Source organism: Diadema setosum, chromosome 17 (assembly GCF_964275005.1).
Source record: "Diadema setosum chromosome 17, eeDiaSeto1, whole genome shotgun sequence".
NCBI classification, from domain to species: Eukaryota; Metazoa; Echinodermata; class Echinoidea; order Diadematoida; family Diadematidae; genus Diadema; species Diadema setosum.
This window is the reverse complement of record NC_092701.1, coordinates 18,574,896-18,689,319: the sequence shown is the minus strand read 5'-3', so window position 1 is coordinate 18,689,319 and position 114,424 is coordinate 18,574,896. Positions and strand designations below refer to the sequence as shown.

The 114,424-nt window shown below is 37.7% G+C and overlaps 7 protein-coding genes across 7 annotated transcripts; all 7 read left to right on the top strand.

Annotated features, from left to right (window-relative positions):
• The first annotated feature begins 16,283 nt into the window (after positions 1-16,283).
• On the top strand, positions 16,284-36,406 carry LOC140240498 (uncharacterized). Its single transcript, XM_072320270.1, has 11 exons — positions 16,284-16,287; positions 16,832-17,056; positions 19,110-19,325; positions 19,879-19,953; positions 23,090-23,362; positions 24,255-24,515; positions 29,544-30,005; positions 30,848-31,270; positions 31,929-32,204; positions 33,413-33,546; positions 34,943-36,406. Exons 1-11 carry the CDS (start codon positions 16,284-16,286, stop codon positions 34,955-34,957), a joined length of 2,364 nt encoding a protein of 787 aa, XP_072176371.1. The 3' UTR covers positions 34,958-36,406.
• Positions 36,407-41,596: 5,190 nt separating this feature from the next.
• Positions 41,597-42,811, top strand: LOC140240497 (solute carrier family 35 member G1-like). The gene has a single exon (XM_072320269.1). The coding sequence runs from the start codon at positions 41,597-41,599 to the stop codon at positions 42,809-42,811; it is 1,215 nt and encodes a 404-aa protein (XP_072176370.1).
• A 7,108-nt stretch (positions 42,812-49,919) lies between these two features.
• Positions 49,920-51,125, top strand: LOC140240496 (solute carrier family 35 member G1-like). Its single transcript, XM_072320268.1, has one exon. It carries the CDS (start codon positions 49,920-49,922, stop codon positions 51,123-51,125), a length of 1,206 nt encoding a protein of 401 aa, XP_072176369.1.
• A 9,272-nt stretch (positions 51,126-60,397) lies between these two features.
• Positions 60,398-61,609, top strand: LOC140240495 (solute carrier family 35 member G1-like). The gene has a single exon (XM_072320267.1). The coding sequence runs from the start codon at positions 60,398-60,400 to the stop codon at positions 61,607-61,609; it is 1,212 nt and encodes a 403-aa protein (XP_072176368.1).
• A 3,382-nt stretch (positions 61,610-64,991) lies between these two features.
• On the top strand, positions 64,992-66,050 carry LOC140240494 (solute carrier family 35 member G1-like). Its single transcript, XM_072320266.1, has 2 exons — positions 64,992-65,597; positions 65,994-66,050. The coding sequence occupies exons 1-2, from the start codon at positions 64,992-64,994 to the stop codon at positions 66,048-66,050; spliced, it is 663 nt and encodes a 220-aa protein (XP_072176367.1).
• Positions 66,051-74,496: 8,446 nt separating this feature from the next.
• On the top strand, positions 74,497-88,508 carry LOC140240492 (solute carrier family 35 member G1-like). Its single transcript, XM_072320265.1, has 3 exons — positions 74,497-74,850; positions 79,719-79,945; positions 87,551-88,508. The coding sequence occupies exons 1-3, from the start codon at positions 74,497-74,499 to the stop codon at positions 88,506-88,508; spliced, it is 1,539 nt and encodes a 512-aa protein (XP_072176366.1).
• A 14,405-nt stretch (positions 88,509-102,913) lies between these two features.
• LOC140241292 (solute carrier family 35 member G1-like) lies at positions 102,914-104,269 on the top strand. Its single transcript, XM_072321043.1, has one exon. The coding sequence runs from the start codon at positions 102,914-102,916 to the stop codon at positions 104,267-104,269; it is 1,356 nt and encodes a 451-aa protein (XP_072177144.1).
• The last annotated feature ends 10,155 nt before the right edge of the window (positions 104,270-114,424 follow it).

Below are 114,424 nucleotides of genomic sequence, written 5' to 3'. Positions count from 1 at the left end.
ACCGCCGATTCGATCCGGGTCTATACCGTACAATGTATACAAAGTGGTAATGGGGAAACACCCCTTCAGTAAAATGTACTCTTCCAGTCTCCCTCTACAGCAAATGAATTTCTCCAAATCTCTCTGACCAGCCAACCGAATAAAGTTGCCAATTTGAAACCCGGACTACAAAGCGATTCCCCTTTTGCCCCTCTCCCCCTCCCTTATCTCTTTCGTCGTCATGGTGGCCATGGTACAGTCACAGAACTCTGCTCTGTAGAGTTCTGCACGATGTGACGTTGATCATGCCAACCTATCTCTGATTTGAATCATTTTGAACAGAATAATCGAATGAGTTACTGTAATTGGAATGTTCGGCATGCTTCATGTAATACAAACTTCTGTAATACAAGGAGCTTCATATTAAACATACTATGAGCTCAAATAGTCCACCTTCATTTTAATGTCTATTTTCAGGGCACAGAGTCTAATTTACTAACCTAATCATTTTAGTGCGATATTTTTATAACGACCAATGTAATCGCCAACGTCATACATGCATGTTCGTTTGGTTCATTATTTTTTCAGTTGTAACAACTAAGAATGACGGGATGAATTCTCTGTTTTTGTGTGTTCAGTTGTCTTTATTATATCTTGTGTCCGTGTGTATGTGCATATGAATGTGTGTGTATGTGAGTATGTGGTTTTTTTCTCTTTTTGGGGAGGCGGTCTATCTGTACACAGAGATTACTTCAAACAGGCAAGGTATTCTAAAGAGATACAGTATAGTTTTGGTTGAGATGGGCGATTGAAAATTTAACGTTTGTACTTGAAGCTGCGGACAAGGACAAAAGACTGGGAGTATAAAAAAATAAAAAAAAGCTGCTAAACACTTCGAAGTGTGTAGCAACTTTTTTTTTTTTTAAATTCAACTTTTTGTTTTTATTCATATAAAAAAATATAAGATTTGAAAAATTAAAGATTTGTTTCTTTTTCAACTGGGTCAATTCATGTTCATCTATACAACACAAATGTTCTCCCCAGTAGTTTTAATTCAATGTTTCCACGAAATCGATGGTTTCATGATCATCCTTTACACCTAGGCGGTCTGAGTTTCATCTACCCCTTTTGAGAACCTTTAGCTCAGAATGCATTTATATACACTGGCTCTAGATTTTGAAATTTCTTCAGTTCAGAAAAAAAAAAGAATCTCCATTATTATACTCTTTAAGCGTTTTTTTTTTTCTTAAATTCTGGCTCAGATATTTATTTTTCATTATCTATATAGGTTACAGCAAATAAAGATTCATCATCGGTAACACCCTAACGCAATGCAAAAAATCACATTATAAAGTAATGAAATTAGGCATTACATTTCCATAATTTTTCCACAGCTGCATGCAGTCACCAGCTGCTGTCCGAAATACATCCTCAATCATCAGGCAATAATTGAGCAAACTGAGGCTGGATAGAACACTGATGGTTCTTTTCTACAATTCCTTTATCAAATCTATCGTCATGTATAGCTTGATTTTGTTTTTATGGCAATCTTACACAAAAGGACAAGGCTATAGAATCGATAGACCGCGAAAGTGGCAAAATATCATTGGGTTGGAATTGCCAGTGGTACAGGATTTACACGTGGAAAGAATGATGGTCAAGGTAAACAAGATAATGACCGATTTAACACACCATCTGTACGGTTACTATTGCCTGAACAGATCAGGTATCAGACTCTGTCCTCCTTGCACAAAGCGTACCCGTTTTAGAAGTGCATTTGTCCAGGATTCCATTCACACGTATAATACCAGAGTATAAGTTGTAATAATTAGTTTTTGGTGTATTCATTATTATCATTATTATTTTACTCCCGCATATCCAGAGAGTTTGGGTGACTGTCATGTTTCTCGTGTGTGTTTGATAGAGAAATCATTGTTATGGTAATTTTTTTTTTTTTTTTTTTTTACTCCCACAGTATTTAAGTTATGTAATTTTAAACTTGGAATATGTAATGATTTACAGGTGTACATGCAAGACACATTTGGTGTTATTTTGATAAGGCGCTGCCATGGTAATTATTATTATCATATATATATATATATATATATATATATGTATATATATATGTATATATATATACATATATATGAATGTTATGAATTATGAATTATACAGATGTATTCGGATATGTAGGTGATATAATTGTTTGGTGTATAATGATGATATATGAAAGGATATTATCAAATAAATTTATGAGTGGAATACATGTAGTTGTAAATGTCGGGTTAATGTATTATGTTATTATGTAACTATACACAGCCCAGTCGCTGTACATATGGTACGTCGCGACAGGGCTGTACGAGCGCGACCACCAACCACTAGGAGAGCGACGTAATCGTATCACGATAGCTTTGAATTTTGATACTTAACATCATTTTTGTCACCTCAAACTCATCGAGTATACTCTTCAATATTTACTCTACATCTGATGCTATCAGTATTCAAATGTACGCAATGAAACTTACCGAAATCGATCATCATATCCAGCATGTCCACACGGTACACAATCTTTCACGCCAGGCCTAACTATACACAGCCCATCAGTCGCTGTACATGGTACTGCGACGTATTATTTTTTGCATTATACATAATTACGTACTTGTAATTATAATAAGTATTTTTGGCGATATTTTAGAGTGATCTAAAATCTACAAGCAATGCTTTTAAGTGGACCTCTTAGTTCTCATTTTTACCCTGCAAACATAACTTTGTTATTCCAGTATGTGTGCATATCTTTATTAGTTTTTTAATTACAATTGAATGTCATACTTTGTATTTGCTTATGATTACATTTTTGATTTACTTTGTGTTATGTTTTGTTGAAAGAAAAATGAGAATAAAATAAATAAATGAAATGAAATCCACATGCATAGCTCCATTTTAATCCCCTGCATACACATTAACAATTTGTTTGCAGACTATTAGACCAACATTCTTTTTTTGTTTTGAAGTACAGCTGAACAATAATTTTCTTATCAGAACAAAGCTCACCGAAAAAAAAAAATAAAATGTTTATCCTTGCTGTACCCTACCAGCAAAACCTCCCTCTTTCTTCCTTCTCACTTCAAGCAGTCTCCTATAAATGTAGGACCTATAACCATAGTATTATCATGCTCTTTCGTTGAACTGTTCTTTGAAGTTTTGTCTATAAATAAAGGCTAATCGCACACTGTGCAACGGCTCCAGATGATCAGGGAGGTGAGTCTCAAATCCCTGAGATGATCGACTCGTACGTATTTGTGCATGTTGTTTAGCTAATACATTGTAGGCCCTACAGTAATTCATTTCTTCGCGCCACTTGTACGAGGCTATAATATGATTTATTTAAAGGGAAATTATCAGAACGTAAAAATGACATTGTCCTTAATATCATTTGAAAAATGAAGAAATAGCTTTCTTAGATTTTTTAATTGGGTATAGACATCCACAATAAACAGATATTATTTTGTTTTTAATGAGGCCTACTCGCACAACCCGGATAGGATCGGCGGTTGCGGAACGTTTCTGCGTACTGCCTATTGTGCGGTATATTCGTTCCGCGGAACTAATCGACTGGTTTCGGCCGGTATATCAGTTCCCCCGGAACCCGGAACGGATCGACTGTGACACCGGCTGCCTTTAAAAATGGTTTATCTTACTGAGACGTACACTGTACAATGAAGGGGACAGAAAAAAAAATACAACAGGACGTTTAATCAAAGCAACAACCATGACGGTGTTATCTTAAAAACTGAAATTGATCATACTCTATAGTTTTTAGTTTTCGTATTCATATTTTTCACACACCTGATGGTATTAATGCGCCCATACAATTGTCGGATCTTTCCCGTAAATACCAGGGCCTGGCTCGCGTGTACACACTTCAGTTAACCACGTTCTAAACTCACATATTATAGCAGACGCAAAATTTGTTACGAGAACGTTAATAAGGAATGAGAAATCAAACTCTTACTTTCTTTGGTTGCACAGGGTTTTCTTTGCAACAAGAAAATTGAGCTGATTGAGCCGAGATACTGGGTACGAAGTTTCTTTCAAGTTTACCGCTGTCAATACAGCATTATTTCGGTATGTATGATGTTTGGATGTATTCAGTCTTCAGTCATTTCACTCGGTCGTACGCCAATTGTGAAAGGAGCTTGTCCTTCGAGAGTGTAGCATTCTTTTGTTGATACTTTGTCTCGAGCTTACGTTTGGTGTGAGAGAAGAGGTATCTAAGATAGCCGTTTATTTCAGTTCAGTTCAGTTCAGTTTTTATTTCTGCATTTCAAAATCAATACAAATCCACAAATCAACAAAATACTTACATAGTCATTTACACAGCTAATATTCGTAACGTTTGGATCTTACATACATTTTTTTTTTCAAGAACGAATATCATATATGAAAGGAAGCAATAGGAAATGATAAAAATGAAATGCAGGGGACCATCATCATAAGCTAAGCTTGACGAGGAAGATGGCCCCAGGTAAAGAGATACATAAAGAAAATCTTGCCACTCACTGAGTGGGGGGTAATTGTGCAAAGGGCACAACGAAGAGATACATAAAGAAAATCTTGCCACTCACTGAGTGGGAAGTAAATTGTGCGAAGGGCGTGCGGTGCAGTGCGGTGTGCATTGTGTTGGGATGAATCTTGGTTTGTACGTTGAGTGTTATTTTGTGTATCAGTGTGATGAGGTGAATATTACTTCAGTTATGGCCGTGAACTCATTGTTTAGGGTGTTTGTTGACCAGGTGGTATGAATATTTTTATGTGTCAGAAGTATACTGGATTATGAGGGTGTTTTTTAGTTCTCGTTTAAAAATGTTCAACGACGTACGTTGTTTTAAATTAGGGGGTAAAGAATTCCAAATATCTGGTCCATTGTGCTTTAAAGATTTTTGAGCTAAAATGATTCTGGGGTTTTCGAGATGGTAATCGGACGACTGACGGTGTTGGATATGAATGAACGGTGAAATTTGGAGTGAAGAAGCCATCAAAAATTTTTGGAAGACAATTAAATGTATATTTATACATAAAAACAGCAGTTTGAAAGGTGTGAAGATCCTCAATTTTCAATGTTTTTAGTTGATGAAATAGGGGATTGGATGGGGATAAGTAACGGGAATTGGTAATCAAACGTACAGCACGTTTTTGGAGAGTAAGAATTGGATTAATTTTAGTTGAGCCACAGTTTCCCCAAACGATATTGCAGTATGTGATATGTGGTAAGATCAATGCATTGTATAGAATAGTCAGGGAATTTTGAGAAATGAAGTTTTTCAGTCGATATAAAATTCCTACAGTTCTTTAGACAGACGTGTGGATATTATGAATGTGATCGTTCCAAGTTAAACTCGAGTCAATTGTGATTCCTAAAAATTTAGTAGATCTTACTTCAGTTAAAGATAATCCATCAATATTGATATTATAACTGCTGTTAATGTTCTGTGAAGCAGTAGGTTTGAAACGTATAAAATTTGTTTTAGAGACATTAAGGGATAATTTATTACATAAAAACCATCGGGAGACTTTGTCTATTTCCGTGTTCAGAGTATTAAACAGTGTTTCGAGGTTCTCATGGGAGTAAAAAATATTAGTATCATCCGCAAAAAGTATAAATTTAAGAGTTTTTGATGTATTTATTATATCATTAATATATACAAGGAACAGTAGGGGGCCAAGAATTGATCCCTGGGGAACACCACATACAATATTAGAATTCGGAGATTTAGATGACTTAAATAGTACATATTGCTTTCTGTTGGATAAATAATCAATAATCCAAGAAAGTGCTAAACCACGAATACCATATCTTTTTAATTTGTAAATTAATATATCATGATCTATGGTATCAAAAGCCTTTGATAAATCCATGAAAATTCCTATAAAATGTTTTTTATTTGCAAAAGATTCAGTAATCTTATCTAACAATTGAATTATAGCTAAATCGGTGGAATGGCCCTTTCTAAATCCAAACTGATTAGGTATAAGTAGGTCATTTACATGAAGAAAAATGTACAGGCGTTTATGAATAATTTTTTCCAGAATTTTAGAAATACTAGGTAATAACGATATTGGTCTATAATTTGTTAAAAGAGAAGGGTCGTCTTTTCTTTTGAAAATTGGAACTACTTTCGCAATTTTTAATGAGTTCGGGCATATTCCAGAAGACAGTGAAAGATTGAAAATGTAAGATAAAGGTGTGGTTATTTGTTTGATGATTTTCTTCAGTATATAAACACTTATTTCATCATGGCCACTAGATCTACTTGGCTTTAATCTGTTAACAATCTCCAGTATTTCTTCCTCATCTGTTGGGGTAAAGAAAAGGGATTTGTCGCAGTTTGGTGGAAGAAATTCAGTAAAGTTTGAATGAACATGTTTGTTTTTTATTTTTGAAGCTAATTGGGGGCCAATATTTACGAAGTATGAGTTAAAAGCATCAGATATTTCATCAGGGTTTATGAGTTCTTTGTTGTCATTATAAAAAACGGACGATGTTTCCTTATTATTTTTACCTGTTATTTCATATATAGTTTCCCATAAACCGTTTCCCATAAACCATTTCCCATAAACCATTTGAAACACAACAGCTGAATGATTATGCCAAATAGTGTTTATTCATAAGACGGATGTCAAACAAGACCCCTGGGCTTTAATTAAAAATATTATATGCATATCTGCTCTCATCATTGCCCTTACTAACATGCTTGATACAGCGTGCTTTCAGGTTAATTTGCAAAAGTAAAAATGCAAACATGTACCTTCAATTCGGTATTGCTTTGTATACCTGTTTCCTTTACAGGATTGTGCTCGGCAACGTGTATTTATGCATAGGAACAATTCATACATTTTGTGGTATTTTGTGTAATTCTGTTATATTTTATTGAAAACGGAATGCAGAAATAAATTGAACTGAACAAATACCTACAGAGAGCAATGTAGTTCGATCATGCGGAAGTGCCTCGTCTTATTTCAAGGTCTTATTTCACTTGAGATGTTTAATTTGGAACCAGAACGAACCGCGTTAACCGAAAACAAGGAAGAAAAAACACAATCCTACAGTCCAGTGCACATTTTCAAGCCAAATTCTCTGAGCGTCGTTGTAATTTCCTAGTTTGTGTTGATTCTCCAACTATGCAACAAGTGTCTATCAAAGTAACTCAATCCCTTGTAATCAACAATGAGATTTAGAAGAAACTTGCATTTACAACTGCTTTTGTCAGATTTTCAGTGATGTGATTTCAGTGTCATATTTTGATAAGCAAAGATATATGCGTTACGCAGGGCTCCACACTAACTTTTATTTTTGGTGACCCAAAGGCAAACATCCGACCTCTTTTGGTGGCCCGATCAGGCCACCAAATTCTTCATTTCTGAAATTTTGGTGGCCCGACGTGCATTTTTGGTGGCCCCTGAGCCACTGGGCCACCGTTAGTGTCGATCCCTGCGTTACGTATAATAATCATTATTTATCATAAAATGATATTCAAACACACTTTGCCATTTCATGTTCATAAAAAGAAACGAAGATTTGAGCAGTATCATCACGAGTCCGATCGATGACGTCGTACATTATGATTACTCCTCCTACGTCAGCTGATTCCAAGCGCGATGAGTGTTGGCTAGCCAATGGCGTATGACACGCCCACATAAGCCATGGTCCAATGCCAGGGAAGAATATTGCGTACATGTCGCTGCAGTGGCAGGCAGCTCAATATTTTAATAGGGATCTCAAAATTGAATTGAACTCCAGCGACTGCGAAAGGAGCAAAGGAATGCTGCACGGGGTGCAACATAGGTTTACGTTGTGATTTCCACTTCATCGGTCACACCAGTCCTGTAATTGACCTTATTTCGTTGACTGTTTTTTTTTTTTCAGTATCATTCTAAGATTCATTAGAACATTCAGGTTGAATATCATTTTTGACTTGTTGATTTTCTGATTTTTTACATTGACAAATATGAAAATGATTTAGAGCTTTTTTTTTTTTCTCGACAAAACCTGATTATCTCTACATCAGGTATGGCATTCCTTCTCATAATGTTTCTGCACAGGTTCTTCTTCAGAGAAGGACGTTTCTTTTATTGTTTGATTCACTGCCGTAATAACTCTCCTTTTTCTTTTTTAAGACAGATCCCTCGGCGCTTTCAGGAAGAATCTACATAATGGATGACATGATGACAAGGTTTGGAATCCTGCTGTTGCTGATTCACTCTTCTGGTAAGATATCGGTCACTAAGGTGTGCCTTCATACACACGCGCGCGCGCGGCACACACACACACACACACACACACACACTTTTTTGTTTGTTTTGTAATATTCTTTATTTCAGTTTCATTCAATATCAAATCCATACTAACAATAAAATTAATATTACCACCAACAAAAAAAGCAGCTGTTTTCTTCTTTCTTGTGCTGCTAAATCATTTTTCAAGCATACAGTACAATATATTTGGATCTTTTTACCAAATCATACCCTGTTTTTATAAGAAAAATGACATGAAATTCTGCATTATTCTCAGAAAAAGCTATTCTGATCAGCCTAATCAAGCCAATCTGAATGTGCCTTATCTTTCACACACCCAATAAGAAATTTGTGCTACTAAAATCACTTTTTTTAACTTAACTTCTTCTTTTTTTTTGCAGAGCACACGCACACACAACACACACAGACACACCCTCTTACACACATGAGATCCATTCCATGAAATACGCACGTACCGTGATTTGTTATACTCATACTCTTCTCCACAAAGCTTTGAATCTCTTGAATTATACAAATTTGAGATGCAGGATATACGAACATGTCATGATTGCATGTGATAAACGCATAGCTGATGAATTGTATTGATGTTATACTGTTGTATATATCCATTTTCTTCAATGTTACTATTCACCTTCCCCTTTCAATTTATGGGACAATAATGAAAGGTCCTCCGGTAGAACGTTCAGGTAATAACATTAACTTTTTTTTCATGAGTCAATTTCGACATTATTCTATTTGTTATCTTCTTAGGCATAATTGTACTCACATTAGGCTGACAACCATTAATATGACCAAGCTAATAAGGGTCATAATCATCATGCGTATAGTATAAGGTAATAAGCTTCCAGGAAGTGAATACGTTGCTCGGGAAAGCTATCGTAGTGTGTCAAGCCACAAAACGTTGCTTTGAGTTAGTGTTTGAATTAAATGAAAACATAAAAGGAGACAGAATGAATGACTTCACTTCATGCTGACCTTACACAGTGGTAAGAAAAAAGAAGTTGAATAACTGTATAACGTGACACCGACACTGAACGCTTAATATCTTTCTTTGTAGATGAATTTAGTCGTTTCATTCCCTTTAAAGTCTGTATATTTGGAGATTAATACACCAGGTGAAACCTGTTTAGTCATATTGTGAAACCTGTTTAGTCATATTGTTATACTTCAAATTTTCTATTGCAGCCACGTTGACACTGAGCGTACCCAGTACGGTAACGGCGAGCCGGGAATTTACTGCGCGGTGTTCCGCCAGAGATGTGTACGAAACGCGAACAGCGAGGTGGTATTTGGACGGCTCCCAGATATTGCGGAGAATTCGCACCACTTACAATCAGCACAGACAGGAAAGGGGGTGGGGTTATCATGGGCAGTCGCTTTCACAGCGGAATGAAGGAGTTTACGATGGATGGTATAGGGTAGTCTGACAAAAATTAAGTCTGCAGTTCAGGGCAACAAAATATGCAGGACCTTACAGATTGTAACTTGTCCAATGTTACAGTTGTAGTGAAGTTAACGCAGCGGGTACACTGAGCAAGAAATCGATGTTGCAACATCGAGAAAGGCAAGTACTTTTCTTCCATCTTATCTCGGTCTTCATCACAAACTAATTTGTGCTTTCATTGCACTTCTGCACTTGACTAGCAAAAAAAGTCACAGTTTTCTTGTTCCCGTTTATGAAAAAAAGGGAAAATGTATGTATAATACTAATTTATATAATATATATGCACTAATGTATATATAACATGTATGCATGTTTACACGCAAACAAATCGTAGATCCAACTTATGAATTATGGGGTTTTTTTTCTCGTTGTCTTGCGTTATAAAAGAAAAAGGACTGAAGACAGCATAGCAATAAAGCAATTGCTGCTCTCTAGAGATTTCCACTTTAATATTCGGGAGACGAAACAACAGATTATTCAATAAATCAAACTATTTCTAGATGTAAATTAGGTTAAAATTCAGCACTCCTTTGTCGACAAAAGGCTGACTGCACTGTGGAAGATATTCTTGCCGCAGAATCGGACACTCTACTTAGGGTCATGGTGTGGAAGGGAAAGGAAGCATTGTATCTGTGATCAATGCACAGATCGTTGCTATTACCACAAAACCTACTACAATATCGAAAGTGTGTTGACTTTCACCCCTTCCTCCTCTCATCACGGGAAGACGCTACAGTGCATCATTTCCGGTTCTCAACAATCAGTCACGCTGAACGTTAGACGTATGTATTCAACACCAATGTGCCATTGCGTATGTCAGATGTGTGCATATTTGTGTGATACAGTGTTAACAAATTATGTGATGAGGTGAAAGTCCCCCATAGCAGTTTTCTGTGATGTAATAATGCTCATTATGCTCACGAGGAGTGCAAGAGAGTACAAATACTGAAGTAAAACCTGGTATTATGCGGTATATAGTAGCCACTTTAATGGAATTACGCAGTTTTTGTAAATGTTCATAGGATCAATAACAAAAATTTGCATCTTTAAAGAAAACAAAATCACGACGAGGAGTGATCCAGAAAAAGGCAAATTACAAGGAAATGACGTAGTGTATACACAGCCCATGCACTGGAATGAGCTCTCCTCGAATAACAAGATGCTCGTTTTAATTCCTTTAAACGTAAATCCAAATGTTGGTACTAAATGTATATCGGCTTCATAGACATTGATTATGTTTGCCGAGTCCTTTGTGATATATTGCCGTTACACCATTCTCCTATACTATTCATGACTTACCAAGACTCTGTGCGCATGTGTATTGTGAGTGCTTGTTTGTATATGTGACCCTGCATCACAAAACCATTGCTGTGGCGGTTTGCATCCTTTTTTTTTTTTTATTTCTCCCATTTATTGCACAGCTAGCACGACTTGGTAAAGATTACTGAAGTAAGCGCATGAATAGACCCTGTACTTCAGAGCCTCTTTTTTCAGTTCGCACTTTTCCAGGGTGTGCGCTTTCTTTAAAAATTTTAGAGAAGTTAAAAGCGTCCATTTGAATTGAGTTACGCATCATTTAAAAGGTTAGAGTCTACCTTTTCAGAATCTGCTCTTTACTAATATCCACGTCTGGCGACTTTTTGTTGGTTTTGAGATGCAGGGTCACATATATTTTGTTGAGATGGTCGGGAGCCTTGTATTAAAAAACAAACAAACAAACAAACGAGTAAATGTATCAGGCAAAAAAGAGAGTTTTGGTATACGACGTCATAATCATAATGAAAATTCCATCAAAATGAAAGTTGACTCTCATTTTATTGTACAGCAGTTGCATACCAGTGCATGCAACTAAGAAAAGATACAACTTGTTTGTTTGTGTTTTTGTGTACACGGGAATACAGTTGCTGTACCAAGTCCTTCCCCACTAATAATAGTTCCATTTTTTTCAATTTCCGAAATGTAGATTCGTCAGCCAAATACATACCCAACTAACATTTTGGCGTTTTCAGAACGTTCTTGAAATGTTCCAAGTTCGTTATTTGGACGCTTTGTCAGAACGTTTTCAGAACGTCTTTTTGTGGAAGGTTTTCGACGTATTCAAAACGTTTCAAATGGACGTTATAAAAACGTTTTTTTTTAACGTAAAAAAAAAACCAATAAAAAATTTTTTGGAATTTTTAAGGACCTGCAAACCTTTTGGACGTTATAGACATCAGTAAAACCTTTTATGAATATTCAAAACGTTCTGTGGACCTTCTGCGGACGTCCAGAAAAAACCTTTGAAAACCGTCTAGAACGTTCAAAAAACGTTTTAAGAACGTCTAAAAAGTCTTATGACCAGTTCCAGAACCTTCAGAGAACCTTCCATATCCATCTAGAACGTCCAGAAAACTTTTTAAGAACGTTTAATGTTACTTTATTTTTTAATTGGGTATTTTAAAAAGTATATAGTTTTGAGATTATACAGGCACAATCTGGGATTAATGTACCTTAATCCTAATTCTATATAATCCTATCCTAACCTGTTCCTAATGTCCTAGCACCTATACCTATACTACATCCTATTCCCAATTGATGAACCTGTATCACATTCTTTTATATACCAGCAAAATGTTGTAATGCATGAAGACATGGTTACTAAAATTAGATCACACACACCTTAATTATGCCTATGAACATTATGAAAATACCTCTACATAACACAATTTGAAATTGTGAATAACTGAACAATAACGTAGGTAAGTTTATTTTTAACACAGAAATTTGAACCCAGGATAAATCTTTAGATTCTAATGTCCTTTATCTATTTCCACTAGTTTTCAAATCTTGTATTTTCTTATTTGAATATTAAAAAAAAGGCATGAATATTCATGATTAAGAAACCAATGACGAACACGTAACGGACCAAATAAAAACTTTTTTAAACATTCATTAAAGACCTAATAAAAACGTTTTGTGGACGTTTATAAAGGACAAAGACGTAGAAGACCTAATAAAAACGTTTTGTAACGTCCTTTGACGTTTTTAACACTTTTCCCCAAAAATCCTGTGCTTTGTGGTAATTGCTATGTCCCAATTTTGACGTTGAATGTACGTTTTAAAAACGTCCATTTTATACGAAGACGTACGGAACCTCAAAAAAAAAAAAAAAAAACGTTTAGGAATGTTCTGAAAACGTTATGTGTTTGCTGGGTATCAAACACTAGAAGAATACTTTAAGCATCTCTGATTCAAATTGATCGTGAAAATGAAAAGTCAATGCGATTAGAATAGATAATTATTGTTATACTTTCACTGTTATTAATATTATAATGCGCACTGTTTGTACGCGTGTGCCTAGATATTTGAGCATTGTCATATCTGGGCATATTGTGTATATGAATGATTGTTATTTTGCCATCTTTACCTAAAGAATGAGATAAATGAATGAATGTGTAATGATAGTCTGGGTGCCAGAGGCTGAACCTTGTTTTACCGTCCACCCAATATTTTTTGATGGTTTTGCCATATTTCGGGGGTGCTGAATCCGAATCTGGATGATGCAACTCTTTCATCCTTGAGGATTTGGAGATATTTAAGATGGCCGTTAAAATGGCCGCCCAAACGGAAGTTTCCATGTATTTCCTTCTAAATGGGGACAATTTGAAAGCAATTGGTGGTTTTTATCCTTTTTTGAGTGCGCTAAATCCGAAGCTGCAGGATACAACTCTTGCATCCTTAAGGGTTTTGAGATGATATAGATGGTCGCCAAAATGGCCGCCAAAACGGAAATTCATATGGAGACCCCTATTTCCTTCTAAATGGTGTGAAATATAAGAAAAAATGGTGGTTTTACCCTATTTTGAGTTTGCTGAATTTGAAGCTTCAGGACATAGCTCTTGCTTCATTAAGGGTTTTGAGATGATAAAGATGGCTGCCAGAATGGCCCCAAATGGCCGTCAAAAACGGAAATTTCCATGTAAGCCCCCCATTTCCTTCTAAATGAGTAAAATTGAAAACAATTGGCGGTTTTACGCTATTTCGAGGGTGCTGAATCCGAACCTGGTTGATGCAACTTTCGTGTTTTTTTTTTTTTTTTTTTATGGTTTTGAGATGTCCAAGATGACCGCCAAAATAACTGTCAAAAATGTGTTCTTAATATTTTTCTTATTGGTGAAAATGTTAAAATAAATTGATGGTCTTACTCCACTTTGAGGGTGCTGAAAGTCTTTGGAGGTTTTGGGACATCTGTAAATGTCCTGTATAAACGGAAACTCCTTAATATTTTCTTATACTTAAGTGAATTATTGTGCTCTAACGCAAAGCGGGGGGGGGGGGGGGGGGATTAAACCCAGGGTGAAAGCAATAATTCGTATTCTTAAATTCAACTCAGTTGAGCGAATTTGTCAAATCAGCCAAAAGTTATTGGCATCCAAAATGACTGTCACAATGGTAATGTAATAAACTGAGATATTCCGATATGTCTCAAATGGAACTTTAACACGTAGTGAAAAAAAGAAAGAAATAATATTGACATCATACTGAAACGTACAAACACAAAGATACGACTGAAAATTTCTTTATGCATAATTGTTTTAAAATTAATGCTTGTGGTCGAAAATGAAATGGCTCCACAGATGTGAAGTTAATCCTTTTCGGCTATCAATAGAGTAAAATTAAATGATGGCATACTGGTATTAGGTGTTGCAACTTGTCTTGTATTCTGATGAGTTTCGCCTTGTATTCTTATGAAACTTGTCGCATATTCTGATTACGTCCTTAGAAATGGTTGCATCTATGACCACTATAATAGATATCAATAAGGGTAATTTCAAAAGCACTCTGCGCTATTATGATATTCGTAAGTACTGATTTATCAACTATTGCTTACATGTTGTCGTTTGTTTTTTATCTAGTTTTTTTTTTAACGGCGCGTTACCTGTGATTTTTCCATTCCCTCGTGTGTGTTTGTAATATATATGTATCTATATATATGTATCTATATATATATATATATATATATAGATATAATATATATCTATATCTATATCTATATATATATATATATATATATATATATAATGTATAATGTTACATCATATTGCAGAAAAAAAAAAATTGAAGCATAACTATACAAATGTCCAACTCGTGTCTTCAACAATGCCATCAAGACCAACAATACAAACCAATTAAGAGCTGGTTTCACTGTACATTGTATATACAGCAAGTTCAAACTGTGCCATTGATGAAAACCTGAAATCTTTCAGCACAAAAAGGGGTAAAACCATCAATTATTATCAATTTCTCACCATCAATATCAGAAGGAAAAACATAAGAATTTCCGTTTTGGCGGTCATTTTGGCAGCCATCTTGAACATCTCGAGGTGCATCATCCAGATTCGTATTCAGCACCCTCAAAATAGGGCAAAACCATCAATTGTTTCCAATTTCTCACCATTTAGAAGGTAATACATAGGAATTTCAGGTTTTTATTGGCGGCCATTTTGGCAGCCATTTTGGTAGCCATCTTGAACATCTCAATACCCTCAAGGATGCAAGAGATTCGGATTCAGCACCCTTGAAATAGGGTAGAACCATCAATTGCTGTCAATTCTTCACCATTTAGAAGGAAATACATCAGTACATGGGAATTTCCGGTTTTGGCAGCCATTTTGGCGGCCGTCTTGAATATCTCAAAACCCTCAAAGATGCAGGAGTTGCATCATCCAGATTCGGATTCAGCACCCCTGAACTAGGGTAAAACCATTGATTGTTTACAATTTCTCACCATTTAGAAGGAAATATATGGGGATTTCCGGTTTGGGCAGCCATTTTTGGAGGCCATCTTGAATATCTCAAAATCCTCAAGGATGTAACATTTGCATCATCCAGATTCGGATTCAGCACCCCCGAAATAGGGTAAAACCATCAAAAAACATTGGGTGGACGGTAAAACAAGGTTAGGCCCAAAAAGCGGCTTTGGTACCCAGACTTTGATATTTTTCGCTTGATACAATAAGGATTTTTTTTTCCATTTTGTATCTTCATTCTTCCCTGTTTTCATCTTTCTCTGATTGAAATATAGATGGTCCTGCTAATGATGTAATCAATATCAAAGCAGTGATGCAGGGATCTTCTCTTCGAATTGAATGTCACGTGATCAAACAGCCATATCCAGCTATCAATAGTTATGTGATTAAAGCAAATAATCGTATACTTTCGCGAACATCTTCTAACTACGCGCGGCTGTCTCCACGTCCTCGATGGTGCGTCGGACTGTCTTGCACGGGGAACAACGGGTATGGGTCAACATCGACTGAAACCACTCATTGCCCTGCAGGTACCCTTTTCTTTTCTTTTTCTTCATTATGATTCAAGTAACCTGATATCAATATATAGATGATGACTGGAGGGAACATACCGAATGTTCCACCCGAAAGGTTTTAAATGCTATTGAGGGAGGTTATAGGGGAGGTTACTTATAGCCTCCCGAAATAGCATTTTAAACCCTGAGGGTGGAACGTTTGGTTCATGTTCCCGACAACAAAAGTCATCATCTGTTTATTATATGGGTAGGTCAAATCTGCTTTTTTCACATTGTATGGAATAGGCAAATTTATCCTATCGATTGCGTGAAAATGTGATCGTTCAATCGTTTGGTATCGTTTGTCATTTGTTACATAAAAATGTTTTCCCATGGGAGAACATCACAAAAATGTTCTGCCCATGGGCGAACATAACCAATGTGCCTCCATCACGTGACTGTGTTTAGCCAATCACTAACCGGTATTTGACTAACCCATTTAACATAAGATTCTAATGCAAACTATCTACTGCTGTCTGGCTGCGCCAATACCATGCAGACAGAGCATCCCGATCTCTCGTAAAGGTTGGCTTTGCAAGAATGCTAAGACAAGTAAGACGATACAAGAATGTTACTCCTACAGAGAGATTTGTCTCTGGCAAATATGGCAAAGGACAGACTTCTTCTATTTCTTTAAAGAATAAACTAGTACAAAGCAGCAAAAAGAAGTAACCAAAATATGATGTGATCTCAGTGATATATTTTATACACGCTCTTCCTTATTCCTTTGATTTGATCTGTTTTCTTGACAGGACGTCCTGCAGATGACATCATACAGATTGACTTTCGAGAGTCTGGAGACCTCACTTACTACAGAGATCGAGTAGACTTAACCGTGCACTGTAATGTAGCCCCGCATAGCCAACCCTTCCCTGAAATCAATAACTACGTCATCAGAAGGGGCTCTCAAACACTGTTGTTGTCGTCAAGCTCTACAACCTACTACACCATATCGCCCCGCCCTGAGAGCCAGTGGCGTATCTAGGGGGGGGGGGGGGGGGGGGCAAGGGGGGCACGTGCCCCGGGCGCCACTCCTTGGGGGCGCAAAAAAACGAAAAAAAAACAAAACAAAATGACAATGTTTATTGTGTTCACACAAAAATTCCATGTTCTGTGAGCTGAAATACAAAAATTTTCGGCTCGCTCGCCAAAATTTATATAAAAAAGAAGGTAAGAACAAAACGTGATGATGACAAAATGACAGTGTCTATTGTGTTCACACATGTCATTTTATATCTAGCAGGCAAATGTTTCACGGAGCAGCGGCTGCAATTTCTTTCGTTCTGAAGCGATCGCAGTTGGATCAAAAGAAGGCGCAAACAGGGGGGGGGGGCGCAAAAAACCCGAAATCAAACAAGATAATAACAAAACGTAATGATGACGCGGAAATATACAAATTTCGGCTCACTCGCTCGAACTAATTTAGAGTATTTTTTTCAAGTCCTCAGTTTGTTGGTATAAATCGTATCTATAAGGCCGTCACTATATCTTGATTAGAATTGTAAGATTTAATAAGCAAAAAATGACAAGAGTTTCATGATTTGTAAGCTGAAATACAAAAATTTTCCGCTCGCTCGCTACGCTCGCTCGCCAAAATTTGTATAAAAAAAAAAGAGAAGATAAGAACAAAACGTGACGATGACGCGGACAAAATGATAATGTCTATTGTTTTCACTCATGTCATTTTATATTTAGCAGGAAAAATGTTACACGGAGCAGCGACTGCAATTTCATTCGTTCTGAAGCTATCGCCGATTGGATCAAAAGAGGATGCCAACGGTTTCGAACATACGGGGGAGGGGGGCGCAAAAAAAAAATAAAAAAGATAAGAAAAAAAAACCGTAATGATGACGCAGAAATATACAAATTTCGGCTCACTCGCTCGTACTAATTTAGAGTATTTTCAAGTCCTCAGTTTGTTGGTATAAATCGTTATCTATAAGGTCGTCACTATAATTGTGAGATTTGATAAGCAAAAAAATACAAGAATTCCATGTTTTGTAAGCTGAAATACAAAAATTTTCGGCTCGCCCGCTGCGCTCGCTCGCCAAAATTTATATAAAAAAAAGATAAGAACAATACGTGATGATGACGAGGACATATACAAATTTCAGCTCACTCGCGCGCACTAATTTAGAGTATTTTTTAAAGTCCTCAGTTTTTTGGTATAAGTCGTTATCTATAAGGCCGTTACTATATCTTGATTAGAATTGTAAGATTTGGTAAGCAAAAAATGACAAGAATTCCATATTTGTAAGCTGAAATACAAAAATTTTCGGCTCGCTCGCTGCGCTCGCTCGCCAAAATCTATCAAAATTCATTACATTTAAATCACCCTCAAAAAGATCCCTTTTAAGTGCTTGAAAAAGCATCATGTGGACTTAAAGTCCCTACCGGGATGGGGATGGGGTTGAACACTTTTTCAGAAATTAGGGGCGCAATTTTCGTGCTTGCCCCGGGCGCCGTTTTCACCAGATACGCCACTGCTGAGAGCTGTACCACTTTGACATGCATTGTCCGAAATAATTACGGCTCGACGTCTGCTGTTAAAGTCTACTGTCCGCAAAGTAAGATTGTATTTATTGATGCCCCAATTATAAGGATACAACTAAATTACTCTTGTATCACTTATGCCAATCACTTATGTCAATCTGTGAGTAATTAATAACTGCTGACATTTTCGGAGGGGGTATTATAGAAAGTATTGTTATCATAATTATCATTATTGTTATTATTAAACTGCTACTACTACTGCTACTACTCAAGACACACTTTTCACTAGTTAATAAGAAAAAGTGATAGTAATGCATAGTGCATAAAAATGACCAACTGGAACCTTTCCTAGTCATTGCAACCGATGTCGCTCTCGAATTGTAAAACTTGTGCTGGAATAGTATCATTTGCATGCCATTTAACTGAATTATAAGAATGCTCGTACTGATGAATCAAGGAAGGTCACTGTCACCACTGATATTTTGACTTCATAACGAGAGACCCACATGGCATGCCTTTATCATGGATTGTAATCAGGTCCACCAAGCAATGGTATAATCGACATCGAGTTCGACGAGCGACTGGATGGTGATGACCAAGCCGTGGTCAACATTTCCTGTCAGGTGACTTTAGGGGATCAGCCTGACCCACCTATTCACAGCTATAGGATCCAAGTAGGCAACGAGGTGGTTTCAGAGTCGAGTTCCTCCTCAATCATGCTCTCGCCACGCCCAAAAAGGGCTTTTTACACTTGTAAATTTTTGCTTAGCCCCGGACTATCGGTGGGGCTAAGGGGGGGCCTTAGCCCCACCGATAGTACGGGACTATCCTTAGCCCACTTTCTGTTTACACTCGTTTTTGCCAAAGTGGGCTAGCCCCACCGATAGTACGGTACTATCTGGCCCTGCAAATAGCAGGGGTTAGCACCGCAATTGCGGTGCTAGCACCGCAATTGCGGTGCCAAGCAAGTGAGTGTAAACAGAACGAAAAAATAATCCTGGGCTAAGCGACGGAGACGAAGTGCGACCCTCACTGACCAATCAGAAACGAGGTAATCAAGTGCTGCCGGTGCGTGCGTGTACGTGTACAGTACACAGCGTAATTATGAATATTCATGTGGTTTGGAAAGTCCGGGGCTAAGAAAGACGAGTGTAAAAAGGTCAGTTTTCTCCTTAGCCCCGGACAAGAGATAGTACGGGACTAATTGGCGAGTGTAAAAAGCTGAAAAAATTGGTACGGGACTAACGATAGTCCTGGGTCAGAGAAAGTCCGGGGTTAAGAAACACAAGTGTAAAAAGCCCTATAGACTGCAGAGATGTCACTTGTAGGGGGTCAAATGACTTGGGTGCTACAACGACCGTGAGGGAATATTGTCCATCAGGTGAGTTCTGTTTGATAACGATTATTTTGACTTTCAAACATAGAGATAAACGTGCATGACTGTTTACCTGCGATATGTGTCAACTTAAATCGGATACATATTTTCATACACAGATATGCGGAGAAACTGTTTCAATTCAATGCAAGGCTGACACTTGCACGACTTTTGGCCATGATTTTGTCGTGGCAAGTCGTCCCATTTTGGGGCATGAACTGGGAGGCTCCCGCACTGTTTACGACTAGTTCACGCATAGTTCACGACGAGTTCACGACGAGTTCACGAATAGTTCACGAATGCGTGCCCATCAGTGTCCGCATTGACACGAACTGGCACGGAACTGGCACGACAAGTTCACGCATAGTTTGCGCATAGTTTGCGCATAGTTTACGCACTTCCCGCATTGGCACGACGAGTTTGCGCAATTCGGACGGTGTCGTGCCGACTTGGGCACGCCATACAAAAAGGGGGCCTCCCCAACCCCTGGTCATTTTTGGATTGGCTGTGGAAGAGACAACATGCTGAATGCCAGAGACACAATAATTGCAGAGAAGAGAAGATGCCTATACCTGACAGCTGCTCTAGCCATTGTTGAAGAGCAGCAGAAAAGGCTGGAAGAGGAAGAAGAGCAAGAAAAGGCAACCCCACCTCGAAGAAAGACACAAAGGAAAGTGTGGGTCAGGGAATGGTTGACCAGGAGGCACGAGTTTGGACGGTATGACAGTCTACTGACTGAACTCCACAATGAAGATCAAAGGGGCTACAAAAATTACCTCAGAATCACACCTGACCTGTTCCAAGAGATGGCTGAGAAGGCGAGCAGTGTCCAGGAAGCTCTATATATACCCCCTGCACCGACGCGAGCGCCACTGTCGCGCAGTAGTCGTGGACTGCTCGTGAACTGTTCGTGAACTGCTCGTGAACTCGCCGTGAACTGCTCGTGCCATGCGCAAACTGTTCGTGAAGTGCGTAAACTAGTTGTGAACTGCTCGTGCCATCAATGCGTGAAGTACACGTGACAGTATCAGTGGGAAGGCACGGCCACGCTGCTACTCGCACCGATTCGTGAACATGTCGTGAACTACTCGTGAACTCGACGTGAGCTGTTCGTGAACTATTCGTGGCAGTTCGTGACAGTCGTGGCATGGCGCGCACTGCCACGCACTGGCACGCATCTTCCCGCATCGTCCCGAGAGTTCACGACGAGTTCACGAACAGTTTGCGCATAGTTCACGACCCGGTCGCAAAATTTTGCCGTAACCAAAATTTTGAACATTTCAAAATTCTCGTCCCGACATGGCACGCAGTCACGACGGGTTTATGCACACGTCACGCCAGTTTACGACTATAGTTTGCGCACTGGCACGACTCGAGTCGTGCCAATGCGTGCCACAGAATCGTGCAAGTGTCAGCCTTGCTTAACTGCTACACATTCAGTGTGTTCACTATTCAAGATTTGCAAGAATGAGATTGTATTCCCCCCCCCCAAAAAAAAAAACAACAAACAAACAAAAAAGGAATGGAGAATGTCAGCGTGCCCTGCCAGAAAATTTTAATCTGAACATTGTGACCCTGCATCACAAACCAACAAAACGTCGCCTGACATGGATTTAAAGTTAACAGCAGATTCTGAAAGAACAGAGTCTAAGCTTTAAAATGATGTATAACTCAATTCAAGTGGACTCTCCTAACCTAATCTAATCTCCTAATCTAAATATTAGAAAGAAAGCATGCACGTTGGAAATGTGTGAACTGAGAAAAGAGGCTCTGAAGTACAGGAAGTATTGAAGCGCTTAATCTTGACGAAACCATGCTAGGCGTGCCATGAATGGGACACAAAATAGGATGTAAACCACTGGAGCAATAACAGGGAAAGGATTATCAGATTAACACATATTAACATATTCTGGTCATGATTAATGCTAATTTTCAAAGCAGTAGCATTATTCTTTCAAAAGTTATTAGAGTTAAAGTACAGAGTGTGCAAAGGATTTTCAAGAAATAAAAAGCGGACCTCTAAGACATACCTGATCTCACTACTTTACAAAAAAAAAAAAGTTGTAGAAAAACTGCTGAAAAACACGCATTCATTTCATGATTCCAAACTTAGGAATAATGTTAAAGAAGAATAGCTCTATCGGAAAAAAAAAATTAAAAACTCAAGATTGCCTTGGTTGACCCATTTCACGTTTTCTTTTCTTTCTTTTTTTTTTGTCCTAACGTAAAATCAAAGGGTGCAACTTTTTGTTGGTTTTGTGATGTACGGTCATAGTTGTTTAAAAAAAAATGCTATGGAAGAGAGAGAGAGAGAGAGAGACGATCATACTTATGTAATATCAAACAGGTTTGAGAAATAAAGAAGGGAAAGGGTATCCAAGTTTTTTGCCTCTTTTTTGAACATTATATTTTTCTATCGAAGTTCCAGAAAATTCCATCATATATATGTATATATACATACATATATATATATATATATATATATATATATATATATATATATAAGATATAATATAATATATATATATATATATATTATGTGTGTGTGTCTGTGTGTTACAATGTGTGCTTATGAATATACATCTACTGGTGCATAATTCTACTTGCATTTGAATATCAATCACCCCTATTACCTCTTCAAAGAAACCGTTCTGAAATTTCATGGTGCCGTGACTTTCCGACTGTACGGTGTTCTTCTTCCCTTTCTTTGTTTGTGTCTGTGAATTTGCATTTCACAGGATCTATTTCAAATGTGATTTCTCTGATAAGTCTTTTGGCTTGACAACTGATATTACATTACGGGAATCTTTCCATTTTTCTTGTGATTTTTGTGGTTGGTTTAATTCTTATATTTTTTTTTTTCCGAAATGTAATTTCAAAGTCGTATTAAATCACTTATAAGCAAACATTAATTGTCTGAATTATGACATTCCCCCAGCACGATATTATGGTTTGTATCATTTAATTTTAGGAATTACTACGGCATGGAATTGAATAATATGCGTCAAGCGTATTATGTAGAAATGTGGATTATAGTGTTATCTCATCTTCATCTTGATTGGCAAACTGATTATATCTAATTCAGTTTTTTACTATTCTGACGTTGTGGTAATATCACTCTCTACATTGACGTTTGGTTCAGATCCTCCCGGCCAAAATATAATATCACTTCAATTCGAGGAGCAGAAAGCTGGGGACAAGGTCAACCTCTTGATCACGTGTCACATCAGACCACGTGACCAAACGACATCTCCAATCGAGACGTATGAAATCCTCGTTAATAGAGAAAGTATTTCTCTTTCACGTGATCCTTTCGTAACTCTAACATCTCATCCTGACAAATGTCTTAACATCACGTGTAAAGGAAGAAATAGACATGGGTCAACGAATTCAACTGACCGTTTCTGTTACACAGGTAAACAAATTTGAGTCACTCATTTGTGTGTGTCTGTAGTTATTATCAGTCCTCTCAAATTGTATCATAAACAAAAAGCTACCCAACTCAGGCGCGTAGCGAATGTTTTTGATGAATTCACCTGACATTTCCATTGAAATGAAACTTCAGAATAACTGGCGAAGGTAAAGTTTGGCTTTAATTCAAAAACTGCCTTAGATGCAATTACCGCTTCCTCGGGGAAACTTGTTGTTGATGGATGAATGTTTATTCCCTTTACTTCTTGTGTTCTGGTATTTATATATCACAGTTATTTCACTTTCGAGTAAATGTACTAATATGGAACGACCAGTGCAATATATTCATCACTTTACTTATATTTTGGCATTTGAATGTATTTTCACCGTTTGTTCTCTATTTAGAAAATACAACGTCATTTTGTTCTTCGAATGGTCCGGAGAACGACAAAATAAATCCAAAAGACATTGGTAACACACATTGTGTAGGGGTACTGTGGTGTAGGGGACACTTGAGTGACACTTGAGACACTAGAGTTTGAGTTTTAATCCCGCCTATTGCTTAATTCCATGGTCAAGACGCTTTCATTCACGATGTCCACTCTCGGCTAAGGCGTACAAATGGATACATGGCAATGGTGGGGGAATAATACTACGACCCCCTCTTAGATAGGTGGCAGAACTGAAGACGTATCTGTGGATGAATAAGGTTTTGATTGTGATTTATTGGCAAACATTTATGACTTCAATCTGTAAATCAAATACTTGATATTTAATCAGTTTTAGCACAAAGTCCTTTATTTACTTTGTCAACATTTCGTATGATTGCTTTAATTGATTTTGTGAGTGCCTGTAGAAAATTTAAGCTAAGACAAAGTCACTGAATTAAATTCCAGGTCCTCCCTCTGATGACACAATATCCATCAAGTTCAGTGATGCGCCGTCATTCGTAGAAATCGAATGTCACGTGACTCCAGCGAACCAACCGGTTCCCGCCATTAATTCATACGAAATCAAAGCTGATAATGTCTCAATCGTCAGATCGACTACCCCCTATAGTCGCCTTGCCCCGCGACCTCGTCGGTGCGTCGAAGTGTCATGTACCGGAACCAATGGGCTTGGGGAGACCACGACTATAGCCACCTATTGCCCTAAAGGTATTGCCGTATCTACCAGAACACATTGATTTGTATTATGCCTCTTTCACTACTTTTTCATTTTGAACTGCATTTTATGCCAAAAGGTTCACTCGGGAACTTTTAAGAAAGGTAATCTCTGTTGATGTTGTTTTTTGTTACTTTTTTGCTTCTGTACAATAAGTTGACTTTTCATCGGAAATAATCAAAACAGGTGAAAACAACATACAGTGAATTTAGTATTATGTTTACATATTTCTTTCAGAGAAAATCGTAAGATTAACGAAAGATTAGTGAATCTTTCTGTTTGACGTTTTAAATATCTGGTCACATATTTCGTTAAAAATGCTCAAAAGTTAGGCTCATCATTGCTTCAGGAAGCATCCAATAGGCTTGAATACTAGAGCCCACTTGGCCGGATTGGTTTGATAGAACTTTTATTCACATGACGGCAAGCTTATCTTTCTGCTCAACAAGCTATATACATAGGGCCGACCCAAAAATGATTTCAAAATTGATTTCACCAGCGGGGCACAAGATTTAATATGTTTTCTGTTGTTTGTCGTTCCATTTGCCTCCGTTTTTGTTTTTTGTTTTTCCAAGCGAAAATCCAGTATAATTGGAGCTCTAGATTCACTTTCATGATTGTTTAACATCAAGTTTGAGCTTAAAAGTTATCTAATGTACACTAAACACCAGTCGTAGGAAGATTTTTTTTTTCTTCTTTTGTGATGTATGTTCCTTCCAGGTACATTCCATATATTTATCATCAGTATTAATAGTATAATGATTTCATCGTTAGCATCAATGTTGTTCTTACATTTGATATTACTCTTTTTCAAAGCTAAGTTTACATATATGTCAAAAAGTATCAACAAAATCATTGCTACAGATCCTCCTGGCCAAGATATTATGTCACTGCAATCTGAAGTGAGAAGAGCTGGCAACGAGACTAATCTATTGATCACGTGTCATATTGAACCACCTGACCAACCAACACCTCCAATCGACACGTATGAAATCTTAGTTAACAATGACACGATTTCTTCATCACACGAGCCTTCTACGATTCTTGAATCTCATCCCGACCAGTGTGTCGTCATAATGTGTAAAGGGAAGAATAAATATGGGTCAACGAGCTCCACAGACCGTATTTGTTACAAAGGTAAGAAAATGAAGAGGCAGTTTTATCCAGTAACTCTATTTCTTGTGTTCCTCACTTTTACAAATTAAAGATAGCAAACTGATACAAATGTATGCTTAACTTATTTTCACGCAAAACGTTATAGTTATATTCTGCTTCAAGGGGCAAAATATTTTAGCAATGAAGAGTTATCTTTGAAACAATGTAAAGAATATTACAGGAAGAAAGTATTTAGTTTCGCATACCCATCATGCCCATACACATGTGCTTGAAAATGTCGATTGATAGTGTTGAAACCTATGTCTCTCACGAATCTTGTTGGAAATCGTCAATACTCTGAACGTCAGCATCCATAGGCCATTAGCCTTTGAGTTTAAGAAACGGACATAATATATACGTATGCCAATTTGTCTTTGTTTATCATGTACACTTGGTCGGAAAACGCGATTTAACTCCATATCTGTTCAGTTGCAATATTTGTGGTTAAAAAGATGCTAAAACAAAGAAAATTATGAGAAAATATCTTAAATTTTCAGTCATAACTTCACTAATGTTCCTTGTTATAGTATAAGTATATCATGTGCACTTTAAATTGTTAATTTTGTTCTATATTATCATGGACTTACTTTGATATGTTTGAAAAGGCGTTTTGGATAAAGCTCTTTCTTCATTTTAGATTTTGAGAGCATAGTCGATTCCTTTCTCATGCTATAAGTACTATTGAATCATAACCAGACTTAGTTGATTTCAGTTGTATAGTCTCGTAATGGATCACTCTTTAAATAGCCAATTGTTTTTTTTTTTCAATGCTTCCATGAAATCAAAATAATTAATTCATTCCATTCGTCCGACAGCAAAATATTGGCATTAGGTTAGACATGACCGAAGCTGTCATAAAATTGTCCTTTGGAAAGAAATCTGGCAGCAAAAACTTTGTTTTTGATGCTAAATAATTATTTCTATATGGGCATTTTATGAACGGAACACCACTTATGAAAAAGACGAGTGTACCTTTGTCACTATGACGAATAGTTGAAGACTGAAGATCCCTTGTCATATCGTGCTAAATAAGTGTTCAAGGGTTGTATAGTTTTCCATAACACAAATTGATACCATTACAAGAACTGAGATTAAAACATACAACTCTATCACAATGTGGAGGTGTTGTGGCCGAATGGATAAGAGCGTAAGCCGCTGAATCATATTAGTGTGGTTTGGGTTGTGGGTTCGAGCCCAAGGAAGCCTGACACGTTTCCTCTTCAGCAAGGCACTTCGTCCACATTGATCTTTTCTGCCAAGGAGTATTAATTGGCACCAGGTAGGAAGAAATGCTGGTTTATCAGCAACTGTGTGCCTTATGTAAAATAGTGACTGGCTGGAATGCTCCCAAGAGAGTGGAGAGTGCAACCCTCTCAATTCTAGTTGGAAATAATGTACACCTATCAAGTGATCGGGGTAATAGTAATAACCATGTGTGCGCCTTTAGCACTCTACAGAATGGATCTGGCGCAATATAAGTCGTATGTGTTATTAACATTATCATTAATGTAGGTCCCCCCTCCGATGACATAATATATATCAAGATCCATGATGAGCCATCCTTTTTAGAAATCGAATGTCACGTGACTCCAGCGGTCCAACCGGCTCCCGCCATTGACTTATACGAGATTAAAGTTGATAACGTCACAATCGTTACATCGTCGACTCCACGCGGTCGCCTTTCCCCACGGCCTCGATTTTGCGTTGAAGTGTCATGTACGGGAAGCAATGGACTTGGGGAGACATCGAGCCTCACAACTTATTGTCCACAAGGTTATTGTTCATTACACTTCTGGTACCCTCATGTCGTTTTGATTGTCATGTTCTGATTCTAGAGAAACTGTATTATCTATGTATTATCTCAATAGTTCATCACATGCAAACGATTATGTATAGGGATATATACTCGAAGGGTTGAATTCAATGTGGAACCTTACACTTTTATGATTACATGGAACCACTTCAAGATAACTCATGACTTTCATAGCTTATATCAAATAAAATGCCTTCAGGTTACTTCTGATCGTTATCCTGATTGCGTCTATTCGCCTTTAATCCTTATTTTGTTTTCCTTCGATGAGGGCAAAATTTTATTACACTAAGTGTTTCAAAAAACATTTCCCACTTTTGGTTCTTAATTATTCAAAAACTATATATCAGATAACACTGTCATTGATATGAGTGCTAGCTGAATAGTGTACAATTTTGTCGGAGGTGGTTTGAATATGAAAGCATAAATCAGTTTCATGAAATCCATGATTAATTTCACAGTTAGGTTCCAGATTTTGCTCTATTTTCAACCCTCTGTACAAAACTTTCACTTTACACAGGGATCAAAGGGTGTGTGTAGGAGCGTGTGGTTAACACCCTGACAATGGTCCTGAACAATGGCCAGGGTTTGAATGCTTCATTATCTATTCATGAGAAATTCCACTATAACAAGTCTTTATTCAGCGTCTGGCAGTATCTGTGTAAAGTCAAACGCTTGCCGATACTGTCATTGAGTCGCGACAGTGCTCTCCCTAGTTCTGAAAAACGAAATTAGAATGAATACCTTCTGTTCTGTCGTAAACATGGTGACAGGAAGCAAAGAAAATCAATTAGAGTATACACTTGTGTATATGGAACCTTAAATAAGTCTACTGTGAAACAAATCGCCCCAATGAAAAATGCTGCTGAACTCTTTACCAAAAATTTGTCAGACTATTAGTAGACAGTTGTATTAAAATGAAGAACTTTAGATCATTTATGCTTATTTATATCCCAAATTTAGTGATATGTGAAGCAAAATTTGAAAAGATTGTCAGCTGGAATGAAATGTGGTGTTTGCAAGCACGAAACATGTGCTTACTTTTTCCATGTGCATGCATTTTACCCTGTACCGTGCATGAATTCAGACTAGCAGTACCTAGGGCAATCCAAATGAATTATTGATTAAGCATTCATGTGCCTGGGAGCGCGAGACTGACGCCTAAGCAACAGGTGGTTCAGGCATGTCCATCTTTCAGAGCCATTGTCAGCACACACTCACATACACATCATTGGTTCCTGTGCAAAATTCAATTTTTGTACAGAGGGTTAAAATATGACCAAAATCTGAAACCTTACTTCAAATCAATCTTAGATTTAATGAAACTGATTTATGCTTTCACATTCAAATCACCTCCAACAAAATTGTACACTATTCGGCTATTACTCATATCGCTGACAGTTTTATCGGATGAATAGTTTTTAAACTATTAATGATCAAAAGTGGGAAATGTTTTTTGAAACACCTAGTACATCTGTTAATACTGTCTTGCCGATTGATTTACCCTTCTTAACTTTGGAAAAGTACTCATATATTAACACTTTGCATGTGCTTACGTAGTAATTACCCTATAATCGCATATCATCTTATTCAATGAATCGAAAAATGACCTCCAGAATGTATATGTTTGTTATTATCAATGTAAATATTATATCAGTGAATACAGCTGTTAACGAAAAGATACATTGTCACCAGGTCACAATGGGATAAGGTTGGCATTTGTGAGATTTATTACACGTTGTAAAATCTGCACTGTCTTATAAGCGACAAATACAATTCATTCCATTTGACGCAAAATATGAAAGAAAAGCATTCGTGGATTAAAAGCAGGCCAATGGATGTAGGTCACAATCAATCATTAAGTTAATGCTCACACATTATTTCTTGTACTAAAGTTGAGAAACATAACATTTCAGCCTCACATGTTTACACTGTAAATTTTTACAATGTAAACATGTGAGGCTGAAATTTTATGTTTCTCAACTTTAGTACAAGAAATAATACGTGAGCATTAACTTATTATCCATTTTGGTATTCCATTTTTTCCCATGGATAGAACCTCCTTTAAGCGACGTCATAGACATTCAGTTCCTGGAGCATGAGCATCCACCAAAATGTCTTGACAAATTTTCAGAGGGAAGTGGTGATGTGGTAGAGGGAAGTGGTGACTTCTTAGACGACAATGGGTCGGTTACTTACGGCAATGATATGGTAACTCACACCAATGAAATGATCTTATACGGCAATGGCACCGGCATCTACAGAAATGGAACAGTCGTCCAAGGCAATGACCCGCTGACATACAGGAATGATACTGTAGTATTATACGGCAACGGTACATTCATCTACCGGAATGGTACATTCGTTTATGTAAATGGAACAGTGACAGACGGCAATGGAGCGGAAACATACATGTATGGCAATAACGATGTCGCCAACAGCAACGACACGGTAAATTATGGTACATTCATCTCCGTCAATGGCACTGTTACATACGACAACGGTGTAGTCACGAAAGGTAAAGAAAAAAAATATATTTTCATTATTTAACCCTTTCTTTGCCAAGTAGTCAAATGTGCACAAATTACACACACAAACATATGAGAATGCAGAGGGTTAACAAACGGAAGTACTATAGGACATAAATAGAATGATCCGATTGCTGTTTATCCTGGGCAACATGATTGTTGATTTACAATACAGATTGCAACGTAGGCCCCACTGTGTAATACTGTTTTACCTTGTTAACGTGAACGTGCAAATACAAACAATTAAGAAAATGAACAATAAACACATTTACTATTGAAGTTGTGGTAAGGGGCCTGTATAGCTTATCCAGGACAGGATAGGGGCGCAATTGTGGTTACATAGCGGTCTAAACCACTGTCGCAGATATTGTATGTCTAGGCCTATGCAGTAAGAATCTCAGCTCTATGAACACTAATTGTTAGTAATTTTATTACTACAGTGTTATTAAAATCATCGCCGTCACCATCAATTAACAAGTTCAGGTGTGGACTGAGTGAATGCAACAATATCTGTAGAACATACATCAATGAAGGTTTGATGAACATCAGACAATCCCTTCAAAAGTTACCGCTTTTAAAAATTTCGGTGCCACCGAAGCTGGATGAGAAGACTCCTAAAGTTTGTGACGTCACATGCGGAGAACGTTTTGGAAAAAATAAAGACGATTCCTCGATATTTCATTTTTTTTTTGATTAAAAGTACACATTTCCTCTCCTTGCTATACTAACATAATTTAAGGGTGAAAGTTGTATGTAAATGTAAGTTCCTTCTGTTGATTATATTGGAATCGGCTAACTCAATAAAAGGTTTCCTTTTACCCCATCTGGACAGAACCCGGAGAAAATGTGACGGCAGACCGCGAAATCGTAGAATCAGGATTTCTCTTGGATGAAAATGGTGAAGTAAGTGAAGATACAGGTGCCACTACAAAGAGTAGCAGTGTGCTTTTCGAAGACAATGGCGAGATTACGGAGGGCAATGGAGAGTTTTTAGAAGACACTGATGGAGTCCAAGAATGTAGCGGAGAAGTGTTTCAACAAATTGACGTCATAATAACCTGTCACGTGACACCTAATCACCAACCATTCCCTCCTATCGACACTTACGTCATCAAGACAGATAATGAAACGATTTCTTCGTCACGCTCAGCATCCGTGAAATTGGCACCCCGACCTGAATCGTGCACGAACATTACGTGCATTGGAGTGAACAGTTACGGAACCACAACGTCTGTGAGGACCTACTGCCCAAAATGTAAGGATAGTAATGTGATACTTGAGAGAATAATAGATGACAGATAAAAGGAAATTGAAGCGGCCTTTATTTTCATGGCGTCTGTATATAGAAATGGAATTGTGAGGTTGTTGTCCTTAACAGATACTATCTTATCTTTGATGTGTATGTATTGTGCGTGGATTACGTAGTTCACCAAAACAAATAATTATGCTGAGGATTCACACTTCTTTCATGAGAGAGAGAAAAAAAAACACCTTTGTTACACTACTATCGTTTACTTGAATAATCAGAAGGAGTTGTAAATATTCAAGCGTAGCATATAAGTACATGGTTATTTTTCCTGCGTACATCCCCGATTTTTTGTTATTTTGTTATTTTATTTTATTTTATAGAAAAGGCAAGTCAATCCGGCAAGTCATCATGATACAAGGCAAGAGCAAAGACCCCGTTCTCTATATCGGTCGCTCTATTCTCAATAACATCGACTGCAATACTATCCTATCGCAGAATATTTAAATGCGAACTGTTGAAGACCAAGCATCATCAACCACTGTTTCCTCTTTATCATGACTGCAATTATTATTGACCGATTTTTACCTAGGGGTGTCCAACGCCCTCACACGTAGCAAGTATATAATCGTTCTTTTGATATTCACACGCTCCCAATCATACCAAGCTAAGCCATCCGATGACATCATCGAAGTCGTGTTCGACGAGCATTTGGACAACTACGGTCAACCCTCTGTCACCGTGTCATGCCTCGTGAATGAAACCGCCCAACCCTATCCACCTCTTCGCTTTGACACCATCATTGGGGGTGTGCTTCTCTCGAAAGCAAGCTCTTCGCCATCCTTTACGATATCGCCACGCCCTGCAAGCTGCACGAATATCACCTGCCGAGGAGAAAATGTCATGGGATCAACGACGACCGTGGAAGAATTTTGCCCAAGAGGTGACACATTTTTTAGCACACTCGATTGACTATAATTATCCCCGGGTGATATGTTTCTGATACAAGATTCAAACACAGTACCAGATTGCTGTTAAATTGGCATTGTGATAACAGGTATATACAGCAGAAAAGTTTAAAAAGAACGAATACAAAATAAGATATTTTGAATTTCTACATTCAGAGGAGCCAATGAATAGTGTCTGTTCACCCACCTTGAAAGAATACAGTGTCCCACAGTGTGAAACTTAATGTGAAACACTGTGTGAAGACACTGTGAACACAGTGTAAAATCTTTTCAGATTGTTAATTTCGAGCGTTTTAAACTTAGCCGACTACGTAGACACATTTTCAACACACTGTGGGGCTCTGTGTTTTTTTTTCCCACAGGACTATTATACATTACATGTGTGTATAAGTGTTTGTGCATTACCTAATGCGTGGGTCACAACATCCCGCCCCAAGTTCACAGAATTTCGGAAGATAGTTTCAGTAGTCCTCCATTTTATTAGAAAGCAAATAAAAATCTGTGAAGTAAATATCTTGTTATGATTGAAGATGAAACTTAGATACAACGTAAATGCATACAACAGTTGCTTTCATTCAAAATAATACATAATAATTATTGTTCTGTAGAGTCCTTTGCTGCATTCCTAGATTGCTCGGTTCATATCCGGGTCATTTGAAAATAGAAAGACTTCGCACACCATGATCACATGTGTCTATCAGACAATGGGCCCGTTTCATAAAACTTGTTATCAGTGACAACTGCCACATTTCTCAGCCAATCAGATGCAAGGATTTCAATAGCTTGTCACATCTATGACAACTTGTCACTGATGACAAGTTTTATGAAATGGGCCCAATAACTCGACATTCACATTCCCACCACCTACGTATAAACACACACCTACTGATGTAGGCATACACACGAGCAAGAAGACAGACATGTCTTGTACAATTCGCCACAAGATATTACTTTAGCGTGTCATATAACTGTTAAATTACAATGAACTTCATTTCCTTTCATTTCCTTTATTCCATTTCCAACACAGTATATTTATAGCATGACATATGAACAAACAAACAAAAAACACAAACATAGATATACGACATTTATGTCGCTGGTTTCTAATAATAACGGCTCTTTTCTTGAAATTACAACCCGTCGTAATTTTGGTTGGTCAATTTCCTATCCTTTGACATTTCAGGAAATTATGACCGTCATCGAGGAGTTCTTCGACAACCATCGACATCGTACGCACTGACAGCTGTTCTCTTCGTCCTCGCCATCACCGTGTGCGTCTTGTATGCAGGACGACGGCGTTTTCTTTGTATAAAAAAGGTATATTAAAACATTCGCACGGGCTGAAGATATGTACATTGACAATATGTACTACGCATTGACTTTACCTATATTGCATTTGCATTATTGCTTATTTCATGTATTATATTCTAAGAAATCACACTCATTTTTTTTTATAAGAGTAAAAAGAGCATCTTAGTGTAGATATGTTACTTAATAACTGAGAAAGAACGTACACTGTGTACAGTAGTGGAGCACTGTAGCAAACAATTTCATCTAATTTCCTTAATGCCATATCATATCTAATACATTTCTTTAAGATATTTACTGGAAGCATTACAATTTCAATGTTCAATGATTTCCTAATTCCTAATTTCAAAATTCATTCCTACCCAACTTGCCGTTCATCTGATTATCATTTTTAAAACCCAAGAAGTGTTTTAGCACAAAAATCCTTAAGATATAATGGCCCTGATGTTTGTAATTCTTTACCCGATAACCTTAAACAATGTACATCTATTCATTTATTTAAAAAACAGCTTAAAGATATGATGTTAGTTCAATAAATAACTGAATGTTAAAGCATTTTGCTATTTATCTGTTTTATTTTTTGTTCACTTCCATAGTTAAAGTAAGGGCTCCGAACACAACGTATATACACAACAAACATGAACAATGCACAATGCACAGCTGTACTTTTTCCTTCATTCTTCCCTCCCTTTCTCCTTATCACCACTCAGTGAGTGGTGACTTCTTTGTTGTATTCTTACAATGTTGTACTGTTTAGACAATCATTTCTGAGGCCATTGTCCTCGTCAAGCACTTGCTTATAATGATGGTCTCTTGAATTTCTGTACATCAAGAATTGCCTAATTTGTCTTTCAGCAAGAGATATAGTGTAACTTATGTTTGCATAAATGTATGCGCAAAATGGTTTATTTTCATTTTGAATTGTGTCAGGGAAAAAAAGTTAGTAGAATATTTGAATTAATCATTTATTTGTTTTAACTGTCAGATTCAACTTATACTGTGCTCAATTTGTTTGTTCAACTGACTTTGTATTTTATCTATGTATGGAAAAGACGTTCAGAAATAAAATCAGAATCAGAATCAGAATCAGAATTATGTGCCTGAATAGGGCACTCGTATTCAAATGATCTTTAAGAAAATGATGGAAAAGTAACAAATCACTTTATACACTGCTTTTAATATCCTTCAATTGAATAAGTGATTTCAATAATCTTTAGCGTCCAGAAAGAAACCTTCTCTATTTGTACCCTCTTTTCTCATACGATTACAGGATGAAAAAAAAATGACAGCCAAAACAAAAAAACAAAGCCCCCATATTTTCGTGATGTAAAACAAGTTGTAATGAATTGTAAATCATGCTTTAGTCTCATTTTAATTTTTCATGCTACGTTGTTTTCTTTTACAGATTTTCGGCGATTAATCCTTGGACTATGCACATGGCCGTTGCCGTCCATCTATACCACTGTCGATTTTATAAGTTTGTGCCTTTCAGTGGCACTTGCTGGCAAATTAGGCATTTCATCTCATGGTGTAATGACAGAGGTAATTGTAAAAGGGCACTATATACAGCCGATACTAAAGATTGCTTGAAAGTTTATGTTATACGGGAAATACTAAAAAAATGTATTGTAATGCTTTACGCTTAATCTCTATAAGACATTTTTAGCATTCAACTTAATCTTAAAAGAAAAGCACATGAATGTTAACATCTATATACAAGTTATCCATCAACAGATAAATACTCAGAGCAAAAGAGGAGCGTGAAAGATAAATAACATTTCATTCATGAATGTCCAAAAAGATTTTTTTTTTCGTATTTTTTCCCGCGATCGCTGTAGTCTATCTAGTTATACGTTAGAAATAGGATTAGACCTCATGAGCTGTCAATGTCTGTACACTATCCTGGATGACAATTGCTTCACCTTTATGCTAGCTATGCACTAGAAAATCGAAAGGAAGGGGGAAGCATTAACAAAACTATCGAAAGACGGGAATTTGCCTGAGGTGTCATCAATACAAATGGTATGACTTGCTCAACGTAGATAAACTAGTACTCGTTTTTTCATATTTGTGCTAAACGGTGCAACATACATGATACGATCTTGCTCTATATTTGAAACAAGATAAAGATTTTATGATATGCATAACGGCACTGAAAAAAAGAAAAGCGCTATGTACGATGCAATCATCATTCCTTGAAAACATACTTGCAATCAATTTACTTTGGCTGTATTATGAAGAATTAACACGATTCAGTACACCCCCCCCCCAAAAAAAAAAAAAGATTGAGACAGGGAATTTGCTGTAAACGTGAAAGTCTTATAGAAACAATATAAATTATATCTTAGATTAGATATACTTCCATCTCTTCAATTCAATTCTAAATGATTTTATTTCCATATAAAGAAATACAAAGTGATATACAGAACGCTTACATGAGTACATAATATTCAAAAGAACTTTAAATCACGTAACCTTCAACAAAACATGAATACAATATAATAATATCAACTTTGGTTTGGATAAATAAACAGGTAAGCAATACATTCCTAATTTGTAACTCTACATGGAAAGAGGAATTCAGAGGAAAAGTATAGCTTGTAAAATTTGTGAATTACTCTAGAAGGTGAGGGCATCTCAAGATCCGTCAAGGACTCCATTGTATGAAAATTTTGATATCCTGATGTCAGGCGAAATATTCAGAAAAAAAAAAAGGACTATGACAAGGACAAGACAGAAAGCAGGGACGGAACAGACAGAAAATAAAGCTAAAGATAGACATGACAAGGAAGGGAGAAAAACATCTCTTCAAAGCATTTGTATCATGTGTTATGTTATTCGTGTCTCTTGTTCAACAGGAAAAAAAGTGTTTGTGTACTCTGTGAAAACGTTAATAAACAATGCATATTAGCTTCATGTGAAGACTGTCTGGCTCTTTAGTTATGTCATTTACTTTCCTCCTATCAATTATTATCAATATTGAACTGAGCTGAATTGAACAGTACAACACGATTTTTTTTTCAGGTTCATTATGCAATGTTATCTGCAAAAACAACTACTCAACTATGTGAGAGTTCCATATATCGCTGCTGCCAGAGGAAAATTTATTGGTTGAGAGTCTATGTTGAATGATGCTGAAGATTATATATATACATGAATATATATATAAAGAGTAAAATCAGTCGTATAAACACCGCAGGAGCCAAAAAATTGGACTGACGTTTCGGTCAAAGAGCTTTATCCTTTATCCTTTACCTTTGACCGAAACGTCAGTCCAATTTTTTGGCTCCTGCGGTGTTTATACGACTGATTTTACTCTTGATATCTATTTACTACACACCGACGCAGAACTTTCATATTTTGATTATATATATATATATATATATATATATATATATATATATATGAATATATATTCGTCTGTTGAGAATGAGAAGGGCGTTAAGTGGTCTTGAACACTATGGGTTTAGTGGCAACTTAACGCCCTTATCATTCTCAACCGACGAATATAATGCTGTATACACATACACACACACACACACATAAATAAATATATATATGAATATATATGAATGGAGACAAAGAAGTCAGTAGATGTCGCACGATGCCGGTTGTTGGTAGAAGCTTTCGACCTCGGGTCTTCGACAGCTTTATTGTCTGTTTATACAAAATGTAATAGAGGCTTTGAGCATAGCAACAGAGTAGTGAATATAATACACTGAGTATAGGTCTAGCATGAGTTAACGACTTCAGAACATACTTGACAACTATTTAGCAATTACCAAACATTCCACAATATATTACTGTATGTGAATATAATTATGCCAATGGGTATATATTGCATACAGACATTATCATACAATGAGAAATAATAAACAGAAATAAACATATTATAACTAAATTCAGTAATGTACTTACCTGATATAGGCAGATGCGTGTGTTTCTTTGGTTGTGTTGTGGTTGCCTGTGGCGGGATGAGCTGCGATTATGGGTTAGAGGGAAGGTGTGTGGGCGCGGTGGTGCGCCATCGTAAATGTCAGACAGTTGGTATGCCCCCCCCACCCCCCCCCCCCCCCCCGCCCCCGCATCCCGGTTCATGTTGTGGTGGTTCTTTTAATCCAAATGGCCTCTGTGGTTCGTCTGTTCAGGTCCCGGCTCTCCCTCGCTACTAACTGCGCACCCTCCCAGTTGATGACGTGATTTTCCCTCCCAACATGGTCAGTTATGGCAGACTTGATGAATGTTTGGCTTGCGGATGCCCTCTGTGATCATGTGTACAGGCTTGGCAAGAACGGCAAGGGACTACGTACACTCCTTGTGCTTTGTCCATTTCTTTGATTTTGTCCTTTGAGTGAAGTTATCAGAGTTGAAAGTGGAGAGTGTGCGAAGGATTCAAAATGAAAATAGGGGCCTCTAAGACACATCTCATCGCACTACCCTACCAAAAAGGGGGTTTTAGAAAACCTGCTGAAAACCCACTTTCCCATTCATTTTATGATCTCAAACTCAAGAAGGTAGAAGAAGAACAGCTCTTTCGGAAAATGTGGAAAACTCCAAATTAACGTGGTTGACCTGTTTCATCTTTTTTGAATCCTCACGTAAAATCAGGGAGTGCGACGTTTTGTTGCTTTTGTGATGTAATAATAATAATAATAATGATAATAATGATAATAATGATAATAATGATAATAATGATAATAATAATAATAATAATAATAATAATAATAATAATAATAATAACAATGGTTACAAAGCGCTATGTACGGTCACATATTGTGCAACAAGTACAATAATTTCAAAATTATAGTGAATTTCACCAGGAATAAAGTCTGAAGCGTCACATACGATCAGGGAGGTGTTAGAAAAGAAACAAGAATCTTTCCTCTGTACCCATACCGCCAAGAAATTATGCTCTCTACCTCAGGTGTTACTAAATTACTTTGACAAAAGACATGATCTCTGTTTAAGTATGCATCTTTCCTAAAATACAACATACCATGCCAACAGCAATTCCGTGTTCCCTTCAATATTTTTGGAGGCAATTAATTGTTTAATGTGCAAAGAATAAGGAACAGGCGAAGAAATTAGTAAAAATGGTTTCAATTTAATTGTTTAAAAAATACTTAATAGGCAGAAACACGAGTTACCCAATTACTTACTTCGAAAGATTCAACATCCAAATGCTAAACCTTACAAACAATATTATGTACCAAATGTGCGCAAGATGGCTATAATATATGCTCTTTTTTTATGAAATATCAATGCTCCTTTTCAGTCCGGGGGCATTTATAACAAAGAGATTTGAAGAAACACTTAAAGTAGTTGTTTCGTACAAGATTGTGACCAAAGTTCCATATCGTATTTCAACATTTTCTCGGAAATACAGCTTAAAATTGTTGATACTGACGAAACTCTTCTTTGGTCTCCATATCCAAACTTTCTTGAAGAGCGGCTTGGAGCATGGAACATCAAAGGCAGTGAAACGCTAAGCATTCAATTGTTATGCCATGGAACCTACGCATAATTTTTCCAAATTGCAAAGAGATTCCACCCCTTCTCTAACACCTCCCTGATAACATGAAAACATTGACAAAAGCTCCTCATAATAATGATAATAATAATAATTAGCATTTTACATCGCGCTTAATACACAGTTTCTAAGCGCCTAACATAATCTATTATATTATAATCATACCAAAACATAATCTTATATTCAACTACAAAACTCTACAATAATTTACTTTGCATAATATACTTCACCAATGATCAAATACTTAAATTAACATACTTAATAGACACAAAAAGAAGAAAACATAACATACAGGAACATGACATCATAGCAATTTCAACTTATATCGCCTTCATTAAATGCGTCTTCAGGAGGGTCTTAAACGTATAGCGAGGGTGAAGATCTGATGTGCAGGTGGAACTTGTTCCATTGTTGGGCGCAGCGACGGCGAAAGCACGACTTCCATAGCGGGTACGTGGTATGGGTCCAGGGCCAAGTTGAAGATGGATTGAGCGAGATCATCGCAGGACACGGGATGAATTCTCATAAATTCAACTAAGATAAAAATTTGTCCAGAATCAATGTTTTGTTTTTTTTTTTGTTTTTTTTTTGTTTTTTTTTTTTTTTACTCAGATGATTCACTTTTAGTAGTTAGTCCCATTTTCAATTGAAAATCACCTATGAATATGAATGTCCTGGCCCAGACTAGCGGGCAGATCGTGGAATTCTTTGCACAATCTTTGTGCAAAGATTGTGCAAAGACTTTTACATCAAATTAATCTTTTTACATCAAATTAAAACTAAGCTAACCTAAGTAACTAAACTAATTAGACTATTTTTCGCAGGATACTAGTATGCAGCGTAGGAAGAGAACTTTTATATGTCTTGTTTCATGTGTGACCCTGCATCACAAAACCAACAAAAAGTCGCACCCCTTAATTTTACGTTAGGACTCAAAAAAAAAAGGTGAAAAGAGTCAACCAAGTCAATCTTGAGTTGTTCATATTTTCTGAAAGAGCTATTCTTCATCTACAGTATTCATAAGTTTCGGATCATAAAATGAATCGGAAAGTATGTCTTCAACATTTTTCTCCAACTGTTTTTTTTTTTCTAGAATAGCGTGATCAGATATGTCCTATAGAGGCTCCTTTTTATTTCTTGAAAATTCTTTTCACAATCTTCACTTTCAACTCTTAGTGACTTTTGAGAAGATAATGCTAATGCTTTGAAAGTTGGCATTGATCACGGCCAGAAAATGTTAATTAAATAAAGAATACATACATTTTGAGGAATAACATTACACGATGGAAAAGGCTTGGCATACTGTCTTATAAATTGAAACAAAATACATACATAATGAGTATAACATTATTCGATATATAAGATGTAGCATACTACAACATCACAAAGAAATTCAGGTCGTAAAAATAACAACTGTAAATGAGTTAGGTGATAATTGAATATTCATCCAGAGTATGCTATGTCATTAAAATAACCACAATGTAGAAGAAAGAAAATGGAGAAAAAAGGGGACTTGAATAAATTGATTTGGGAACAATGGATTTCAATTCGAAAATTTAAAATCCAAATTAGATTTGAATTACATAACTATAAGGAATGTTTCTACAAAATAGAATATTTCATCAACTCTAAAATATCGTTCTAATTGTTAGGTAAAAAGAGAGGAAAATGAAGAAATCATTTTCATTCTATTTGTTTTTTGTTCAAGAAGCACATGTACAAATGCAATATCATAACACAAACCAACTATTACTATTACACTGTCCTGAGGTATCAAGTGCTGTGCTGTGATGTGCAGGGTGTGAAGTAAAAGCTTTTTAATCTGGCCATAGTTTGGTTTGTTTTTAGTGTATATGTGTGTCGTGTGCGTGTGTCTGCAATATAATTCTCTTTGCAATATTAGCTTTTATGTGATCGTGACTATGATTTGACAAAAGACTCATGCAAAAAGTTATTCAAGTTACAATAATTGATCCTTTCATACTGAGGACTGCTTCTACACTTATAATTAGCCTATATGCATGCTGACATAGAATAATTTTTCCTTTTAGGAGGATGCATCGAAAACAACTTACATGTCGACAAAAGCTATACTTATAACTAAAATAGGGAAACGCCTGATGACTACACACGCAAATCAATAGGCCAAATCCAGACTGTTTATTAACCCTCCTCGTTATTGTCTCTCAGTTCAATAGTTTGAATGGTCTTCTTACGTCTTGTGTCCATTCCGAAGACTATTTATAGCAGTCACAAAGGTTATCAGCGTCAAACAGGCGAGCAAAGTTCAGGAATCAGTATGTTGTTATGTGTCATGCGGCAAAAGCGTGTGTGATTGGCTTCAATAAAGTTTTGTCCATTGCGATGTGATTATTGAGTGTCATCGGATTCAGCCAGTACTGATTATGTCGCAAAAGAAGTTACAACATCTCAAGTCTGTCATGATAGTAGACCTTTTAAGTGCGAGCGTAAAATGACACGCAACAGGAGAAAACTTAAATATAGAGGCCAGGGCTAAATACGGACACGATGGCTGAAAGTCTGCGTGGTGGGCAGGAGACGATGGGAGATTGGACTGATCCCGACATGAACAGTGTACTAGTCCTTCATCGGCGATCTCGTGGTGGTGGTGGGGCAGGAGCTGGCTTGGACAATGAAGCGTTTGAAGGCGACACAGCTTCTGAGGATGTGCATGGAGAAACAAAGAGCACCAACAGTGCACTGCAACAGACTGACAAATCGCAACAACGTAAGGACATGCTGTTAAAGCAAAGGGGCATCTGGTTTACTGTCTTGTCAGCCCTCGTCATAGCCTTTTCTGGAATGACCGTCAAGCAGCTGGAGGGATCAGTGTCAGCAAATGAGATAGCTTTCACCCGCTTTGCCATCCAGCTTATAATTTGTGTTCCTATCATAGTATTTCAAAGACCATCCCTCAAATATTCACAAGCGGCTTACTTCCTCTTACTCTTGCGCGCCATCCTCGGTTCCACCAACACAATTATCATTTTCTACACGTACCAAATCATGCCTGTGGCCAACGCGAAGGCGATACAATACTCCAGTCCCGTTTTCACCGGTCTCCTGGGTTGGCTTCTCCTGAAGGAGAAGTTTTCGATCCTGGACGGCGTCCTGGGCCTGGTGATGCTAACAGGAGTGTTTCTGGTGGCGCAGCCCACTTTCCTTTTTGACCACTCGGAGCAGGAGGATCCTGAGTCAAGTTCCAGCATCCTAGGCGCCTTGCTCAGTCTCCTGGCAGCTTTCTTAAACTCCGTCATCATCATCATCTTACGGAAACTCGGCTTGTACGGCATGACCCCAATGGTCATGCTCACACTCTACTCCTCGTTCGGCATGTGCTACACCGCAGTAGTGACTTCCGCCACCCATCAATGGTCACTCCCTGGATGCGGCTTGGATCGCATCTCAATCATATTGAATGGCATTTGCAATTTCCTCTCGCAGGTTTTATTCTTCATAGCCCTCAAATCTCAACCGGCCGCAAAAGTAACATCAATCCATTCGATCGACATCATGTTTGCCTTTATCTTTGAATACTTTCTTTTTGGGACCGTCCCCAATTACATTACAATTGTAGGAACTGCTTTAATTGTGACAGGGTTCTTTGGCATTACTGGAATAAAGTCGTCTCCCTCAGAAAAGAGGATTTCTGACGACAAATCTGACGGGTGCAGCGTCGCCGCAAGTGAGAGTGACGCGAACTCAAGCAATAAGCAAATGTAATTTTCTTCTTTTTTCGCCATGCAAGAGGAAAAAAGGTTGTGGCGGTATGCTTTTTCATTCTTTTTTCCATGTTGTATTTGTATACCTGTAAATATTATTGTTCAATCTATAATCACCAAACTTCATAATGTGTGCACTGTGGTATAATGGAAAAGACTCCTAACTCCCAAACAAAGGACCCAAGTTTGCACTTAGTATAGCACTGACGTCCTTGGATAAGATTTTTTTTTTCTTTTTTAATTATCATTCTTTTTTAAACACCATATGTCCCTCTCGACCCACGTGTATATACAAAATTTCAAGTATAGGCTCATTGCAATGCCAGATTGATAATAATGGCAGGACCCTCTTACAAAACGTTAAAGCGGCTAAATCGATGAATTTATGTCTATCTTTCGGAAACTATAGTGACTAAAGCACAGGGACATATGACCGTCAGAGATAGAGCTTTTCGTAGGCCAATTCCTTTGTTCTCCATCTAAAGTGTGAAGGGGAAAAATCACATATTCTGTCTGTATTCCCCGTTGTTGTTGAAGTTCAAATATGAGGTACTATCAGAGAGATCGAATGAAATGTATGCTGGAGAATATCTGTAAGCAACCACCAAAGATTTATACCAGTTACGGCTATGATCATTCGCTTCAGTTATGACCATTCTTTTTTGCTGTTGGCTATCTCGTATCAAAAGCAACTGCAACCACTTTTATTAGTGCCCATGTTTTGTTTGTAGTCGTGTACATCACAAGGTCTCAGGTGCTATTTCGTAATGACAGGGTACACTCCATTAGTAAGCAATGCTTCACTGCTGTAATCTAATCTAAATTACAGTTTCAGTGGAAACGCGGGATATAACTGTTAAGGTACGCTCCAAATTTCCGTCGTTACCGGCCCGATTGGGGGAACAATGATGACAGAGACGACGAAGAAGCAGAAGAAAGAGAGAAGAGAGAACTGGCAATGTTGTTTTATATCAAGTCTCGTGACATTGCACATGACATCTCAGACATCATGCAGGACTTTGGACCGAACCTGTCTTGCCCATCTTCTGGCAATCGCAACTAATAAAGAAGACAAATACATTATCTAACATAGTTACGTCATCATCAAGGCAATGTAACTGTATTCTACGAATTTCTGATATCACATTCATAATGAACAGTATTAAAGGGGATGGCTAGTAACTGATCAGTGGCAATCAGTGGGAATGCTGGGGGATGATTATTCCAATCCTTGTGGGATTCATTGTGGGATTCATGATTCCCACTGATCAGTTACTAGCCATCCCCTTTAAGTGTGCTACAAATCTTTGGATATATTTTTCAGACGAAACGGCTGAGAAACCATCTTCAAAATGGCTGACAGCACATGTGCAAGTGCGCAACGACAGAGTGAGCAGGATGATGACAGTTTGTGAGAGAAAATCGAAACTGGAAACAACGCTGAATCATGTGACTTTAGCAGGAATGAATTGGGTTTTAATGACAGAGGTCTGTTTTTAATGGCAAAGACACACGTGTTCGTGAAGATGAGCAAATGCCAAGCACGTCGGAAAAAGAAATGGAGGCAGAAATGGCGACTAGCAGAGGTACAATTATGGACCTGCTGGGCATTGGGAGGTGGTGATGAGTTGGTAGACCGGCCTACACACTGACTTTGGCCGCCATCATTTCGCTTGCAGCGATGTCCGTGTGTCATTCTGGTAGCACACCCTAGCCCCCGTTTCTCTTCGATGCTCTCGATTCGGTGAGTTCGGCTTCCAGCTCCAGCGTCCTTGGTGAGGTCCTTTAATTGTTTTCTGCTTTTTTTTTCTCCCCGATAATTCTCATCGTACAGCGAAAACTTGCCTCCTTGGGTATTTCGTCTCTGGGAATGCTGACATTCTCTGACCGCCACTGGTTTCACTGCCCTCTTTAAGACCGTCCCAAAGCAGTGGACTCTTCCTATTTGTGGACTGGATCGCTTCGCACTAATTGCCAACGGTCTTCTCAACTTCTCTCCCAAATACTCATCTATCTCGCCCTCAAGTACAAGAGGGCCCCCAATGTGTCTCTCTATCACTCCAGCGACGTCCTGTTTTCATTTTCTGCTAGAATTTGTGTTCTTCGGTGTCGTTTCAAACTGGGAAACGTTGTTAGGAACTGTGCTTATCATAGCGAGCTTTGTAAGAAAACAATGGTTAATCACAAAGAAGAAAACGGATGAGGATGAAAACGAAGAACCGAGTTGTGAGAATATTGATGGATGTAGTAGTATTGTTTCAGAAGACACTGATATTTAATGATTGTTCTTCTTGATTCCTTTCGAAGTGTGTGTAAAATTCCAATAACTTCCTGCGCACACGGCCTGCGTGTTTCATCTTAAATCTTTACCTGCTTCTTCTTCGTTTGTTTTGGAATTTCGTTATACCATATGAAGAAAAAAAAAACTCAATCATGTGTACTCCCGAGGTCATTAAGCTTCGCATTCATGAGCAAATGTAGGCGAAGGAACAGGAATTTGGCAGTATTTTATTAATGATATTGCTCGGAGATTGACCCTGTCCTTTCCACTACTCGCAGAAATGGTCTAATGTCTTTGCAAAGAAGTGAAACACCACAATGGAAATTGCTGAAATCCATCTCCGTTCTCGAAGTGAGAGATCTTAAATTGCAATGCTTTCCTTTACAAGGAAAGTTGTAACATGCTTTGTAGATATTTGTGAAACTCAGTAATTCCTTCAGTTCGTTGGACAGATACAACACAGTCTGTAGCATCTCTTGCATCCTTTATGCTGTATATATTTTCTATGTATACGAAAGAATGTGGTTTGTTTACCTGTTCGATACACAATCTTACTCTGAATGTTTGATATATCACTATTTTGTGTATGATTTTACAAAAATGTTTCATGAAAAAAAAATTTCATGTCCTACCAGTTTAGTGTTAATTCCGATGACATCTTACCTTGAAATGAATTCTTCTTTCCCTACTGCAGAGAGCTACAATCGTAAGCTTATTATCGTGTAGAGTGATTGAAGATAATAAGGAAAAAGACTCTCGAATGATTGAAAATGTTGTTCAGTATAAAAGAGATAATAAGGTATTGGTTCTCCACTCGATCTTGTACCAGGTGTGATTATTGAGATTCGAAGTAGCATTTATTTGGCCAAAAACAACAACGCAATTATAGTGAAATCATATACGAAGAATGTGCAGTTTTGAATATGATATCATTCATATCGTAAAGCAAAGGTTAATCATCAAACATAACCGAACTTTGACATGTATCGGGTTATAGAATTTGTAATGTTTCATTGCCAATTTCAGATCTATCCACATGATGGATAAATATGTGCTTCTATGACATCCATGGTTATTAGACCTATAACAATGAACAATTCTTCAGTTTAACAAAAACATATTCTACAACATATTCACACAAGCCCGCTAGAGTGTATTCAAGACAGTCTCCCCTCCCTTCCATAGGATGCTCATCACAAGCATAAAAGATAATACAACATGATACATCCTAGACACAATTCTTACGAAACATGTAATTCATTTTACATAATCATATTGCAAATCACATTGTACAGGCAAATTGTATAGTCAAAAACTAACATACTCAATCGTGGATTTATTTGTTAAACTCAGTAAGGCTCTTCACTAGCAAACCATTGTCTGGTCATTTTATAATGTGCATAAAAAAAAAGACAAACTAATTCATTCGAACATGCGAACGGATTCAATAAATTATCTTGCTACTGTATTGCTTTGTTTTGTTTTGTGTACGAGACCTCATGCAACATTTCCGTCCAGTTTAATCCACTTTTATTTTTCCATTTCATTTAAAATGCAGAAAAACAACATTTAGCAAAGTGGCGGCATAATCACATGAATTATATAAATATCCGTCAATATACATGTATGTAGCACTGTATAGGAAAACCGTTTAATGTAAAGATATATAGCATTGCCATATTGATGGCATATTGACAGAGCAAACACTTCGACTATTAAACGATTTCGAGAAGATATTTAGACGTGCAAGGAACCATCTTAATAAGCAGAGATTGACTATAATATAAAAATGGCCCCAGGTGGTGTTACAACAATATGAAATGAAAACGTACATTTTAAATGTAACATCTCTGAAGGAGCACAGTGCAGAGGGTGTGCAGAAGAGTGAGGTGTGTGTTGCGCTGTAATGCTGTTGATTTGCAGAAGTACGTACTTTGTACGTCATTATGATGTGGAAAACGTAATGTTATGCCATGTCATGTCATGCCATAAAATGGCCTTTATAGGAAAGTAAGTCGGAACCTGTGGTTTATCCTTTTTTAATGTAAGTGTTGTTATGACCTCAACGGATACAAGGTCATCAGTACCCCTTATGCAGACGATTAAACGTCATTATCAAAATAAAGCAAAAATACGTATATACAGATATACATTTATCAGAACTCAACTTTCATTCCCAGTGCATGGGTCTTCCCCTAAAGTATGTAAAATATTAAAGTTTGTTAATTAGTAGTGTATAAGTGTAATATTTTATATTGGTAAATGTAATATGGAATTAGATTATATTGAAAGAAGGCCCACTGCAGTTTTCAGGACCACGGATATTTTCTCATTGGGAAAGTTAATGAAGTTTTTGATTTTGTATAAAACGAAATCAAAAAAGAAAAGAAAAGTGCAGAACATCGACCAATTATTGGTTCGTCCGCAGTAGGAAGGTTCCATAAGATAATGTCCGATAAATAAAAAAGAAAAAAAAATATATATAGGCGTACCTGTGTTTTGGTACCTTGTCTGCTACCGGCGGTTTCACGCTGTCGCGATCCTCAGGCAGACTGACAAAGTGGTGTGTTTCTGTGCTCATGTGGCGCGGTGGATCGGTTTGACACATGGATGGTTTTTCTTTTCCGGTGTCTGCATTTGGATATAAGCTCAGACCTTTTATTGAGTGCGTTTTTGTTTCGGATGATGATGGTGAATGAAGATGAAGATTATGGACCATACATTGTAAACACAACCCTGCAGTCGTCAGGCTTGCCTGTTAATTTAACCACTTTCCTTGACAGATCTCATCCATTCAGTAAGACATTCATTGTTCCTTCACGATAACAAACATGAAAGTGCAATTTATCATTGTCTTCTTTAAAGTTCATGTGCTCAGTCATGCATAACATAATTATTTCAATGGAAAGAGGATGAGTTTCCTTTACTTCACAACTAACATTGCGCTCTCGATAGCTGATAAATATGAAATCGTAGCCCTTCAAAGTTGGATTACCTTTTTTTTTCTTCTCTGTATAAACATGAGGGCATGAAGCTGGCAATGGTCAGCCGAGTGATGGCAGCCTACTATGGAAGTTGATTTTTGAGAGGGTCACGTGTCACGATATCGTACCAGGCGCTTATAAAACAAGGAGTCGTGTCTTCATAAAAGGGGCATTCCAGACAATTTTCATAATTTTATCTCATGGAGGACATAAATCAACAGCTTCTTTTATATGAAGAGCTTGCTTACAAAATGCGTTAAATCCAATGGATTTAGCGCATTTGGAAGCAAGCTCTTCATATAGATTTGTGGAATCTATTGTGGTCCTTGAGCAGAGAAATCTATACTCTGAAAAAAACCCCAAAATGTTACACTGAACAGGGATAATGACATACAGCCTCATATATTTCTGAAATGTAGAAATGTACTCGTAATACAATTACAATACCCACGTGCTTAATAACTTGACCTTTGCAGAATTCATGCATGCTTTCTTCTTTTGTTCTGCTTCCTTGAGCCTTACTCAAACATTCTTATTGTTAGGCTATCAAGCAGTCATCCTTGTGAATTTTTAAAACATTCTTATTCCTCATCCAAATCGCTATAACTTCTGAAACTCTGAAACCGGTATAACCCGTTCGTAGTTGTTCATGTGTCAAAGTCTGAAAATCATCCGGAGGTCTCCTTTAATACTGCACTTTAGGTTATACCAGCATTACACAGACAGGGCACAGTACCCCCCAACCATGATATTATTCATTGATTACTGTTGAATAATCTTATTATAAATGGGATGGGCTATTTCTAGATCGTTCTGCTCTCCATCTCAGTTCTGTGAATTCGTTACTGTTTTGCAAATGGCGCCCATGGCAAGTCATTCTCTTGGCTGGGATTAAGTCATGAAGGCGAGAGTCCGCCTTTACAATGTCCTGGGCAAATATCACACATAATAGGGAGATGCGATCCACTGTTTATTTATTTTGTATCTTGTTTGTTTATATTTGAGGGGGTCGGTGCAATATAGTGCTAACCCACACAATAGTCATTTTGAGATAATCGCTGTTGAATGTTTGGAAAGTCCATGCATTGTACATTAATAAAACATGAATGCATGCATTTTTTACCATCTTATTGGTTGAATTCAAATATGATATTTTCACGGAGGTTAGAGTGAGGGATAGGTATTATGAAAATGCATGTAACTCAATTTTGAAATGTGAAAATAAACGTACTGGAACTGCCCCAGTGAGTTTCGAGAGTAAGACTGGTGCAGTTTCAGTAATTCAATTCAATTCAATAACGGTCTATGTCATGTAGAATCCATGTAACCTGAACCGACATAACACAAAGGAGAATGGGTTTGAGCGAAATGGAAAATATATATTTAAAAAGGATTGCAATGGAGGTGATCACATAGATGTCAAACAGCCACACTTGCCTCAGTTTTTACGAAAATCAATGGGCACCAAAAACAAACGAACAAAGAAAAAAGAAAAACAAAGACTGGCTATGAGATGCCCGTAACCCTTCGCATCTTTGTCTTTTAGTTCAATAGTTTGAATGGGCATTATAATTCTTCGTATACTTCTTGAATACATTCTGAAGACTATTTATAGCAGTCTCAATGTTATCAGCGTCAAACTGATGAGCAAAGTTCAAGAATGAGTGTCTTGCTGGTGTCATGTGGCAATAGCACATGTGACGGGTTTCAAAGTCTCCATTACGATGGGATTATTCAGGGTCATCGGCTTCAGCCAGAACTGATCATGTTGCGAAAGAGTTTAGAATTTCAAATCTGTATCTTTACTATAGAGGGTCATTGTTAATTAACGATCCCCGGACACGATGGCTGACAGTCTGCATGGTGGGCAGGAAACGCTGGGAGATTGGACTGATCCCGACATGAACAGTGTACTAGGTCTTCATCGGCGATCTTGTAATGGTGGGGCAGGAGCTGGCTTGGACAATGAAGCGTTCGAAGGCGATACAGCTACTCACGATTTAGACACACAGAACACCAACAGTGCACTGCAACAGAATGACAAATCGCAACAACGTAAGGACATGCTGTTAAAGCAAAGGGGCATCTGGTTTACTGTCTTGTCAGCCCTCGTCATAGCCTTATCTGGCATGACCGTCAAGCAGCTGCAGGGATCAGTGTCAGCACATGAGATATCTTTCACCCGCTTTGCCATCCAGCTTATAATTTGTGTTCCTATCATAGTCTTTCAACGACCATCCCTCAAATATTCACGAGCGGCTTACTTCCTCTTACTCTTGCGCTCCATCATGGGATCCGCCAACACAATGGTCATTTTCTACACGTACCAAATCATGCCTGTGGCCAACGCGAAGGCGATACAATACTGTAGTCCCTTGTTCACTGGTCTCTTAGGTTGGCTGCTCCTAAAGGAGAAATTCTCGATTCTGGACGCCGTCCTAGGCCTGGTGATGCTAACAGGAGTGTTTCTGGTGGCGCAGCCCACTTTCCTCTTTAACCTCTCAGAGCAGGGGGATCCTGAGTCAAGTTCCAGCGTCCTAGGCGCTTTGCTCAGTCTCCTGGCAGCCTTCTTAAACTCTGCCACCATCATCACCTTGCGGAAACTCGGCTTGTATGGCATGACCCCAATGGTCATGCTCACCCTCTACTCCTCGTTCGGCATGTGCTTCACCGCAGTAGTGACTTCCGCTACCAACCAATGGTCACTCCCTGGATGCGGCTTGGATCGCATCTCAATCATATTGAACGGCATTTGCAATTTCCTCTCACAGGTTTTAATCTTCGTAGCCCTCAAATCTCAGCCGGCTGCGAACGTGGCGTTGATCCATTCGAGCGACGTCGTGTTTGCCTTTATCTTTGAATATTTTCTTTTTGGGACCGTCCCCAATTACATCACAATTGTAGGAACTGCTTTGATTGTGACAGGGTTCATTGGCATTACTGGAAAAAAGTCGTCTCCCTCAGAAAAGAGGCTTTCTGACGAGATATCTGACAAGTGTAGCGTCGCCGCAAGTGAGAGTGGTATGAGCACAAGCAAAATGCAAATGTAATATATTTGTTTTTGCCACATGCAAGAGCCAAAAGGTTGTGGTAATGTGCTTTTTCATTCTTTTCTCATGTTGTATTTATATACCTCTACATAATTTTGTTCAATTTATAATCATCAAACTTCATAGTGCACTGTGTGCACTGTGGCATAATGGAAAAGACTCCAAACTCCCAAATGAAGAACGTGAGTTCGCATCTAGTCCAGCACTTACTTCCTTGGACAAGACTTGTTTTTTAATCATTATCATTTTTAAGCACCGACCCAGGTGTATAAACTTAAGGGCACATTGCAACGACAGAGTGATAATAATGGCAGGACCCTCTTGCAAAACAGTGGTAACACGGGGGGGGGGGGAGGCACCCTGGATAGGACAATATCATTATAATAATCATAAGCGTTAAGATCTGAGCTCGAGTCATTTTTGTTCTCTTTTCATTTCGCGATTTAAAAACACGTGAAAAAAGAGAACGTGGATGCACGAAGAACCCATTCCGATAAAGGACAGTGCATGAGATGTTTTGCTTTGTGTGTGCGGATTTGAGGTTGTGTTGTGGGTGTAAAAAGGTAAACAACTTGGGGGAAAAACACATGTCTGCATTCTAAATGTACATACTGATTGTCGCAACGATATCCCAATAATGATTTATAGAAATATCTATCAAGATGATACATTTACCTACGTCAAAACGGCTAAATCGATGAATTTATTTCTATCTTTCGGAACCTATAGTGACTAAAGCACGGGATATATGACCGTCAGAGATAAAGCTTTTCGTAGGCCAATTCTTCGGTTCTCCATCTAAAGTGTGAAGGGGAAAAAATCACCTATTCTGTCTGTTTCCCCCTTTGTTGTTGAAGTTCAAATACATGGTACTTCAGGTCGACTATTAGAGAGTTCAAATGAAATCTATGCTGGAGAATATTCGTAAGCAACCATCAAAGGTTTATACCAGTTAAGGCTCGAATATGATCATTCATTTTTGCTGTTGGCTATCTCGTATCAAAAGCAACCGCAACCACTTTTAGTGCCCGTGTTTTGTTTGTAGTCGTATAGGCCTACATCACAAGATCTGGTGTTATTCCGTAATGACAGGGTAGTACACTAGATAACACTTCATTAGTAAACAATGTTTTACTGCTCTAATCTAATCTAAATTACAGTTTCTGCTAAACACGGGATATAACTGTTAAGGTATACTAGCAACTTGTGCGTAGGCTCCAAATTTTCCGTCGCTACCCCTGATTGATGGGGGAACAATGATGATGAGGATAAAGACGACGAAGAAACAGAAGAAAAAGAGAAGAGAGAACTGGCAATGTTGTTTTATATCAAGTCTCGTGACATTGCACAGGACATCTCAGACATCATGCAGGACTTTGGACCGAACCTGTCTAGCCCATCTTCTGGCCAGTCTGGCAATCGCAACTAATGAAGAAGACGTTAATACATGCATTATCTAAAACCTCGACCAAAGACAAGGAGTTACGTCATCATCAATGCGATGTAACTGAACTCTACAAACTTCTGATTTCACATTCATATTGAGCAGTATTAAGTGTGCCATGATGCTACAAATCCTAGGATGTATTCATCAGACTGACTGAGAAACCATCTTCAAAATGGCTGACAACAAATGTGCAAGTGCGAAACGATAGAGTGTAGAGTGAGCAGGATGATGACAGTTTGCGAGAGAATAATGGAAACTGGAAACAGTGTTTTAGCAGGAACGAATTGGGTTTTAATGACAGAGGCATGCGTGCTCGGGAAGATGAACAATGCCAAGTATGCTGGAAAAAGAAATTGAGGCAGAAAAGGCGATTAGAAGAGGGACAATCATATGGACCTCTTGGGCATTGGGAGGTGGTGTGGACTTGGAAAGGTGTTTGGTACACACTGACTTTGGCCGCCATCATTTCGCTTGCAGCAATGTCCGTGTGTCACGTCCGGGTGTCATGCTGGTAGCACAGCCCCCGTTTCTCTTTGATGCTCTCGAATCGGTGACTTCGGCTTCCAGCTCCAGCGTCCTTGGTGGAATCCTTTGCTTATTTTCCGTCTTTTTTTTTTCTCCGCGATCATGCTCATCGTACAGCGAAAACTCGCCTCTTTGGGTATCTCGTCTCTGGGAATGCTGGCAGTATATTCTCTGACCGCCACCGGTTTCACTGCCCTCTTCACGTCCGTCCCAAAGCAGTGCACTCTTCCTATTTGTGGGCTGGATCGCTTCGCACTAATTGCCAACAGTCTCATCAACTTTTTTTTTTCTCCCAAATACTCATCTATCGCGCCCTGAAGTACGAGAGGGCCCCCAAATTTGCCCCTCTATCACTCCAGCGACATCCTGCTTTTATTTTGTGCTAGAAGTTCCGAACTGTTTAACGCTGTTGTAGGAACTGTGCTTATCATAGCGAGCTTTGTAGGAATTGTAGGAAAACAATGGTTTATTACAAAGAAGAAAACAGATGAGGATGAAAGCGAAAAGCGGAGTTGTGAGAATATTGACGGATGTAGTATTATTGTTTCAGAAGACACTGATATTCAATCATTGTTCTTCTTGATTAAATTCTAATAACTTCCTGCGCACACGGCTTGCGTGTTTCATCTTAAATCTTTACTTGCTTCTTCTTCGTTTCTCTTGGAATTCATTATACGGTTATATGAAGAAAAAAAAACCCCAAATTCAATCATGTGTTTTCCCGAGGTCATAAAGCTTCCCATTCATAAGCAAATGTAGGCGAAGGAACAGGAATTTGGCAATATTTTATTAATGATATTGTTCTGAGATTGAGCCCTGTCCTTTCCACTACTCACAGAAATGGCCAGAGGCACGACAGATTCTAGAGTTGCCAGAGACAGCCTAATGTCTTTGCGAAGAAGCGAATCACCAAAACATGGAAATTGTTGAAATCCATCTTCGTTCTCGTAGTGAGAGATCTTAAATTGCAATGGGTTTCTTTACAAGGAAAGATGTAACACGTTCTGTAGATATTTGTGAAGCTCGGCAATTCCTTCACTTCGCTGATATCTAGATATGTTAACAGATACATCACAGTCTGTAGTAATTCTTGCAACCTTTATGCTGTATAGATTTTCCATGTATACGAAAGAATGTGGTTTCTTTTCCTGTTCGATGTACAATATCTTATTCTGAATGTGTGATACACACTATTTTGTTTAGTGAAATTGGTTTCTTTCACGCCATACCAATTTTAATGTTAATTCCGATGACATCTTACATTCAAACATCTCAAGTGAATTTTCTTTCCCTACTGCAGAGAGCTACAATCTTACTTATCGTGTATAGTAATTGAAGATAATAAGGAGAGAGACTCTCGAATGATAAAAAATGTGATTCTGTAGAAAGAATAGGTAATTAGGTATTGGTTCTCCACTATTCGATCTTGTTCCAGATGTGACTACTAGTATTAAGATTAGAAGTACAGCATTTAGTTGGCCAAAAACAACAACACAATTATAGTAAAATCATATACGGAGAATGTACAGTCTTGAATATGATATGATTCAGATTGTGAATCAAAGGTAAATCATCAAACATTACCGAAGTTTGACATGTAACGAGTTATGGATTTTGCAATGTTTCATGAAGAAAACGCAATCTGTTCACATTTGAAAGGGTTCAATCAATTATCTTGCTATAAAGTATCAGCATGATCACATGAATCACATCCTTCAATATATATGCATTTAGCACAACTATAGGAAAACAGTATAAGGTAAAGATGTATATCGTGGCCATATTGAAGGTATATTGACAGAGCAAACACTTCGCGCATCAAAAGATTTCAAGAATATATTTAAACATGCAAGGAACCATTTTAATAACCAGAGATTTACTAGGAAAATGGCCCTAGGTGATTTACAACATAAAATGAAACAAAACGTATTAAATCTGACATCTCTGAATGAGCAGCAGTGCATGTAGAGGGCGTCATTATGATGTGGAAAACGTAATGAAATATGCGATTTAGTGTAATGTAATGTAACGAAATGAGATGTAATGTAATGTAATGTCATGTAATGTCATGTAATGTCATGTAATGTAATGTAATGTAATGTCATGTCATGTAATGTCATGTAATGTCATGTAATGTAATGTAATGTAATGTAATGTAATGTAATGTAATGTAATGTGATGTTATGAATGTAATGTCATGTCATGTCATGCCATGTAATGGCCTTAGGAGAGTAAGTCGGAACCTGTGGTTTAAGTTTTGGTGTCATAAAGATATTGAGATATGAGGATTTTTTTTTTAATCTTCACAAGATATTTAATGATGTACACAAGTTTCAACTTATGCGAAAGAAATCTTGTCAAAGATGCTTGTATGGTTTATACGCAACCGCACGGCAGAATTTTACTGTTATGTATATCTGAGGCTTATCATTTCCTTATAATAAAGACTGCAAAAGGCTGATTCTATAGGCGTCAGGGTTCTCAAGCTGAGAGAAAGACAATTAAGAATTCTGTCAACAATATTTTCTTACCTTTTTGTCCGTGGTAAACGGTTGACTACATCTGAGCTAAAGATTCTTAGTCAAGTTTTTATAACATCATGTATTACCATTTCTTTTTATTGTTTCTGTGCCAGATTTTATGTTTCTTAACTAGATCCGCAGACTGGACAACGGTTACTTTGCAACGGGAGTTGCTATTCTCTGTCTGTGTCGTATTCTATCTCCGTTTGTGTGATACCATGATGTATTATATATGTACAATGCATACAATGAATAATGAAGACATACATTCTAAACATTTTTTATCTGTTGTTGTTCTCGTTATGTGTGTGGTGTTATTATCATTATTATTAGAATTGTTTATTTGGTGAAAACTTGCAATGACATACACATACCTCAAAATGAAATAGAATACATTGCGCTATCATACAAAAATCCACATAAGAAATCGCATCATTAAATATGAATATATTGCACAGAAATATTACCACACGTCATATCTTACCTACATACTCTATACACGAGTATGAATATTACACAACATCAGTCATGATATACGTACAAACATGCCAAATAATATTCTGCAGACACTTGACAGATTTACTTAACAAAGCATCAGAAATAGATATCACTGGACCGATTACTATAGAAAGCAAATACGAAAAGAAAATACTCGTATATCACCATTGTATAAGCATAATGCTTCTATTAATCTGCACATATCCAGACTGGCATCCGCATGTCCACTGTCTAGCACATGTCCAGACGCATGCACGCATACATGTGGAAAAGACGATACACGATTGTGTGCGTTTGTGCGTGTGTGTGTGTGTGTGTGTGTGTGTGTGTAAGTAAAGATTACTGGGACAAAATTATTGTAGCGCGTGAAAGTTTTTGATTCAATATCTTATATCGATGGTTCGTTGACCTTTTCAGCATAATGTTTGTGTATACTAAACATTGCTATTAAACGATTTTGAACTCTATAAAGAAATACTTTACTTGGAAATACCTTTCTAATTCCTGATAATTATCAAGGCTTTATTGTCTTTTTTTCATCATACTCTTTCATCATCTGAAATTTTCTGCTTTCAGCCTAACCAGCAGTAATCAAACAGGGAATTTCAGCATATTAATATCATACCGAATGTTTAAAACATACCCATATAGTTCAAAACGCGTCCACATCAGTACCGGCGCTTACGGAGCAGAAAAAAAAAAAACCCAAAACACCAAAAAACCAAATGCTACGGCTCTCGTTGGATCTGTGGCCGCTATTAGTTATCTTATTTGACTATCGTATGGTTATGTTATGTCCTGTTCATACTGTTTATGTAACAGCGCCATGGGCATCATTTTTGATGGACTTCGTCGCTTTATAAGAGGCCGCTATTATTATTATTATTATTATTATTATTATTATTATTATTATCATCATTATTTCAATCATAATTGCATAATATGTTTCACAGTGTTTTCATTTTCATAGATTCTGAGATTCCGCCAATATTCGCGAAATCAACAACTCAAAAAAATCTTGACAAACGTAAAACAAATGTGTTGTATACTATCTCAAGCAGAACGTGTGCATAGAATTGTCAGCATTTTAGGGGTTATGCAGGTGGGTTAGTCTAAAAAAAAAAAAAATATATATATATATATATATATATATATGCTGCACATTCAAACCCGTTCACATCCACAATCACATGAAAAAATATAATACATTTTATAAAATGGGTTCAATAATGTGGCCAATTAGAAGCGCTGAAATGAGTCACGAGTGCGCTCTCGAGTTCCCTTCTAACATATATGCACAGCCGTGGAAAAAAAGTGTGCAACGAAAAGTTACAACAGCACGGCGTGTTATCCTGTGGGGCATTACAGAGAAAGCGTAACTGCTCGGTCACAATATCTACACTAGCAAAGCGCACTCAACCAGTTGTTACAAACCCGTCACGCGCTTCTATAGGCATTCTCAATCCTGTAATGCACAATGTTGGTTTAGAGGAAAGAAGTAGGCCTACTCCCCCTCTTCCACTGACACCAAATTATGTTGACAGATGCCATGTATGACTGAGCACATGAACTTTAAAGACAACAATGACAAATCGCACTTTTTCCAAGTTTGAGTGTAACACTAAGGAACAATGAATGTCTCACTGAATGGGTGAGATCTGTCAACGATAGTGGAAAAATAGACAAGCCTGTACGAATGCAGGTTTGTGTGTAAGGTTTGTGTTTAGGTTTCTTTTGACATTTTATGGTCCATAACCTTGAACATGGCCACCAGTTCGATTACTTGGTCACTCCCACTTAAACCAACCCACATAGTCCATTTTTCTCTGTTCATATTTATCACATAGCTCGAAGCGACAAACCATGTCTTAAATATGAAGAAAGAAAATTGGATAATGGGTCAGCTTTTGTGAAAGTGACCGAGTTATCGACAACGTGGTCATGTTGAAGATTATGGACCATACATTGTAAACACAACCCTGCAGTCGTCAGGCTGGCCTGTTGATTTAACCACTTTCCTTGACAGATCTCATCCATTCAGTAAGACATTCATTGTTCCTTCACGATAACACTCAAACTTGGAAAAAAGTGCAATTTGTCATTGTTTTCTTTAAAGTTCATGTGCTCAGTCATGCATAATATTTTTTGTTAACATAAGTATCAGTGGAAATGTTCCCCTTTCTTCACAACTAACATTGCGCTCTCGATAGCTGACAATTATGAAATCGTAGCCCTTCAAAGTTGGATTCTTTTTTTTTTTCTCTGTATAACCATTAGGGCATGAAGCTGTGGCAATGGTCAGCCGACTGATGGCAGCCTACCATGCAAGTTGATTTTGAGAGGGTCCGCGTCACGATATCGTACCTAGCGCTTTTAAAACAAAGAGTCGTGTCTCCATAAAATGGGCATTCCAGACAATTTTCATAATTTTACCTCATGGAGTACATAATTCAACAGCTCCCATATATAGATTTGTCGAATCTTTTGTGGTCCTCGAGTAGAAAAATCTATACTCTAAAAACCCCCAAAATGTTACACTGAACAGGGATGATGACATAGGAGCCTCATATATTTCTGAAATCTAGAAACGTAATACATTTACAATACCACGGTACCAAGTTAAAGTGTGGAATTAATGCATGCTTTCTTCTTTTGTTCTGCTTCCTTGAGCCCCTACTCATGCATTCTTATGGTTAGGCTGCCATGTAATCATCCTTGTTCATTGTGATTTATTATGAATTTTAAAAACATTCCTATTCCTCATCCCAATCACTATACTTGAGAAACTCTGTAACCGGTATAACCAATTCATGGTTGCTCATAAGATACGTCAAAATCTGAAAATCATCCGGAGGTCTCACTTATAATCCACTTTAAAAAAAATGAGGTTATACAGACATTACACAGACAGGGCACAGTACCCACGACCCATTGACATTATTCATTGATTATTATAAACCTCATATATAGAATCCTCTCATCTGATTGGTTAAAAGGGGAGTCATGAACATAGTTGTGCCCCATTGTTGATCAAAATGACGTCATGATTTACTGTGCCCGGGGCACAGTTGATTGACTGTGCCCTGTAAATACGTTTGGAGACAGACAGTCGCAACCCCGTACACATAGATCACATGTACGCACCAATGATACGACCGCCGCGCTGTCGATCAGCGTTGATTACGAATTCATGCTACTATATCTATATTTCGGAATCTATATTTTCGGTATATAAAACAAATAATGACTGCTTGATATTCGGGGCACAGTAAAAATTATGTAGGCCCTCGGTGATGTGATAACCATAACCATGCCCTCAGTTTCGCTTCGGGCATAGTTACGGTTTTCACATCACCTTGGGCCCATAATTTTTAACTGTGCCCCTCATAGCAGGCATTATTTGTATACTGTTGAATAACGTTATTATAAATGGGATGGGCTATTTCCAGATCGTTCTGTTCTGCATCTCGGCTCTGTGAATTGGCTATTGTATTGCAAATAGCGTCCATGACACCTCATTCGCTTGGCTGGGATTAAGTCATGAAGACGAGAGTCCAAATTCTTTGCAATGTTCTTGGCAAATTTCACACACAGGGAGGTGTGATAAACTGTATGTCATATTTCGGATCTTGTTTGTTTATCTTTTCTTATAATATGACATTAATCTAAAGTTAAAGATGAAAATTAACGTACTGGAACTTCCCCAGTGAGTTTGGTTTTGAGAGTAAGACTGGTGCAGTTTCAGTACTAAATTTATTTCAATTCAATTCAATAACGGTCTATAAAGAATCCATGTAACTTAAACCGACATGACACGAAGGAGAATGGTTTGGAACAGACACAACTTTTAAAAAGGGTTGCAATCATAACTTATGACGTTTAAACACGTTTGTCCAAAATCTTTTGAGCAAATGAAAAATAGAGTTTAAAAAGGGCTGCAATGGAGGTGATCAATAAGTGTCAAACAGTCACACTTTCCTTAGTTTTTTATGCAAATTGATGGGCGCAAAAAAAAAGAAAAAACAAAACAAAGACTGGTAATGAGATATTCTTAACCCTTCTAATCATATCTATAGCAATCTCAATGTTATCAGCGTCAAACTGATGAGCAAAGTTCAAGTATGAGTGTGTTGCTGATGTCATATGTGGCAATAGCGTATGTGATGAGCTTCACCATTACAATGGGATTTTTTCAAGGTCATCGGATTTCAGTCAGTACTGATTATGTCGCGAAAGAGTTTATAGTAGAGGGTCATTGTTAATTAACGACCCCGGACACGATGGCTGAAACTCTGCATGGTGGACAGGAGACGCTCGGAGATTGGACTGATCCCGACATGAACGATGTACTAGGCCTTCATCGGCGATCTTGTGGTGGTTGGGCAGGAACTGGCTTGGACAATGACGCGTTTGAAGGCGACACAGCTTCTGAGGATGTGCATGGAGACAAGAAGAGCACCAACAGTGCACTGGAACAGAATGACAAATCGCAACAACGTAAGGACATGCTGTTAAAGCAAAGGGGCATCTGGTTTACTGTCTTGTCAGCCCTCGTCATAGCTTTTGCAGGCATGCCTGTCAAGCAGCTGGCGGGATCAGTGTCAGCAAATGAGATAGCTTTCACCCGCTTTGCCATCCAGCTTATAATATGTGTTCCTATCATAGTCTTTCAACGACCATCCCTCAAATATTCACGAGCGGCTTACTTCCTCTTACTCTTGCGCGCCATCCTGGGGTCCACCAACACAATTGTCGTTTTCTACTCCTACCAAATCATGCCTGTGGCCAACGCGAAGGCGATACAATACTGTAGTCCCTTGTTCACTGGTCTCTTGGGTTGGCTGCTCCTAAAGGAGAAGTTCTCGATTCTGGACGCCGTCTTAGGCCTGGTTATGCTAACAGGAGTGTTTCTGGTGGCGCAGCCCACTTTCCTTTTTGACCACTCGGAGCAGGAGGATCCTGAGTCAAGTTCCAGCATTCTAGGCGCCTTGCTCAGTCTCCTGGCAGCTTTCTTAAACTCCGTCATCATCATCACCTTGCGGAAACTCGGCTTGTACGGCATGACCCCAATGGTCATGCTTACCCTCTACTCCTCATTCGGCATGTGTTTCACCGCAGTAGTGACTTCCGCTACCAATCAATGGTCACTCCCTGGATGCGGCTTGGATCGCATCTCAATCATATTGAACGGCATTTGCAATTTCCTCTCACAGGTTTTAGTCTTTATAGCCCTAAAATCTCAGCCGGCTGCGAACGTGGCGTTAATCCATTCGAGCGACGTCATGTTTGCCTTTATCTTTGAATACCTCATTTTTGGGACCGTCCCCAATTACATCACAATTGTAGGAACTGCTTTGATTGTGACAGGGTTCATTGGCATTACTGGGAAAAAGTCGCCTCCCTCAAAACAGAGGCTTTCTGACGACAAATCGGACAAGTGTAGCGTCGCCGCAAGTGAGAGTGGTGTGAGCTCAAGCAATATGCAAATGTAATCTACCCTTTTTTGCCACATGTAAGAGCCGCACCGTTGTGGTAGTGTGCTTGTTCAATATTTTTTCATGTTGTGTTGGTATACTATTTTCATAATTTTGTTCAATTTATAATTGTTTTACTTAAAAAGTGTGGGCACTGTGGCATGTGGATATCAAAGACTCGTAACTCCCAACTGTGTTCGCATCAAGTACATCACTTACGTTCTGTGACATTTTTTTTTTAAACCCACCATGCCCCTTTTCGACCAAGGTGTAAAACATGAATACATAATAATGGCAACGCTAGTGTGAGGAATGCTGCTGTGGAATAGTGGACCTTCCAATCGGAGGTCCAGAGTTCTATTTCCCGCCCGGTACTTACGTTCTTGGACAAGATGTTTTTACCCACCATGTCCCTCTCGACCCAGGTGTATAAATGGATACCTTGCAACGCTAGCGTAAGAATTATGGCAGGGCCCCATGGCGGAGCTGTTTATAACACTGAACAGGGTAACCTGGATAAATAAGACCTTATTGTTCTTCTTCTTATTATTATTGTTAGTATAATTATTATGGCAGTGTGCTTGCAAAACAGTGGTAATACAAGGGGTCGTCCTCGGACAATATTATTGTAATAATCATAAGCTCGAGTCCTTTTTTTTTCTTTTTATGTTTTGCAATTTAAAAACATGTGAAGAAAAGAAAAACGTGACTGCATTAAGAACCCATTTCGATAAAGGACAGTGTGCAATATGTTTTGTGATGTGTTTCTGATTTGAGATTGTGTTGAGGGTGTAAAAAGTTAAACAGCTTGGCAAAATAACCTGCCTGAATTCTTAATGCAAACACTGATCTCAACAGCGATCAAGATGATACTTAATAGCAAGGTAAAAGTGGCTAAATCGATGAAGTTATCTATATCTTTCGGAACTACAGTGACTAAATCACAAGGATATATGACCGCCAGAGATAGAGCTTCTCGTCGGTCAATTCCTTTGTTCTCCATCTAAAGTATAATGGAAAATCACTCTGTGTTTTTTCTTTGTTGTTGATGTTGAAATAAGGTACTCCAGGTTAAGAGCATAATTTACCGTTTGCAGATGAAACGGAAACCCCAACTTTAGTGCTTATAACAGTCCCGAAATATAAAGGGATAGAAACAACCAATGTAAAAATTTGGATGAGTAAGATTGATTTTAAGTATTGTTTAGTATACAAAATGTGAGCAATAGTTGTAATAAAATTGTTCTAAACTATACCGTCTACAGTTATGGTTTATTGTTTTAGTGTTTGTTTTTTACATGGTAGGATATTTTGTGATACAACTGACCTACACATATGCATCAAATGTGATGTGCATATGCATCAAATGTGATATCAATGTGCAATGTGCATATGCATCAATGTGATATATGCATCAAAATGTTTGAAATCACTGCTCCCACATATGGTAAACAGTACTTGTAACTATATATTAGAGAGTTCGAATGAAATCTATGATGGAAAAATTCGTAAGCACCCACCAAAGATATACCAGATAAGGCTCATTTAAAATGATCATTCTGTTATGCTGTTGGGTATCTGGTATGAAAATCAACCGCAACCACTTTAAGTGCCCATATTTTGTTCGTATAGTCTTATACATGACTTGTATACATCATTATACAAGATCCCAGGTGTTATTCCGTAATGACTGGGTAGTACATTAGATAACTCTCCATTAGCAAACAATGCTTTACTGCTCTAATCTAATCTAAATTACAGTTTCTGACGAAACACGTGATACAAATTTAATGTTAAAGTATACTAGCAACTTGTGCGTACGCTCCAAATTTCCGTCGCTACCCCCGATCGGGGGAAGCATGATGACGACAAAGACGACGAAGATACGGAAGAAAGAGAGAAGAGAGAACTGGCAATGTTATGTCATATGTGATCCTGCATCACAAAACCAACAAAAAGGCGCCAGACATGGATTTTTAGGTTTACTTTTAGATTCTGAAAGTGAAGACTCTGTTAAGCTTTAAAATTATGTATAGCTCAATTCAAATGGATTCTCTTAACCTATCTAAATATTGGACAGAATGCACACACCCTGGAAAAGTGTGAACTGAAAAAAAGAGTCTCTGAAGAACAGGGTCTATTCAAGAGCTTAATCTTTACCAGGCCGTGCAAGCTGTGTGATGATTTGGACAAAAAAGAGGATGTAAACCACTGGAGCAACAACAATGACAGGGTTATCAGATCAAGCTGAAATTGAGTGTGCTCTATTAATACATTCTGCCTATGAGTAATGCCAACTTTCAAAGCAGTAGCATTTTGCTTTCAAAAGTTATTAGAGTTGAAAGTGAAGAGTGTGCAAAGAATTTTTTATGAAATGAAAAGGGGTCTCTATATACGTGATTACTTTACTCTACAAAAAAGGGGTTGCAGAAAAACTGCTGAAAACACACTCCATTCCACTCCGATCCATTTTATGACCCAAAACTTACAACTGATGTAGAAGAAGAATAGTTGTGTTTTTTTTTTAGAAAACATGAAAAATTCAAGATTGACTCGGTTGACCCCTTTTTTTTTTTTTGAGTCCTCACATAAAATCAAGGTGTGCGACTTTTTGTTGCTTTTGTGATGCATGGTCACATAATAACAAGTCTCGTGACATCGCACAGGACATCTCAGACGTTATTCAGGACTTTGGACCGAACCTGTCTTGCCCATCTTTTGGCAATCGCAACTAATAAAGAAGACAAATAAAACCTCGACCAAAGGCAAGAAGTTACGTCATCAGTGCAATGAAACTGGACTCTACAAATTTCTGATTCACATTCATGTCGAACGGTATGAGTGTGTTGCAAATCGAAGGATATATTTCTCAGATTGAGAAACCATCTTCAAAATGGCTGACAACAACTGTGCAAGTGCGAAACGACAGAGTGAGCAGGATGATGACAGTTTGCGAGAGAAAATGGAAACTGAAAACAACGCTGAATTATGTGACTTTAGTAGGAATGCATTGAGTTACAATGACAGAGGCATACGTGTTTGTGAAGAAGAGCAAATATCAAGTACGTCGGAAAAAGAATTTGAGGCAGAAAAGGCGATTAGCAGAGGGACAATATGGACCTGTTGGGAGGTGGTGTCGAGTTGGAAAGGTGTTTGGTACACACTGACTTCGGCCGCCATCATTTCGCTTGCAGCGATGTCTGTGCGACATTTGACGGTCTACATTAGCCCTAACGAGGTTGCCTTCACCCGAATGGTGATGCAGCTTCTAGTTTGTCTTCCAATCGCTGCTTGGAAGCAGCTATCTTTCAATTACACTCGACAAGGGTATGCCCTCCTGCTTTTACGCTCCATCCTCGGGTCTCTGAACACTTCACTTGTCTTCATCACATACACCCTCATGCCGGTAGCCAACGCAAAAGCCATCATGTACAGCTGTCCTATCTTCGCTGGCCTCCTCAGCTGGTTGCTTCTCAAAGAGGCATGCTCCTTCCTCGATGTCGTCCTCGGACTGGTGACCCTAACGGGTGTCATGCTGGTAGCACAGCCCCCGTTCCTTTTCGATGCTCTCGATTCGGTGACTTCGGCATCCAGCTCCAGCGTCCTTGGTGCAATCATTTGCTTAATTTCAGCCTTTCTCTCCGCGATCATTCTCATCCTACAGCGAAAACTTGCCTCCTTGGGTATCTCGTCTCTAGGAATGCTGACCGTATATTCTCTGACCGCCACCGGTTTCACTGCCCTCTTTACGTCCTTCCCAAACCAGTGGACTCTTCCTAAATGTGGGCTGGATCGCTTCGCACTAATTACTAACGGCCTCATCAACTTTTTCTCCCAAATACTCATCTATCTCGCCCTGAAGTACGAGAGGGCTCCCAATGTGTCTCTCTATCACTCCAGCGACGTCCTGTTTTCATTTGTGCTAGAATTTGTGTTCTTCGGTGTCGTTCCGAACTGGATAACGTTGTTAGGAACAGTGCTTATCATAGCGAGCTTTGTAGGAATTGTAGGAAAACAATGGTTTGTCACAAGGAAGAAAACGGATGAAGATGACAGCGAAGAACTGAGTTGTGAAAATATTGACGGATGCAGTAGTATTGCTTCAGAAAACACTGATATTTAATCATTGTTCTTCTTGATTCCTTTTGATTCCTTCCGAGGTGTGGATGAAATTCCAATAACTTCCTGCGCACACGGCTTCCGTGTTTCATCTTAAATCTTTACCTGCTTCTTCTTTTTCTTTTTCGTTTCTTTTGGAATTTAGTTGTATAGGAAGAAATTTTTTCAATCATGTGTTTCGTCGAAGTCATAAGGCTTTACATTCACGAGCAAATGTAGTCGAAGAAACAGGAATTAAGTAGAACTTATGATACTGTTCTGAGATTGCCCCTGTCCTTTCCAGTACTCACAGAAATGTCCAGAGCCACGACAGATTCTAGAGTTGCTAGAGACACCCTAAGGTCTTTGCGAAGAAGCGAAACACCAGAATGGAAATTGTTGAAATCCATCTTCATCCTCGTTTCTTTACAAGGGAAATTATAAAATGTTCTGTAGACATTTGTGAAACTCGGCATTCCCTTCACTTCGCTGATATTCATTAATGTAAGCAACGGTTATCATAAAATATTTCTAAACTAAACCGTCTACAGTTATGGTTTATTGAAAAAAATAGTGACATCTCCTTATATGTTAGGCCTTATTACAAAATTTTTACATGGTAAGGTGTTTTGTTATACATTTGACCTCCACATATGCATCAAATGTGATATCTGGAACATTTTTAAAATCACTGCTCCCAATGGGAAACAGTACCTTTAAATGGCAATGCTTTTCTTCACAAGGAGAATTGTCAAATGTTCTCTAGAGGAGATTGTGAAACTCGGCAATTCCTTCACTTCGCTGATGTCTAGAAATATTAGCAGATGCAACACTGTTTCTAATAACTCTTACATATGCTGTATATATTTTCTATGTATTTAAAAGAATGTGGTTTCTTTTCCTGTTCGATGTACAATCTTACTATGAATGTTTGATATATCACTTTTTTGTGTATCATTTTATAAATATGGTTTCTTTAATGTCATACCAATCTTAATGTTAATTCCAATGACATCTTACCTTTAAATGAATGCCTCTTTCCATTTCTGCAAAGAACTACAGTCGCAAGGTCATTATCGCGTAGAGTGATTCGAGATAATGAGGAGAAAGGCTTGCGAATGATTGAAAATGTGATTCAGTGGAAAGAATAATATTCAGGTATTAGTTCTCTATTACTCGATCTTGTTCCATATGTGATTTTTAAGATTAGAAATAGCATTTAGTTGGCCAAACAACAACACAATTGCAGTGAATTCATATACGAAGAATGTACAGTTTTGAATATGATATAATTGAGACTGTGAATCAAAGGTAAATCATCAAACATTACAGAGTTTTGACATGTAACGAGTTATAGAATTTGCAATGTTTCATGGCCAATATCAAATCTATCTACATGATAGGTATGTTCTTCCGTGGCATCCATGGCTAATAAACCTATAACAATGAACATTTCTTTAATCTAACAAAAATCTATTTTTACAACATATCCGCACAGTGCCCGCTCGAGTTGGCTCAAAACAGCCCCCTTTCTTCATAGGGTGTGTTGCGACACGGATTGTCGCCCCTACACGGATTGTCGCCTCCTGCTCGGGGCGACAATCCTTGACGGGCGCTGGCGGCACGGTTTGTCGCCAGGCGACAATCCGTGACGGGGGCGACAAACCGTGCCGCCAGCGCAAGTCACGGATTGTCGCCCCCGTCACGGATTGTCGCCTGGCGACAATCCGTGACGCTTGTGCAGTTCCCAGTTTTTGACCTCGAAGGCGACAATCCGTGTTGGCAAAAAATTTGTTGCGACACGGATTGTCGCCCCGTCACGGATTGTCACCCCGGGCTCGGGGTGGTTCCTCCGGTGTTAAGCTTTGGTGGGATGGGTATGGCTGGTAAGTTATGCGTATGTGTGTGTGTGTGTGTGTGTGTGTGTGTGTATTGTGAGCTGCATGATATATGTGATGTGTATGATTTGTTGTGTGTGTGTGTGTGTGTGTGTGTGTTTGGAGTATAATAATACAATATATAAAAACTGTGCATGTGTGGTGGTTGTATAGTGGTAGTGGTTTGTTGTTTGTGTGTATACGTGTGCCTGTATGCCTACGTGTGTATGGGGAATATAGTGGCGCTACTGTGGCAATACAAACGCCTTCAGAGTGTATAAGCACGTGTTTAAGGAATTCACACCAGCGTTGATCTAAAAATAGTATGGGTGTGTCAACCAATATCAGCGGTGAGGCGGGGTAGGCGAGAGAGAGACCGAGAGAAAATACATACGAGGGAGGTACCCTCCCCAAATGTTATTTGTCTTTGTTCATTTTTCACTGCAGTCATTTTCTTCCATCAGTCTTATAAACTAGAACGTCCATACCACTATTCTTTGTCCCAGAATAGGTTTGGCATGCTTTATGCATGAGCGAATAATTTCCACACGCCGTAAAAAAATTGTCAATCGTTAGTTGATTTTAGCACAAACGAACTGCCATTGCACACCGCTAATACATACGTAATACAAACAAACACCAACAAATACTCAAACAAATCCTCATAATACAAATAAACCAACTCAACACTTTTTTTTTTCGTGATATTTATTGATTTCATTGATTTCAAATCATTCATAAATCGACCCATTCTGGGTGTAACATGAACAAAAAAAGTTACAAATGGCAATTCGAAACACAAGCAAATCCATTTGTCAATTTATACCACAAATAATCTCACTTCAACATAGATAACTCGATTATAGACCAACCCTACTAATAATTTCTTCACGAGAAAGTTTTGACATGTAGGGCCCTACCAAACCTATATTCCTTGAATATATTGGTTTGGATCATGTAACACCTCCTTACTTACAAGGGCATATACATAAAAAAACACAAATACATTACACAAATCTAGAATGAAATCAGTCTTAAAAAAAAACCCGACCACCCCCTCCCCTCCCCAACCGAAACAAATCTAGGGCCTACATCTATCCTAAATATTAAATCCTACCAACATCTGTCATACCATGTATAACTATCCTTCTTCAAATCCAATCCCCAACCCACCAACCCCTGATTAAACAAAACCTAAATCATCGCACACCCACATTCACCAACCCAAATACATATAATATACACACACACACACACACACGCACGAAGGTTCGTTACTCCGAAGTTTCGTTTTTTCCGAGGCTTCATTTATCCGAAACACACAATTCCCTATACCTAGAGGTTCGTTGATCCAAAAATGAAATTCGGAATAACGAACCTTCGGAATAATGAGCCTTCGGACGAATGAGCCTTCGGACGAATGAGCCTTCAGAATAACAAACTTTTGCAATAACGAAATGTAACCCCCTTCCCACATACCGACGCACACCCGAACCGATACCACATTCCTTCCTGATGAAACGATTTCCTAATGTTGATAAATAAGACATAATGGACCGTATGCAGAAAAGCAGCATCCGCCCGCCCGCAAGCTCCACTCCGAATTCATATACAAATCTGCCAAACAAACTCATCAAATTCAAAGCTGCTGATAAAATCAATATCAACGTTTATGCCAGCAACAGCTTACTAGGTATCCCTCCCCACGCGCAGCTAAAAAACACATACGCAAAAACTGACATAATAAACACATTCTTCCATCACACACACACACACACACACACGCGCGCGCGCGCACAAACGGACACTAAATTATCATGTGCACGCGCACATACACACTTCCTTGAAACCTCACCATGACTTTTTACATGGCATGTTTACATGGATGTAGCCATGTAAGTTATGTGTAAGTATTTCAATGATTATGTCCAGAACGATATTACCCAGCAAAATGTGCTTCGAGGGCGGGCGACAATCCGTGCCGCCAGCCCTCGTCACAGATTGTCGCCAGGCGACAATCCGTGACGGGGGCGACAATCCGTGCCGCCAACGCCCGTCACGGATTGTCGCCCCGAGCAGGAGGCGACAATCCGTGTAGGGGCGACAATCCGTGTCGCAACAGGGTGCTCATCATAGCATAAAATGACACTTCAACGTGATACAACTTTGTGACAATGCTTAAGAAACAGGAAAATTCATTTAACATAAATATATGACAAATGACATCATCAAAAACTAACATACTAAATTTTCGATTTTATTTGTTAAAATCAGTAAGGCAGTCGAAACACGTCTGAACAGACTACAGTCACGGCATTTTATATGTATTTAAAACAAACAAACAAACCAAAAATATCCGTTCATATTCGATATATTCATTTGTCTTGATACTATATTCACGAGACCTCGTGCAACATTTCCGTCCAATTTAATCCTTTTTTATTTCTGCATTTCATTTACAATACAGAAAACAAGATTTTACAAAAATGTTGGCATGATCACATGAATCACATCCGTGAATATACAGGGAAAACCGCATAAAGTAAGGAAATATACAATGTCATACTGAAGGTATACTGACAGAGCAAACACTTCGAGTACTAAAAGATTTCGAGGAGATATTATTAGACATGCAAGGAACCATCTTAATAAGCAGAGATTGACCAGGAATATGGCACCAGGTGAATATGATACTACATAAAATGAAATAAAACGTACATCTGATCTGAGGAATTCTGACATCTTTGAAGGAGGAGCAGTGCCGAGGACGTGGAGAAAGTGAGGTGTGTGTTGTGCTGTAATGATTTTGATTTGCAGAAGTATGTACTGTGTACGTCATTGTGATGTGGAAAACGCAATGTAATGTAATGTATGTAATGTAATGTAATGTAATGTAATGTAATGTAATGTAATGTAATGTAATGTAATGTAATGTCATGTCATGTGATGTAATGTAATGTAATGTAATGTGATGTAATGTAATGTAATGTCATGTGATGTAATGTAATGTCATGTCATGTCGGTAATGTAATGTAATGTAATGTCATGTCATGTCATGTCATGTCATGTGTCATATCGTGTTATGTCTAGTAATGTCATGCCATGTAATGGCCTTAAGATATTACCAAAAGTCGGAACCTTTAGTTTAACCTTATTTAGGTGTCAGGAAAATAAATATCTTCAAAAGATATTTAACTATGTCCCCAAGTTTCAACTTATTCGTAAGAATTCTTGTCAAAGATGTTTTTATCAATAATACGCAACAGCATGGCAGAGTTTTCTCGCCTTTACTGTTATCTATATCTGAGGCGTATCATTTCCTTATAACAGAGACTACAAAAGGCTGATTCTATAAGCGTTATGGTTCTCAAGCGGAGAGAATAGTTAGAATTGTGTCAACAGTATTTTCTTACCTCTTGTCCGTGGCAACTTAAAAATTCTATACGTAAAGGTCTTGAAACATGCAGTATCACTTCGTTTTGATCCGCAGACCAGACAACTTGGCAACAAGAATTGCCAATCTCGATTAGTGTCGTGCTCTATCTCCGTTTGTGTTTTTCTATTTGTGGTTGTTGTGTGTGCGTGATTTGAGATATTTGAGATATTTTTGACTGAAACTGTTAAAATAAGAAAACAATGCAAATCTGTATGTGATAAACCTTTAAGGGTAATGTCAAAAATATTACATGATACATAACCAGTGAGTTATCACTGGAAAGTTCGTATTGCTCTATCTGATGATGGACTTACTTTCAGATGTTTGAAAGTGGCGCGTAACTCGTTTTGAAATGAAACTCTTCCTGTGCACAATTCAACACACACACACACACACACATACACAAACTATATATATATATATATATATATATATATATATATATATATATATATATATAAATGATGAAATAAACTGGTAATGCATTTTTTTTTTTTGCAAATAAAAATGAGTTTATTCGACTCAAATTTTCAGCGGCCTCCGCCTTCTTCAGGAGTCTTGACAATGACTCAAAAATGCATTACCAGTTTATTTCATCATTTCTTCGTGGAGCCAATACGTGAATTGGCAACATATATATATATATATATATATGTGCGTGTGTGTGTGTGTGTGTGTTGTGTGTGTGTACAATGTGTGTGTGCGTGTGTAAAAAGAGGGAGAACCGGAGAGATAAAGAGCGAATGATAGAGGCAGATTCAACATGAAGTGTGCGAATCGACCCTGAGCGATGTTCAAAGTTCTGTTATTCCCGACGGGATGGGTTAAACAGTAACGAACGCATTGCATCAATTATAAATGCAGATACTAAATGAAACAGAATCTTGATAAGAGCTGATGTTTCGACGACTAATGCTTCTGAACAGAAGATGGTGGACTGCGCACAATCTTAGGTCTGCTTTACACAAAAGGGGCCTGACGTTACTTTTTCGTATTTTGTCAACCTTTGTGAACGATCCGCTGTATGGCGAAGAGACCTCGTGTGTTCGAGATAAGCCTATTAGACGTCGATTATCAAACATCAAGTGAGACGCATTCAAACGTACATTGATGTGACAACTTGTTGACAGTGCCGTTGATATTGTAGGTAAGTTCACAATCATGACAATGTCGCGGATTTTATGACACATGTATGCAATAATTAGTTGGTGGGAAAGTGCATTATTGCTCTAGAAAGTTCAGTTACGGCGAGGAAATAAAATCAAATCGAATGTGAGAAAAAGAGGATTAATGAAAATCGGACATAGGACAAGAAAATTAAATTGAGATGTGATGACATTTTTACATCCTGTAAGCTGCAGAGTGACAGTAGCACGAATCGGAGAAATTGTTGGAAACTTCAAAATCTTTATCTTATGTCTCATCGCTTTAAAATTATCACCACCCTTTCGTAGTTTGACCACTTATCCGTCTAAGTCAACTTAAACACAAACCAAAAGTACTCTTTAACAAATTACAGTCAGCTGTTAGTTGTTTGTTTTGGTAACAAGCTTCTGTCTGTTTGGTCGTGATGGTTTGGATACGTACACGACTGACCAAGCAGATGTCGAAATTTGGCATACAAACGTCCTGAGAATGCTTCATTGTTAAACACATAATTTAATAACAGTTGTCATGTGTTGTTAGTCGAACACCCCATCTCCCCCCCCCCTCTTTCTCTGTTGCAACTGCGGATATGTGATGTCGGTTGTAATTTCCGTATGAATGATATGCCTGAAGGGAACATGAATAGTATTCAACCCTACAGGGTTCGAAACGCTGTTGGGATAGGTTTGAAGTCATTCAATGCCGTCTTGTGGGATAGGATAGCATTTTACACAATGAGGTTTGGATATCTTGATTGTTCCTTCCTGCAAAAGGTTATCGTGTTCTATGTACACTGTATATATATAATCATATATATATATATATATATATATATATATATATATATATATATAGATGTATATATATATGTTTAAAATGTCGCTGGGGCGACAACACCTCGTATCTCAAATTTTTCAAATGTTCAGGAGAGGAAAAAACAAAAACAGAAAAACAAACAAAAACAAAACAAAAACAAAGTCAAACAAACAAACAAAATGGCAGCCAAAGCTCTATATCAAGTGGGATAGCCTGCCCTTAACAGTCCAAGTACTAGTAAAACACAGGACTCAATTTGTACAGTCTTCCAAATTTCGAATGTCAAATTTTGCATTGCAACGTCAAGTTTGTGATGATCACAGATCTTTATTCACAATGTCGCTTCTGTTTAGTCAATTGCCTAACATGGAAAGAAAATAAATGTTGTGTTTGAATGTTAAAATTTTATGGTTTCGTACCGCCTTTCTATTTAAATGAACATTTTCGCCAATACAATTACAAAGGGTAACCTCTATTGTTACGGAAATACACCGTTGGTACAGCCCTTGTTGCTTAGTGTCCTGTTGGGAATATCCTCAGACATCAAGGTGAAAGCCGGAAAACTTGATTTGGTACATAATCCTCACGAGCGTCGTGATTTCACCTTGTCGGAGAAGGCAGAGGCTGAAATTTGATTAAAACATGAGTTTTGCATTGTGTGTGTGTGTGTGTGTTTGTGTCTTTAGACCATAGTACATCCTTCATTGCCGGTAAATTGACTTTCAGTATGAAAGTGAAATGAAATCTGCGAACCAATACCATCTCCTAATCGCATTCACCTACACTTACCTTTAGTCTTCTAATTGTACTCCCTTAGGTAGAAATTATGTTTTATTCATTGCTTTGCTTATGTTTGCTCTGTCATCCATAGCTGGACAGCTTATGTAGATTCCGAAATCATGGATCCAGTCCCAGAAAGCAGATCTTATCAAGAAAGGAGTCGAGATGGCAGAACAGATTCCAAATCTTCACGATCGACTTCTTCTCAAACACTTCAGGACTCCGGCAATACACGCCTTTACGATTCACACACAGCGAAAGGCACATATGAAGGCGGAAGCTATAATAGTAATGCTTTCGTCAACCAGGGTTATAACACCGCCAGCGAAGGCCATGATGACCCAGTGACTAATGTTATGACGACCCATCCGGAAAAGAGCTGCAAAGACAGAGGATATTTGAATGTGAAAGAAGAGACAGCTCCGTCAGAGATCAGTTCTCAGACATCAAACAGTAGGACCAAATATTTAGGGACTTCTTGCTCTCCGAGTCGGCTGAAAGGCAAAAGTTACGCTCTGTTTTCAACAATGATGTTGTCGATCTGTAGTATGTTGGTTGTTCTTGTAGGAGAGTCAGTCAGTTCGAATCAGATAGTGTTCAATCAAATGTACATGCAGTTGTTGTTCTCTATACCGCTACTCACGTGGCAGAAAGCCTCATTCAAGTACCCGAAGGAGGCGTGGATTCTAATTGTTTTAAGGTCGGTCATAGGATCCACGGTGAATTGCCTAGTGTTCTTTGCTTACCAGATTATGCCAGTAGCCAGCGCCAAGGCCATTCTCTACAGTGCGCCAATCTTCACGGGGTTGTTCAGCTGTGTCCTCCTCAGCGACGCGTGCACCGTCTTTGACATCATCTTCTCCATGACGACGATTGGCGGAGTGTTTCTCGTCATCCAACCGCCGTTCCTCTTCGGCGGCGAAGAGTCATCGTCCTCCTTTCTCGGACCGACCTTGAGTCTCATCAGCGCTGTCCTCATAGGGACGATCTACATTTCTCTTCGGAAGATAGCGGCTTACCGAGTTCACCCACTGGTCCAGTTGGTCACACTTTGCATCGTAGGGATGATGGTCAGTGGATCCATGACCACAGGGCTGGGAGACTGGGTAATTCCGCCTTGTGGGAGGAGCCGAATCTTTCTAATCTGCAATTCCCTATTCTCCTTCGCATTCCAAGTCACTTTCGTCATTTCCATGAAGTACGAGACAGCTACTACCGTTTCCTTGATCAGGACTACCGATGTCTTCTTCACCTTCATACTCGACTTTCTCATATTCGGTACGGTCCCGAATGGTTTTACTATCTCTGGAGCATTCATTATCGTCGGTAGTCTCGTTGGCTTGACAGCAGGGCAATGGTGGACGGAGAAAAGACGGCTTCGGAATCAAGAAGATGATAACCAATCTAACAACAGCTGCAGCATTCCGAACGATACACAGTCTATCGAGACAACGCAGGAATTGTAGGTTCAAATTCATAACTCATACTCCTGCCTTATATGAATAAAGAGATATTCTTACAACCACGTGTAAAATCACAGCATATTGCGGTAATGCCTTTACAACATCAATGTGAAACAGTTATAATTACCTCTTGTGAAATGACCAAATTTAGGTCTACGATCAATTATAAGGGCAGTCCCATGTGTTGGTTTTGACTTATGTTTTATATTTTGTTTTTTGTTTCATTTCCAAAATATTGTCAACAAATATTTGGAAAACAATGCAAATTTTGTTTACAGACATCGTATTACATTACTAAGAAGCATGTAACGCAGTAACGACATGGTCTATGTTCACGCATTACAATCACGACAATGGCAAACATGGGAGTAATCTTGCCTTCATTTCGTCGACTACAGATCCTTAAAGATCTATGATGGAGAAGATGCTTTTTAGGCATGCAATAACTGTCAACGTATTGCGTTAGATTATCCTGAGGGAGACATGGCCAGGGCGATCTAAGAGGTCTGGTATTTATTCCTATTTGTAGAGAAATATATGATGTCATTCCAATTGGTGCACTAATTACAAGTGACACGTCAGTTTGCTATTTATCCTGCTCCCAGTTGTTCGTAAGTGTACGATTTTCGCGCCATAAAGTCACCACGATCTTGCAGCCATGACTGTATAGTCTCTGCCTAAAAGTTTCCATCGAAAGAGGATAAACTGTAGGTAAATGGTGTAATGAATTAGCGATGTAATATATACATGTTGAATAAATAGAAATTAAAGGACCTATGTAATGTAAGTGCATGTTGTGATTTGTGTCGATTCTTGATATCTTCAACATCACTTATGTTGCGAAACAAATTTCTATGTACGTTACATATATTATTTTATAATATTTTTTTTTCTATTATTTTTCTTTAGATTACTTGGATATACGCCCTGAAACAAACCCTTCCAAACCAGTATTCTGATCGTGATCTCATCTGTCAATTATTGCTAAAGTACTAATATGCTTAACAAAAGACATCGGAACGCACCTTCCACCCGACCGAGCATAACTTTACAGGGGAACATGCAGGTTATGTTTGGTCTCAAGGAAGGTGCATTCCAATGTCTGTTGTTAATTTTACCTGTACCTTAGCAATGATTGTCAGATGAGGTAAAAAGCAGAATATTGGTTTGGAAGGTTTCTTGTTTTTGTTTTGGAGGGCGTATCAAGTTAATCTGACAAAAAAGGAGAACAACGACAACAAAAAGATATTCGTTTCGCCACATAAGTGATGTTGAGGGTACCATGAATCTTCACAGGTCAACATGCATTTTGGACAACAAAGGTCCTTTGAGCATCATGATTAGCATCGACACTGACTTGCTTATTTTAATTTCCCAAATAAGAGGAATTTGACTCGATTTTGTCATTCTTATAGTCAGAAATAATCAGAAAAACAGATGAAATTGAAGAAAATTTGAATATCACGGCCCAATGAGAAATCTTGCTTTCAGATTTGACCGTATACATGTGTTTTAAATGATTCTGCGTATACAAAAAGAAAATGATATTCAAACACTCTACCGAGAGGGCATGTATAGCCCTACATATCCATGCAATGTACGTATTGTTTGAGTACATGAAAATTGTGGATGAGTTTGTAGAAACTTATAAGCGAACTGTCAAGCGTGAAAGAAAACAAACTTGACTGATACAATTCTCGCTATCGCCAATGACGTAAAAAGTACCCGGATGTGGCTTTTTCGTCAAGATTTAGTGCACTTGGTAGCAAGGGCACTTCCGGCGCGGAGCATAATTTGCTCAACGCCAGCGTGCGCGTACGTGTACCCAGTGGCGTAACTACGGGGGGGGGGGGGGCATGGGGGGGGGCACGTGCCCCCCCCCCCCCCAATCCGCTGGTAAAAAAAAAAAAGAAGAAAAAAAAGAAGAAAAAAAGAAAAAAAAACCTACCAAAATGGTAATTCAAGGGTAATTAAACTGCTTTTGAAATCGACATGAAAGGATGATCAAGAAAAAAGAAATTTTTCTAAGATTTCTTTTAACCATATAATTAAAGAGGTATTATAGTGAAACATTGTTCAAAAAGCCCGGAGACGACAAAAGATTGTGATTCAGTGTGATTCCTGGTTGGCATTTTGAATACAAGCAGGATGTGCGCAGTGTACTCAGAACATCGGAATGGCAAATAGAGTCGCTGCAATGTTGCGCAATGTGATGTTTGATAGGTTGATCATTGATTTTGCAGTGTTGCTTTACATACTAGTCTATATCAAAATGCCTTGCATTGCCAATAATAAGACTTGACCTTGGCTATTTCCTAACTTTTCCATCTATATGAAACACACACACTCACAAACACAAACAAATTAGGGGATGCTCTATATAAAGTGCAGATTTTGGACATCCTTCTCCCGCTTGGTCACTTCGACACCCCCTCGCTGGTCATACCTCCCCCAATCATAAACATAAACCGACACCCTTGACTACCAGTGGCGGATCCAGGGGGCGCACCGGGCGCCCCCTCCCTCCAAAGCGAAAAAATATAGCTACAAATGACAGTTTTTGGACTGTAAAATGTCTAAATTTTCAAGCTCGCTTGCTTCGCTCGCTCGCATTTAATCGTTATGCAATTCTCCTGATGCTGCTTTCAGTAATTGCCAGCAGTTGTGCCCGGTGCGTCCCCTCCCCTTAATTTCCAAAGCGAAAAAAATATAGCTAAAAACGGCAGTTTGGGGACTATAAAATGTCAAAATTTTCAAGCTCGCTCGCTTCGCTCGCTCGCATTTAATTGTTATGCAATTCTCCTGATGTTGCTGTCAGTAATTGCCAGCAGTTGCGCCCGGTGCGCCCCCTCTCCTTAATTTCCAAATCGAAAAGATATAGCTAAAAATGGCAGTTTTGGGACTGTAAAATGTCAAAATTTTCAAGCTCGCTCGCTTCGCTCGCTCGCATTTAATTGTTATGCAATTCTCCTGATGTTGCTGTCAGTAATTGCCAGCAGTTGCGCCCGATGCGTCCCCTCCCCTTAATTTCCAAAGCGAAAAAATATACCTAAAAACGGCAGTTTTGGGAACATAAAATGTCAAAATTTTCAAGCTCGCTCGCTTCGCTCGCTCGCATTTAACCGTTATATGCCATTCACCTTATATTACTGCCAGTAACTGCCAGCAGTTGCACCCGGTGCGCCCCCCCCCCCCCTGAATTTCCAAAGCGAACAAATATAGCTACAAACGGCAGTTTGGGGACTGTAAAATGTCACAATTTTCAAGCTCGCTCGCTTCGCTCGCTCGCATTTAATCGTTATGCCATTCTCGTGATGTTACTGCCAGCAACTGCCAGCAGTTGCGCCCGGTGCAACCCCCTTAATTTCCAAAGCAAATATATATATACATACATATATTATTATATATAGCTACAAACGGCAGTTTGGGGACTGTAAAATGTCAAAATTTTCAAGCTCGCTCGCTCCGCTCGCTCGCATTTGATTGTTACGTTATGCAATTCTGATGTTGCTGCCATGAGGTGCCCCCCCCCCCAATGTCTTGACCCACGGTACGCCACTGCGTGTACCTTACCTATAGCGCCGCGCCGACCACGGATACTATTAGTCAGCGAGTGGCCAGGCCTGTCATACTCGTACACTGTAGTCGAGTCCCCGCCGGCGGCCGGCCTTGCATTAGCATGCACCATGTACCACACTGCACGCAGCGCATAAGCTAACACATACCAGTACAGCGTACTGCTTGATCATGCGATCGATGTGCACATCACAGATCAGTCATCTCTGCATACGCTGAAAATATGCTGGAAAATATTCACCCACCTGGATATTGTCATAGAATGCCCATTTTTTTAAAAAATTTTTTATTTGTTCTCTGTCGAAATGTCGCGAACACAATCGGGAACGAACAGTGATCTCGAACTTATCCTGTCTCCGAAGCAACTTCTTCCAAGTAAGTACAATACGTACAATGTACGTGGGCACTAGGCTTACTACCTAGTACTATCATACTACCACTACTAGTAAGTCGCGCGTGCACGTACTGCGCTGTGGAGTCACCCGCAAACTTCACCCACGCGGCCACGTTACGTCTCGCATGCCAGTAAGGGTCCTATTTCTGCAGATTTTTTTTTTTTTCATTTATTGTTGTGCGAACAACACATGGCAGCTTCGCAGCAACAACCAATAGTCGTATTAACAGCAATTTCTTAAGAATGGAGAAATTTCAAATCATATTAAAGCTGTAATCCAAGTCGAGAAAACAGGAAGTACACGTAGAATACGGTCGGTTGTGTGTGTAAATAGCATTAGTCACGTATCAAGCGCGTACGAACGGAAGTGACTTTGCTACCGGACTATCCCATAATGCACCGTAAATGACGCTTAAATCAACATCCGGGTACTTTTTACGTCATTGGCGATAGCGAGAATTCGCGATGATAAAGTAATGGCTCCATAACCTTCCGATAATTGGCATTAAAAACCTACCCAAACGTCTGATCGAGATGAAAGCCTTGGAATGGATATTTTGGCTGCGAGGACCTTTTTGATGAGGACAGAGAAACAAACGTCAATGACAAGGTGGCGTCATCAGTATCGTCTGCTAGTTCCGTTGAGGGGTTACATAGGATAAGAGATGATACGACGGCTTCCGTCAAAAAAGAAATTCCATCTAGTACTGCATCAGAGGAAAATGATCCGAGAACCTCGTGTTCGAATGGTAACTTTAAAGGTTGCTTGTGTGTTGCGTCTTAAATCTTTACTTGCTCCTTCTCCTTCTTTGTTTTCTTTTGTGTGGTTTTTTTTTTTTAGTTTTTTTTTGTTTTTTTTTTTGTTTTTTTTTGTGGGGGGGGGGGGGTTTACGAAGAAAATGTTCAATCATGTGTTTCGCCGAGGTCATGAAGTTTCACATTCACAAGCAAATATAGGTGAAGGACCAGAAAAGGAATCTGGCAGTATTTTATTAACGATACTGTAGGCCTACTGAGATTGACCCCTGTCCTTTCCACTACTCACAGAAATGACCAGAGCCAAGACAGGTTCTAGAGTTGCCAGAGACAGCCTAATGTCTTTGCGAAAAGGTGAAACACCAAATGGAAATTGTTGAAATCCATCTTCGCCCTCGTAATGGTTTTCTTTACACATTATAAGGGGAATTTTAAGATGTTCTGTAGATATTTGTGAAACTCGGCAATTCCTTCACTTCGCTGATATTTCGAAATATCAACAGATACAACACTGTCTTTAGTAACTCTCTTGCATCCTTTATCTTGTACATAATGAGAAAGTATGTGTTTGTTTGTTTTTTCCTGTTCGATGAGCAGTTTCATAATGAATATTTGATATATCACTATTTTGTGTACCACTTTATAATGATATTTCCTTTCTTTTCATATCATTTATGTTAATTCCAATAATTCAAGACATCTTACCTCCAAATGGATTCCTCTTTCCCTACTGCACATAGCTTCAGATACTGAGCAAATGCTGAGGGGCAAGACTCGCCAATGATTGACAATATGATTCCCTATAAAGAGAATAGATATTTAGATGAATGTTCTACTCGATCTTGTTCAAGATGTGACTTTTATGATTAGAAGTAGCATTTACAGTGAAATCACATACGAAGAATGTACAGTTTTGAATAATGATATAATTCAGATCGTAAATCAAAGGTAAATCATCAAACATTATCGAACAAACAATAAAAAATAAATCCATTCACATTGGAACGGATTCAATCAATATTTTTGATACTGTTTTTTTACGAGACCTCATGCAACATTTCCGTCCAGTTTATTCTATTTTTATTTCTGCACTTCATTTACAATACAAAAAACCCCAACAACAACATTTAACAAAGTGTCGGCATGATCACAAGAATCATGTCCGTCAATATACATGTATGTAACACAATTATAGGAAAACCGTATAAAGTAAAGAAATATAGCAATGTCATACTGAAGGTACAATACACTTCGAGTATCAAAAGATTTCGAGAAGATGTTTAGACATGCAAGAACCATCTTAATAAGCTGAGATTAACTGGATAAGCAGATATCATAAATCTGACATCTCTGAATGAGCAGCAGTGTATAGAGGGCGTACAGAAAATGGGGTGTGTGTTGTGCTGTAATGATGCACGTAATGTATGTACGTAATATGTACGTCATTATGATGTGGAAAACGTAATTAATGCAATGTCATGTCATGCCGTGTAATGGCCTTAGGAGAGTAAGTCGGAACCTGTGGTTTAACCTTATTTAGGTGTCAGAAAGATATTGAGATATAAGGATTTTTTTTTATCTTCAAAAGATATTTGCCGATGTGCACAAGTTTAAACTTATGCGAAAGAATTCTTGTCAAAGATGCTTTTATGATTAATACGCAACAGCATGGCAGAATTTTACTGTTATCTATATCTGAGGCTTATCATTTCCTTATAACAGAGACCGCGAAAGGCTGATTCTACAGACGTAATGGCTCTCAAGCTGAGAGAATACAATTTAGGATTCTGTCAACAATATTTTCTTACCTCTTGTCCGTGATCATGGTGATAAACAGTTGAATACATCTCAGCTAAAGATCCTAAGTCAAGGTTTCGGAACAACCAGTACCACTTCTTTTACTGTTTCCGTGGCAGATTTTATGTTTACTTGACGTAGGTCCCCGGACAGGACAACTTGGCAACAAGAATTGCTATTCTCGACCAGTGTCTCGTTCTATCTCCGTTTTTGTGATACTATGGTGTATTTTAAAGGCACAATGCATAGTGAATAACGAAGACACACGTTTTAATTCTTTTTTTATCTGTTGTTGTTTTTTTGTGTACGTGTGTGTGTGATGTTATTGTTCCTATTATCATTAGAATGGTTTATTTGGTGAAAACTTGCAAAATCGTAGCCCGAATGGTATACAAAAATACATTGCAATTACATAGTTATAAAATACCTCCAAATTAAATAGAACAAACTGAGCGATCATACAAAAATCCTCATAAGAAATCGCATCATTGAATGTGAATAATTACAAAAATTACCACATATTTTACCAATCATACACAAGTATGAATATTACATGCAACATCCTTCATAATATACGTAACAAAAAAACAACAACAACAACCCTGCCATGTTATAATCTACAGATTTACTCAACAAAACATCAGAAACAAATATCACTGGACTGATACTATAGAAAGCAAATATGAAAAAAAAATATTGGTATAAAAATCACCATTATGTAAGTATGTTTCAATCAATCTGAACTAAGGAATTGGTATCAAAGAAAAAAAAAATCATGGTTCCTTTCATACTCCAACCCATGTGTGTGTGTGTGTGTGTGTGTGTGTGTAAGTAAAGATTACTGGGACGCAACTATTAGTAGCGCGTGAAATATTTGGATTCAATATCTTATATCGATGGTTCGCTGACTATTTCAGCATAAATGTTTGTGTATAATAAACTCTTGAACTCTATACTTGAACTCTATAAGAAATACTTCCACTTGAAAATACCTTTCTAATATCTGATAATTATCAAAGCTTTATCGTCTTTTTCATCATTCTCTTCTATCATCTGAAATATTCTGCTTTCGGCCAAACCAGCAGTATTCAAACATGGAATTTTAACTTAGTATATCTAATCTTTAAAACATACTCATATAGATAGAACGCGCCCACATCAGTACCTGCGCTTACAGAGCAAAACTTCAACGCGCGGAGCACATTACAAGTGTCAAATAGTTATTGAAATATGATCTGGTTTATCGAAATATGTATACTTTCAGGGGCTATCACAGATGAATTATGGCTGGGTTTTTGTGTGTATTCTAGTTGTACACACATTTGATTTTCATAGTAATAGTACACTTTAATCTTCGGCTCGGCTACGGCTCTCTTTGGATCTGTGGCCGCTATATACAGGTGGAAATCGACCGCCGGATACTAGTTATTGGCAGCCGCTGATCGCATTAGACAGGTGACTTCAGTGCACACGGTGTTTAACATGGCTTTTCTTCTTGGGAGATTATTTAGTGGACGTATAAGGCAGGCGGCCGCAATATACAAGCATGCTTTTCAGTGGACCTCTCGATTTTTTTTTCTTTTTTTAAAATCTAAAACATAACTTTGTATTTTGCCGGTATGCATGTATAATTGTCTTTATTGACCATTATCTACCATGTAAAGTTGAATCCATGCCTATGTTATAATTCCTGATTTATTCTGTTGTATGTCTTGGTGGAAAATAAGAATGAAAATAATAGAACTGAATTGAATTGAATTTAATTGAATTGAATTGAATTGATTATATTGGTTAGCTTTAGTCTTTTTAGATCGGAAAACAGCAGCGTCTGTCGTCACAGTATTAAAACACAGTAAACAAAAAGTATTTCACATTTTTGTTTCCAGACTTTTCTTGAACGGTGTCACTTTTCAAAATCTCGAATACGAGTACTTAATTAATTTACTACCACAATTGTTTGAGAAAAAGAAATCATCCTTAATATATAACTACTTAACGAGTTACAGTCTTTGTATCATTATCAATGAATGAACGTATGAACAGTTTGATCGTAAAACAAGACCTTTCATATTAATTTGAGATATTTGTGACTGAAACTGTTACAATAAGAAGACAATGCGAATCTGTATGTTTTCATTTTCATTTCATTTCATTTTATTTCCACAACTTGCACAACTGGTTAAAGAAAAAAGAATGAACAATACAGGACAACATGTCATGTCATGTGATAAACCTATAACGGCAATGTCAAAAATTTACGTTACATAACCAGTGAGGTATCACTGAAAAGTTTGTATTGCTCTATCTGATGATGGACTTACTCTAAGATGTTTGAAAGTGGCGCGTAACTCGTTTTGAAATGAAACTCTTCCTGTGCACAAGCGTGTGTGTGTGTGTGTGTGTGTGTGTGTGTGTAAAAAAGAGAGAGAAACAGAGGGATAAAGAGCGAAGGATCGAGGCGGATTCAACAAGAAGAGTCCAAATCGACCCTGAGCGATGTTCAAAGTTCTGTTATTAACGACCGGACAATACACTGCCGGACGGGTTAAACAGTAACGAACGCATGGCATCAGCGCAGACACTCAGTGAAACAGAAGCTTGATGTTTCGATGATTAATGCTTCTGAACAGAAGATGGTTGACTACGCACAATCTTAGGTCTGCTTTATACAAAAGCGGCCTGATGTTACGTTTTCGTATTTGTCAACCTTTGTGAACGATTCGCTGTATGGCGAAGAGACCTCGTGTGTTCGAGATAAGCCTATTAGACGTCGACTATCAAGTGAGACGCATTCAAACGTGCATTGATGTGACAAATTGTTGCCAGCGCCGTTGATATTGTAGGTAAGTTTTTATGACACATGTATGCAGTACAATTAGTTGGTTGGAAAGTGCAATATTGATCTAGAAAGGTCAGTTGCTGTGAGAAAGTACAATTAAATCGAACGTACGAAAAGAGGATTAATGAAAATCGGACATAGGACAAGAAAATTAAATTTTGACATGAAATGTTCACATCATGTAAGCTGCAGAATGGTAGTAGATCGAATCAGCGTTTCGTGAAATTATGGAAAACTTTACAATCGTTTATCTTATGTCTCATCGTTATGAAATTGTCGCCATCCTTTTGTAGTTTGCACTCATACTCTTCTCAGTCATCTAAACCACAAGCCAAAAGTACACAAATTACAGTCAGCTGTCAGTTGTTAACTTTTTTGGGGGGTAACAAGCCTCTGTCTGTATGGTCGTGATGGTTTGGATACGGTCACTACTGACCAAGCAGAGGTCTAAATTTCGCATACAAACTTCCTGAGAATTCTTCATTTTTAAGCACATGATTTGATAACAGTTGTCATGTGTTGTTAGTCGAACACCCCTCCCCCTTCTTTCTCTATCTCATACAGCTACGGTTATGTGATGTCGGTCGTCATTTAGATATAAATGACATGACTAAAGGGTAACAGAACATGCAAGAAACAATAATATCATTTTAATGATAAATTTGACATGCGAGTCAACCCTATAGCGTTCGCAACGCTGTTTGGATAGGTTTTAAGTTATTCAATGCCGTCTTGTCAAATTTGTGGGGCAGAATAGTGTTTTACACCATGAGGCTAGGAGATTTTGATTATTCCTTGCTGTACTACTTTAGCAAAGAAAGAAAACAAACACATTTTCAGGCTCATATTTCTCATAGAAATCTGGCTAAATATTAATGTTAAAGGTAATTGAACTGGCTATCTTCCTGCTAGGTCATTAAAAAGGGAAAATTTATGCGTGATTGCACACAAGCCTCTGTTCTCTATAATGTCTCTGTAGCCGCCAAAGATAAATAAAGGCCAAAAAAAAAGATCAATTGACATCAAAGAAGAAGCAATATGAAAAAAAAGATTTGTAGAAACTTGGAATGTTATTTCAAGTTAAGAAAATTGAAAATGATATTCGGTTCTCATGAGTTCTAAAATTCCTAAAAAAAAAAAATTAAATTAATTAATTAAATTCTTTCCATTTATCACCTTTGCGGCTTACTCTCTATGTCAATTGATTGTGAGTTTACAAAAAAAAAAATCATTTTCCTCTTTAGTTTCCTACTTTGTTTTTGTTTCAGGATATCAAGATATACAAAGGAACTAAAATTCATTTTTGCATTTCGCTCATGTCTCTCATTATGTTAAACTGATCTTTGTTTTCAATGCTATGGTGAAGGGCATTTGCAAATGAATGACAAAATGTCAATTTCTGCAATTTTTGCTTTTCTGCCTTGGAAGACAAAAAAACGACTGTGTTCACTCATGCGTAACAATAATGATAATGATTGTAATAACCTACTGGGTTGACAACCGATTATATAACCTTTGATATGGTATTTGACACAAAGATTTTACCAAAATCTTCTGTGAAAAACAAGTAATGGCAAAGGTGTTTACATTTTCTTTTTGCTAAGTGTATAACAATGATGTATTATATATGTTTACTTCGTTGCTAATGAATCCGTTTGCGCAAAACAGTGCTGAGAACAAATTGGGACGAAAGGTGAAGGTGCCTGGTGTATATCTGCTTTTATGTTTTTGAGATTATAGACAATTGAGTCATTTTACATATTGAACACTACTATATACTTTGAGGCAACAATTATCTTTGACGACAAACTTGCTAACATTACATGTTTACTCATTATTAGATAAATTCCTGCCTTCCTCCAATGGAAATAGCTTCTGCAAAATAATGTTCTGATATATCCTTAACAGTCCAAGTACTCCTAAAACACAGGACTCAATTTGTACAGTCTTCAGAATTTCGAATGTCAAATTTTGCTTTACAACATCAATTTTGTGATGATCACAGATCTTTATTAAAAATACCATTTCGATTCAGACAAATATTGTCTTACATAAAAAAGACAGCATAACCTTTGTATGAATGTCAACGTTTTATCGTTTGGTATCGTATATTATTTGTAAAAACAAACATTTCCGCCAATAGGACAAAAAATGTACAATTTCAAAGGGTATAACCTCTGTTGTTACGGAAATACATCGTTGATACAGCCGCTGTTGCTTGCTGTCCCGTTGAGAATATCCTCAGACATCAAGGCGAATGACGGAAAACTTGCGTTGGTACATGATCCTCTCGAGCGTCGTGCTCTCACCGTGTGGGAGAAGGCAGTGGGTGAAATTTTGATTAAAACATGGTGTTTCGTTTAAGTGTCCTTAGACCATAGCACTATTGGTACATGCACTGACGGTAAATTGACTTTCAGTATGAACATAATGTGAAATCTGCGAATCAACACCACTCCCTTATCGTATTCACCTACACTTACCCTTATAAAACTTTATTCTTTTGATTCATGCTTCCTTAGGCAGAAATTATGTTTTATTTATTACCTTTTCTTGTGATTGCTCTGTCATCCTTATGCAGTTTCTGAAATGATGGATCCAATCCCGGAAAGCAGATCTTGTCAAGAAAGGAGTCGAGATGGCAGAACAGATTCCAAATCTTTGCGATCGACTTCTTCTCAAACACTTCAGGACTCCGGCAATACACGCCTTTACGATTCACACACAGCGAAAGGCACATATGAAGGCGGAAGCTATAATAGTAATGCTTTCGTCAACGAGGGTTATGACACCACCATCGGAGACCACAATAACCCAGTGACTAATACTATGACGACCCATCAGGAAGAGAGCTGCAAAGACAGAGAATTTTTGAATTTGAAAGAAGGGACATCTCCGTCAGAGACCAGTTCTTTGAAATCCAACAATAGAACCAAATATCTAGGGACTTCTTACTGTCCGGGTCGGCTGAAAGGCAAAAGTTACGCTCTGCTTTCAACAATGATGTTATCGATCTGTAGTATGTTGGTTGTTCTTGTAGGAAAGTCAGTCAGTTCAAATCAGATAGTGTTCAATCAAATGTACATGCAGTTGTTGTTCTCCATACCGCTACTCACTTTGCAGAAAGCATCATTCAAGTACCCTAAAGAGGCCTGGATTCTAATTGTCTTAAGGTCGGTCATAGGATCCACGGTGACTTGCCTAGTGTTCTTCGCTTACCAAGTTATGCCAGTAGCCAGCGCCAAGGCCATCCTCTACAGTGCGCCAATCTTCACGGGGTTGTTCAGCTGTGTCCTCCTCAGCGACGCGTGCACCGTCTTTGACATCATCTTCTCCCTGACGACGATTGGCGGAGTGTTCCTTGTCATCCAACCGCCGTTCCTCTTCGGCGGCGAAGAGTCATCGTCCTCCTTTCTCGGACCGACCTTCTGTCTCATCAGCGCTGTCCTCATAGGGACGATCTACATTTCTCTTCGGAAGATAGCGGCTTACCGAGTTCACCCACTAGTCCAGTTGGTCACCCTCTGCATTGTAGGGATAATGGTCAATGGATCCATGACCACAGGGCTGGGAGACTGGGTAATTCCGCCTTGTGGGAGAAGCCGAATCTTTCTAATCTGCAATTCCCTATTCTCCTTCGCATCCCAAGTTGCTTTCGTCATTTCCATGAGGTATGAGACGGCTACTACCGTTTCCTTGATCAGGACTACCGATGTCTTCTTCACCTTCATACTCGACTTTCTCATATTCGGTACTGTCCCGAATGGTTTTACTATCTCTGGAGCATTCATTATCGTCGGTAGTCTCGTTGGCTTGACAGCAGGGCAATGGTGGACAGAGAAAAGACGGTTTCGGAATCAAGAAGATGATAAACAATCTAACAACAGCCGCAGCATTCCGAACGATACACATTCTGTTGAGACAACGCAGGAACTGTAGATTCAAATTCATAACTCATACTCCTGCCTTATCATGAATAAAGAGATACTCGTACAACCATGTACAAGTCACGGCAGTCGTGTTGACGCACATTGCGATAGTGCCATTTCAACATCAACGTGAAACAATTCTAATTACCTCTTGTGAAACGACCAAATAGGTCTACGATCGAAAATAGGACAATCCCATGTGTTGGCTTTGACTTATATTGCATAGATTTCATATCCAAAATATTCACAACAAAGATTAGGAAAACGAGGCAGGTTTTGTTTACAGACATCGTATCACATCATTGAGAAGCATGGTAACGATGGTCAATGTTCTGGCATTACAATCACGACAATGGCAAACATGGACGTAATCTTGCCTTCATTTCTTCGACTACGGATCCTTAGAAATCTATGCTGGAGAAGACGTTTTGTAGGCATGCAGTAACTCTCAACGTATTGCGTTATCATATCCTGTAGGTAGACGTGGCCAGGGCGATCTAAGAGGTCTGGTATTTATTCCTATTTGTAGAGAGAGATTATTATGATGTCATTCCAATTTGTGCACTATTCACTAATGACACGTCAGTTTGCTACTTGTCCTGCTCCCAGTTGTTCATAAGTGTGCGATACCACATCAAGTCACCATGATCTTGCAACCATCCCTGCATAGTCTCTGCCTGAAAGTAGTCATCGAAAGATGCAGATAAATGGCGTAATGAATTAGCGATGTAATTATATAGAACATGTTGAATAAATAGAAATTAAAGGGCCTATGTAATGTGAGTGCATGCTGTGATTTGTGTTGATTCATGATACCTTCAGCATCACTTACGTTGCGGAACAAATTTCTAGAGACGTTACACGTATTTTATGATATTTTTGTACAATTGTTTTCAGATTACTTGGATACGCCCACAAAAAAAAAAACACCTTTCCAAACCAATATTCTGCTCGCGATCTTATCTGTCAATCATTGCTAAAGTACAATATGTGTAACAAAAAAACATCGGAATGCACCTTCAACTAATTTGCATGTTTCCGTGTTGCTAATACGACTAACAAAAGACATTGCAGGGGAACATGTAAGTTATGTTCAGTCTCGGGGAAGGGACGTTTCAATGTCTTTTGTTAATCACACTAGTACCTTAGCAATAATTGACAGATGAGGTCACGCGCAGACTATTGGTTTGGAAGTTTTTCTTTTTTTATGGGCGTATCCAAGTAATCTGACAAAAAAAAAAAAAAACTAGAAAAAATATATAGATGTTCCTTTCGCCACCTAAGTGGTGTTGAGGGTATAGCGTGAATTCACACAGGTCAGTTTAAAGGTGGGACTCACCCCTTATTAGGATGACTTTGTTTTACTTTGCTTTGTACATCTCAGCCATTTCAAAACCGATTTTCGTCAAATTAAGTTTGATTCTTCTTGAAATTGTATGCTCTTTTCATAAAGTGTTACCTATTAGTATCTTGCAAAAAGTGAAAAGCTAAATCATAAGATTAACCAACACTATTTTAACATCATGATTATATAACATCGACACTGACTCGCTTATTTTAATTTCTCAAACAAGAGGAATTTGACACGATTTTTTCACTCTGATGCGGTATAGCCAGAATTTCGTCGTTTGTTAAATAGTGAAAGCGCCAACGACAGTCAAATGAAATTAGAGAAAATTCGAATATCTTTTCCCAATGAGAAATTGTGCTTTCAAATTTGACCGTATACATGTATTCTAACTAACCCTGCGTCTACAAAAAGTGATATCCAAACACTCTACAGAGAGGACATGTATGTACCTACACTTGCTAACGTATCCATGCAATGTACGTATTGCTTGAGTACATGGAAATTGTGCAGAGTGTGTAGAAACTTAGATATGCGAGTGATATCATAAACGAACTGCCAAGCGTGAAAGAAAACAAACTTGACGCGATAATAAAGTAATGGCTTCATAAGCTTGTACTAATTGACATTAAAAAGAGTGAGACACGGAGATCAAGGCATAAAGCAAAATGGAAATTGTTTCATCAGAAACAATTACACCCGTTTAGCAAATAACCTCTGTCGATTATGACACGTTAACAAGATTAATAGAGTTGAAAGTCCATCGTCACCATGAATAAGCAATGTAGGTTTTGCTTCATTCGCGTTCAAGTGTAAATAAAACACTCAGAGTCGTCAGAGTGCATATTCATACAATATAATCATGTTTTGGGTTCATTGAAAATCGCCGGTCTTAATGTTAGCACTAGACGCTGCCATTCTATACCACTCTAAACTGCAAACTCTATACAACTGCCCAATCAAGCCTGATACATAATTAATTGTATTTCACCGAAGCCTTCGGCTTGTGCGGGTAATGAACTGCATCTTGAGGGATCATTGCAATTATCGTGAAAACAGCCTATTAAAGTGTACTCGAGATTATGCACTGTTCATGTGTTATCATTACTTTTGTGTAGACCTGTGTTGTCTTTATTATCTCAATGTGGATATACGTATATACGCATTGCATTTATATATACATGTATGTATGTATATAATATATATATATATATATATATATATACTCCTAGATGGGTCATTTGGAAGGCATTTCCATTTGTTTTATATGCAAATTTTAAAATACATGTTCGATGGCAATTTACGCAATGGAGACACGAAAATTGTCTCCTTAATGACCAGTTGTCTCCCTAATGAAGACACTTCCCCCCAATATGTCTCCCTAAGGTGCCAACTAGGGATATATATATATATATAATGGACTTTCGCGAAATTTCCTTTATCGGTTCGTTATCATGTATAGTAGTGTGATATTATGGATTGATACAAAGGACTGCGCGAGAATTCGACGAAAATTGAAAGACAAGTTTATAAGTGTTAATCGAAATGTGCAATATTCCCAAAAAAATATGTTATGACTTGACAAATCTGTATTTGTGCTTACTGATCATCCAATTAAATTGGTAGAAAGAACAAAAGTAACCGGGCAGTTTGATTTTTGTGTCGACAGGGTGGGGGTACTCTCGCTTAAATCGAAATACCTCAGCAAAACATCGATTAATCAAGTTCGATTAATCCCCTCTGACGTCACTGGGCAAGCTGGCGTATTCATCGACCTCTGAAAAAGCAGTTGACACTATTTTGTCATAATTTTCGATTACATAAAAAATAATACAGATCAGTGAGGACATTACTAAAAATCATCCACACAAGGTACCGTCGGAACACGACCGAGGATAGCCGAGAGAGTTTGGACTGTTTCGAACTGTTTGGGTAATAAAAGGATATTACCTGAACAAAATTATATCTTCATCTTCTTCTTCTTCTTCTTCTTCTTCTTCTTCTTCTTCTTCTCTTCTATGAAAATTTAGGCGAAGTGGATCCTTGATATGGAAAGGATTTGGTTTGGTTTGGTTTGGTTTGGTTTGGTTTATTTCTGCATTTTCTTTCTCCAAATACAATAACAAATGAAAACAAAGTGATACAGAGTATGCAAACAAAAAAATAGAGGAGAGTTTAACATACAAATCAATACAAGAAATGTCATTTTCATAACAACATAAGTCTGTAATGACATACGAATCAAAACAACATATTGAGGCAAACTGTATTTATGAACAAAGAAGAAATCAATACATCAAAATCATAAGCAGAGCTTATGACCGTCATCACAAGCAGGGGACCGTCATCATAAGCAGAGCTTGAAATGTAGGCGTTTTTAATTCCGCGAACAAATACCATCGTGACGTGAAAGTGCTAATGGCCAGGCATCACACCATAAATATACTAAATGATGGGTCATACGTTTTCAACCGGCCATTTGACTAGGATATGCTTCTTCATTTCATAAAATACAAAACACTACGAAATACATGATGTCGCTAGAAACGTTTTCAATAATTCACCAAAAACATGTCCGGTTCAGGTGATCCTAGATATTTTTTTTTTCTTTACGGTGTCTTGCAAGTATCCGAATAGGTATGACCACTCAATGCCTGCAGTGGGCAATTATACTTGTTTCTTTACGGTGTCTTGCAAGTATCCGAATAGGTATGACCACTCAATGCCTGCAGTGGGCAATTATACATCCGCAACAAAATAGCAAATATCTAATACCATCCAAAATAAAGCGATTCGAATTATTTATGAAATATATAGCCCCCTTCTACTCCATTTTGTACAAAATATCTACGTCTAAACCGTCATCACTGCACTTTCTACAGCTATTATTACCGATATCCTCCTGCAGTTAATGAACTTCATTTTGTAAAAATATTGCAAGTTATCAATTAGTGTAGCAATTACTAAAAACGCAGAAATAAAGTCCTTCATAAAATAACGAACAAATTAAAAAAAAAAAGGATTAGAATTATCATGATAGTGCACCCGCGATCTCATGTTAAACCACTCTATCAACAACAAAAAAAAAAATGAAACTTTTTAATCTTTCGAGCTTCTGCAGAGTCAACTAGAAAATCTTTATTTATCAATGGGTTAATGACCATCTCAATTCTCCATGGGTGTTTTTTTTTTTCCATTTACGCATTGTCATCGTCAACACGATACCAGTTCTTCATTTTTGTCTTATCACCTGCACACATTACGTCACAGGACTCTCGCATACAAAAATCGAAAATTTGGAACGAGTTGCCGCTTATCACTATTGCTTATCACAAAAAAAAATAAAAACAAGCGCTCGGTTGCTTGACAATTTCGGAATTAAACTTTAAGAGGAACATCTTCTTTAATGATCATTCTCTTATCTGGTAGTTTTCCATGACAATTTTCGTGGTAGCTTGCATGAGCTGTTCACTGTGGTTTACACTGGTTATAACCTTTGAATTTGCTGTTTTCCTGCCTGACTTATTATTTATGCTGTGTCTCCATTGATCTCGTCTTATTCTGAACTTCTGATGCGTCTAATGTTTTTCTTGTTATTGTTATGAAAGTCCTTGTACGTCTCGATCTGTCCTTTTCCTCGTTCGAATCTCTCTTTCTGTATCTTCATCTCTTATTAATCATGTATATTGCTGTAAAATATAACTTATGCTAAGGGTACACTCGCCACAATTTTCTTGGCCTTTAGAGACGTGCAGCCCGTTATCTGTACTTACGCCTATGTCTTTGGATGGATTTTAACGAACAAAGATATTTAACCAATGACCAGGCGTTGCCAAGCTTTTATGGACACAGCTTATCTAGTGATGGAACCCGGAATCGCTGAGGTCATCGTACTGGATTGGCCCTCTTGGGGGACAGGAGATTCTAACCTTCGTAAAATAATTTGAATGATTCTAAGTCATAGCCAAAGGTGATTTTGAAGGGATCTCATCAAACTTGTTGAAAATTCATACTTTCTAATAGCCAGCTGGATATCAGCTTATTTTGTTTAGGTCCTTGCCTACAAAAAAAAAAAGTGGAAAAGTACAGGTGGTGTTTGTATAAAGTTTTTCCTTGTTAAAGGGATCGTATAGTTTTGGTTGAGACGTAATTTCAGGTTTCTAACATTTTTTGGTGAGATAATGAGAAACAACTTATGAAATATGAAAGAGCATGTAATTCTATGAGGAATTCAACATTTATTTGATGAAAATTGGTTTTGACATGGCTGAGATCTCCAAAAAAGAGTGATTCTAATAAAGTGTGGGACCCACACTTTATAACGATCGTTTTGTTTTATTTCGTTTTTGGATGTTTCAGTCATTGCAAACCCGATTTTCATCAAATAAACTTTGAATTCCTCTTAAAATGGTATGCTCTGTACTATGTCATAAGTGTTTTCTTGGTATCTCGCAAAAAGTTAAAAGCCCAATTCTCATCTCCACCAATACTGTACCATCCCTTTAACACCTGAGCTGCTCCGTAAATAATATTAATTATAATAATGATGATGATGATAATAAGAATAATAATGATAATTATAATAATAATTACATGTATAAGACGCTTTATACTGGTGTTTCTAAGCGCACAAAAAGACTAAAAAACAAAATAACATTATTGCAATGCAAAACCAAAATTACAATCACAAAAGAAGAAGACAAAGAAAATACAGTACATATGATACAGTACGATACAATAACATAATTATTAATTGGCTGTGTGTGTATGCCACTAGAAAAAAAAAAGGATTTCATAGTTTTTATTGATACCTAATTTCAAGCTTCTAACATTTTTGGGTGAGGTTATGAGAATCCTCTTATGAAATATGAAGGAGCATGTAATTCCAAGAGAAATTCATGTTTATTTGATGAAAATTGGGTTTTAAATGGCTGACATATCAAAAGAAGAGCAATACTAATATAAGATGGGACCCACCTTTTATTCCGACAGCTTATTTTACTTTGTTTTTGGATGTCTCGGCCATTCCAAAACCGTTTTTCATCAAATAAACCTTGAATTCCTCTTAAAATTGAATGCTATCTACTATTTCACAAGTGGTTTCTTGATATCTCGCAAAAAATCAAAAGCCATTTCTCATTTCCACCAATACTATAGCATCCCTTTAATAGTATACTTCTTTTATTTTTTCTTGCCGCATGCCATATGCAGTTACAATTCGCTCTGCAATATGCTAAGTTTAGGCCCTACCTCCATAGCTTGCTTCCTGACTAACATAATCTTATTCATTATATAAATGAGACCTATGCAGCGTCATTTTACGTTTAATAAACATCTTTAAGAGACGTTGGATATGTCATAGGAAAAGCATGCACAGTCAATGTCAGCTTGGTCTACATGCTGGTGCCCGCAAAAGGCGTCAAGGAGAAAAAAATGCCAAATGCAGTAAACGATGAAAGCGTGATCAATAACCACCCGTCACTCGTCTCTTTTTTTTTTTTTTTTGATAACGTAGTGTTCGTTGCAAGGCCTTGTTGTATAGTATTACGTCTTATAGCAGCGTTTCAGACTCCGCAAGTGTTTTGTTTTTGTTGTTGCTGTTTCTTTAGTTTTTTCTTCTTCTTCATTGGTCCCTCGAGTTCAAAAAGACCTGAGTCACTGCATGTGCGGAGAAGCAATACATAAAGACGATTTCGACCTTTCATCCTATCTCAAGCAAACCTAGGTTGTTCATTCTACTTGACTGGAGGATTAACTCGTCCCGTGCGGGAAACTGGTGACCAGCATATCAAGTCTATGGGCATTTCATAGTTCAGTATGAAACGGATTAATGGTAATGTTTGTCCAGAGGGAGTCCCATGTTAGTTTATGTGTAACATCAAACTTCGTGATATCTCTTATCTTGGGATATCATGCTAGCACACACACACACACACACACACACACACACACACACACACACACACACACACACACCACGCACACACATATACATACAAACATATACATGGAAGCATATCCACTCGCATTTTCACACGCTCGCAATGACATTTTCTCTATGAACTGTAATTGTAGAATTAATATGTCTCGTATAGTGAGAGACAATAGGAACTTAGTGAGTTACAGACAATAAAAACTGACAAAACAACATTCAAAACAGAGACACGATATTTATCACGAAAGCGTGTTGGTGCACGAGTTACAGGATGAACCAAAACTGACGGGAGGGCGAAGTTCAGTCAGTTAGATACACAATGACTGTCCGTCAGATCTAAGTGTCCCTTGCCATTTCCCTCGTGAGTGTGAAACAGTAGCCTTTCCACTAAGTACAATGGTCATGATTATTTTCATCTGGTTGTAAACGTGGTAAAGGTGGACAAGACGCACGCGATTTTTTATGAGTGTACAGAGTGTGAAAGTGTTCTGTACTACTTGAAAGAGACAGCTTTACACACGAGGGGATAGACCATCATTCTTGTTGATAAGGAGCTGATGGGTTGCGTCTAAAGCGACATAGGAACTGTGTGGATCATTTTATTACCATTCCCATTCTTTCGACAAAGCTTGCAGCACGAAAAGGAGAAACTACGAAGCATTGACTTGGTCATTGTGGATTGAAGCAGTGTTTATTTGTTCTGATATTAAACAAAAGGTAAGTCGTTTCATAAGAACACAGGAGAAATCTAAAAAGCAAGATAATACTCCGCTTTGTCGTTGTCAGTATGGGTGTATTATACTACAGTTGAAAGGTGGGTGTCGGTAGAATTGGTGTCTTTCTATCGAAAGACAGATTCTAGCTCGTCTTTGCCTTCTTTGAAAGTTGCGTGAGTCATTTTCTAAGACGTTGAAAATTTTGTCTACGCTGTTATCAATCAAGTCTTTACATTGTTCAATTTGATAATTTGAATCAACTAGATTTTTAAAATGTGATGTAAATCGAGAATAATTGACATGATTTAAGTCATAATGCCCTGATTGTCACTTAAATGGCTTCAAAAATGTTAAGACACATGTCATATATTTCATTAAAAAAGTATTACTTTTTTTCTTCGGATGAATTGGATATGTGCACACACACACAAACACAACATACATACACACACACACACACACACACACACACACACACACACACACACAAAGACAACTTCGAAACCATGATTCTGCCTGTGACAATATAATCTGCTAATCACTGGTAAAGTGCTAATGTACTAACAGGAGAGCTTACTCGAATTTGTATGTTTGTTTGTATAAGTATTATGATAATATATATATATATATGTACGTGTTTTTTCTTTTAATCTAAGCAACTTGCTTCCTTGGTGTTAGTAGCATTGTTCAGTATTTAGTTATACATGTATTGTCCACGAGGAAACTGCAAAATACAAGCTTGCCTTTTCAGCACATCTCCTCCATTTCCTGCATCTTTAATTTTAATTCAATATCATCTCAAAGCGATGCGTAGTATTGTCAATTTCACGGTATTTTTCTTCGTTACTGCATTGTATTGTCTTACTATGTGTATGTACATTTATTCCATTGTTGGAAGTGAAACAAAAATGAAATGAAAATGTAATAAACAAGAGACGATGGAATTCACTGGCCTTCCCCTATATATTGCATGTTTTCCTGCAATATCCTTTCTTAATTTTGATCTGATTTGATTTGATTTTATTTGATTTGATTTGATCAGGTGACATGGAAATATGCAATTTATACACAGTCTGGGGGAAGGTATAAATACGTTCAAATGCTTTTTGGTAATCAAATTCGTACTTCAGCAGTGATTGTTAGATGATGTTATCCACAGAATATTGCTTTGAGAGGTTTTTTTTTTTTTTTTTTTTTTTTTTTTTTGAGCGTATCAAAATAATCTGAAAAAAAAAAACACAGCCAAAAAGTATAGACTGTATTGGGACGTATTTAGATAAATATGGTAAATGTGATGTCCAGGATGTGATAAATCGACACAAGAATTACGCTTGATATATTACTATGCAATACGCAATGTAATTGTTTTTGAATTATGGTTGTTACGTGCTTCTTTTCCATTTCATGAAATGTCGTGTGTGTATGCTCGTTACCTTGTTGCCAATGACTCCTCTTGAGAAATATGAATATTTGATTTTAATTTGGTTTAAAAATAGAAACAAAGCTAGAGTTCAGGCACATGAGGTATATATAAGCCCAACGTGTAATAATGTTGACTTACAAAACTAGGAATGTTGCCAGTGATTGCATAAGCTAATCTCTTACGCAATAACTCTTTCTCTTTTTATCTTTTATGTTTCCTCTTCACTTCCTCTTCATCAAAGATACCACTCAATGACACTTTTATCATTACATCTGCCATCTTACAGAACAGAACAGAACAGAACAGAACAAGTAATTTTTTATTCGTTCCCTGTCACTTCCTCTTTAAACATATTCCCAAAAGTGAAAAAAAAAACCCGTTATCCTTTCTACGTAAGGTATATAAGCTCTATAGTTGTACAGATGGATATATGATTTTGCACCCACCCCCCCCCCCCCCCCCCGTACGACTCACTACTTTTTTTTTTATTTTTTTTAGTCTATGTCAGAAATGACGGAAATGTCACGTGATGGTTCAAGGTTATAGTAATCACACTACGGTTTTAGGACATTTCACATGCACAGGCAATTCGAGCCATATTCACAGGACCTAATGAATAAAATATAGGGCCTACTTTGTTATTTGTGCGCAATGTTTTAATATCATATCTATAACGCGTTTAATACATGTAGGCACGATACCTTTGCATGTAGTAAGTAATAAGAATTAATTCAGTTGTGTTCAATCACTGTTTGAATCAATCCTCGAATCTTCGAATACTTTTATAATTCCGAGAATAGGAATTGTCAAATCTTGCAGATAATGAACACTACTGGAATCACATCTGTAGTTGTATGTGCGGTTCCATCAGTTATAGGCTTATAAAACATACGAAAACATGGTGTTATAGCAAATAACAAAAAACATCAGTACTTATAAAATCACTGCAAACAAACATAAAGTAATGGTCGCTGATATGCCTTTTTTTCTCTCAACTAGGATCAATTCAATCATCATATTGCATTGACCCAGCATATCCCATGTCATAGTATATATCTTATAAACAGTTGAACCGTATTGTAAGCAGCTGTAAGTGTATACAGCTTCTTTCGCGGAACTTTTTTTTTTCGATTTGATTTGTCATCAAGTAGGGCCTAATGGCAATTCCTACTGAACATATGCTGCATCGACAATAAGTGAAAGCATTTACTTAAACATGAAGTTGCCTGAATGTACATTTGATTCCGGCAGACAAATTTATTCAGCGGTATTTGTGAAGTTCAATGATGTTTAAAGGGGAAGGCTAGTAACTGATCAGTGGGAATCAGTGGAAATGCTGGGAGATGATTGTTCCAATCCTTATGGGATTCATTCAAGAGTTCATTGTATATCTAATGTTGTGTGAAAATGATTTGCTTCAGAATGGTCTCATTTTCAAGTAATGTGCAGTTTAATGCTTCCAGGTTTGAATAGCGTCCCTGGTCAGTGACGGAGCATTAATCTGCACATTACTTGAATATGAGACCGTTCTGAAGCAAATCATTTTCACACAACAATAGATATACAATGGACTCTTGAATAGAATCCCATAAGGATTGGAACAATCATCTCCCAGCATTTCCACTGATTCCCACTGATCAGTTACTAGCCTTCCCCTATGTTGACATTCACTGCACAATTCAGGGCGATATTTGCCCTACCAATTGAAGAATATAAAAAAAAAAACAAACAAACGGAGACAGTTTGAAGATGGAGACAACCACGGTCCTATAATCTTTGAATGATTAACCCGTTATCTCACAGACTCAAGACTCACATTTTTCACCGGGCATTCAATTGCTAACTGTCTTGGAGGAGTCTGCGCCTTTGAATGTTTCTATGACAGATATATGGCGCCATTGTACAAATGCTGTGGATCATCATCATCATCATTTTGGTGATATATGTTTGTATGATTTAGTTTTATAATCAATCGTGAGAACAAGTAAAAAGCAAAACTATTTCTATTATATTAGCCTTCTAATTCTTACTGAGGTTAATATGTAATTGCTTGTTGCAGTTGCACTTGCACTTTCAAAAGTCTAAATTTATAACAAATTCTAAAACAATAATTCCAAAACGTTTTTTCTTTAAATGGATTGGCAACGCATTTGACACGATTTGATTTCTTGCTTCTCTCTCTGAACTTTGAAAAGCCTTGTAGATTTCTGTCCGCGATCATGTTAAGAATCAACAAATTTCATAAGTTCCTTCCGGTCTTTTTCCAATGTCAGACACAAAGTAAAATTTTGAGATGGGAGTTTAATGACGGCGGGGTGATATTTTTACAGCGACTTGCCTCAGGACTTGGTGCTGTAAGGAAAAAGTCGAGGCATGGTGTTGTTTTTTTTTTTTTATAGATTTGATTTTCATACATACATACATACATTCACTTTCATTTCAGAGTACAAGCCACAGTCATATATTCAAATGGCTGTTATTTTTTGTGAGTAAAAGTATGGATAGCATTATACGTAGAGCCAGCAACCATCTTCGTCAATGCAAGGTGTAAAAAGAGGAGAAGAAACCAGAATATCTCCTTTGTCCTTTTTGTCGGGGAGCTCTATCGCAGATGTGAATGAATTACATTGATAAAAGCGAAGTTAAGTATGCATCATTCCTGAATAAAATTCAAATTCCGACAAATCTATAGCGAGAAGCAGTTCACTATCCCGTTATATTTTTGGCAGCAACTTTTACCGTGCAAAGAACAAGGCAGAAATTTGTGAAAATGTACTTTTTTAGATGTAAAGTGTTACTATCTAACAAAATTTGCCGGAATAGGCATTAGACAATTATTTCATTAAAAAAAAAAAAAAAAAACACATGATGATGTTCAAGTGCTGAAAGCCTGGCAATCAAGTTTGTGTACAATTGTGCTCAGGTTGGATGAATGGATTTCATTCTTTTTTGGAGAGACTGATATTCTTACTATTCATTGTTTTTCAGTAGATTTGAAGATAAATTGGATTTTTTTTTTCATCGATCTCATCTCCATCATGTTTCATACATGTTTCAACATTTTCTCTCAAACAATACAACTTATTATTACTATTTTTGTAACAGTCAAGAACCACTTCTTTGGTCCCTATCCATGCAAACTCTATGGAAGAGCGGATTTGAGCATGGAACGTCAAGGCCAGTGGAATGCATGGCAACCTATGCATAAATTTGCAAAATTGCTAAGAGACTTCACTCCTATATAACATACCATGGTCAAAAGATGTGTCCCTGAGCACAGTCTATATACTAATTAGGGATTCTTTGTAATCTTAGCGCCATGATAAGATGACAGCGAATGATCTGCGATAGGAAGTGTATTATCAAGATTGGTCCGGTATCTACTTCTCTTTTGATGGCCTCCATTAGGCAATGTTGGGTAATGTTTAAAGGCAAAGTTAAGCAACGTTTCCAGACTGAAAAATGTATTAAAATGTAACAAGTATATTTATTACTATCAAAATAAGCTTACTTAAATAATTCGTAAATCTGGAATAACGTATTATTCGCAAGGATTGCAAAAAGCGGTGCGTAATAGTTATGACTTGGACATGAAAAGTGATAGATAAAATGATAAACAATAAATACTCTGATAACCTAATGATAAAGAATAAGAAAAAATCCCTCTGATATTGCAAATGCATCCAATTCGTTTTTTCTTTCGTTTTGTTTTGTTTTTTGGCCATTGGACCTGATTTAGTTTCCAAGATACATTGTGATAATTTACATTTACAATTATCTAAAGGAATAGGAATTCTAGGTATAGGGTAAACACACTTCCGTCTCAAAAATTCATTTAACGCTTTACAACATTCTACTGTAACCCTACCTAACATCCTTATCTTCAATCTTACATGGGTAAATTGTCTTAAATCCAAATTAAGGAAATTTTATTTTACCAAAAAAAAAAAAAAAAACTGTAATAATTCTACATCTAATATACATTGATCCTTTATTTCACCGATTTATATTATCAAATTAGATGATATCAATGCTTTTCAAACGGCAATATGTATGTGTAAGTGTATGAATATTTATTTTCCTACCTCATGCTCTAACAATTATTTTTCATGAAATAAAATGTTAATTCATATCCAATCTCTACCTGCAATAACATTCATTTAAATAACCTGAGAATTCTGTTAGCTCACAAATCCTTAAGACACTGTGGATCTGACGTATGGAATGCTCTTCCTAGTCATCTGAAGCAATTCACAATCCTCTTAAAACCTTTTGAAAGAAAGTTACAGTAAATGATGATAAATTCATATTGTTATTAGATGAATAATTACATTCATAATTATAGAAATATATATCGAAATACATTGTAGTACAAATACTTATAGCAGAAATGTAGAGCTATGGTAATGTATGATCCCTTTGAGCATAATCTTATGTCATGTGTAAGTAGAATCAAATCAAGCCATTCCTCCCTGATTCCTCCCCCCCCCCCTCCCACGGCACTTGCGACCTCCTTTTTTTTTTTTCTGAGACGGCTGTCACCCCATCAGGTATCATTAAGTATGATGATTGTAAGATGTCGCATGTAACAGAAAATTCAACGCTCTGCTGCATTATGTATCTTAACTATTGATTTAACTCATTTGTTAAATTTAATTTTCCTCAGAGAATGGCATTTCACCATACGCTGTGTCATTGCTGTCTTTTCGTTTGTACTGGTTGTATTCTTCTTCTTCTTCTTCTTCAACAACAACAACAAAAAAGTTGCCGACACAAATTAAAAGTGAAAATTAGATTAACACAGCCCAGTACATATCGACTGGCTTCCTTAAATGCAAGATCGTCTGCTTTAATCTCTGCACTAGTTTTTTTATGTTTCGTTATTTTTATGTGTGCATGTGTTATCATCCGATACAAGTTGACTGGAACAAAATGCGTGTCATTGACCATGATCTGTCTCATTGTCGTTATCGTTGTCTGCAGGAGATAAAGTATGTTCATCCGTGACAATGAGTCGCCGTCCGGGGATGAAATCTCTCAGGCCAGCAGGAGTAAGAGTGGCGACTCTAAACAGCCGGTCCCGCCGCTGCCATTACCTACAACAAAATCAGATTACATCCCCTCTCCTGGTACTACGCCCACCTTGAGACGCTCCCGAAGAAAACTGGACGATGTCACTGAGAACGGTGGCTGCCACGCGCAAGGACTGGACAATTTCGGCTATGACGAAACGACAGAGGGCGCTGTTGGCTGGAGAAGCTCCAGATCATCGATGCCACGTTCGAAAGAAACATACGACTCCGATTATGGAAGTGATGTCGGGAGTGCAGGGGTGGTCACTCCTTCGATGTCGAATTCGCAGGGACAGGCAGACCAAAGCGAAAGCGCATGCTCACTGACTCGGTACAAGGGCGTTACTTTGGCATTGGTTTCTACGATTTTGATTTCGTTTGCGACGCTTTGTGTGGCGTTGCTTGCCGGATCAGTCGGATCGAACGAAGTCGTCTTTGCGCAGATGTTAATTCAGTTCCTCATCTGTGTACCGCTCGGAGTTCTAGATAAGGTCTCCTTCATGGTGGGGAGGACTGCGTTCTTGCTGGTGCTGTATCGTTCCGTGATTGGATCCATTTGCTCGCTGATGGCGTACTTTGCCTTCCAGGTGATGCCCATGGGGAACGCCAAGGCGATCATTTACAGCTCGCCAGTCTTCACTGCTCTCTTCAGCTGCCTCATCCTCCACGAGACTTGCACGGCGTTCGAGATCGTCTTCTCGGCCGTCACGTTGTTTGGGGTCTTCCTCGTAATCCAGCCGACTTTTGTTTTTGGAGGAACGGAAACATCATCAACTGTCTTGGGACCGATATTCGCCTTGATAGTGGCCATTCTCGTCGGGACAATATTCATCTGTCTGCGAAAGATCGGGCAATACCGCGTCCATCCAGTAACGCTCCTCATCGTTTACTCCCTCATAGCTCTGCTCTTCAGCAGTTCCGCGGCAACGATCTTTGACGAGTGGGTAATACCGCGGTGCGGTAGAGATCGCATCCTGCTCGTCCTCACCGCAGTGTTCACTTTCCTCTCACAGATAACGGTCACTCTGGCAACAAGATACGAGAAGGCCACCATGGTGTCTCTGATCAGGACTAGTGACGTTCTCTTCACCTTCGTTCTCGAATACTTCTTTATCGGGACTTTCCCGAATTACATCACCGTGATTGGCGCCACTCTAATCTCGGGAAGCTTAATTGGAATCACGCTCCGGAAGTGGTGGCGGGAGAAGAAAAAATTAGAGGAGAAACACGACGAAGACTTTGACAACATCTCGAAAGAATACAGCGCAAGCGACTGACTTCATATTACTCCACTCATGTTCAACTGTATATCCTCTAAAACTGCAATGTATGCGTTACACAATGATACGTTCAGATTGTAGTAACACGGGAAGATATCATTATCAATTTTGGAACAATTTCCATTACAGGCTCCTTGTGCACAGGTTTTTTTAAAATGTCTCTAGTCATTTCAGTCATTTCCAAAGTGAACACTGTAAACCGTGTCAACTTTTCACCGGTTACAGTTCGTTATTCCGAAGGTTCGTTATTCCGAAGGTTCTTTAGTCCGAATGTTCGTTATTCCGAAGGTTCGTTAATCCGAAAATGTGATAAGGTTTGTTATACCGAAAGTTTATTATTCCGAAAATGAAATAAGGTTCTTTATTCCGAAGGTTCGTTAATCCGAAAAGGAAACAAAGCTCGTTAATCCGAAGGTTCGTTTCGGACCCTATTTCATTTTCGGATCAACGAACCTTCGGAATCAACATACCCTATTTCATTGTCGGATTAACAAACCTTCGGAATAACGCCACAAATGTTCGGATTAACGAACCCTTTTTCATTTCCGGATTAACGAACCTCTAGGTATAGGGAATTTATGTGTTTCGGATTAACGAACAGCACCCCTTTTCACCTAGGACATTGCATTTTTTTTTACTCATCTCTAAATCAATAAAATCAATCTTCATGTGCCTTCTTCAATATATGCCCGTCTAAGTTTTGCCCTCTGTTGGTCTGATTTTTCTATTTTCTCAACAATGAGGCTGATTTCTTATAATGCTAGAAACTCTGCTTGTCTTTTTTCTTGAAAGGTTTGGTGAAATCGTGTTGATAGTTATGGTAAACGGGTATAGGGAAAGCGGAACGGTGTAGGTTGCATTCCGGTGTGTGGAGATTTGAAGCGATTTCACTAAATCTGTTAAATGGTACCGTGTACTTACAAATGATGTTAGCGTTATTGTGATGCGTACACATCATTGTCACATTTCTTCACCATGCCTGTAAACATTGACTGGCATTTTGGATGATTAAAATATGCTAAACTTTTTTTTTTTGTTGTTGAGAAATTGACCATGCGCATAGTTAATTTTTTTCTCAGTCTTCACATAATATTGATTGAATTTTAGAATGATTCCAGTGGATAAAACCTAATAAATCGTAAATCTTCAAAAACAAACAAATAAACAAACAACCCAAATGCACGCTGTTTAGTAACTTCCTGTAAAAATCTACGAAGAAAAGTTTATGGATGATACAGTCAGAGAAGAAGTCCTTTCAATCGAATTCTTTTGCTTGATTCCAAATAATAAGCTCACTGGGAATTTACACTGATTCTGCATGTCGCATTATCTTACATATTAGTGTCATGAACAAAGTCAAATGTTGTCTTCCTTTAAACTCTCTTGTGATGCTATACTATGGAAATACTGTGGAAATATTCCTTGTACATAGAAACAATGTTATCGCAGGAACAGGCTCTTTATAAAATGAATCACGAAGAAGCCATGCTGATTTTGTTTTTCATTCCATGAATTTAACATTCCAAAGATTAATGATTTGTACCGTTTGCACTTGGGACAATTAATGTACATACTTTCTTGGCTCTCTCTCCCATTCTCTCCCATTTGTGTTCGATTCCATGTTCAATAAACAATTAACCAAAACCGTTTACACCGTTTACTAATATTTATATTCAACCGGGCAATCCAAGGAATTCCACATTTCATGCATTGACTAGGACCTTTCTTTATCAACTCCAGATTCTCATTTTCTGTCCATAAACGTTTGCATCGTCTTGATAATAGCACAAGCATAGCAGAAGTTTCTTTTTAATATGTGTTGATTTTAAGTCTTTGATTTATCCTCGTCAAAACCATATTATTAAAAAAAAAATCTTAAAACATAATATCCTCTCCATCCTTAATGTATCTCATGCCTCGTGTACATTGTGACTCTTTGATTAACTCCTCTATTGCCTCCTCTTTCACCACTTTCCCCCTTTCCCTATCCTCTTTTGTCTGCTCCTGTTATTCCTTCCACGCTTATCCTTTCCTCTAAGAGAGCTGACTCATGTTTTTTTGTTTGTGTGTGTATTTTCTCTTTGCCTGTTTTGTCTACCTTTTTTTTTTTGCAATCTGCCTTAGTTTTGTTTTGTGTTGTTTTTTTTTACTTCATCGAGTAATTACTAATTTTCCATTACAAGCCTTGTTTTTTAGTATTCCCTCCATTTCTATTTAAACATTGTTGGTATCGGCATGTAGTCATAATAGTCACGGCGTACAATGTACTTCCGTTAACATATTTCCTTTATTACAATGTTGTATTAATTTTGTGTAACTAAGATATGTATACGTATAAAATATTTTACTGTAATTGCTTTTCGGTTTGAATGAATGAAATTAAATTATATTGTCTGACTGACTGAATGGAAATTACTATTTGAGTTTTCTTTCAGCTTGAAAAAAATCTTCATTATCATGTACCAACAAACATTGTACACATAAGATTTAAAAGAGCTTATGATGTTTTGTATGAATAAATCGATATTTTAGCCAGATGAAATACAAAGTAGACCTTGCTATTTTGGAACAATTTACATTGTGTGTATTGACACGAGTCAAGTTGCAACAACAACAGAATGTAACCTCAATCCTAAAAGTGAGGTTCTAATTGCGTCACCTGCATTTCATCACAAACTTGAAAAAGAAAAGAACCAAAGCAACTCAGATCATTTGGTTAACAATCGGTGAGTGTCAGTGTAAAAAGAAACCAAAAAAAAAGATAAAAAAGATAAATAAACAAATGAATGTGGATTGAGTAAAATTAGCAATATTAGAAGAACACGTAGGCGAAAGTTTATGAAAATCGGAGAATATATTAACAAGTTACGAATTTTTAAGGTTTTGATGCCGTCATCGCTGGATAGGGAAACTGCTACAATTCATGACGTCAATACGGACAAAAATATTAAGAACATACAAGGAAAATTCCACAAAATTTCTTCTTCTTTTTTTCGTGAAAAGTACACATTTCATCGACTTTTACATGACATATGACAAGGGTAATATCATTCCCCATGCTTTCTGCAAGAGCATAGGCGAGTGCTCTTTCATTATGGTAAAAAGTGAATGTATCTTGAACTTTCTTTATATTTTCTATACATTGTTGTCCGAAACTTTATGAATTCATTCAGGACCAAAATTTCATAAATTAATAATTTTTACATCGATTGCCCGATTTTCCTCAAACTTTCACTAATGTGTTCTACGTGTACTAATATTGCTGTTTTCACTCAATCTACATTTGTATACTTGAATTGTTTCCTTTAACGAAAATGATACATTGTTGTACAAAAAGTATCCACTTGTCATAGAAGTGTATTGCGATTTGTAATGCGATGATGCCATGTGCGGGCATGATGGAAATGACGCAAGGAGCAGCGAAGTTTTCTATACCCAGCTCGAGTCACGCAATCTTATAGAGAAACATAACAGCAAAGGTGATGCAACTTTGGTTCCACATGACTGTAGTAAAAAGCGTAACCACTACAAAACAAAAACAAAAAAAATGAACCACCCCATCTACGTCAAGCGAGTATTGGACGGTGAGTTAATTGAACGGTTTATCATGGCATAGGCTGTAGAATATATCGCAAAGGTACATAGTCCATCCTTCAAGACTGTCAAAAAAACAAACAGAGACCACAAGTACGCTGGAGAATTGTGCTGCCATTAATTTCGGGCTAAACTAGGAAGAGCAAGACCTCAATTGTCTATACTCCGTCATGCGCCACCCAAACTGCACGGATGTTCTTTCAAGTTTCAGTCAAACAGGTTTTACGTCGGAGTCAACGAAACTGTTTATTGATTTAATGCAACAATTTTTGTGTCAGGTAAGTTCATAAACCTTAACTTCTCTGCGTGACTATGAGCGTAACAACGGTGGGTGTTTTTATTTGATTACTGTACTTGTAATGTACAGGCGTACGATATTTACGACCTACAGTACGCTACATTAGCAAAATTAATGTGTAGCGCATTATGATTACAATATCTACAGTCCCAGCACTATTTACTGTTTTTAAACTTCAGCAGAGCAGTACCTACACACAGTAAAGAAGTACCCCCCCCCTCCTTTCATCAAAGTAGTAAACTTTTGAGCGAGACAGTTTTGAGCAAGATAATTTTGCAGAGATTAATATATATATATTATATATATATTTATATCTACTTTAATTCTCGATATCGCAAATTAATACCAAGGTGCCATGCGGCGAGCAGCGTTTTGGATGCATTACGGGGTAGGTCAGGCATAAGTCAGGGGAATTTTTGGCTGCACATGCGCTCACGTCACGTTCCGTCTTTATCCAGGGGTGTTTTTTTTTTTTTTGAAGATTTTTTTTCCCTTTCCATCATGTGACCAGCACATTGAATTCTTGCAGTAGTGAACCTTGACTCTAGTGACCGCAAATCAATAAAATTTCGACATTTTAAACTCTTTTCTTTTGGCGGAATTCTAAATAAATAAGAGAAAAAAAAGCAACAACGAAAGAAAAACAGACGGAAATTGCTTTGAATCGCATGGGAACTACCTCGCGAGACAACTGGAAATGACAATACTACCTAGGAATCCCAAAGTGCATCTGTGACAGGGCTCTGCAGCATGTACAGATTCCTTTTTTTTTTTTTTTTAAACCGAGAATTGACTACTAAACTTTTGTGTGAAAATGAGAATAATTTTGTTTTGTAATGAGATGTTGAGCACACATGAAATATAAAAGGGTCATTGTCAATAGAAGCAGTATTCACTTTCGGAGGTTCCGTGAAACATTTCGTTTCTGGTGTATGTTTGAATGCTGTTCTAGTTTATTAGCTATACTGGTAATTTCATGGGTTGTTTTTTTTTCTGTCGGGTGAGCAAAATTTAATAAGTGCTCTATATGCATAACTTCACACAGATCACAGTTTGTCAATAAGTGCAGAAATCCCCTTTGGCAATAAGTTTCCGCCAATCGTTTTTGTTTAAAGGGGAAGGCTAGTAACTGATCAGTGGGAAACAGTGGAAATGCTGGGAGATGATTATTCCAATCCTTATGGGATTCATTCAAGAGTTCATTGTATATCTATTGTTGTGTGAAAATGATTTGCATCAGAACGGTCTCATATTCAAGTAATGTGCAGATTAATGCTCCGTCACTGACCAGGGACGCTAACCTGGAAGCATTAAGCTGCACATTACTTGAATATGAGACCATTCTGAAGCAAATAATTTTCACACAACAATACAATGAACTCTTGAATGAATCCCATAAGAATTGGAACAATCATATCCCAGCATTTCCACTGATTCCCACTGATCAGTTACTAGCCTTCCCCTTTAAAGGTTACGGCATTTTGATTATTTATTGTGAGTATATACACTCTATTAACATGGGTTGTGATCGTTTTGGCGAGGGAGTGTACTACCGTCAGTGATTTGAAGAATGGTGGATAATATAGTACATGAGATCGGTAATACCGATATCCCTGATGGTCACTTTCAGGTAAAAAAAAAAAAGAAAAAAGACATTCATATTGTCAATATCTATGTAGATGACTCATTCAAACCAGAGGTGAAAGAATTCACATTTTGAATCCCCCACCCCCCCCCCCAAAAAAAAGAAAATTAAACATGTGCAATATTACATGTACATATTACACAGATGCCCCCAAGGTACATTACATATATATATATATATATGTATATATATATATATATATATATATATATATATATAATCTATGTATGTGTGTGTGTCTGTGTGTGTATATATATACACACTTACATACACTATACCTTCTGACCACACGAGCATTGAGAATCATGGATTTATGGGACGAACACTGTACTATCAGACTATGGTTTATAGCTCAGTCGGTAGAGCACCTGTCTAGCAATCTGGAGGTCTCGGGGTTCGAATTCCGATGGAAACCCATTTTCTTTACTAAAAATTGTCATTTGTGAATCATTCATTTCTGGTCAGTTTTTCCTTTGTTTGTTTTCATATCATATCATGGTCAACTTTTTGGTGGTCTTCCGATGTGGTAGTCTAAAAAAAAAAAAAAATCAAGAACCAGAAATGTCGCTATGGCGACTGGTATGCCTCCGCCATAATGCATGATTCTCCTAAGAGGTCTATAGTACGCCTTGACAATGTGTGATGACAGTTTAACGTAATAAGCAAAATATTATAATGACATGATTGTCACAAATGTGTTGAATTTTCGCTTTCCTTGAACTAAGTTTAATTGGATGAATGGCTATAAATTATTTTCTAAGAGAGCATGTATTTGGTGATTTGAGGATTTTTTACTTGACTTTTGACTCTTAAGTTTTATATGCATTTTCAAGGGATGGAGAAAAAGTATAATTTCAGTATGAAATAGTAAATTGTTAGGATTTTAAACTGGTCTTTGACCCTTGACCTTTGACCCTATGACCCTAATATTCCTAAGATAATCACTGTCAGGCAGAACATGCATAAATATGTACTAAGTTTCATAATGATACCTTGAGCCACTTCCTATATATGGAAGAAGTGACATTTTCCACTTTCACATGACCTTTGACATTTTGACCTTTGCCCTTTTTGGCAAAAGCCTTCTCAGAGAATCTCTATCGTGTAATACTGTATACACTAAGTTTCAAGAAAAAGCCTGCTGGCATTGCATAAATATGAGGGGAAAAAGTGAAATTTTGAGGAGTTAATCTTGACCTTTGACCCCTGACCTTTGGCCCCGGGGCACGACCCCCAAATTTCCTAGGTATTCACTTCCAGTCAGTATATGCATATGCACTAAGTTCCATGCACTGCAAAAAGTCCGGTGTTAAATATGAAACACCGAGCTGGTGTTAAATTTCCGGTGCTCATTCATGGTGTTAGATTAACACCTCCGGGTGTCATTTCAAAATATAATTTTCTTTTTTTTTTATATTAGTAGTTTCTTAATGACTGAATTTCTTGTTAATTCTGAACAAGACGATGAAGAATTTTCAGATAAAGTACTTGATTTCTGAAAAAAAAAAAGTGTAAACGCATTTACACCACAGTAACACCAGTTGGTGTGTTCTCCTATTGAAGCTGGACGGGTGTTATACCATTGAAATTAACACCACCAATATCAAATCAACACCATGCGGTGTCATTAATAAATTAACTCTAGCGCAGTGTCACAAAATATCACCAGCCACAGTGTCAAATTAACACCACGAAGTGCCAGGTGAACACTTTTTAACACCGTCACAATGCATTTTCTACACCAGTGGGTGTGGTCCTTTATTGAAGCTTGATCGGTGTTAGATTTAACACCCATGGTGTTAAATCTAACATCGATGTTTTTACAGTGTGAAGATACCTTGAACAACTTCCGAAATATGGAGAAAAAATGAAATGTTAACATTTTCACTTGACCTTTGACCATTGAACTTTGACCTCATGACCCAAAACTTTGCCTAGAGAATCTTCATTTGGTAGTACATGTATACACTAAGCTTGAAGAAAATACCTTCAGGTATTGCATAGATATGTGAGACATAGTGAAATTTGAGCACTTGACCTTGACATTTTGACCTTTGACCTTGAACATGTGCACCCAAAATTTGATAGGCACAATTTCGCCCACTCATACATGCACATGCCAAGTTTCATTAGGATACCTCAAACGGTTTTTCGGTTTATACGCTGTCTACAAAATCGATTACGGACGGACAGACGGACGGAAGGATGGACAACCCGGAAACATAATGCCTCCGGCGACACTTCGTGGCGGAGACATAAAAACATAAAAGAATTAAAGTCATTGAAAACAAAAACCCTACAAAAATGAAATAAACCGTTTAGTCACGTGAAAGCACGTAGCTGAAACGCGTGCAGTTATCAGGCACTAGGCCACGAGATATTCTCCCTTAATCTACACTAGAAAAACCACATAAATCGATGGACAGACATGAAGACAAAATCATCGCTCGTACCATCAAAATCATAAGATTTTCTCAAGAAGTGATGGTCCGCCACTGGGTCATTGTACCGTATAATGCCGAATTTGATATATCCCCTCTTAGTAACTGTTACCGTTGTAGGGTGCAAAGTTTATGATTCCGAAGGAAGTTCGAGGAGGAAGAAGATAGCAATAATAGTCAAGCTATATAAACGATAATGACGGAAAGAAAAAAACGTGTCTGCGTGTGCGATCGCGTGTCTGGTACGTACAATGCTATAAAAGGTCAATGGGTTGTGAGGTGGAGTGGTAATGCATGTCCTTAACCCTTCTCAGTCTGTAATAGAAATTTAATCTTAATTTGTGGTGTTTCATTGTTTTGTTTGTTTGTTTGTTTGTTTGTTTTTTTGGTTCGGCTACCTCAAACAGGTGCATTCTGATACAATGTTGTTGTCATCTTGATTGACTGCAGTGAGAAATTGATACAGGTACAAATTAAAATATGTTAGTATGTACTGCGTCTCGATCCTTTTGTTGACATACTCTCTTTTCTGTACCTTTTAAACCTTTTTTTTTTTAAAAAAATATATAAATCACGTGGTTACGCTGTTTTGATGTTCAACTCATACAAATTAGATTTTCCTTTGCCTATTTAAAAGTTTGCTTAACTTTAAGCAAAAAAAAAAAAAAAAAAAAAAACCGCTTCCACTATTTGATCATGTATACTTGTTCAGTTCAGCACTAGTTCACATTCTATTAGTTGGTGTCCAAAGATGATTGATAAAGAGAAGGCCTTCATTTCGTTAACAGAAGTAGAAGAAGAAGGGGGAAAAAAAAGCATTTTCAAGATTTGTCCCCCTCATGTCCGTACTGAGTAAAGGACCATCAGGGTTTATAAGGATATCACTGTGTGCTGTTTTAGCTTTGTCCGTGCATGATGCCAGCATCAAAGCAGAAGGGAGGGGAGGAGGATGGCAACGTCAACAAGAAAAGTAAAATACGCCAGTCATGTGCATGTGTCCTCTCATCTTTCGGGCAGGGAGGGTCACAGTCCACTGATTGTGAACCGATGTAACAAAGATGAACTAAGCTTGTGTAGCAAGTAAAATATGTACCCTCCCCTTTTTTACAAACATTGGAACAATTAAGGCTGAAGCTTTTTTTCTGACTGAAAGGGGCCGCAAATAGTTATGTTTATGATTTGTCAACAAAATGAGCTCGCTTTTTTTTTTACTCAATCAATCTCGTTACACCCACTAGTCTTTGTACAAGATTTACTTACTGTTCTTATAGTGGAAAGGACTTTTCCTTAAAGGTCCAGTTTACCTTTGGGAGCAGTGATTTCAAAAATGTTCAAGATATCACATTTGATGCATATGTGTAGGTCTGCTGTATCATAAAACATCCTACCATATGAAATATTTGCAATGAAACCTAAAATATAAGGAGATATCAGGTTTTTTTTTTCATAAACCGTAACTGTATACGGTTTAGTCTGGAAACATCTTTATTATAACTATTGTTCACATTTTGTGTATTAAACAACACTTAACATCGATTATATGGATTCAAATTTTGACAATGGTCGTTTCTATCCCTAACTCGCATTTTAGAACTATTTTAAAGCACTAATGCTGGGTTTTTGTTTCATCTGCAAATGGTAAATTATGCCTTTAATCTTGTAAAGGGTCTTTATTACTACTATCAGAAAGAATGTTAATAAACGAAATTGCCAATTTAAGAAAATAACGAGAACTCTCATAATTTGTCAATTGAATGAGTGATGATTTAACATACACATGTACATTATTTACAGGCTTTTGAGTCATTCTTTTTCTACCGTAACTAATAGTTATAAATGAGTTAATGACAAGGAAGTCATACGAAAGACCATTTTTTATACCTCATGAAAAACTAACGACGGAGTGGTATAATGCTGCAATGTTAAAGATTGAAATAAAAAAAAAAACTTGGACTTAATAAAGTAGCATGTTGAAATGCATGTACACATGTGAATATCATATACAAAACTTACCAACTATGGCTTGCTTATTTTTTGCACATTTTTTATGTCAACGTTATGAAAATATCATAGTTTTCATCGTTGTACATTGCACACTGTCATGATATGTGTAGTATATATGAAGTTTCCAAGTGCTGACTTGCAGCTATAGAAACGGTATATATATTTACAGT

Excerpts from the sequence above, each read along its gene's own strand:
- LOC140240495 (XM_072320267.1), top strand. The coding sequence starts at position 60,398 with ATGGCTGAAACTCTGCATGGTGGACAGGAGACGCTCGGAGATTGGACT.
- LOC140240497 (XM_072320269.1), top strand. The coding sequence starts at position 41,597 with ATGGCTGAAAGTCTGCGTGGTGGGCAGGAGACGATGGGAGATTGGACT.
- LOC140240492 (XM_072320265.1), top strand. The coding sequence starts at position 74,497 with ATGCCAGTAGCCAGCGCCAAGGCCATTCTCTACAGTGCGCCAATCTTC. Across the intron at positions 74,851-79,718 it reads CCACAGGGCTGGGAGACTGG|CCTTGGAATGGATATTTTGG; the intron begins GTAATTCCGCCT and ends TCGAGATGAAAG. Across the intron at positions 79,946-87,550 it reads GGTAACTTTAAAGGTTGCTT|TTACGCTCTGCTTTCAACAA; the intron begins GTGTGTTGCGTC and ends GAAAGGCAAAAG.
- LOC140240498 (XM_072320270.1), top strand. Across the intron at positions 17,057-19,109 it reads CCGCCCTGAGAGCCAGTGGC|GTCCACCAAGCAATGGTATA; the intron begins GTATCTAGGGGG and ends GATTGTAATCAG. Across the intron at positions 32,205-33,412 it reads GGAAGAATTTTGCCCAAGAG|GAAATTATGACCGTCATCGA; the intron begins GTGACACATTTT and ends TTGACATTTCAG.
- LOC140240494 (XM_072320266.1), top strand. The coding sequence starts at position 64,992 with ATGCCGGTAGCCAACGCAAAAGCCATCATGTACAGCTGTCCTATCTTC. Across the intron at positions 65,598-65,993 it reads TAGCGAGCTTTGTAGGAATT|TACTCACAGAAATGTCCAGA; the intron begins GTAGGAAAACAA and ends TGTCCTTTCCAG.
- LOC140240496 (XM_072320268.1), top strand. The coding sequence starts at position 49,920 with ATGGCTGACAGTCTGCATGGTGGGCAGGAAACGCTGGGAGATTGGACT.
- LOC140241292 (XM_072321043.1), top strand. The coding sequence starts at position 102,914 with ATGTTCATCCGTGACAATGAGTCGCCGTCCGGGGATGAAATCTCTCAG.